The sequence below is a fragment of the Meles meles genome, chromosome 5 (genome assembly GCF_922984935.1).
Source record: "Meles meles chromosome 5, mMelMel3.1 paternal haplotype, whole genome shotgun sequence".
Lineage (NCBI taxonomy): Eukaryota > Metazoa > Chordata > Mammalia > Carnivora > Mustelidae > Meles > Meles meles.
Window position 1 is genome coordinate 85,272,046 of NC_060070.1, and position 143,885 is coordinate 85,415,930.

Genomic DNA, 143,885 nt, shown 5'->3' on the forward strand with positions numbered 1-143,885 from the left:
CAGAAGAGACCTTTCTGAATCTACTTAGTTCCTATTATTTATCTTACCATCTGTTCGTTTTTCTTTTTTCTTTAAGATTTTATTTATTTATTTGAGAGAGAGACAGAGAGCACAAGCAGGGAGAGGAAGAAGCAGACTCCTGCTGAGCATGGAGCCTAATGTGGGGCTAGATTCTGGAATTCTGGGAACACCACCTGAGCCAAAGGCAGACATTTGACTGAGCCATCAAGCCGTCCCTTCATTTTTCCGTTCATTTTCCGTTCATTTTTCATTATAAAGTTTCCCAAAGAGTGGAGGTGAGGGGCCAGGACACATGCTTTGGTAAATTCGCCTTATATCAGTCACTGTGAATGTTTGGGGAAAGGAGGAGTTGTGATTTGAACAAGGTGAAAGAATCTCCTGGTTTTCTGTGGTAACTGGAGTCTATTTTGCAAGCCTAAAGCTTATTAGCTCAAACCCTAATTTGAAGAATGTATATTTTGGGGCCCATTTGTTTTCTTTTTCAGATGCAGTTCATTTAAAACTCGTATGAAGTTAAAAAAAAACTTCCAGGCGTTCTTAGTATTGGGTTCAAGAATAAGACGTGTGTGTTTATAAACAGAGACAATGTGTGTTGACAGAGCTGGTGCATGGGATTTCGAAGGTCAGTCTGTTTGCAAACTGTAACAGGAGTAATGACAGATAAACATATTATCAGTTTACACTCAGCCTCTGCTGAAGCCTCAGGATAACATATTTCTACATTTTCTGACTCCTCCATTCTGACTCCCAGCAGGAATTCTGTTTACAAAAGTTTATTTGATTCTTGAATCTCAAGCTGAGCATTCTATGTCCTTTTAAAAAGTCACAGAATTCTGAGATGAATTGTCCTCACATGTGGGTGGACAAGGGAGGGAACTCCTGCCCTTGGCAAAATCTCAATGGGTAAAGTTATAGATCACTCTCCTGACCATTACTGGAATTTAACCATTAAATCTCAAGAAATTGTTCCTTGTCTTTCATCATTCCATTCACCTTTTCTCTAACATTCAAAACACACTCTACTACCTACTTGTCCATCACCTTCTAAAAAAAAAAAAAGACAGTATCTAAATAAAATTCAAAACTGTATTACAATGTGGATTGTCTTTCAAAGGATTCAGGGCTTTTTTTTTAAAGCCTTTTGCTTTTAAAAATAATTTCACCTTAATATTGTTCCAGGAAACCAAACAGATATATTTGCAAATAGCTAGGTGTAGAGAAAATGCATTTCAGCTCTTGGGTAGGACTGGCCTGTCCCTCCAACTCTTTTTTTTTTTTTTTACCATAAAAAAAAAAACACAGAAACAGAAGACACTATAAAGGAAATGTGCGCCTTAATAAATTGTTTTAAGGAAAACACCCTTGTAACTAACCATCGCCAGGTCAAGAAACAGAATTTTGCTAACTTCCCTTAGAAGCTCCTTCCAAGTAAGTGTCCTTTCTTAATCATTCCCAGCCACCACCATCTTGTAAGTGACCATGATCCTAACCTTTGTAGTATCACCTTCACTTCTTTTTTTCTTTAATGGTTTCTCCACCCAAATGTTCACCCCAGACAGTACAGTCTCTCCCCCAACACATACAACACACTTTAAAAAAAATGTTTTTTTATATCTTTTAAGTCATTTTTTTTTTTCGACTTTATGGTTGATCTCTTAAAGAACGGAGGCCCTTTGACTTGTACAGTTTCCCAGTCAGGACTTTGCAGATTGTATGATCCTGGTACAGTTCAACATATTCCTGTGTTTCCTACAAACTGGCGGCTGGATCTCAAGTCTGCATCAGATCTAGCTTCAATCTCTTTAGTAGCATTTTAAGTGGTGGTGTGGCTTCCCTCAGGAGGTACAGAATGTCCAGCCCCCTTTTTATTATCTTAAGAACTGCTGAGGCATAATGCCTATATCTATTAATTCACAGGGAATTACAAAACTGGGATAACCTATCATTTCTCTTTACTTAATAGTGGAATATTTTAACTAGATTCACTTACCCTTATCTCTTATTTGGTTACCCAAATAACCAAACCTAACTTTTATAAGTTCCTTTAGAGGAGAGATCCTGTAATCATTATCTACATAATTCTCTTGGGGTCCTATACCTTTGGATTGTGCTACGTGTTTGTTGAATTTGCAGATGAGACATTATAAATGAGACTAAAAGACTCACTGAATTTGCATGGAAAGCACACTTACACTAACAAGGATCCAGTAGCAAATTCCAGCCACTAGAAACTCAAATTCGTGATCCTTTGGTTGTTTATGTTTTCAAGATCCAGTCTTTGTTTCCAGTTGGTCATTAGCCTTTGTGACTTTCATGAAGAGATTGTTAACAAAGGAGAACTGAAAAAGGAAAAAGGATTCTTGTGAATCTATTTTGCAGGGTTCCAGCACACCCCCAAAAGTCAGAAATTAGTTATTTACATCTATATTTGAGCACAGTTTTGGACTACCAAATGAAAGTGATTATTCTTTCAAAAAGTCTCATTGTATACGTCTGCAGCAATCCAGAAATCATAAAATTATTTAATTAAAAATGCAAATATGATTACTTTGAGAGTTCAGAAATCTTGGGATTTTTGCATTGTTTTTACATTTACTACATATGATGTAGAAAGGATAATTAGTTTCTTACACAATAACAGGTACCAGCTATTACCTTAAAAATGTTTTCATTCTGGGGCACCTGTGTGGCTCCGTGGGTTAATCCTCTGCCTTCCACTCAGGTCATGATCTCAGGGTCCTGGGGTCCTGGGATAGAGCCCGCATCCAGCTCTCTGCTCAGCGGGGAGCCTGCTACCCGCCCCCCCCAGCCTGCTCTCTGCCAACTTGTGATCCCTCTTTTTCTGTCAAATAAATAAATAAAATCTTTTAAAAAATTTTTTCATTCTAATATGGAGTTGTTTGGTATTGACAGCTGAAGGCATTTAAGGTGCCTCCTGAAGTTCTCAGGAGTTCACCTGGAAGCAATTAGGGAGAATTGCCACACGCTCAGTGGATGCTGAGCAAAAATTTGGGGCCAGATGATTCAAGTTCTCAACCCACCAGCAGCTCTCTGTAGTTTAATGACCTTAGATACTTAACTTGTTTGTCTTGTTTTCCTCATTTGTAAATCTGAGTAATAAAATCTATCCCCAGGGTTGTTGAGAAGTTTAAGTGATGTGAAATATTGGAAAAGGCACTTCGCAATATTTGCTGGTAGTAGACAGCGTACTCAAGGATACTTAATACAGTTAATTGTATGAACTGTATTGTCTTTTGAATTAGCCATCATGGCAATGGAAAATTCCAGGTTTGCCAATCTGACATGAGAAAGGGTTTCAGCTTCAGATAGAAATGCATCTGGGAGATTCAGGTTTGGAGAGGCATTAATTTACAAATGAATGATAAAAATCAGCATATACCAGTGCTTTCTGTGAATATATATTTCTCATACTTCAACTACTTGGTGTCTACCCCAAGAAAGTGCCAGGTCTGATATGCTATTTATGACATGAAAGTAGAGACAAAAATAGAACAATTTAGTCTGAACTATTAATTAAAAGACACAGTCATTCGCCTAATTGCTTGATCTTTCTGCCAGATTTTTGTGTTACAAATCTGCAGAGAGAAAACTTTCCAGAAAGGAAGAATGTGCTTCAAGAACTATCCTGCAGGGATGCCTGGGTAGCTCAGTCCCTTGAGTATATGCCTTCAGCTCAGGTCATGATCCCAGAGGGCTCCTTGCTCAGCAGGGAGCCTGCTTCTTGCTCTGCCTACTGCTCCCCCTGCTTGTGGTCCCCCCCCCACAAATAAATAAATTCTTAAAAAAAAAAAAAAAAAACTATCCTACAGGATTATCAAGGTTTTCTTCCTTTCCTTCTTTTCTGCTCGCAGGCATAATATTGTATTTTATAGAAATGGAAATAAAGGCATTAGTTTGAACAATCCTCTACTTTGTTAAGTTTGGATCCTAAGATCCTGGAAGACCTCTAAAGTCAAATTATAATGAAAAAATGTATAGCTTCAGCTTTTAAAATTAAAGGTTTTGACCCTGATAATGCAGTTTTGCCATACACACTATAGCAACCTACTAGAATGAGAGTTAAAACAATTTTCTCATATTCCTACCACTTCAACTCTAATCCTAATCTTTGGCCTCAAATTAGTTTCTAGAGACTTTTGTAACAACAACAACAAAAAAGTTGACTCAGTCTTTAAGAAATCATCCTATTAATTTACATAGTTTTCAACAATTTTATTTTTTTTTAAGATTTTTTTATTTATGAGAGGGGGAGGGAGGAGTAAAGAAAGGGAAGACAAGTAGCCTTCCTCCTCTGCGGGGAGCGCTACTCCAGCTCTGTCCCAAGACCGAGCAGAAACAGTCCCACGCGTAACCCACTGAGCCACCCAGCTGCCCCAGTTTTCAGTAATTTTAAAATAAAACTGTTTGCATAGTAAGTATAACTTACTAACTTTTAAAAATAAAAAAATCCCTAAAAATCAGAACAATACGGGCTGATATTTCCTTCCTTTATGTTTTCAGCACTCAATTTATAGGACATTGACCGTACGTTAATATTTTTTGAGTGTTGAAATATTTTACTCGTAACACAGCCAATTTTCCAATAATTTGCTTTCGGTTGATTTAAAATTTGTAATTCAACTTTGTTTGCTATATATACCACGTGGTTTCATTAATTCAAAGTTTGAGAAAAATGAGGATTTTTTTTTTTCCTTCTTTGGTCAGAATGCATACCCAGGGTAGGGGCTTTTAAGCAAAATGTGTTTAAGGAACTCCGTCATTCTTACTACATACCCCCTGCCCCAAATGCGTGAAGAGAAGGAGGCTCCACAACGTCATTTAAGCAGTAGCTGTCTGGGGCTGCGCAAGATTATTTTACAACTCCTGTAACTACTAACGTTCCGTTTTATACCTTTAATAATTGAAAGGGGGCATCCGCAGCTCGGAAACCGAATCCACCCCCGCAGTGCAGGTGCGAGCGCGTCCTCCATCAGGACCCGTGGGCGTGGAGGGAATGAAAGAGGGTACCTACCAACTGCCGCCCCAGGCCGCTGGCCCGGAGCCTGGCCTTCCCGGCGTGCCCTGCGCGCCGAGAGGACTTTTACTGTGAAGCTCCGAATGACTCAGCCGCGTGGCCGCGCCGGCCAGGGCGGGGGGCGCGCGCCGCTGCGGCACGGCGGGTCCCCGCGGCGGCTTCTCGCGGCGCCGAGTGCGCGCGCCTCCCGGGCGGGTTCGGCCCCGAGCGCGAAGCGCGGCGGGGAGCGTCAGGTAAGTGTGGCTGGGGGCCGGGTAGGGCGAGTGTGGCGGCGGACAGGGCCCGGGCTTTGCCTTTGTGTCGGGGGGCGTGAGGGCTGGGGGGCCGTCTCCTCAGGCCGCCGCTCGGGCGGGCGCTCGCCAGGTCGGACCCCAGTTGTAAGGCCGCGGGACTAAAATCATCGCGAGGAAAACTGTCCGCAAGTGGGTTTCGGCGCCCCGTTGTCGTGTTGAGGTTAAAGTCTTACAATCCAGGAAAGGGGTGTCGCCTTATATGGAAATCGTAAACGCAGTCGCGGGGACAGCTAAAGAGTAACTTGACTGTTTTCTGCAGGCCTGGGGTGTTTTCATCCCGCCAGCAGGGCGAGGACGATAGCGCCGAGTGTTTCTTGATAACGCATTTGCAGACGCGGTTTTTTTCTGGCAGCTAATGGGACTCATTAAAAATCAGGTAGTTGGTGGGACATCTTGTCAAACTCTGTCTGGAGCGGAGAGAGCGTCTTGCTCACTCCCCACCCCTCCTTCAGAGTCTTCCTTCTCTACCACCCACAAATTACTGGCTTTAATTAGAAGCTCCGAGTGCAGAAGAGCTGGCCAGAGCCTTAACCGGGGATCTTCTTTTCTTTTGAGTGAAATCCTACTTTTTACAGCAGGCAGTGACTTCAGGTTTACAAGCCTGGTTCTGCACTACCAACACACACACACAACCAAAACCAAAACAAAACAAAAAAAAAAAAAATTCCAACCCCCAGACAAAAACCTCTTATATTTTGGAGTTTGTGATTCTTTCTGAAAATTCCTGGGTTGGGCCGGTTTATTTTTAAATAAACCAATGAAGCCAGTGAACAAACAAGCATCGTAAACAAGGCCGTGGAGGAACTCTTTAACCAGTTCATGAAAATGCATTTTCCAGGCCCTTTCATTGTGCCCCTGTGAACTGTTTAGAGTACTAGCTGCAGGTGTTACCTGAGAAATTGAGGGTTTTTTTTTTAATGGTCCCCAAAACAAAGTAGCGTAGTCATATGTAATGAATCCAGAGTAAAAAGAACCTCACTTTAGTTCCCATCTCCATCCCTACCTCCCATCCCCCACCCCCATTCTGGGACAGTAGTTCTCAACTGTAAATTTGCTCCTTAAAAATGCGAATACCACTCCCAGAAATTTGATTCTAGAGATCTGTGATGAGTCCCTGAAACTACGTCTTAAGCAGGCACCCTCATCCTTGGTGTGGTATACCACACATTGAGAAACACCACCATAAGGCTGGCCTGGGAATCTTCAGAACTGCCCACCTCCCTCATCCCTTTGTTGATTTACCCTCCCCTCCCTTCCAACCAGTCACAAGCCAAGAAACCAGCCTCTCCAGAGGGAAACTTAAGCTAGTGCTTTCTTGGACTCTGACACCAGCATAGGAAATGACTTTCATACATATTCTGATATTGCCTTGGTGGGTTAGGGATAGCCTGTGCCTACAAATCTGTACTTTTTCCTTCTGGGGCTGGTTCTAGCGTCCTCAGAATTTAAGCAGTGCCATCAGGCCACATCTTGGCATCCCATCTGACTCAGTCTTCCCTTTAAAACCAGGGCAGCCAATGGCATGTAATTTCACTTGAGTCCTCAGATTTCATGGTACCTAGCAGTACTGATAGCATTTATGAGAGCTTTCAGTTCGGCTGAACTCTAATTCAGTCATTAAATACCCCAGTAATGCCTATTTTGTGCAAAGCCTGTAGGGGGCCGCTTTAGCAACAACATTGTGAAGATGGCACACAGTTGCATTGCTCCCTTGAGCTGAAAATGAAGACTGTGTAACCTCTACTGCTGAAAGCTTTTTCTCTTTCTTAGTTCCTCTTAAATAGATATGTAGGCATGAGGTTAGAGTTAGGCTGTTTGACTTCTGTTTTTGACATCTTTTTTGTCTCATATCTCTTATTAATCTTCTAATTGGTTCACAATTTCCTTCTGTAGCTCCAGACTTCCTGATTATTGTGTCTTCCTCCTGCCCCTGAATTTGAACATGCCTGCCCCTCTTTGGCTAACTGGAGTAAAAAGTTTAGGAAAGTTGTTGGAATGCTGAATGTCTTCTAGCAGGAAGACCCAGAATCGTGGAAATATGAAGCTTAGAGATATAAGGAAAGCTATTACAAATTTATCTAGTGCGGTCCTCTCATCTTTCAGATAAAGAGATGAGATGGCAGAGGTGAGGACCCCTGGCTCCTAGCCCAGTGTTCTTCCCGCTAAATCTCAAGAAAAATGCTTCTAAAATGGAAAAGGTCGGAAGAAATTCTGTTATACGTAGAAGAAGAAAATGGAGAGACTTCCACATGACTACAAAAGCAGTATTTTCTGGAAAAATGGAGATTGAAGGAGAATGTAACCATATAAATCCTGAAGTGAGCGTACTAAGGATTGTGAAGCTTGAAATAAGTAGTAGAAGTTCAAATAAGAGCAAACATATGGTTACCTTGTAATCCCGAGAGGCATTACAAACTTAATATTTTTTAAGAATTCAGTAAAGGTTAACATAAGTATATTGGCGAATTTTTATTAAATGTTAGATGTTTGAGCAACATCCAGAATGTTTTAAAGTTGTAACCATACTTGTCCTTATAGAAGTTGTTAGATGTTCTGTGGGAGACCATATAAAACTGATCTAACTACTAATCTGATTTAGTACGTTTTCTTAGGGGAAATGAGATTAATGACGTGCATTTCTAGAATGTAGGAAGGAAATAAGCATGGATTAAAAAATGTTTTTGATAATTTTTTTTCTTTTGAGAGGGGGAGAGAGCGTGAGTGCATGCACCCTATACACACGTGGGGGAGGGGCAAAGGGTGAGGGAGAGCGAGAATCCCAAGCAGGCTGTATGCCCAGTGCAGAAGCCTATGTAGGGCTCAGTCCCTCGACCTTGAGATCATGACCTGAGCCAAAACCAAGAGTTGGACACTTGACCACCTGAGCCACCTAGGTGTCTCAGGAGAACCTTTTGATATTTTTGCTTGGAGTCCTCAAATTAAACATTGTTGGATTCTCCTACTATTCTCCTTGTATATTCAGGAAAGTAGATTAGAAGGGTAAGGGCTTAATAGTTAGACATTATGTGCCAGACACTGTACTAAATGCTTTTACATCCATTGTCTTATTTACATCCGTTATAGAGCTGAGGAATCTAAGGTACAAAGAGCTTAAGTTTGCCCAAAGTCATACCTCTAATAAGTGGCAGAACCACTGTTCAAACTTAAATCTGCCTGCCTCCAAAGCCGTTAAGATTTATGCTCAATAGTGCCCTCATTATACGTCATTGGGTGGAAGTTCAGAATGTGGACATTGAAGTCAGTCTTTCCTGGGTTCAAATCCTAGCTCCTTTATTTATTAACTTGGATAAAGTACTCATCAGTTTCTAGGTCTCTGAAATAGAGATTGTCGCAGTTAGAATCTCAGTGGGTTATTAGGGTCGAGTTAATTCATGTCAAGTGCTTAGAACTGCCTGACACAGTAAATTCTCAGGAAATGTTGGCTTTTTTTTTTTTAAGATACTCTTTTCTTTAGAATCAGATTGTCCTTCCTACTGTTAAAATACTAAGGCTTTATGATAAATATAGATATAAACTTTATCTCTGTTCTTACTAAAATGGGGACCCTTACGAATATTTTGGAAAATACTGGGCTATTGTGCAAAGATCTGTGACTGGGACTAGAGGGTTTGGTTTTTATTTGTTTCATAGAAAAGGTTGTAAGGATCAGATAAAGTAACAAATACAAATGAAATTTAAATAGTATTTTATATTTGTATAGCATATACAGTTATTAAAATTAGAGGAAAGTTACAGTAAATTATTGACAAGATTATTAAAGTTTGACTTCCTTAAAATAGCTAGTGATTTACAGTTCTATAGGAAGATCACAGTCTATACATAAAACTATGTAAGGGGAGATGAACCATGAGAGACTATGGACTCTGAAAAACAACCAGAGGGTTATGAAGGGGCGGCAGGGGGGTGGGGGGGGGGGTGGGAGGTTGAGGAACCAGGTGGTGGGTAATAGGGAGGGCACGTACTGCATGGAGCACTGGGTGTGATCCCAAAACAATGAACACTGTTATGCTGTAAATAAACAAATAAAAATAAATATAAAAAAAAAAAATCCTCTGCTAAAAAAAAAAAAAAAAACTATGTAAGATTCCTTCTGTGTGTTTGTCCTAAATCTCTTTTGGTGGCAGAACCTGAAATTTAATTTTCGCAGTTGTATCTGTATATCATTTTGCTGGGGCTGCCATAAAAAAGTATCACAGACTGGCTTAACCATCAGAAATTTATTTTCCTACAGTTCTGGAGGCTGGGGGTCTGAGATCAAGATGTTGGCGGGATTGGTTTCATCTGAGGCCTCCTTGCTTTGTAGATGGACTCCTTCTCCCTGTGTCTGTGTGCTTATTTCCTATTCTTAAAAGTCCTATTGGATTAGAACCCACCCTAATAACTTCATTTAACCTTAATTAACCTCTTTAAAGTCCTTTTTTTCCAAATAGTCCCATTCCGAGGATTTAGGAGTTGAAACCTCAACATACAAAGTTTAGCTCATAACAATTTGTTTAGGGAATTATTTACTTTTTATTTTTTATTTTCTGTTTAGGGAATTATATGCCAGGTAATCTGAATGTTCCATTGCCCTTATTGTCGAGTGCCCTATACCCTGGGGCTCAAGCAGCATCATCGTTTATTTCTGTGCCTGCCTACTTATCCTAACTTCCACCTGTTACTTAGACCCGTGCTTGTTGTCAAGTACCCTAAGAAACACATCATGCCTCTGCATTAAGTCATTGCATTTGGATTTAAAGCAAGAATCTGCTTGAGAAACTATTCCATATATTTAACCTAATAAATTACTAATTTGTTTAGTAAGCATATTTCTTAATTTTAAAAGCTCTTATGTAATATATTTTTTAAACTTTAAAACATTTTTTTCTTAAACTGTTTTAAGCCTTTTCTAAGAAAAGAAAAGAAAAAAAAACATCCTGGGGTGCCTGGGAGGCTCAGTAGGTTAAGCATCTGCCTTTGGCTCATGTCATAATCCCAGGAGGCAGATGTTTAACCTACTGAACCACCCAGGAACCCCATAATATGTGTTTTTTAAATTGTATGTTATTGAATATTCCAAAGTCTCTAAATGTGTTATAACTTTTAAAATGGAAAAAAGGGAAAACATATCTAAAAATTGAATTCATCAAGAAAATGTTAAAATGTTGCTTTGGGGTTTTTTGTTTTGTTTTGTTTTAAGATTTTACCTATTTGTCAAAGAGGGCAGAAGCACACAAGCAGGTGGAGAAGCAGGCTCCTTGCCAAGCAAGGAGCCTGATGTGTGACTCAATTCCAGAATGTTTTTTCCTTAGAAAAGACTTAAAGTCCGCTTCTCCCTCTAACCCTCCCCACCCCTTGTGCTCCCTGAAATAAACAGATAAAAATCTTTAAAAAAAAAAAAAACACACACACACACTTAACATCATGAGCCTACAATGAAGGGAGAATAATTATTATTTTCAGTCTTTTTTCTATGAATATATTTATTTCAACCTGCCTTTTTAAAAACCTAATAAATCAGTACTGTTTCATGCTATTTTAGTTATTAATCTAAAATCTGTTTTTTGGGGTGCCTGGGTGGCTCAGTCATTAAGCATCTGCCTTCAGCTCAGGTTATGATCCCAGGGTCCTGGGATCAAGCCCCTCTCCCACTCCCCCTGCTTGTGTTCCTTCTCTCGCTCCGCGTCCTGGGATCAAGCTCCACATCACGTTCCTTGTTCAGCAGAGAGCCTGCTTCTCCCTCTCCCACTCCCCCTGCTTGTGTTCCCTCTCTCGCTTTATTATTTAAAAAATAATAAAACCTATTTCTTTTTAGTCTTTTAATGTGGTGAATTATATTAATTGATTTTAGAATGTTAAGCCAACCGTCCTCATAATGTATTATCCCTTTTTATGTATCTGGATTTGATTTTTTAATAATGCTTAGGATTTTTGTGCTTATGTTTATGAGAGAAAATAACCTCCGAAAATGAATTGGGAAATAGTCTTCCTTTTTCTGTTTTCAGGAAGAATTTGTATAAGATTGGTGTAATTTCTTCCTTAAAGATAGGGAAGAATTTGCTAGTCAGGCCATTTGGTCCTGGAGTTTTCTTTTTTGAAAGGTTTTAATTACAAATTATGGTTCTGTGTGTATATACATCACAATAACATATATCCTCTATCTATAAATACATACACACACACCTAATATATGTTAAGATATTTATCACAGAAAGTTGGCTTTATAGAACTGGGGACTGGGCTAGACCATCAGGAAGGATGTTCAGGTTAGAGCTCTGAACAGGAGTTGAAGCTGCAGTCCACAGATTAATTTCTTCTTAGAGAAACTTGAATTCTGCTTTTAAAGCCTTCCAGTTGACTGGGTCAGGCCCACTCAGGTTATCTAAAATAATCTTCCATAATTGGGGCGCCTGGGTGGCTCAGTGGTTTAAGCCGCTGCCTTCGGCTCAGGTCATGATCTCAGGATCCTGGGATCGAGTCCCGCATCGGGCTCTCTGCTCAGCAGGGAGCCTGCTTCCCTCTCTCTCTCTGTCTGCCTCTCTATCTACTTGTGATCTCTCTGTCAAATAAATAAATAAAATCTTAAAAAAAAAAATCTTCCATAATTAAAGTGATTATAGACTTTTAATCACATGTATCACATACTTTCACGGTAACATCGAGATTAGTGTTGTTGTTTTTTTAAGATTTTATTTATTTATTTGACAGAGAAAGATCACAAGTAGGCAGAGAGGCAGGCAGAGAGAGAGGGGGAAGCAGGCTCCCCGCTGAGCAGAGAGCCGGAGGCGGGGCTGGATCCCAGGATCCCGAGATCATAAACTGAGCCAAAGGCAGAGGCTCAAGCCACTGAGCCCCCCAGGTGCCCTGAGATTAGTGTTTTGATTGAACTAAGACTGTAGTTAAGCAAGTTTACATATAAAACTGACCATTATAGCTTCTCTCCAATCTTCAAGTCTTGGCTACTTTACTTAGTTGTCTGATGCCTGCAAGCAGTTGTTTTTCTGTTTTATCCATTTTTCTGAAGGATTCCAGGCAATAAGACTAAAACGAAACATCAAAGTCATGGTGGGTGTGGGGAGGAAGGCAGACTTCAGCTCAACTCAAAAAGAAGAAAAAATTTTCCCCAAGGATTGCTATTCAGTGATTGAGCAAAGCAAGAGACTCCTTATTTTTGGATATTTTTAGGTAGACTGGATTAAACTGGTAGAATTATTTTTGTAGTCCTAGGTAGATTATTGGGATCCAGATTTTTTGAGATTCATGATCGGTAAAATGTGGGGAAGGAAATTGGGAGCGCATCAAAAGGTTGCCAGTATCTTCATACATTTAAAAAAAAAAAAATCTGGCCATCATTTTCTGCCCTCATTATTTCATAAAAGACATTTAACACCAAAAAAGAATTGAAGGTTTAATTTAGGTATAAAGGACTGTCCTTCCCACGAAAGCATTACATTAACATATACTATAATTTATACTTCAGTTCAAACTTTAATATTTTTGAAATCATGATGTATCTTAAAATCATGTATATATCTAATATGCTAGTACTTCTTTTTCCTGCAAAACTATTAGATTGATGATGTCTCAGTCAATGCCCACTGTCTTTGAACTGGAGTAATTTGTCTGTGTATGTGTAGATTGCACTGTCCTCATTTCTGCTAAGAATTCAGTGAAAACTTTTGACACTAATTGGTACTGGTCCTTGAACCATCTTCTGATAGTGATTTTGGGTTATCTCCAGAATTTTCAACATGTTCTGTAGCTACAGTACTGATCCATGGATCTGTCTCCTAAGACCTTCAGATCTTTCTTGGTGTACATTCACTTAGCTTTTTCCAATAAAATGGCCAGCGGTGTTGACTGATACATTTTTAAGTTTTTTAATTGCACTGCCTTGCACTGTTCCTTTTAAGGCATTGGTAATATATGCCCCCTTGGATATTTCCTGGAAGTTTGCCAAAGTAATCTTTAATTGTATATCTCTTCCTTTAAAGGATTATAAGCTTTTAACAAGAAGAGTGTCCTGGACATTAGGAACCTCACCCTGGAGATTGTATAATATGTTGACTGGCTTTTTCTTAGGAATCCTAAGCTTTTCTTGGTCTGTTACATGCCCTGAATTGTTCTTAGCTTAAAGGTGTCACTAGCATGACTATAACTAGTTGAATCCAATCAAAAGATAGAAACACCTGTGTGGAAATTACAGAATTTCATCTATGCAGTTTTTAGGTGATAAAGTTGAAAGTTTAAGCAGAATTAGATAAGATCTTTGAACTCTGGGAAATTCACACTGTAAAATCAATCCCCCTGTGGAGTTAGTCGATTTAGAAGTCCACTCAACTGTTTAACCAGAAAAGGTGCTATATATGCCCATATTGTCACAGTGAGGTTATATACCTAGGCCCCAGATCTTGGGCTTGGAATTATATCTCCAAACCTGTGCAATTTAGATAGAAATTGGGAAGTAGGTAACACAGCGTGATAGGAACAGTAGACAGTGAAGCCAGAAGCCTGGGTTCTAAACCTGGCTCCACTATTTATTAGCTTGTGTGACTGTGGGAACGTTCCATAACCTTCCTCTGTTTCCTCATCTATCAAATGAGGGTTATAATGGCACCTACTTCATAAAGTTTTTTGACTATTTAATGTTTAGGGAGCACCTGGGTAGCTCAGTCAGTTAAGCATCTGCCTTTGTCTCAGGCAATGATCCCAAAGTGCTGGGATCAAATCCTGTGCTTGTGCTTGTTGTCGTGCTTGTTGTCAGGCTCCCGGCTCAGGAGCCTGCCTCTGCACTTCCCCCCCTTCCCACCTCCACTCGCTCTCTGTCTCTCTCAAATACATAAAATCTTTTCAAAGTAACATGAAGTACTGAGAACCGTATGTAGCACATGATATGTGTGAATAAAGTTCATGGCCATCTGTACTTAAAATGTAGGGTTTGTAGCAATTTGACATATTCAACAATCTCAACTGATTCATTTGTTATTCTGATGTAGAATGTGTTCTTGAGTAATTGGGTTTTAGATTTGATTACTCATTTAAGGATGGAAGAAAATGTTGCTGTTTGAGACTGTTGCAATATTTAAGAACTTGAGATTGATCAGTTTAACTTTTTAGATTTGCCAGAGTTTTTTCATTACTTAAAGATTTGCTTGGTAGGCAGTGGAAGTGCTAAAACAAGAAAGGAGTATATGTGAAGATTGTAGATAGTTTGAAATACCTGATGGAAATATCAAACTTAGGGTAGTGGCTATAGAGGATTTAATATATTACCATGTTTTATATTTTAAACTGGGTGGTAAATATAAAAGTTTTTATTATATTATTTAAATTTTTTTGTTCCTGGTACAGTAGTTTTTTAATTTGATAAATTTATAAAAGAAACTGAGTAAGGGCAATCTTAGTTACAAATTGAACACAAGGTCTTAAGTCTTAACTTAAATCCAAGTAATTATAATATAGTCTCTTTGTGCACAAAACCCATTCTTGGACCTAAGTTATATTGATAAAAAGGTACTGGGGGCAGTAAATTGGGGATGTCAAGTAGAAAAGACAGGAAAATATATCCACTCAATTATGATCTTGTCACTGCTGTCATTGTGCTTTTATCTGCCAGCCTATTAGCATGGCCTCAGCAATTCATAGGGGAGAAGGAAAGAAAAGGGAAGTGGAAACAGAATTCCAGCCTTTCTGTCCTCTTCTCTCCTGCATCTCTTCTCTCATTATGACTCTCTTCCAACGTAGAAGAATGGAGGAACAGAAGTGGTTCTGCCAACAGACATCTTTGAATTTTTTTTTAAGATTTTATTTATTTATTTGACACGTGCTCGCTTCGGCAGCACATATATTTATTTGACAGATCACAAATAGTCAGAGAGGCAGGCAGAGGTAGGGGTGGGGACAGGCGGAAGCATGCTCCCTGCCCAGCAGAGATCCCGATGTGGGGCTCAATCCCAGGACCCAGAGGCTTAGCCCACTGAGCCACCCAGGTGCCCCCATCTTTGAATTTTATGCCTTCCCCAACTTTTGTAGTTTTTTGCCTTAAATTCTATTTAGTACACTATTAATATAGTTTCACCTTTAACTGGTGATCAAACTTATCCCCTATAGTGGGGTAACCTGGCATTATGTGCCTCGAACATGACGGTGTTTGAAAGGATACAGTTGCCATCTGTCATATTCTTGTTTAGTCACAAGAAAATGTTTTACTTATATGGAATAGATCCAGGATGTTGGAACTGACCTATACTTTTTTAAAATGTCAGTTTCAGGGGTGCCTGGGTGGCTCAGTCATTTGAGCTTCCAACTCTTCAATTCCACTCAGGTTGTGATCTCATGGTTATGTGTCATGAGATCAAGCCCTGTACCCTGGACAGGGCTCCTGCTTCTCTCCTGGGATTAAGCTCCGCATTGGGCTTCCTACTCTGCAGGGATTCTGCTTCTCCCTCTCCCTTTTTGCTGCCCCTGCCCCCAACTTGTGCGTGCGGCTCTCTCTCTCTCTCTCTGTCTCAAATAAATACAATCTTAAAAAAAGAAAAGAAAGAAACCTAGCTGATAAAAGTGTTTAGTTAATACAGAAGATTCATTAGAAAGCTATACAGTTTTCTCACTACATAGAGCACACAGCTCTTGATCTCAGGGTCATTAGTTCAAGCCCTGCGTTGGGTATGGAGCCTACTTTCCAAAAAATAAAGTTGTGTAGTTTTTAGTTCTGAAATTACAGGTTTGGTTTAAAGAAGTAACATGTCTGTTATCAGTAAATGTTTGAAATTAAGAGTTAACAGTGGTATAATTGAATTTTATTACCTCTGCAAATGGACACATTCAAATCCAGCAGTTATTCTTAATATAAAAAGTACAACTACACAGAGATAGAGGTTGTTGGTATTGGAGTGGAGATGAGGGATGATGTGGTAGGTAGGTAATAATGCAAGAAAGAAACAAGCAAAGATTTAAAAATGTTTTTGAATATTATTTTTAATAAGCTTGAAGCTAGGTTTGAATATATGAATAGTAACAGCTATTTTCAGTGTTTACCATATGTCAGGTCATACTTAATCTAAAATATTTATGATCCCTAAAATAGCTCTTCCAAGTAGATATTATCAGTTTACAGATGAGAAAATTGAGTCTCAGAGAAATTAGTCATGTGTGCAGATTCACATAGCAAATAAGTAGTGGAATCAAGAACCAAACTATACAGTCTGGTTTCAGAGCACTTGCTGGCAAATATGGGTGGCGGCATAGAGTATGGTTAAATATAGCTTCCCTTAATTTGAGACTTTGTTAAGAAATGGTATGGTAAGTGGGAAAACATTTTATAGCATCAGTTCTTTGAAAAGAAATAGAAACCGGAAAGATAAAGCAGTTAGGGCAAGGGGGTTGATCTTTACTAGGGATTAATTGCTTAGGCTCATGGAGAGTACATAAGAAGGGCATGTGTAAAAATCTTGACCAGTATTCAAGAAATACAGTATTTTGAGTTCTTTTTCTGCACAGAAGTCTTCTAGTATAGCTGCAATATTAACCTAGACAGCATAATTTCTTTAGAGAGAATCTTTTTTTTTTTAAGATTTTATTTATTTATTTGACAGAAAGAAATTATAAGAGAGGCAGGCAGAGAGAGAGGAAGGGAAGCAGGCTCTCCATTAGCAGAGAGCCCGACGCGGGACTCCATCCCAGGACCCTGAGATCATGACCCGAGCCGAAGGCAGCAGCTTAACCCGCATAATTTCTTTAATGCGTATGTATTTTTATGTGTTAAAATAGCTAAGGAAACTTAGGTTTTACTTTGGAATTAAAAATTTGATTAAACTCTCAACAATAAACAGCAAAATTGCTTTAGTTTTAATAGTTTTCAATTATCCGTACATACTTTTAATATTGGAATGAATTATGGCAGTAATCTTTTCAGGTTAAGTGAATTTTTACTTCCTATAATAAAAGTTGGAACAAATGGGGATCTGGCTGGCTCAGTTGGTGGAGCATGTGACTCTTGATCTCAGGGTTGTGAGTTCAAGCCCTACCTTGGGTGTAGAGATTGCTCAAAAAATAAAATCTTTAAAAACAAACAAGGCTACATTCTGGATAACAAACCTGGTAAAAGGAATCTGTGTGTAACTGCTATCCATTAAATGTAATATTCGATGACTCTTACCACAGTGATTTTAAACTAAATATGGTACTCATGGCAGAAAAAATGTAAATAATTTAAGACACGATGTTAAAAATTAGAAGAAAAAATTTCCCTGTCGACAACTTAAAAATGCCATTTTAGAACTTCTAGCTAAAGGACACAGAAAAATGAAGGCAAGGTTGTTCAGTTGAAATTATACATGACATTGGCACAGAAATAGATGAATTGGTGGAACAGAGTGTAAAAACCAGATCAAGCATCTATTATCTGTTAGTATTTGATAAAGGTGACATATCAAATCAGAATGGGGAAAAAAATGGACTCTTCAGAATATATTAAGGCAGTTAATTGGTTAACCATTTGAATTTTGGTACATCCATACCTCATGCTATTTACAAAACAAATTCTCTATGGGGTAAAGATTGAATATTAAAGGCAATAAAACACGAAATTTGGTATAACCACGTAATAGAATATTATGTACCATTGAAAATGATATGAGTGTAATTGTTGACCTACAGCAAAATCATGGTATGTTGAGAAATATAGCGTAATATTAATAGCAGAATAAAATGTAAGAATAAATGTAGAAATATGTAAGAATAAAAAAAATCTATGTATTTATGCTTAGGAAAGTCTGGAAGAGGAATTATGGGTGATTTTTATCTTCTTAGTATTTTCTGTCAACAGCAATAAATCTGTACTGCCTGAGTGCCTGTCTGAGTGCAGGATTATTCTTTGTTTTTTAAAATTCTGCAGGAATAAAATAGCTAAAGAAAAGACAGCTTGGCTGGGCGCCTGGGTGGCTCAGTGGGTTAAAGCCTCTGCCTTCGGCTCAGGGCATGATCCTAGGGTCCTGGGATCGAGCCCCGCATGGAGCCCTGCATCAGGCTCTCCGCCCGGCGGGGAGCCTGCTTCCTCCTCTCTGCCTGCCTCTCTGCCTACTTGTGATCTCTGTCAAATAAATAAATAAAATATTTAAAAAAAAGACAGCTTGGCAATAGAAGAGGAAGATATGGTGTTTTCCTGGGTTGAGGTGGGGGGTAGGAGAATGGAAAGACACAGAAGGTCAGGTGCAAATGAAAAGTTAGACAACTGAAGCCAAAAATAATTTGTAGAATTCCAACAACAGTACAGGGTATCGTTTCACTGAATCAAAATGAGGAAAGTGGCTGAAATCAGAACTGGACAATAGTCAGAACATAAATATATTCAAAAGTAAAGGAAGAGCATGATGACAGGCTTAGAGAGCTAAAGAAATACTGAGCTGCTGTATGTGGGAGATTGACACATGTCTCCCAAGCTTATCTCTTGTCTTTTGTATGGTGCCTCATGACTTCTGAGAGCTTTGCCCTGCATCCTGTTTGAGAAAAGTTTGTCTGACTTGGTAATGGCAGACATCCTCCTCTATTTTTATGGATGAAAATACTGAAGCTTAAAGAATGTTTTGGTGACATGGCTAGTTAATAACGAAGCCAAAGCCAGAACCTGCTTTGCTTCAGTCTAGTGGGTGGTCTTGTAATCATACCTCGTTCTCTCAGCCTTCCAGGGAGATGAGAGCAGTCCTGGGAAACACCCAGTGATTCTAGTCAAGCCTGACAAACTTGATACGAATAACTCACTATTACCTAATACCTGCCCAGCATGGTTGTTTTTCCCCACCCACCCAAAAGTAAAATTTTAAGGATCTCAAAGGTAAAATTTTTGATGAAAAAATAATGAAAATGACTTATTAATTTATCACATTAAAATGAGCTATCACATTTCACTTACCAGATTAGTAAAGATAAAATTGAAACAGTTAGCAAAAATTCTGGAAAAGGATGTAATTACTTTCTAAATCTAATTATGGAGTATAGATGAAGGGTAGATTGGTTTATTTACCAAATTCTGTGGCATCCTACCTCATCTTCACCACCCAGCTTACTCTGAAGTTAAAAAAAAAAAAAAGAAAGAAAGAAAAGATACTGCCTTTTTAAAAAAGATCATATTCTGGGGTCCTGGGATCCAGCCCTGAGTTGGGTTTCCCACTCAGCAGGAGGTCTGCTTCTCCTTCCTCTGCCCCTCCCCCTGCTCATACTCTCTCAATCTAGATATAATAGGGTTAGAAGCATCAGTTCTCAAATGAATAAATAAAATCTTTTCAAAAGAATAAATAGGGGCTCCTGGGTGGCTCAGTGGGTTAAAGCCTCTGCCTTTGGCTCAGGTTATGATCCTAGGGTCCTGGGATCGAGCCCCGCATCGGGCTCTCTACTCAGCGGGGAGCCTGCTTTCTCCTCTCTCTCTCTCTCTCTCTCTCTCTCTCTCTCTCTGCCTGCCTCTCTGCCTACTTGTGATCTCTGTCAAATAAATAAAAATTTTAAAAAAGGAATAAATAAAAGATCATAACCCTTGTATCATTTACAGTCTGAAAGCATTATGCTTTTGAGATAGATTCATGTTAGGGTTGTTTGCTTCTAACCCTATTACATCTAGGTTTTAAAAATCTGAATAGTTTAGTGCAAGATACTGTACTTAATGGCACAGTGATCCATGTAATTACCTTGTTTTCTTCAGAAATAATTGATTAGAGGAAATTGCAAGTAAGAAGAAAATACATAGATTTATTATAACTAGAAGTTATTTTGGATTAATACTTAAGGTGATTATGCTCTTGAAAGAAACTGGTGTGTCTGTTTTTCTATGCAAGAAATACGTGGAGATAATTCCACTACCAAAGATTGTGTCTAAATTTTCCAAGATGGGAGATTATGAAGCTAAGTGGTCTTGCTATTCCAGTTCTGCAAAATCATGACTTAATATGAGCCTTCATGTGAGGCCTGTGAAAAAAAAGTAATTTTTATTTATCATTTATAATTTTATAATATAAATATATAAAATATAAGAATATAATTTTATATTATTATAAAATGCTTACACATACTGTGTGGAAGTGAAGCTCAAGCTGCTTGCTGGATGTTAAGTTTTCTTAATGGCCATGTAGTCTGAGCTCCATTATTAATATATTTCTGACTCCTGGGGCACCTGGGTGGCTCAGTGGGTTAAGCCTCTGCCTTCGGCTCAGGTCATGATCTCAGGGTCCTGGGATCAAGCCCCACATCAGGCTCTCTGCTCAGCGGAGAACCTGCTTCCCACTCTCTTTCTGCCTGCCACTCTGCCTACTTGTGATCTCTCTCTGTCTCTGGCAAATAAATAAATAAAATTTTTTTTAAAATAAATAAATATATGTGTGTGTGTGTATATATGTATTATATATATACATATTATATATGTATTATATATACACATATTATATATGTATTATATATACACATATTATATATGTATTATATATACATATTATATATGTATATATTATATATATATTTTATATATACATATATAATATGTATAATATGTATAACATGTATAATATGTATATTGTACATGTATAATATGTATATTATATATACATATATAATATATATATATAATATGTATATATTATATATATATATATATTTCTGACTCCTACTCCTTTCCTGGAGTAGGAAGAGACTGAAGCAGTCTCTTCAGCTACTGTTCAGTGTGCCAGGGGCAGCACTATCCTTTGGTTTCTATCATTGTATGCTGCTATGACTTTTAAGACTGCATTTTGGCCAAAAATAGTTTTTTAGCAATAGAGACTGTATTGTTTAAGTGCTTTGCTTTTTTTTTCCTTTTTCTTTTTCCTTAGAACTGTTCTGAGGACCACAGTTCATTTGGGGGATGGTTACAGAATTGAACCAGGTTGGCAGTGAAAATACACATTCAAAGTTGAATGAATGCCTCCTCCTGGAAGGGGAGTGGTATTAGGTTTAAACAGGCTACTCTGGTGTAAAATCTTCTGGTGCAGGTTAACTTTTTTGGTTTCAAAGTTCAAGAGAGTTTTGTTCTGTCATTCTAGGATTATAGAGGAATTAATTCATAGAAGACTTTGGGAAATGTTGCATTAGGTGATTTCTTAGTGTGTGCCACTAAGCATTAATCCTAGTGAAGAGTTGAGAAACCGTATCTACAGGTTAAGTGAAACATTGTCATTCAGAACAAGTTAAGCTTAAAGAAGCAGACCCCCTTTTGGTCTTTCCAATGTTGGCAATAAGCTCTTTCTTTCCAGTTCCATGGATCCTTTTCTTACCCTGTTCTTTAGACCTGATTTTGACATCTGAATAAAACTTGAGGGCAGTGGTGGTTTTGACTTTACCAGTTGCTAGGGATCTGTTTTAACCACTACATGCTACATGTTACTGTCCTTAGTGACCTAATTTCTTCCTGAAATGGTGTTAGCATGCAATCCACTTGGATAAAAATCGGTGGTGATATAAGATGATTCTTCCACCGAAATTGCAAGTAGAAATCAGTATAATAGAATAATAAGTAAGGTGAACTTCAGGAATATTTCACATAATTGTGCATCCCCTAAGGATGGAAAGGCTGCAGGGCAGGATTACCTGGAAGAAAGGTATGAAGCTTTTCACATAGTCCCTCCCCCTCCCCCCATTCTGTCCGATGAGCAAATGCCTGGCACAAGGAGGTAGCTTGTTATGTGTTCCTCCCATGACTGGACTGCCTGGGGGAGAGTTAGCCTTCTAGCCGATGATGTCTTGGTGTAATTTTGAGGTAGGGGTTGGGGGTTGAGCATAAGATACAGAAAGTGAAAGAGAACTTATAAAGAGGAACCTGGGCACTGTAAGTCAAATTTTTTTGTTTGTTTTTTCTTTAGTGCAGGTGACTTCTTGTTTCAACAGCCATAATGCTAATGCAAGATTTGATAGTTTTCATTTCCTAGTGCTTAGTTGTTGCAGGAACACATGTGTCTCGATTATTTTTCACATATGGGCAGGTTTTCTTTAATTGACTTGTTGGATTCTTTCCCTCTTTTGTGTCTGTGATCTAAACAACACCAAATTACTGCACTACTGTTTAACTTGTAGAACTGATCATGATTGGGGCCAAAATGGTAGGTGTGATGTCTGGTTTTGGATACAGCTTAAAATTATTCTCAAATAACAAGTTGATCAACATTCTTAAATTGTTAGTGATTTGGTAAAGATCATTAAATAAGCCCAGTTCCTCCCAGTATAAAATCACAGAAATAAGTTTAAGATATCATTTCTTCTTCAAGCAAGAATGTAAGCCGTCTGTGAGTTCTCCAGCTCGGCTTTCATGCTTCAGAAGTCCTTGGAAGTCTGTCAGAGAGCGTTCTAAATCCTGCACATTCCTGTCTTCCAGGCTTTCTCTCTGGCCCAGCAGACAGTTCAGGATCCAGAACTCAAGGATGAACGTTCACCGCAGCAGCGAGAGCGACAGGGCACTGCGGCAGGAGGCCAGCTGCCTAAGCGATGACCCCACAGCTGTGGCCCAGGAGAGAGAAACAAATAGCCTGGCTGCTTCTGCTCTTCAAAGTCTCACTTACCCTCTAGGGCCCAGGAGTGATGGTACGATAGTTAGATCTTGACTGAATTCAGAGGGCTTTCTGACCCGTGAGTGTCCACTCCACCCGGAAGGCATAAATAACCTCTCCAGCGGACTGGCTTAGTTACAGAAGGCTGACTGCCACATAACAACCCTGCTGACTCACTCAGTCCCGCACGTCTAACTCAGCGGTAACGGTATGAGAAAGATAGTCCTGGGTCTGGAGTCACAAGACAGATTCAGAGTCTAGCTCTGCTACTTATCGTCTGTAACGGTGGATGAGCTCCTTAATCTTTCCAAGCCCTGCTTTCTTAATCCGGAAAACAGGGATGTTAATATTCTTACTTCACGGGACTAGGAGACTTCGGAGTTCATGGATGTGCAGGCTCCTGATAAACTGTCCACTTCTTTTTAACTTTGAATAAAGGCAGCGGCAACACTCACAATAGCAGTTACTGTTTATTGAGCGCTCACTGGGCTAGGAACTTCACATACATGTTTTTAGATTAAGGATGGCAGACTGTTGCCAAATCTAAATCACTGCCTGTTTTGTACATTTTTAAAATGCCGCCATCATGCCTGTTTGTTTACATATGGTCTTTGGCTACTTTCCAGCTACAGTGACAGAGACTGACCCACAGAGCTTTCTGGCCCTTTACAGAAAGTGTGCTGATCCCTGCTTAGAGTCATCCTCTTTGTGCAGGGGGTATAGCTCAGTGGAAGAGCATTTGACTGCATCCTCTTTGTGCAGATGAGGAAAGGAAATTTCAGGAACTTACAGAACGTGCTCAGGCCCACACTGCTAGGAGGCTGGCAGCTGCCATTTGAACCCCGTGTCTTTCTGACCAGCCTGTGGTATTCTAGATGTGTCTGCTGGCAGAAGAGCAGGGCATACCTGCCATCCGAGAATGTGCCATTGGGGGGAGTTTATGCACTGAGTCCCCCTTCCTGCTCACCCACATACACCGTGTGGCACTTGAGGCGCCCTTCAGGAATCAGCCCACTGGAACTGCTTCATTGTTGGGGGGTGGAAGGGGTAGGGAATCAAGCATCCTGAATTTATGATGTGGGTACCTACTTTCATTTTAGAACAGCATTTTGAATGTGAAAGCCCGTCTTGGTGATGGTAAGCATTTCTTGCTAGAAGCTTGTCCGTGGGTTGTGTGGAAGCTTGGCTCTTGTACAAACAACAGGGCCACACTGAAAATTTGTCCAAAGTTGTAGAATGTGAGCCCTCAGTTGGTGTTTGGTCTAGATTTTGGTTTCCTTTCCTTCAGAAGCAAATGGGGAAGAAATATGAGTGCACTCTAGCTCACAATTTATTTGGTTATCTAAGGGCCCGAAATCAGCCTTATTTCCCACAGGTGAAGAGCAGGTAATCCTGTTCATGAATTATTGTATACAGACTTAAAATTCGTGCGGGATGGGAGTCAGACACTCAGTTGTATCTATAACCTTTTACTTTTTTCAAAAAAAGATTTTAAGAAAATGTAAAAAAGTTAATTAAGCTTGTTAAATCTAGGTGACAGGATATGCATATTGTGTTAACTTTGGTATGTTTGAAATTTTTCGTGAAAGAGACTTTTTTACATTAAAATATATTAGGAGACCTGCCAATTTAAAAGAATCCTATGATAATGCTTTCATAAAAATTTCCCCCAGTTGTCTTCTGCATTATATCCAGATTTCACATATTTAGTTGTAAGCCTTTTTTCCATGATATGGTACTAACACACTTTGAAGTGCTCTCACATACTTTAATTCGGTTAATAGAAGAATCCTTTGAGGGAGGTGAAGTGAACATGATTCTCATTTTAGAGACATGAGCAGTGTTTAGAAAATTAAATAATTTGCTTAAAGGAAACGCCTCCTGGTGATGTTAGGATTCTCCAGTGTATAGTGAAAATGCATTTTTATGTGAATGTGAATTTCTAGGAAAGGTAATGCATTAGACAATTAGAGACTGTCATCCCTTCTGGGAAATAACATTTAGAAACATTTGGAAATTTTTAGAAGGATGTGGGAAAGGAATAGTTTCTGTACCCAGAAGTAGCAGGTTCCTTAAATAAAACATAGGAACTACGAGAGTATTATTTAGAGCTAAAAGTGGAAACAAGTAAAAAGTGATTGCCTTTGTGAAACAAGACCAGGGGAGGGCATGGAGTCTGGCAGAACCTTGCTGGTTGTCCACAAAAATTCTCTAGTGTTTAAATTTTTTTAAGCCATGCACACAATTTACTTTAAAATTTTTAAATCATTTTGAAATTTGGGCATTATTGCCTTCATTCTCTCCTCCCCAACATACAAACCTGTAAAAAAGCTCAGGGGGATCCAATATGAATCTCTAGCTTATTTTTCCTTTACTTGTTCAGGGCAAGAGTTTTTTGCCTGCGAACACCTAAAAGTTTGGGGGTTTTTGTTGTTACTGTTTTTTAAAGAGACAAGATTTATTTTTCCCCCAAGGCTTTTTGCTGTCAAGTTATTTTGGTTTGTTTGTATGATCTTTTAGACCTTTCACTTGACTATGCCTCTCAGCCAGCAAATCTTCAGTTCCCTCACATAATGCCACTTCCTGAGGACATCAAAGGCTCCTGCTTCCAAAATGGGAATAAACGGAACCATGAATCCTTTATGGCTCCAGAACGATTTGGAAACAGCACTGTGAGCTTTGGCAGTAACGTTCATTCCCAGGCACCAGAGAAAGTGACACTTCTTGTAGATGGCACACGTTTTGTTGTGAATCCACAAATTTTCACTGCTCATCCGGATACCATGTTGGGAAGGTAATTGATGATAATTTCCTTCCAAATTCACTGTGTTCTCTATGAATAGAAGTACCTGCTGTTTATCTCGCACTAAAAGTTAGGAAAAGAAGGCCTGCAGTTGCTTATTTTTCTACCTTCATATCTTTGTGAGACAGGGAGGGCAAGCTTGTACAAAGCTGTTTATGTGTTGTTGGATTTTGGGGGATGTACTCTATTTACAAAGCCAGTACAGCACAATGGGCCCCCACAGAAGGGCGTGCAATCAGGACTGTGGAAAATAATCTGCTGAATATCCTTCCCTCTTCCTCTATAACCTCCCTCTAAAACAGAAGTCCACACCTCATTTCTTATCCATCTTATCCATAATTCATACACCCTCACAAAAGTAATCTTGCCTGAGTTCCACCGGTCAAAGACAGGGTTAAGGGGAGATCTAAGTTGTGGGTTCTTTTTTTCTTTTGTCCTTTAATAAAAAACAGAATTAGAAACGTGTTCCAAATGACACAATAGCAAAGCCATTTTATGGAAAAGCCTTTTGACTGCCATCTGTCGCCCACTATGCTTGGCCGTGGGTGTCATGCTGTCATATTCTGATACCTCCATCTCTATTCAAGTTTTCCAAAACTGAGTCTTTATGTCTGGCTGTTGTATTGTTTTGTGATTGCTCTCTCTTTTCATCATGTTCCATTCTCTGTGCTGCTTCATTGAGACCACAATCTTACCCTCCTCGCCCCATCTCCTGCCTCCAGCATTTTAGGGTTAGAGTTTAGGAAATGGAAAAAACCTACCAAGGAGGAGCACTGGCCAGAAAGTGTTCTTGGAGCCTGGGCTGGGAGTTAGGACATGCTCCTTCTGGCCAACCACAGACCTTAACATGAGGCAGAGCAAATTGGGATAAGAGTAAAAATAATAATGTGTGTATGTATATTACACACAGACATTTGGCTTTTGAGGATTTTCATCTGCTTGGAAGTAGATCTTATATAAAGATTTAACCTCACTAGGACTTGGGACTAATTTGAACTGATTTAGAAATCAGAATGGAGGGGCGCCTGGGTGGCTCAGTAGGTTAAGCCTCTGCCTTTGGCTCGGGTTGTGGTCTCGGGGTTCTGGGATGGAGCCCTGCATGGGGCTCTCTGCTCAGCAGGGAGCCTGCCTCCCCCGCCTCCTCTGCATGCCTCTCTGCCTACTTGGGATTTCTGTCAAATAAATAAATAAAATCTTTTAAAAAAAAAAATCAGAATGGACCACACTAACTTGTTGAATTTTAGGCTAAATGAAATCCAGCTACTCAAATATACTTATATTTGAACATATACATACAGATTCGTGATGAACCATTTTTAGCCAGAACCAAATCTGAATACTTCTCAAACCTCTGAATTAGGACTAAACTAGAACAAGCAAGCAAACAAACAAAAAAGGACTAAACTAGAACATTAAAACATTTTCCAGATTGGCCCTACATTTTATCAGATTTGACTTCCTGTCCTCAGTCTTGGGGTCACTACCACTGCCCACCCCACCACCACCATACACACACCCAAAAACAGTGTTCTTGCAGCTCTGGCTGGCTCTTCAAAGTAGATTGCCTCTGACAGTAGTGATCATGAGAAGAAAGGCAAGCATTTTCTGTTTGATTAATAGATTCTTTTTTTTTTAAAGACATTTATTTATTTGATAGATCACAAGTAGGCAGAGAGGCAGGCAGAGAGTGGGGGGGGAAGCAGGCTCCCTGCTGAGGAGAGAGCCTGATTCGGGGCTTGATCCAGGACCCTGAGATCATGACCTGAGCTAAAAGCAGAGGCTTAACCCACTGAGCCACCCAGGCACCCATGATTAACAGATTCTTAGCTGACCCTCTTTCTTTGAATGTAGGAATGAGTTGTCCCATGATGAGAGAGTCTGATTCTTAATCTAGGTGGTTCTTCAGCTGAGGCTATTGGTTCCGAGAGTTTGTTAGGTTTGCTCTGTCCAGAGATTACATACAGTGTTGGTAAGCCTAGTCAGTGAGCTTAAAAAATATGAGCCATTAGTCACAAGGGGGACGGGCTGAAAGATTGCAAATGGATTAATGTTCATCCACACCATTACCAGAAAAATAACTCTGAGCTTCGGTCTTGCTGATGAGAATTTGTGGGGGGGAGGGGGCATTGCATGGCATGTTGTTCACTATTTTGATTCATAGCGGTTTTGGTTGGACTTTAACCAGAATGTTCCAGAAATGTCAGCATTCTTTGAAGATACTTTTATCAGGATGGATTTCTTATATATGGTGTTAGTGTTTGGAAAGTATGTGATTTGGAGTCTTTTTCAGACCTTTGAAAAGCAGCCAGTTTAGGGTAGAGGAAAAGAGTTTTAACACTGAAGAGCCAGCCAGACTTCCCAGCAGGTTGAGGAAGGAAATGGCACTGAAGCACCATTGGGAACTTAAATCAAGCTGGCCGAAGAGCCTGCCTACCTGCCCTGTCCCTCACACTGGTTTCCCATCCCACAGCTCAGATGTGCAACAGGAGTGGTGGAAGTCAAGGGACCAGTTTTACTGGAGGGGATCTGAAAGGGAGGGAGGAAGAATAGGAAAAGATGAGTAAGAAAAGGCAAGATCTTCCTGTGCCCTCCTGACCTCTTAAGTTCACGCACAGGGCAGGTTCACCTCGCTAAACTATGCGGAACCACTAGATAAGCCTAATACCTCCCATCCCTATCTGCTTGACCCGAAGTTCCTATCATTAGAGTTACTCCTTGGATTGAAGAAGGGTATTTTCCCCAGAGCACCAGCATCAAAATGTACCAGGAATGGGAGGACAGTAGCGTCTGCACCCACCAGGATAGATGCATCTATCACATTAGATGTTGAAAAGCAAACCTGAGAACCACTGCATGCTAGATAAGGCAGGTTAACAGAGGAGGGAAAGGACCAGGAAGGGTCAGGAGCAGGAGAAGCACGGTCTTCCTGAGCTGCCGGCATATCCATGGGCACTGGGGAGGGCAGGAGAGGCAGGCCTCACACACACCAGAGGTTTTCCAAGGGCCAGCTCTGCAGATGCTGCTTTACTTCATTTGCTGTCCCAGAAGCTGGTGATCCCTGAAGACTTGGCTGCTTCATTTCTCCTTGCTCTCAAATGCTGCAAGCAATTGCTACCACCTTTTCTGTCTGGAGGGAGCTTCTTCATAGGGGTTGGGTCTCACTGATGTGTTTTTAATTTATACTACGAGAACATGGAATGGAGTCTTCCAGAAGGAGGTGAAGAGGGGAGCAGTTCTCTTGAAGAATCCAGCTGCTTGACATTGTTGTCTGATGTTTTTCAGAATGTTTGGACCAGGAAGAGAGTACAATTTCACTCGGCCCAACGAGAAGGGAGAATATGAGATTGCCGAAGGAATCAGTGCAACTGTATTTCGAACAGTGCTGGTGTGTAGGACCCTTCTTGTGGCATTGTCTTCCCCAGGGGCAGGCACAGGCAGAAGCCTCGAGAGTTCCATCAAATTGTTACTGACTTTAGGGTCTCTAGTTCCAGTTCCCGTTCCCTCTATTCTCTCTCCCTGAAGTAGCCCTTGTTTGTGTGAGCTCAGTCAGCTATCAGGTTGTGATTAAGCACGTCAGAGAGCCAGGAGCCACTCTGCCAGCTGACAAGTCAGCCAGCATGGTGACAGTTCTAGTAACCTACCATTTTAACAGAACCAGGAATGGATGAGGGGTTGAAGAGGTTATTCCTTATCTTGGTTCTTTGCCTACATTTCTTCTTTTTAATTTTTTACAGGATTATTACAAAACTGGTATCATCAATTGTCCTGATGGCATCTCTATTCCAGACCTTAGAGATACATGCGATTATCTCTGCATTAACTTTGACTTCAACACTATCCGATGTCAAGATCTGAGTAAGTACAAGAGCAGCTCCGAGCTGCATTTGAGCAGCTGAACTTTGAGTTTGCTTGGAATCGACTACTGTTCTTTATCACTACACAGTTTCGAGCATGGGTTGAAAACCGTTCTCAGAGGCAGAGACATGATACTAACCTGTTCCCTCTCCTGCTTCACAACTCTGTGAGGATGTGGAGTAAACCAAAGAGAATGTGTGGTGGGTTCTGAATCCAGCTTGTCCAGTGAGGCACTGAGCTAACTGCTTCCCCTCTCAGGGACCTTGGTGTCTCAGCTAATAAATAAGGATACTGACTCTTGGACATTAGTGAACAGAGTCAAACAGCATAAATTGGCTGGGTTCTTCTTAGAATTATTTTTATCATTAACTTCGTGTTTACTAAGTGCTTTCTAGATGTGAACTTGTTTAAGTCTTACAGCAGTGAGCCCCGCAAGTCAGGTAATAACCCCATTTAGCAAATGAGAAGACTGAGAAATTAACTTGTTCAAAACTCTAAAAAGCTGGGATTAGAGCTGATTGTCTGACTACAAATGCCATTCTCTTATTATCACCTAGGCTTCCTGAATTATTTAAAAAAATATTCTTTGAGGTTCATGATACATTTCCCTGCATATTCCATGAAGTTCTCTAGACTTGTGGTCTCTCTACTGGGTCTAGCGCACACTTAGAGCAAGTCCCTTGGTGTCCTCAAACTTCAGATGATCCCTCTTCTGTGGTACCATAACTCCATGAAATTGGGGTCCAGAGCATCTTCAGAAGAGGTACTATAAATGATGGTTCTTTCTCTTGTAGAATTAATGTGTGTGGTTTGACATTGTATAGCTAACAAAACTTCAGTTGGTCAAAGCGCTCAGGGATTATTCAACATGAGGGGGGCGCCTGGGTGGCTCAGTTGGTTAAGCATCTGACTTGGTTTCTGCTCAGGTCATGATCTCGGGGTTGTGGGATAGAGCCCCACGTCAGCTCCACGCTGGGCGTGGAACCTGCTTGGGATTCTTTCTCTCTCCCTTTGTCCCCCACTCCTCTCTCCCTGTTGCTAATAATAAATAAACATGAGAAAAGTTAGAGTGGTAAAATGTGCAACATATCTAACAAAATCCACTTAATTAGCGCCTTGAAGCAAAAAACCATTTCTGCCTTTAATGGGCCACGTCTCTAGAACTTCTCAGTGATGACAGCCAGTACCTCATAGTCTTTTTCCCTCCAGTAATATCTGCACTCAGGCTGAGAGGATGCTCACCTACAGCGTCTCTCCCCAGGTGCTTTGCTGCATGAACTGTCTAACGATGGTGCTCACAAGCAGTTTGACCACTACCTCGAAGAGCTGATCTTGCCCATCATGGTGGGCTGTGCCAAGAAAGGAGAGCGAGAGTGCCACATCGTTGTGCTGACGGATGAGGATTCTGTGGACTGGGATGAAGACCACCCCCCTCCCATGGGGGAGGAATATTCCCAAAGTACGCGCAACCTGCACAGTGTAGATGTTTTCCACAACAAACGCGCTGCCCAGAGTAGCAGCTAGATCCCGGAAGCACCTGGGAATATCACTGTTGAGCAGGCAATGAGTACACTCACCTGCACGAGTATTGTGCTTGCTGCAGGGCTAACGTTTGTGCTGAGCCTCCAACGTGTATACCTTCAAATGCTGCCCCTGGTGTCTGTTGGAGACGGTGGTGATGCGGAGGCCACACTGAAGCCCTTAAGTGGTGTCACTCTTCTCTCTGCTGGTTTCGTTTTTAAATCCTTTGAATTGGTAACAACTCAAAAAGTACGAAAGGATGGATATACACTGAAAAGTCTTGATCCTACCCCTGCCTCACCCACCCAGTTTTCCTCCTCAGTTTTTTTTATATCCTTCAGATGTAATCAGTTCACATACATAAGCAATTACATCCACGGTTTTTCCTTTTCTCCAAATGCTTCCATATCCTGCAGACTGTTCAATACCATGTCTAACATAGAAATCTTCCACGATCTTTTTAATGGCTGTATAGTATTCCACCATGTGACAATCCTGTGACCAATTTAACTGACTCTGTTGTTGGACTTTGAAACTATAAATTACAAATGCTGCTGCAGTAAATACCTCTTAAACAGTCTTCACACATATGTATCTCTAGAGAATAATCTTCCTAGAAATGAAATTTGTGTGCCAAAGCTTTGTTATTTCATAATTTTGATAAATGTTGCCAAATTCTCCATATTACACTCACAAAACAATATATGACAGGTTTGTTTCCCACATCTTCACCAAAACAGTGTTTTACTAAATTTCTTTGTCACACTGATAGGTAAAAAATAGCATTGCATTTATGTTTTAATTTGCATTTCTCATTTCATGATCAACACTTACCATCTTTTTAATTTCTAAAAGCCTTTTAATTTCCTTTTCTGTAACTTTATTTGTGCTTTTGCTCATTACAGAACTGGTTTGTGAAGGCTATTTGTGACCACTCTATATATAGTAAGAAAATTAGCCCTTTATAAGTTGCAGGTATTTTTTTCCAATTGACTTTTGTTTTCTTTTAGCTTAGTTACAGTGGTTTTGGCTAAGCAGAGATGTTGTATTTTTAGGTAGTTGAATATCAATTTTTATATTATGACCCTGGTTTTATGTTGTACCCAGAAAGGTCTTCCCCACCCTGAAACTAGAAGAATTTCTCATGTCGTTTCCTTCTTATGTTTGATCCATTTCTTAACATTTCATCTGTGATCCAGCTGGATTTTTTTTTTTTCCCCCATCAGAGTCAGGTATACCTTACATCAGGCTGATTCTGTTAGCTCATCTCCCTCCTCTTTTAGAAGTCTTTACTCCATGACTAACTCAATTTTTCTTTTTCCAGTTCTTTATAGCTCCAAGCTCTATAGATTCTTCAAATACATTGAGAATCGTGATGTCGCTAAAACAGTGTTAAAGGAGCGAGGCCTGAAAAATATTCGCATTGGAATTGAAGGTAATAAATATCCCTGTTAGTGTTCAGCTTGCATGGCTCAAAGGAGTAGGCTATATCTGTAGGCACAGCTTATGTCCTTAAAACCTGGCTTCCAAAGGACCTGGAGAATAGGCACGCATGAAAACTACATTCTTACCTGTGTGAAGGATTCCTGGTTTTTTTTTTTGTTTACCCTTATATTTTTCATTTTATTTCCAGTTGTAAATGCTTTAAAGCAGCTGCAGGAATAAGTTCGGGTGTATTGCTTCGGGATAAAGAGCAGTGAGGGCTAAGGACACTAGGGGGTAAATGGAGCAGGGCCCGTGGGCTTACCAAGTGAGACAGCCATTCTTCCAGCAGTCTTGGTGAGGATCTTTTTGGGATCGGGAAGGGTCCTTCTGAAAACTATAGCTTTGGAGACTCAAAATTTGGATTTATTTCACTACACACCTTTGAGGAATGTCTGTGTGTATTGGTAGAATGGTTTGAAATGGTCGTGAGCAGATGGCTCCCAACCTGTGGTCTCCTTGGAAGGGTCTGAGACACTGATTCTTCAAGAATGCTGAAGCCATCCTGGTCTCCCCTCATGAGTGTTTGACTCTTTTGTTTTGCTATTCTTGCTGTCTTAGTCTTACCTACAGAACCCATCAGGTCTTCACTGTGTGTGACTTAGGTTGGAATTGCAGGTGGGAAGAGATTTTTGAGGTCTATTACACCTCTTTCCATTGTGTCCCTCCTTTGTCACTGGAAACCCCAGGAACAGGGTGATAAGGATTATTCCATTTCCCAGAGCAGCCCATCAGACTGTCCTACCATTAGAACATTCTTCCATGTGTTTAGTAGATAACTTCCAATCTCTTCAGTCTTCCTTCTAGTTCTAGCCTCTGAAGCTACTCTAAAATTTCTCCCATTTCCATGTGGTAGCCTTTCAGATATTTCGGGCAAATTCCCTGTTTTTCTTTAAGCTACACATTACTTGCTTTCTTAACCTTCTCCTACAGTGTGCTCTCTAAGCACTAGAGTTAGAGTCTGGACTTTACCATGGCCTAGTAGGATTTCTCTCCTGTGGCACTGGTGCCAGTAAGTACAGGCTTCTGAAATCACTAAGACGCTGTTCTTGCCCTACCATTAGAGGAGATAGAATTTTTGTTACTTCCCTTCCAGGAACAAGACCTACTAACCTGGATGTGTGAGAAGTGAGCATGTAGGATGTTGTTGGGAGTGGCAGGGCATGGTCAGAAGCCATTTCCCCAGCCTTTGAATTTGGGAGGAAATTAATGTGGTTAGAGAAGAGAAAGCGTGGAATCTAGAGTGGGTAACTTCCCGGAGTCGTAACAATGGCTTTCTTCTGTTTCAGGTTATCCTACCTGCAAAGAAAAAATTAAGAGAAGGCCCGGTGGCCGCTCTGAAGTAATCTATAACTACGTGCAGCGCCCCTTTATCCAGATGTCCTGGGAAAAGGAAGAAGGGAAGAGTCGCCATGTGGATTTCCAGTGTGTCCGAAGCAAATCCCTCACTAATCTGGTAGCTGCTGGAGAAGATGTCTTAGAGGACCAGGAGATATTAATGCACCACCCACCTCAAGTGGATGAACTTGACCGGCTGAATGCCCCACTTTCTCAGATGGCATCTAGCGACTTTCAGGATTAGGGCCAGCTGTGGACTATGCCTCTTCAGAGCCCTTCTCTGTCTGGGATGGCCACAGCCAGTCCTCCCCATGGTTTGTCTCCCCCTAAGTGTCAGGAGACCTGCTTCTCCATCCTTTCCTTTTCTCCCACAATTAGCGTGTGTCCTTTTCATTACTGAAAAGTCTGTGCCTCCAGCAAGGGATAAAAAAGCACTCACTGGTAAATAAGCTACCGGCTTTGCAGCAGCCCTGGTAACTTGAAAATTTTGGGTCTGGTGCCATTTACGGAGTCTTTGCACAACTGCAAAAGGCAGGAAAGGAAGTCAAGGCTCCTATTGCCTCATATTTATCAAAGCTGTCCTTTCATCCTTTATACCTTGTTCTTGGCTTTTTTGTTTGTTTTATACCAGGCAAGTTACTTAGCAGCAAAGGCTTAAAAAGAGACAATCTCTAGCTTCCATAAGCCGGCGCTAATAGGATTCTCATTAGGGGTCGATGAAGATGCCATTCCTGGTGGCCTCTGTGCCCAGACCTGCATCTGGGAAGAACTAGGCTCTCATCTAAAACATTCAAAAGGAGATTTCTTAAGAGTTTAAATTAAGTTTTGTTTTTCATTAATGCAATGAATAGTTCAAAACCACACAGCTTCTTTGACAGAAGTCTGGTAATAGTGTAACAATGTTTATGAAACCTTTTTACGTTCAAGGTTTCTGAGTCTAAAGAAATTATTTGGAATGAAATTCACAACTCAAGTAGAAGAACCTGTTCAGATTAGGCCACTTTGATTATCATGGCTTGGAATGTGGTGTGAAGCCACAGGTCTTCTCCCTAAGCAGCACATTGCTATGAGTGTGGCTGGGAAACTTTCCTTAGATGATACGACTGAACGGCTTGCAAGAGATGGGCAGAAATTTCTCACAAGTGCTCTGTTTCTCCATAGACTTGTAAGAGCTCCAGGGAAGAGGGCATTTGGGGTGAAGCTGGGTAGGGAAACATCACTTGCCCAGCCCTTGTCCCAGTGCAGGATTTTTCTTTGTATTTCTTTGTATATTCCTTACATACTGCGGGATTTTTTTTTGGATCAGGGTATTTGTTCTTGAAGTAGCCTATCACACTGCTCACACTGGGTTAGAAAACCATACTACTGTCATCCCCAAAGGACAGATGAATTGAATGGGTATTAGGCCTAGTAATTTTGTTTGATCTGTTGGCTCCATTAATAATGGTGTGTGACAACCCAGACCACTCCTCCCAGTACCAAACCATGTTCCCTTGTGTCCTCATGGCTATTAATAGCAAAGCTAAATTTAGAGTCTAGAGTCAGATGTTAAGTGTCTAGGGATAATCTCCCATTTTATGGTAAAGGTTGGCCTTCTGATCACCTACCCAGAGCCTTTACTCATCACAGATTTCAAAAAGGTACATAGATTCCTTTATCATGACTAGGTCTCTTAAATTCCATTCCCATAAGATACCATAGGGCAAGTTAGATGATTCCATTTTGACTGCCCTAGTTGTCCTCCAAAGGTAAAGTCAGATGGGTGTCGAAAGCTGCTCTTTCCAGGCTTGAAGAACAAGAATGTTCTTAAGAAGTGTGTTCTCTGTGCATGTGACCACAATCACAGCGGAGATCAATGCTCTGTTCGTTTTTCAGAAAGTAGTAGTAGTAAGGGGTTAAACTGAGCCATCTCCCACCCAGAGTTCTTCTGACTACCACTAGCATCTAGCTTGTAAGGCTGATGGTAAGGGTTAAAGTTTAGGGTGAGGGTTTTTTGTAGCCAGAGGGTAATTTTATGTCTGTGAAACTCCTTGACTCCTATTTGAGTTCAGGTTTGTCTTTGACGATGCCAGTATTTCATTCTTCCCCACTGATAGGTGTCCAGCCCAGGTAATCATTTAATGGTGCTTCCTTTCTGCTTTTCAGTTGACTTCCTTCCATGCCACCACAAAGGAAATCTGAATGAACTCTGTTAGTCTAGCAAGTGTAACTTCTGTTCTCCAGCTTCTCTATTAACATTCAAGTGTGAACATGCCACAGCTAACACTCTAAAACCAGTTAGTCCTTGCTTAGGTAAAAAGCCAGGTATCAAAGTATGGCATGTACTTCGCACTCTGTTCTATGTAAGTGATTAATTTCCTCAGGCTGTCAAGAAATTATTTCAAGAAATAGGTCTCCCTCCCTCCACCACCCAAACTGGGTTAATGTGCTTTTGGCCCCAACCCATCGGGTGAACTGGAAATCTATACAGGTAAACCTGCCAGTGTCACTAGATGGTGGTGACGAAGGGGTCACCCACCAAGAAGTGGGGCCCACGGGTCCCTTCTGGTGAAGAGGGAGGTCTCTTCTGCACCCACCACCCTCCTGGCTTGGAGCCCAGCATCACTAATTTAGTAGCTCCCCTTAGCCATAGCTGCTCTGTTCCCGGGGCCAGGACAGTCCATGATGGCAGGACCGCTCAGTCCCCACAGGGACAAGGGCTGGGGTGCAGTTATTCCCTTCAGAGTCCGTTACTGGCCAGCTGGGCAAGAGCTATTTCTAATAAAGGTAGAACTCAGGTTTGCTGGGTTTTTTGTTTGTTTGTTTTTCTTCTAAGTGCCTAAATAAGTAAGCCAGGCTGGGTATACTGAACCATCTTCATAAGATGGTTTTGCTCAGACTGTCTTACTCAGAGGTAGCTCAGCAAGCCAAGAGGAACCTGAATTTGAGATTTAGAATGCACCATTATCAAGTATCATTGATTGGAAAACATTTGGCATTGAGCTGGAGAGTGGGCAGAGTATTAACGTGTGTCTGGTGAGATGATCATGGTTTCTCCAAAGTGGAGGAAGAATATTGAAAAGATGACAGCAAAAATGGTAAGGAAGCTAGAAAGTACATTTACTGTGTAATACATAATAGCAAATATTATTTTACGCTAAATTCCAAGAAACCAGTATGTCATCTAATGTATACAGGTCTATGAAAATACTGTGGAATAAGCCCAGGAAGGAAGGATCTATTTTCAGAAAACAATTGGCACAGGCTTTAAGTCAAATTGTCGAAGTGTGATATGGAGTCTTTTTTTTTTTTTTTTAATTAAGTTTCAAAGAAAGTTAAGAATTGAGGAGTTTTAGTAATTTATTCAATGCCACTTCTTGCCATTGTTTTGAAATTGTTAAAATGGGCATACGAGTTCAGAAAGCATACCTGCTGCCTTCACTGGGGAACATGGAGCCACATTCGTGCTCTGGGTGGGATCACTTCTGCAGGAGAACATTACATATTCTCTTAAAGGCAAAATGCTTGTAGATTTTGCCTCTTTACTTTGTATTTACTTTTTTAAATTGCACTTGTTCACCTACCAGTGTTTACGAAATCCTTTATGTGGGATGCTTTTTCTATAATAAAACATTATCATTTGTGTCCATGTTGTTTTTTTAGCAGAAAATAAAGCCAAAAGTCAAGATGTTAAAAGGGACCCAAAGCAGCAGCATCTTGACTGCCCAGACAGAGCCTCTTTTCCTGTGGGGCCACAAGGTCACTTTGAGCCTGGGCATGCCCTTCCCATTCTACTGTCTATAACTCACAGTTCCAGAACCCTAATAGTCTGCCTTCTTGAGTTCCTGGCTAATTTACATTCAAGACCTGAATCCTCAAATCCAACCAAGTAGGACCCCTACAAAGCCAAGTATAAATTTGGAATGTAAGAGGACTCATAGACTTTTATGTTCTGGTTTCAAACAAGTGAGGAGCCATGGCAGGAATGAAAGGCAGTTGCCTTGGAAACATTGCTGTAAAGCTGCTCCTCCTTTGATCTGATTTGGCCCAACTCTAGTCAGGTGCCTCTGGAGTTCCTCAGCTCACTTAGCCTGGGAGCTTATTGGTGATCCAACTTAAAGGGGCACTAAAGCCAGCATCTCCCCAGCAGGCCCGTCTTTACCAGCAGAGGTAAGGACATGCTCTGAAGACATGGCCTGCTTGGTATATTCTGTGCCAAGCACTGCACGACCACAGGGACACAATGACCAGAACATCGTTCCTCTCCTAGGGGTTTTTATACTTGCGGGGAAAACAGATCAATGAATAGTCCAGGTCACTCATGAAACCCAAAAGGATAGAGCAGCTAGTTTTTACCACACATTCACAAGACAGTTCACAAGAGGATTCTAGAAGTGATACATGAACCAAGTCATGAAGAATACTAGTTGTCTTGGATCCACCAACATGCAGGGAGGAGGTATTTCAGACCAATTAACTATGAGCAAAGATGCAAAGGTGAAATGCTCAGGGAAGATGGGGTGATGGGGTGATGCAGAGATGAAGCCAGAGTGAGGAAGGACCCTTCTACCTCAAAGGTGTTTGCTCTCATTTATATAAGCCATCGGGAGCCTAAAAGGGTTTTATGTAGAATGACATGATCAAACCTGAAACTCGAATTTCTTTGGCAGCAGGGAGGGCAGCAGACTTGAAAGGGGAAGGACCAGGGACAGAGTTCAGCTAAGGGGTCACTGCAGTAGACGAGCAAGAAACAAAGGCACTGGTGGAACAGATGGCCATGCCCCAGAGTTGTGCTTGTTTACGACAGGAGCTGTGAAGGTGTTTCCAGCTGGACAGCTGAGTAGACGGAGTCAAAAAGGCAATGGGACCCAAGAAGAGCTCCATTTGGAGTAGTGTTAGTTTGAGCCTGAACGAGGCCTTCCAGATGGTGATGTCTAAGGGCTCTTGGCTATATGGGATCTAGAGTTCTGGGGATGGAGCTGGGAAACTGGTCACTTTGATGACCTCACCACAAAAAATGGGAGCTGATCCCTATGACCCTGCAATTGCACTGCTGGGTATTTACCCCAAAGATACAGATGTAGTGAAAAGAAGGGCCATTTGTACCCCAATGTTTATTGCAGCAATGGCTACGGTCGCCAAACTGTGGAAAGAACCAAGATGCCCTTCAACGGATGAATGGATAAGGAAGATGTGGTCCATATACACAATGGAGTATTATGCCTCCATCAGAAAGGACGAATACCCAACTTTTGTAGCAACATGGACAGGACTGGAAGAAATTATGCTGAGCGAAATAAGTCAAGCAGAGAGAGTCAAGTATCATATGGTCTCACTTATTTGTGGAGCATAACAAAGAACATGGAGGACATGGGGAGATGGAGAGGAGAGGGAGTTGAGGGAAACTGGAAGGGGAGATGAACCATGAGAGACTATGGACTCTGAAAAACAACCAGAGGGTTATGAAGGGGCGGCGGGAGGGGGTGGGGTGGGGTGGGAGGTTGAGGAACCAGGTGGTGGGTAATAGGGAGGGCACGTACTGCATGGAGCACTGGGTGTGATGCCAAAACAATGAACACTGTTATGCTGTAAATAAGCAAATAAAATAAATTAATTAATTAAAAAAAAAAAAAAAAATGGGAGCTGAAGCCATGGTGTTGGGGAGATCACGGAGATCACATGAGTAAAAAGAGGGCAAAGGCCTCTTGGATGATTACTAGCATTTAAGTGGTGGTGAGGGAAAGAAGTCGGGCAAGAACAGAGTTTTTTATGGGTTTTTTGAAGTTAACAGTATGCGTTCAACAGGTTGATCAAGTAACATGAGGGCTGAAAGGGCGCCTGGGTGACTTAGTCAGCTAAGCATCTGCCTTTGGCTCAGGTCCTGATCCCAGGGTCATAGGATTAAACCCCACAGTGGGGCTCCCTGCTCAGCAGGAAGCCTGCTTCTGCCTCTGCCTCTGCCCCCTCTTCCCCTGCTCTCCTCTCTCAAATAAATAAGCTCTAAAAAAACAAAAACCCACAACGAGGGCTGAAGGGAAGACAATGGCTACAGCAGTCAGGACATGCATGACCAGAGGAATGACTATGAAAATGAATAGTATGCTTTATACCTGGGATAATGAAAACATGTTTCACATTAGGGACAGAAATTAGATGAGGTGAAGTGGAAGAGGGAAATGAGGAAGTAACAAAGACCCCAGAGTGTTCCTTCCAAAGTAACAACTCCACGCCTCTGTGGTAGCACAAGACCAAACCTACCAGCCTCCAAAATCCTGGGCTGTATCACCTCTACAAGTCACTGCAACTAAGAAACTTCTGGAAGCTTCCCTCAGCTTCCCTAACAACTCTAGGTCAGCTTCACAGTACTGCTACACCGTGGTGCTGCGTGCTGTTAAGCCGCTTGGTGGGAATTCTCTAACCACTCTACAGTTCAGGACCATGATAGGCTCCCCAGTGCCTCCCAGAGTGCCCAGCACTGTGCTCTGTGTGTGATGGATGCTTCAGTATGATTTGGGCTGAAAGTATGCCTGAAAATGCATCATGGCGGTTGTTTTTAAGTCAGTGTTGGCTTTCACAGATTATTCCAGGGAAATGTAAACTACCTTGCAAAGGAAACTACCATTCACTGAATCCTTTTTGAGTTCAAGAAAAAAAATACCAATTTGGGGTTACACACAGAGGCCCAGGAGAGACAAACAGGAGAGAGTGAAACCCGAATACGCCTTCCATATAAGCTATTCAGAGAGAAAGCATTAGCAGTTGATGGCAGAGGACTCCTATTACGCCATACAGATGAGCTTGGAACCTGCGACCTGCTATTCAGAGCCTGAATATTAATCCCAAAGGAACTCATCTACTTACTTTTGAAAGTAATTCTAAAAAGAAACGGGTACTGGGGGGCACCTGGCTGGCTCAGTCAGTGGAGAGTGTGACGCTTGATCTCAGGGTCGTGCATTCAAGACCAATGTTGGGAACCTACTTTGAAAATTTTTAAAAAGAAAAACAAGTACTGAAGAAAATCCCGATGCACCCCTGAATCAAGAGGAGACTGGGTGACATCACAGTATGCAGTTTCACTTCTGTGGGCAGTACGGTTCGAGTCCTATTTCCTAACCCCCCCTTAAGAGAGTAGGAAGCAGAACTATCTGCGAGGAGGACCAATACCAAACCAATGGTTTCCAACATATTTCTTGAAATCCTTACGTTTTGCAAAGACAACATACATTCTGACTGCATTCAGCTTCCTCCTGCCTGCGTTCAGCTTCCTCCTGCCCACACTTCAGACCCTGGACGGCCTTCACTCTTCTTGCCTCTTTCTGAGGCCCTTCTCCCTAACCCAGAGAAGGGGCTAATGAGGGGACCCCACAGGACTCCTGTTCTGGTGGGCCCAGAGGGCTCGGCAGAAGTCCCGTCCTGAGAGCCTGTGAGGTTCCTGGTCAACCCCAGGCTGGGTAAACAGCTGTACGAATGTCCACCAACTGACAGCACTTGTCGGCAGGTGCCCACTTAGCCCTGTTGCAGGGGGAGAGCCCACTGCCCCGCAAGCCTGAGCTGGGTGGGAAGAACACATGCAGCCAACAGAAGATGGGTCTCTTTGTACAAACCAACTCAGAAGACTCCTTCTAAGGGAAAAAACCAGGCCCCAGCCTCCCTGAGACAGAAAAAGCATGTTGCCTAAACATGGTGATGAAATGTTCCAAAGGTACACAAACAGGTTCAAAGAAGCCACCAGGACTCTGGTCTCTTTCAGTTACAAGCGACATTTGCTTTTTTTTTTTCTTTTAAGATTTTATCTATTTGAGAGAGAACACAAGCGGGGTGGGGGAGGAGGGGGGAGGGCAGAGGGAGAGAGAGAAGCAGGTTCCCTGCTGAGCAGAGAGCCCAATGTGGGGCTCGATCCCAGGACCCTGAGATCATGACCTGAGCCGAAGGCGGACACTTAACCGACTGAGCCACCCAGGCGCCCCCACATTTGCTTTAAAACACATCGTATTCACACTGTTTTCACACTGTTTATTCAGAAGTCTAAAATGTGGGCATTTTCCCCTAAAACGAATCATCCCCTGCCACTCCCCACGCACAGACTATCGCCACTCCTGTGAACTTTTCCTGTGAACTTTTCTCTACTGTGCTTACCACACATACTTGCAAAACACCTGGGGGTCAAAACCTCAACTATTTGGTAATACAACGGAACTACAAAGTTACACAAAAGAATCTCATTTACTTCCTTTTCACTGGCAGACCATGAATGAAAGATTAAGGGGCAAACATTACCTTCATCCAAAGTTAATACTTCCCTAATATTCTCTTTTTTCTTCCTCTAAGACATTAAAACCCCAAGCAGTTTCATTTACTACTATAACTCTGATATTCCATTTTTCGTTTCTGAATGGCTCAGCCAGGACATACTTTCAAGTTGATCTTATTCTCAAGACTGGCGGAAAGTGGCCTCCCAGCTACGGCTTGGCCATGACGCTTTGCAACAGGCAAAATCACCACACAGGTGCAAATGATGCTTTCAGAGTTATCAACAATTTTAAAACAATGCATTAATATGGAGCCTCCACATTTTTCTGATGCAGCAAAATTCCTCTTAAGGTGGTGGCAGCTGTGAAAGAAAAGGCACTTTGTGCTAAAATTCCGAGGGTCTCTCTTGAGAATGCCAGAGCAGAGGCCTGGTCAGCCCAGGCTGTAGGCTACCCTTTAGGGTAGAGAGGAGCATCCCCCAGGAAGGCATCTGCAAAGGAAATATCTGTAATCATGATTCCAAGGCAAAATGGTTACTTAAATTGGAGAGGACAAATACAAAGACTGAGAGAAGACAAAGCACAGTTGCACCAAGGACTGGGGAGTGAACTTTACAGGGACTGGTAGGCTGGCTCTGCACTTTCTACTGGGCCAGTTCCTTTGCTTCCAAGGAGGTTCTGGAAACCAGGAGGAGCAGCACCTTAGCCAAGAGGGTTCCAGGCCTGCTGCTTCAGCCTGGACTCTCCCTGCTGTGTTCCCAGGACCAGAGTGAGTTCCTGCTGGCAGCACCCGTGGCTACTCCTGGTCCACGACAACATCCGTCTGAGGGATTTTCTGATCCAGCCATGAAGAGATGGGAAGGGTTTGCCACATGATCTGGCAGTCCCTGGCAAAGCCCAGTGGCTCGGGTCTTCTGAGATCAACAATGGATCACACTAGTATCCCCCATCAACACTCAGAAAAGCAGCACGAGTGTTTTAGACGGGCAGGAGGAGAGAAATCGATGGATTGAGGGTCTTTATCCTAGTACCATAAATAAAGTGCACCATGAATGGAGGCTAACAGGAGCCACTCGCCCCAGGCCGAGGTAAGGGGAGAAACCACCATCACCACCCATCAGAGGATGGTGGATCATTTCCTTCAGCCAGAATGCTGGCTGCTGAGGCTTTTGTTATTGCTTTATTTCCTTAGTACTACAGAACTTTTAGCTGTAAAGGAAAATGAAATACTTGGTGGGCTTGGCAGAAAGCACATCTGTCATAGAATCACAGAAATTGGCTGACAGTCAATAAGTCTATGTTACAATCTCAGTAATGTTTGATGATGGCTGTTGTTTCTTCTTCATTCTGATGAACTTAGGAAAAAGAGTTTTTCAAAACCTCTATCAAATTGGCTCAGGAGGCTTCTAAAGAAGCAGTACAGCTGTTATGGCAGATATGGTAGAAATGGTTGTCTCTGTTCTACAGGTTTCCAGTGTATTATGGAAGAGAATCCACTTACTGTCACATTCAGGAGAGTTTACCATGACACAATGGGGGGTTCCATACACTTCTTGGAAACTCTTTCAAAAGAGTGTGTGAGAGGAAAACCGTGATGATGTACCAAGAACTCCGCTCCACTGAGAATTTTGTTTCAAGGATACTATTTGGCTGCTTTCATGTAGGAAGGTATTGCCCCCCGAGCCGTCAGGCCCTCAAAGCGCTTGTATGTGTAATTGATGAAGACCCAGTCTTTGTTCTTGTAGTCAGTCTCAGGGTGATTACTGGTAGCTACTGGGAAAGAAACAGATGTTGAAAGCTGATTCACTGTCTTACCCCGAGGGACTACTCAGTACCAAGGACATGACACTGGGGAAGAAGTTTCCACTTGGGAAAAATTGTTTTTCAATCTGCGAATCTTCTACATTTGCTTATCTACGTTCTTTGAACCTCCTATTTTTCACAAATATTTTTAAAGTTTTACTTCTCCATTTCTGTCACTTCAGGTTACCTAACCTTTAATTTAATAAATAAAAACAAAAGAAAAAAACCTTATGATTTCCCCACCCCATCCAGCAGCTGAGCATGGGAGTCTGTTTTCATTCTCCGTTGAATAGGGCGCCACTGCTCCCCAGCACCAGCACTAGAAAACACTTACAAAGAACGTGAAGAACTAAAATTCCTCTGGCTGACCTATAAACACAACCCCCGACTGAGGGGCAATAATGTGCTTATAATGCAGCAGGAAGCACCGTTGGTGATGTTACCTGTTGGCTTAAGAATATCAGATTCTGGAAACTCATCGAAGTTTGAGGTATCATCAATGCTTTTGATTTCAATAGATATTGCAGCAGGTCTCTCTCTGCCAAGAACAGACATGCCAAAGATTACTATGGTTAGTAACCATGTGGATCACAGCTAATTAAGTCTTTCTCCAGAGAGCCCCCTGGCCTGACATGGGGAGAATATCCACTAGCGGGCAGCAGCTATTTTCTCTGAAAAGCTTCTGACACTGAGCAACCACGCCACCTGGCCACATCCAGACAAAATGAGAAAATAGAACTAACAATGATCCGTAGCTGGAAAGAAAAACAAAAATCATGAGAAAAATTAAAATCCGAAGTTGATGCACTGCCCTCATGACTGTAAAAAGGAGAACTAACCCTTTGGGCGCCCCCTCAGGTGGGGTTCTGCCCTTCTACTGGAAGTGGTAACAAGAAAGGGTTAAAAATGCAGCAAAAAGGAGCCAAAGGTAAAACTCTGAATAAAGCAAATTGGAACACAATCATGGAAGAGAGGACAATGTCTTCACCTTTGGTTTGGCAACTGCCCAATGCCAAATGCCGGGTGAAAAGGGCTGCTGCGGGCCACCCTCCACAGCCCTCCACAGCCCCTGCAGTGGCCAGCTCACTCTCCCTCCACACGCCCCTTCTGACTCCAGCTTCCTGTGGCCAGGGACAGCCCTGCTAGTGGCTCCCAACACTACTGAAGTTGGTGTGTTCTAGGTAAGAGCAAGGACAACACACTTCTTAGGTGCTCCCTTCCCCATGGAACCCAAAAGTTACTTGACTCAGGAAATAACTGCTGGCTTTACCACATCCCCTGGCACATGGCTGATGGGAAGCCTCAGCTCCCAACCCTCACCACGAAGGAAAATCAAGAGAGGACCCATAGTTTCTAAGAAGCCCTCTTCCCTTACCTGGTTTGCCAACAATGGTGCTTCTAAATTAGTATGGAGCAAATTATAGCCTTTCTGAAATAATCCTGAAAGTTTTTATATGGATATACCTGATATGTTCCCAGTCAACGCCTTCAAAAAAAGAATTACTTTTGATTTCTTCAACTCCAGGGGCTCCGATTCTATGTTCCCACTCACAGCAGAATCTGGAAAAGACAGAAGCCTTTCAGCATACCTCACGTAGTCTCTTTGGAAAAAGAAAAGGAATAACCTCCCCCCCACCACCTTTTTTTTAAGAGAGAAATGGGAGAGAGCAGGGGACAGACCCGGGTAAAAATTTAAGTTTAAAAAAAAATGAATTCACTCATGTCAAAAAACCTGGATGGGAGGTGGGGGAGATGTTCTCTGACTAATACCTCAAAATTAGATCCTTGGCTTTCTCAGAGATAGGAACTTCTGGAGGAAAAGTCAAAGTTTCTTTCCAGTTCATCACCTTCTTATATGTCTCTTGAGGGGTCTCAGAACAGAAAGGTGGGTAGCCTGTAATAAAAAAGGGACTTCGGAGCTTTGACACTCCAGAACTTTGAATCTGACGAAGAGCATTCTCCTTAATATGATTCTATACATCTTTAACCCTCCACATTACCTCTTCCGTGACTTCCATTCATTCCAGAAAACATCTAAACTAATTTTTCATTTTCCCCTCAAACTCCTAAGCCCAAAGTGAATTTGTGCTTCTGGTGCCACAAGGGAAGCGGCTAACAGCCGAAGCTGGAAAAGGAAAGGACAAGCCCAGCTTTGCACGTGTGCACACTGTGCTCCAAGAAGAAATGAAAGGATGAAACAACATCACTGAGAAACGACCTTGTTCTAGGAATATCCTTATATAGGTAAAGTGCTAAACAAGTTGAATATGAAAAAAGCATAGGTTTTAAAGGTGACCACCATGTCTCGTCTTGAGAACAACAGACAAGGGGATAAATACTCTCAGACCATATTACTTGGCATGGCCTCCACGCAGATCATGTCCACCTCCACAGGCATCCATCCAAAGTTCCCAAAGACAGCGCAGCCAGAAGCCATACTAGTCAGCCGCCGACTCACGCACTCAGGACTGCCATGGACACACTTCCTCTCCTCATGCTCTTGGGCATATGGCCACCCGCCCCGCCACAGTGTCCCCTAAATACACAGACACACCATCCCAGTAAGAGGGAGAGAAATCAGAGGGTTCTATGCTCTGAAGGCTTAGAGAGAGGAAGGGGTCAGCAAGAAAGTAAAGAGTACGTGAGGCCAATGCCCAGTTAAAGTTCTCGCATACAATGAAGTGAAAGAAATGCCAGAGACTGAAAGAGCTGCTAGAAGAGGATGAAAAGGGGGAAGAACAGGATAAATGAACAACAAAGCAACCACAAGGTACCAGGAAGCCAGACACTAAAGTTGACTATTTGAAGGCCACAAGCTTTCTACCTACAAGACTTCACATTAAAAGACAAGAGGGGAAATGTACTTAGATCACCCCCAACTGAAACAGTCTATTATCAATATGGAACTCTTTCCTGGCTTTACAGAAAAAGTCCTCGGAAAGCATGCAACTTACCGATGAGCATCTCATACATGATCACCCCAAGCGACCACCAATCACAGAGCTTGTTGTACCCGGTCTGCATGAACACCTCAGGAGCAATGTAGTCAGGAGTGCCTACCGTGGAGAAGGCCTGAAACACGTACCATACATCAGGGGGGCCCCACAGGCAGGAGGGTGCCCAGAGTTCGTTCTAGAGACCAAAGGTTCCAAGCACCACCTACAGCTACCCACAAACCAACTGAGCAGGATACCCCATAGCTTCACGGCAAGACTGATTTGCCAGAGCACTTCCAAAACGAACAATAACGCTTGATCAGGGAGGCAAGAGACCCTTCTTCCTAAATACAGCCAAAGCCCATGGTCAATCAGGACAGAGGTATCCATCTTAACAACTTGTACCGTGATTTACTGAGCACCCAGTGAGTGAGTGCCCGGCTCCATACTTCTTATACACTTCGGAGCCTATTTTATCCTGACACAACTTAGCAAAGGACTTTACCAGCAGATAAAAAAAATCTGATGCCCAAAACAGCTTTGTTCACGGGCTCAGGACTAATTAAGTGTCAGAACCCAGTTTGAAAATGAAATACCTTGTCTAAATCATCCCTTTTTCTGTTATAAATATTCCTTGATTTGGCAAAGTCAGAAAGGGAAGCTTTATTATTATAAGTTACTCATATCCTATAGGTTAGAAATTTATGTCTATTTACCAAACATACTCATTTATATAAACAGTTCTTAGGGGAATCTTTTCTAAATTCAAGTAATCTACTCTCATATACCAGGATTACAATACTCAAAGCCTGCCAGTGTGCTCAGCATTTGGGGGTTTATCACATAGAAGGCTCTAATCTAATACTTTGACATTATAGAATTTCTAACATAAAAAAATAATACCTGTGTTGTCTTTTGAAAATGTTTATTACAGAATGCTGCAAACATACAGGAAAAAAAAACAACAGCATACAACACACGTATACCTATTGCCCATATTAAAGAGAGGTTAATCATCTGCCATATTTGTTGTAGATTAGTTTTTTTTTTTACACACAAAAAACTATAGGAACAATTAAAGCCATAGTCCCTTCCTCCTTCCCTACTGAAGTCAAAGCCACCCTGAAGTTGCTGTGCTATGCTTGTATGAAGATTTGTATAAATGGCATAATATTACTTCCTGAATATTTCCACTTTTAATAAAAGGTTTCACTTGGTACTCGTTAGTCTACAATGCTACAACTTCCGTTGACTCAACATTATGATTTTTCCATTTATTCAGGTAGCTCTGGTTCATCCATTTCACTGCTATACACGTACTCCATTATACAAATGTCACGATGTTTTGTTTTTTATCCATTCTCCTGTGGCTTCCAATGTCTCACTATGACAACACCTGAATAAACACTCCTGTGACCCCTTTTGGCCACTAGAGCAAGAATTTCTCTAAAGGATCTACCAGGAGGAATATCACTGGGTCTTGCATTATGAACATCTTCAACTTAGACATCTTCCAACTGTCCTCCAAAGTGTTTATACCTATTTAAACACTCCCTGTGGGGATGAGCTCCTGGTGTTTCATATCTCACCAACACCTGGCTCTGTCAGACTTTTTAATTTTTGCCAATCTGATGAATATGAAATGGAATCTTGCTGTTTTAATTTACATTTTCTTTATTTCTAGCAAGGTTGATCATGTATTCATTCACTGATTAGCCAGTCAGGTCTTTTTTCTCTGAATTCCAGTTCGGATCCTTTGCCCATTCGTTTTTTAGTTGCATTATCTTTTTTCTTACTGATTCGCAGGAATACTTTATGAATCCAGGGCATTAACCCTGATTCAGGACATAATCCTTTACATATTGGAAATAACTTCTCCCAGTGTGAAGATTATCATTTTTATTACAGTTTTTAAGTGCTGTAATATATGATATATACCAAAAAATGTGTAATTATCAAGTTATGAAGCGTAATAATGAATAACCATGAGTTCAACTAAAGAAATGAATCATTACTAATGTCATTAGAACTAAACATGCACTCCTCTCCCTTCCATCCTCTCGCCTTTCCTAACCCCTATGGTTCAATTTTGTTTATCATTCCTCTGCTTTTAAAAAGATATTTAATTTTGCCCCACATCTGTCTCTAAATGAGATCTTAGCTTTATTTTGGGCTTTGCAATTTGGATCATTCTACATGCAGTCTTCCGCTCCTTGATTTTTTTCTTCTCAACATTTTGTTCCTGAAATTGATCCATGATGTTCCATGTAGCTATAGATCAATTCCTTTCACTGCTGTAAAATATTCTACCCCACAGTGTAACCATTTTCTGTCAGTAGGACACAGGGTTATTTCCAGTTTTTTGTTATTACAAAAATGTAATAAACATTCTTATACATGGCTCCTGGTTCACAAGTGCAAATTTTTTCAGACCATATGACTATGGGTAGAACCGCTGGGTTGTAGGGTATGTACATGAACTATAACATAATTCCAAAGTAGCAGGACCATATATGGCTTATCATTTGTTTATGTCTTTCCATATATAAAGGGGTTTTTTTCTTTAAAGTAAAATCAAATTTTCCTTTATGATTTGTACTTCTTGTATCTTAATGTTTTTTAAAAATCCTTCCTTACTCCAAGATCACCCTTTCAAGATCACCCTATACTTTCCTCCAAAATTTTTAAATTTTTGAAGTTTTTTTTAAGTTTTTTTATTTTATTATTTTTATTTTTCCATCTACAACTTATTTTTGTATATACTATAAAGTAGGAATCCATTTTTTCCATAATACAAGTATCAATTGTTATTTTTAAAGCTTTAAAGTCTGAGACATGGACTATGCTCTCCAAGAAGTATATTCATTCTAATCATAAAGGTTAAGAAACTATAGAAACCCCTCAATTTAGAAATTAGATTTATTCCAGCAAAGCTGAATGTTAAATAGATCTTATTTGTTAAAAAAAATTCTATTATAAAACCAGAGACTGGGGCACCTGGCTGGCTCAGTCAGTAGAACATGCAACTCCTGATCCTGGGGTTGTGAGTTTCAAGCCCCATACTGGGCACAGAAATTACTTTACATAAGTAAATAAATAAATAAGCACTGTGGCCAAAGGTTAACTCTTGGCTTGCTTTAAAATTTTTTTTTAAAAATCAGGATTCCTTACCTTTTGTTAGCTTCCAAAACACAGGTAAATATCAGTTTCCCAATAATGCAGGAGCTATTGTTTGAGAAACAGTATCTTCAGTGGAGAGTCTCAACCTTTACTGTACAGTAAAATCACCCAGAGTCCTTTCAAAAAATCAGATACCCAAATTATATACCCCAAACCAACTGAATCTATCTCTGGGAGTAAGACCCAGGCATCAATAGGTTCTAAAGCCCCGCAGGTGATTCTGATGTGCAGCCAAGGCTAAGATTTACTACTCAATGGAGAGACGTAATAGAAGCATCTGACCAAATTTGTTCCTGACATATTACCTCAATACGCTATGTAAACAGTTTTTCAACACATATAGAATTCAGACACTTAAAGAGTATCAGAGTCCCTAAGGAAAGGAGACTCTGATGTGTCTGACTATATCAAGCTTAAGTATCTCCAAGTTCACATGAGAAAAAGATATCCATGATGAATTTCAGTTACTACATCTCCAGAAGTGTTTGGTTTAAGATAATGCCTCTCCCAAGGCTCAGGCTGACTAAAAAAATCATTATACTCAAAACAGAGTCTGGTATGAGACCCACTGATGGGCTTAAAAAATGGAAGCCTTTCTTTTGATGCTTTCTTAAACAACCTATAGGCATCCATTTCCACCAGGAAAGACAGCTACTTCCCAGTGACCTACTCACTGAGTTATTAAAGATACTACAGAGAACTCTAGTTCAGTATTTGACTAGGAAGTCTGACTGAAATACAGTATTTGGCAAACCCACCAAGTTACTACTGCATACACCAACAAACAGAAAGTGCCACCATTTCTAGATGATACATGTACATGACCATCACTCTGAACTAGCCATCATCTTCCATGCCTGCTGTTCTTGCTTTCTACACCTAACTGTTAGCTTCGCTTTACCGTCATTTATTCCATCCACTATGGGTTTCTAGCAAAACCCAAGTATGTGGTGATATACATTTCTATTATCTCTGGTCTATAATTTTCCAATAACTAGACACTGGGACACACAGATTATACTTCAGATATAAACCAATGAATCAGAATAAAAGTCTGCTTAGAAAGCAATATTTCACTGGTGAATTTGTACTATTTAAATAACTTCCAAAGTATCATCAAGGTAAATGCAGTAATGATAATTATTTTTAGGCTTGTAGGGCATAATGTTATATGTACATACTTAAATACTTATAAAGTTAAAAGCACTTTCCTTAAATTTCTCTCCAGTTTTTATCACCAAGTTCTCTTTTCCACCACAAAGGAGGAAAGGGTGGGGCAGGTGAACTGAAGTCTTGACTCCCACAAGTGAATCGAAATTTTAAAAGTTTGAGAACCACTGCCTTAAAGCTCTGGGTAAGGTGTCTGTAACTAAGTTTCATCTTGCGAGACCTCCAGTTTAAGTATGTCTCCTTTAGGGGCACCTGGGTGGCTCAGTGGGTTAAAGCCTCTGCCTTCGGTTCAGGTCATGATCCCAATTGTTCTGGGATGGAGCCCCGCATCCGGCTCTCTGCTCAGCAGGAAGCATGCTTCCTCCTCTCTCTCTGCCTGCCTCTCTGCCTACTTGTGATCTCTATCTGTCAAATAAATACATAAAATCTTTAAAAAAAAAAAAATATATATATATATACGTATATATATATATATATACGTATATATATATATATATATATATATATATATATCTCCTTTACAACACCATAAAAATAGGGAACAGGTGGAATAGGAAGGAAAGGGGTTGTCACCAAAGTAAAGGATCAGAATGAAGTCCTCCATTAAAATATCACAATCAAAACAACCTAATATTATCTTCCCTCCTTCAAAAGATCACCTTTGGTGCCACTGGCAGTGTGACAGTGTTCTATTAAGGTAATCTTAAAAGCAAGGAATAGATATGCTGTAAACACTTGTTGAATGCAAATTCATGTACCTATTTTTTAAATTTATTCAGACTCCGTTTGTAGCATTTAAGAAGCCACAGATATTACTTACTAGCTGACGTCTATTTCTTTTCCAGGTTTCTGCTTTCCTTTTGGAATTCATGTTCTGGAAAGCTAAAAGCAAAGAGAACAAGTCCCAATCAAAGTTTAAACAGGTATGTTTACTACTTTTTTAGGCTCTGGGTCAAGCCACATGAGATCTTAAAAGTCTTATTTTTCTGCCCATACATTAGTAACTCTAGATAACATACTTCCCAGCAAGTCTGTAAACCCAAATCAAAGGCATGGGAGCATTAGCTCAAGAATCACAAAGTCATGTGGGTCATGTGGCCAGAAAACATTCATCAGAATTACAGGACTACAGTTTCATCAGCAGCAAAGGTCCCAAACTGGACCTAAGACACTGATAATTTCTCAAAATTACCATCAAGTAATTTCCATGAGTAATAACTGGTCCATATTCAGAGACTTCAGAATTAAAATACATTTTTGGTATAAGTTACTCCAGGATGAACTGCAATTATACTACATAGTTTCAATGGTTTCACAGTGCTGGAGTGAAAATAACACTTACAAAGATCAATTTCTTTCTGCCATGACAGAAAGAAGCACTTAGGATAAATCTAATCTGAAGTTGGTCCCAGGACTTGTTCCTCCACTTCCACTTGCCTACCCTATATTCATCCCCAGTAACCTTCTCAGAGCAGAGTTCCTAAAACGGCTCTTTTCAACATCTGCCTCAATATATCTGGTAGCACTCATCTCCCTCATCCTACAATAAAAACCACAGGCACACCTGGGAGGATACTTTTATTCTCTAGACTCATGCTGTGAGAATCTCCTAATCCATCCCGCATATTTTGGTTACCACGGGTACAGCTCTTTCAGGCCCAGGTAAGGGATAAAAAGGCTAACACCACTGTTTATACTTACTGAAATCACTGGGGAGGCTATGGTTCAGGTTCCTGTAAAATTCTGTCCTGTGTGCTTTTTTCAGTCCTGTACAAAGGCCAAAGTCAGAAAGTTTCACATGGCCCTGTGGGGAAGAAGAAACAAGGTAATGGATGAAGATTCAGGAATGGGGAACAGACATTATACTCTCAGGCCCCTTCCAGTATCCATTACAGATCCAGAGTATGCTCTCTCTTTTTAATTTGTTTATAGGGAAAAATAAATAAAAAATCAAATTTTAAAAGATCCTATTATACTAAATACTACAAATAAAAGTATTTCAATTTTTACATATTACCTTTTTATCCAAATATAAATTTCCCAACAGTTTGAACCCTCCATGGCATTTGAAGATACTTCCACGACTTTTTTTTTTTAAGATTTTATTTATTCATTTGACAGAGAGAGCACAAGCAAGGGGAGCAGGAGGCAGAGGGAGAGGGAGAAGCAGACTCCTCAGTGAGCAGAGCCCCATGTGGGCTCTACCCCTCTACCCCAGGACCCTGGGATCATGACCAGAGCCAAAAGCAGACGCTTAACTGACTGAGCCACCCAGACTCCCCCCACCTTTTTTTTTTAAAGTAGGCTTCATACTCAGCATGGAGCTCAATGTGGAGCTTGCACTCAAGACCTGAGCTGAGATCAAGAGTCAGACTCTTAACCAACTGAACCACCTAGGTGCCCCCTCTTTTATTATTTCTTAAACTCATTCACTCAGATAGTCCTGTGTTTCTACATGGTTTTCAAAATCACCATTTTTAATGTCTACATAATATTCAAATGACTGAGGGGGTGCCTTCAGCTCAGGTTATGATCCCATTCTGGGATCCAGCCCCATGTCCCTGCTCAGCCGGGCGTCTGCTTCTCCCTCCCTCTGCTCTTGCACTCACGTGCTCTCTCTCTCTTCCTCCCTGTCAAATAAAATCTTTTAAAAAAATTTCAAATGACTTAGCACATCATTTTTTACCTAACCATCGTCTGGATGCTTATTCCATTTCGAATTCTTCACTCTCATATAATGTGGATTGTAAGGACCCCTGTGATAGAGTTTGTGTTCCCAACCCTAACCATGCGAGGTACAGAGGATAGTCTCAATAAATGACTGAAAAATAATGAGTAAATGAACAAATTTTTGTTCATGTAACTTCACCTCTTAAATTGTTTCTTTATGATATAGCCCAAGAAATAAATTATTTCAAAGACAGAGAATCAATGTTATTGCATAGTTCCTGACAAATGTTGCTATACTGTATTTTAATCTTAAGTGTCTGGCTTTATCAGCCTCTTCAAGGAACACTTACACCTTCTCTGAGCCAGGCCTCATGTTTTAAATGTGTCGTCTCATTTATAACTCTTAAGTCACACTTCAATGACACAGACTCATTAAATGGCTTGCTGGTGAAATGGCAGAACCAAAGCCAGAAATCAATTCAAGTTCCATTTCTCCAAACCAGGATTACCTACCCTTTCCAACCCCCTGATCTCATCTGGAAAATGGAAATAATGGTATCTTCCTGGCAGGAAGGATGAGAATTAATGCATATAAGGCTCCTAACCTAGTGCCTGGCACATAAGCAGTCCTGAGGAAGAGGCAGGTGTTCTCGGGGTGATGAAATTTCAAGTAGATAAGGAAGTAAAGCAAAAAATACAGGAGGAAATCCTCATGCTCAGGGATCTACACTGTTCAAGATCGCACAATTAGAAGTGGTGTGGCCAAGGTTTAAATCCCAGTGACTTCAACATCTGTGGTCTTTCCATACCACATTCCTTCAGGACAATCCTTAGGCCTTAACATATAAACTTCTCAGGATAGAGAAGGAAGCTACAGAAGCACTGCCCTGAAGGGTGAGGTTTTATATTGTTTCACTATACAGAAATCCCATTAGGTTTGGCAGTGTGTGTGTGTGTGTGTGTGTGTGTGTGTGTGTGTGTGTGTGTACACACGTGCATGCACAACAAAGTAAACAGCCAAACAAAGACAGCTTTGAGCTTGCTAACCTGGCATCATTTTTTTCATATCTGCAAATAACTTGTTGTACAAGTCAAGGAACAGAATTTAATGCCAGTTCTCAAAACTAGACTTCACCTGGACACCTCCAAGAAAGGTATGTGTCTTAAAAAGCAGTACCTGAAGCAAATGCTATTCAAGCCTACATTCTCAGGGAATTCTGCAGCTATTCTAAGTATGCAGCAGGAACTCAAAACATCTAATTTCACTTCTAGAATCCGTATAGCTGAACACCTAAATAAGCTTGCTTGTAAGAACATTTTTCTACAAGTCTGGGCTAGCAACTTGTAGACAGCGAATGTGCACCTAAAAGGGCTCCCGACTTCTCAGCCACACTGAGGCCCCAAGTTCTTTGCCTTCCAAGATGTTTGCTGGACGCTTTGGAGAACAGTGTGGAGATTCCTCAAGAAATTAAAAATAGAGCTTCCCTATGACCCTGCAATTGCACTACTGGGTATTTACCCCAAAGATACAGATGTAGTGAAAAGAAGGGCCATCTGTACCCCAATGTTTATAGCAGCAATGGCCACGGTCGCCGGACTGTGGAAAGAACCAAGATGCCCTTCAACAGACGAATGGATAAGGAAGATGTGGTCCATATACACGATGGAGTATTATGCCTCCATCAGAAAGGATGAATACCCAACTTTTGTAGCAGGTACAAAAGTACGGACGGGACTGGAAGAGATTATGCTGTGTGAAATAAGTCAAGCAGAGAGAGTCAATTATCATATGGTTTCACTTATTTGTGGAGCGTAACAAATAACATGGAGGACATGGAGAGATGGGGAGGAGAGGGGAGTGAGGGAAATTGGAGGGGGAGGTGAACCATGAGAGACTATGGACTCTGAAAAACAACCTGAGGGTCTAGAAGGGGCGGGGGGGGTGGGAGGTTGGGGGAACAAGGTGGTGGGTATTAGTGAGGGCACGTATTGCATGGAGCACTGGGTATGGTGCAAAAACAATGAACACTGTTATGCTGAAAAGAAATATAAATAAATAAATCTGAGAAAAAAAGAAAAAGAAAAAAAAAAGATGTTTGCTGGACCTCCACATAGATTATGGGGTTCAACTAAGCCCGCTCTAAGACACCCAGAGTACAGGACCAGGGCATCTGAACCCAACCACATGAAGTAGGGACACAGCTCTATTAAAAGTATATCTGAACATAATGACATAGAAAATTAATTTTATATACATTAACATTTTAAAAGCAGAATATCAAGCTACTTTTAGGATATTAACTGTATATAAATTATAAACACAAAGAGAAGAGGTACTGAAGATATTGTACCAAAATAGTAGCTATCTTCGAATGATGGGGTTATTAGGTATTTTTCTTCTTTATAACTCTTTATACTGTTCAAATTTTCTACTATGTATACACATTATTCTTATGAAGAAAAAAACTACTAACCAGAAATTATTTGGTAAATCTCCTGCCACCTCGAAATAGAAAGATAAAATTTTTTTAAAGAAAATATACCAAAAGCTCAGGTTTCTCAAAGATCACAAGCAAATTATCAAAAGGCAGCACTGAGCTGGCTCAGTCAGTAGAGCATGTGACTCTAGATATCGGGGCCATGAGTTTGAACCCCACAGTGGGTGTAGAGATTACTTAAATAAATACAACTTTTTTAAAAATGGCAATAAAGAAAAGTATCCTAAGAATTAAATTTACTGTTCTATAAAAGAAAAGTTCAGTCCAGACAACAATTCTGTGTAACAGAACATAACATCCTAAAATTTTAGAGCTGGAAGGGACTCTGGAGCTTCTCTGGATCAATATATTCACTTTACAGATACATGAGGTCTCGACAGTGGGGAGACTTGCCAAGGAGCAGCCAGCAATCTAGCAGCACAGGGATTCTCTTCTTATTTGCTGTGAGTTTAAGAACCAAGCAAGTGAACTCATTTCCATGTCTAAAGAAAAATACAACAGGACCAGTACAGAGGTTGAGCATGACTCTTCTTTAAGCAGAGGGCAAATGATCTGGAACCCGAACTTTGGGACAGACTGCTGTTGTTGTTTTTGTTTGCCTTACTTCCTGTTTCTTGGCTAGGTTCCTCAACTAATAAGGTTGCCCAACAGAGGGGTTCCCAATAGGTGATGTATTAGTAGAGTTAATTATATGCTAGGAAAAGATAACTATCTTTGGCTTTATTATAAAATAAGCTTCTAAATCAATTTTCCTCTTAATCGTTTTCAAAAATGTCCTTTATTATTAAGAAGAATGTTCAATCAAATTATAGAGTCATACGCCTTTCAGAGAAGGGAAGTAACAGCAAACTTACCTGTAAAAAAAAAAAGAGAGAGAGAAAGAAGAATATACAAGGCAGTTCCTGCCTCCCTTACTACGATTACAAGTGGGACAGGTGTGAAAGCAGAGACTGCTCAGAAGAGGAAACACACATCAAGCATGCTTTTCTCCTAGCACAGTACCTTGCTGTCCAGGAGAAGGTTGTCTGGCTTGATGTCTCTGTGGATGAATCCAAGTTGGTGAATGGAGTCTATGGCTAATACTGTTTCTGCTATATAAAACTGAGTCTCCTCTTCTGTCAGGGTATCTTTCTTCATTAATAGGGTCATCATGTCCCCTGGAAACAAGAAGACACAAGCCACCATACACACACACACACACACAAACACACACACACGACAATATATGAATAAGTGTCAGTTTTTCAGATAGGTCTTCCCTATCTGCCTACATAAGGCAGTGCTAAACAGGCCTCTTCTGTGTTCCAGAAACTGACCCCACACTGCCATTATGGGTGGAAATGGGAAGTAGTCTCTAACACTTAAAGGTAAAATTCACAGCCACAGAGAGCAAAAGGCTTTTAACCTAATCTGATGCTGACCACTGAGCAGTGATTTCCACCGCACTTAGGAGAGAGAAAAAGGATATTTCTTTCTCTCTTACACACACACACACACACACACACACGCACACGCACACTTTGCTTAGGGTAATTTTTTGAACTTGGGGGAAAAATTGCTTTATTTTTCACTTTGCCTGCGAACTTCTCTATCCCTAGAACCAAATGGCATTTCCACATAGGTTATACTGCCCTGTTGTAGACAGAGGCCAAAATGCCAAACAAACACTAAATATATGAGGAGGCAGAAAACAAGTTCTCCAGTCTCTACCTACAAAACACTTGAACATAAACAAAAAGATAGGATTTAGGTAGCAGAGCGTAAGTCAACAAAAACTAAAAAGGAACTGAAAATACTATCTCCTGGGATATGTAATGGCTGCCTTCCCAAGTACAGAGTGAACACCTCCCAAGATCAGTGGAGTTTTTTCTCCAGTGTTTTATTATAGGTAGTTAAATATACACCAATAGGCTTTATGCAACTTTTATGACACAATTATCAGTACTCTAGCAGTTAAAAGGTAAACTCCTGAGTTTTCTACAAAGTCAAAATTTAACTATTTCTGCTTAATACCAGCAACATAAAATGGCGAAAAAAAAAGATTCTGATCCTAACTCAATGGTCAGACAAAAGCAAAGAAAATATGTATAAGAAGTTTAAAGCTAAGAGAAACACGAAAGATTCAGTTTAGATTCCATATAAAGCCATTTATAGTCAGAAAACAGGAAAAAGAGAAAGAAACCTCTGCTTTTAATAGAGCATCATGCTGTTTTTTTTTTTTTAATTTCATTTATAACTTCGGGGGAATTTTTTTATATTCCTGGAAAAAAGGGGTATTTTAACACTCAAGCAAAACTCAAACCATTTATTAAAACGCTCTCTTTTTTTGACCCAAGACTTAAAAAAAAAGGATTCTCTAATCACTTCTGGCAGCTACATATTCAATCTGGAGGCACACCAGAGACATGGGGTGGTGCACTCAGGCCAGCTCTAGGGTAGCTGTGTGGCCTTAGCGCTGTGGCCCAGGAGAGTAGCGGTGGCCTCACCTGTGCGAGTCTGCCCAGATGATCAGAGAGCTCAAGGCAGATGGTCTATGGCTCTGCAGGCCAGCTCCACCGAGTGCAAAGGGCAGGGTCCAGGAGACATGAGGAGCTATGGAAGATGGAGCATGTAAGGCTCGAGGAGACATGTGTCGAGGGGCTGGAGACTGAGCCGGTTCTTATTCCTATTTAAGAACTGGCATCTAAATGTTCAAAAGTTTCTCCTCATTCTACCACAGACTCTTTCCTAACTTGCATTTTAACTGTTCCTTAAAAATTGATGACCCTAGATCTAAAGAAAGGTTATCACAGGATAAAAATATTATGCTACAGTTGTATTTGCTTTGTTACAGAACCAAAAAGAGAAAAAGTTTTCTTTTTTTTCTCCCCACCAGGGTTTGCTCACAGCTCATCTGCTCACTTGCAAACAGACTGTGTTCCCCAGAACAGATGGTATGTTCTGTTATGGGTTCGCTTTGGAGCAGTCTTAGGAGATACACATGCTGAGTTATGTAAAACTTGAAATCTTAGAAATGAGAAACTGTTTCTGGCTACTAATATAGGTAATGAGAAAGTCACTCCTTATTAATACAAGTTACAGAAAAAGAAACAAAAAAATTTGAAGCAAAGAATGTAATAGCTTCAATTTGGTCACCTGGGTAATTGATTATACATGATTCCCACTGACAGGAGAGCAGGCAGAGTCCCTATTTTATTCCTATATATTGAAAAAGAAAAAGAAAAGAAAGAAATGTCCATCTGAAATCATGAGAATGAATGAGAAGGTTACTTTTATGGCACTAAGAATTGTAGAAAGGCACCCCAGCACAAGACAGGTTACTGACCTCCTTTACAACCTAAAAAAGATACAGAAAGCAACTTTGTGAGCACGGTTAAAAGTAGAAAGGAGGGTTAATTGACGTGAGAGAGAGAGAAACCACAGAACAAAAAGGAAAAATGACCTTTCATCGTCAAGTAATTACCTCCAGGCAGGAACTCCATGATTAGGTAGAGGTTTAGCTTATCCTGAAAACTATAGAACATTTTCACAACCCACAAACTGTCTGCCTCCACTAGAATGTCACGCTCCGCACGAATGTGGCCAACCTGGAGGTATACGCATTTGATTAATGACAAGCCTTGCTCTGCTTTATTCGACTGTATATTTGTTTAAACAATTTAAATACTGTTTGAGTATTAAATTGTGATGACGTAAAAGATCTAATTTGTGCTCAAGCAAACGTATGAACTCAAAACGGAAAACATTTGACTTGAAGGTATTCAGTCATGAACACCTGAGTGATGAAAGGCTTAAAAAAATAACACAATGAATGGCTGTAATGCAAACGGCAACTTTTGCAGTGCTAGAAATTGAACCTCTGATTAGTTAAAACTACCATTCTTTGGCACAGCTTTTTGTCCCAATAACCTTTTAAGACAAAAAGAAGTCCCCGAGGTGAGACTCTCTAAACAAGTGTTGCCTTGGGTCTGCAAGGTTATCTGCAAGGACAGCACCCTGGTTGACAGTTCTGGAACACTACTCCACACCACTGGGTTCACTGCTCACACAGAGTAAGTGCTCAGTTCTTACAGAATTGAATATAAGAACATCTAAGAGAAGTTACGGATTCAAATTTCTGGTATTTCCAGTTTTCTACTTTACAAACTATCTAGCTAAGGAGTCCAAGTTGCCAAAAATTTGGGAGAACTGGCAGAATTACTTCATTACAATAATATTTTATTATCAAATTTATCTTATCTACTTTAAATATGTAATAGTAATCAAAACACTGCTGCATGTTATCAAATCCCAACCCCTCCTTACATAAGTGTCATAAGTTACGGGGTTCATCCATGTCTATGTTTATTAAGACCCAGTTCAATCCTTGAGTAGAGGTTTTGCTCTTAACATACGCTGCAGGGCTTGAGTTCTCCTCTATGTTTAGAGGTGAAGATGTACTAAAGCTCACAAACTGGCCCTTCTGTGGCAAACTCAGCCCCTGGTTGTTGTTTTATTTGCTACGATGTTCTATATGCTTGCTTGTTTTATTGGAATCTCTTTGGCAAAGTCAGGCACTCGCTCTTCCTGTTGGACGCAGCTCCCAGCCCTCTCCCATCTTACAAATAAGCTGCCTTATTCTTTCTGCAAGCCCCAGGGCACTTGAGTTTACAGATTTCCGTTCCAAGGCTCTACTAAAATTGTTTAGGAACTTTTTAAATAGTTTCAATGTTGCAGAAAATTTCCATTTTGTACATCTCAACTTAGGGTCCAAGGGTGGGAAAATGGAAGAAAAGGGTGGTAAGGAACAGTGTTAGGAAATCAGGAAGAAGCTGAGTAAGGGTAGATGCTTCTCCTCAGCTTTCATACAGAAGCAAAGTTTTGGGAAACAGTAATGCCACCTGCTCGACTGCAGCTGAGGCCAGGCCCCAGGCATTAGCGGACATGAAGACCATACAAGTCAAACTCCACCTGCCTCTGCACTCCTGGCTGCAGAGAAGGCCTTTACTTGTCCCAGGGAGCCAAAGAAAAGGGGAGGGACTACTACTACCACTCAACAGTCACCCTGGAGGACAGAATGGTGACTGCCACATTCTCTGTTTGCCAAGGGGAAAGCTCTAGGTCACCTGTGCATACCTTGCCCTTCTCTCCTGGGGCTGAAACAGCAGCTAGGAACCTCAAGAGTAGAGTGGAGTCAGGTAAATAGAGAGTCAGGTAGGGAAGAACCAGAGGTGCAACTCACATCAGAGGCTCCCTTTCCCTGTTCTGTAAGTATTTAAGGGGGTAGGGAGCTATATGCTAGCTGCTCCCCTAAGTGCTAGAAAAGCAAAGATAAAAGTCCATATGTTGTCCCATCCTAATATGATATTGGCATTACAACTGGAGGTTTTTCCTTTGCAATGTAAGAGAAACATGAAAAAAAATAGCTAAATGCTGGTCTCTTATCCTCTAAAATTTATTATCCTTAAAAATTTCCACCCTATGGATCAGGATAACAACCTGAACTCTCAAGTGAGTAGCTTTAATTCCTGTTCAGTTTAGTAAAAGCAAACAACAAAGTTTTCCTATAGATAAGGTACCTCTACCTACAAAAAATGAGGCTCTGAATCTAAACTTTGTCAGCCTCACCCAAAAGTGATGGATCTGCACTGGTCTACTTCCTGTCACACCCAACACAAACTACACTTCAGGATGGCTGATCCAGGTAGCGTGTGGGGCAAGAGACTTTAACTGGACCACCCTGAGATCAAACCCACAGAGCAGAGTCCAGCAGCACGGTAAGCTAACAATTCAGTTAATGCATTGTTTAAAATCCTATTCTCAGAGAAAGCCTCTCTACTCTCATGTAGGAGAACTTTAGAAAATTATTTTGAGGGGCACCTGGGTGGCTCAGTGGGTTAAAGCCTCTGCCTTCGGCTCAGGTCATGATCCCAGGGTCCTGGGATCAAGCCCCGCATCGGGCTCTCTGCTCTGAAGGGAGCCCACTTCCTCCTCTCTGCCTAGTGTGATTTCTCTCTGTCAAATAAATAAAATATTTTTAAAAAAAAGAAAATTATTTTGAAGAAGGTACAATATTCAAAAAACAATTTTTACACCCTATGCTTGGATTGTCCTCTGTGACCCTGCTGGGCAACAGGCACACGCTATGAAGGACCAATAAGGGAAAGTCCTCATGCACACTTCTTTTTACAACGTGATTCTGAACACTAATTATTTGATGAAGAAATGTTTTAAGCCTTTGTTTAAAAAAACTACAGGAAACAGGTCTTATAAAAATAAACTTTACTTATGAAATACAAAATACACTGACTAATCAATACAGTTTTACATTTCATTTTTCAAGACTAACTGAAACTCTTTCACTGCCTATACCCATTTCACACACTAATTTTAGATAATACATAAACAGGGCTGTTGAGCGTTCTGAATGAAGCAGGCATTAGCATAAGCTATGATGTCTGAAGGTTCACTGCCAGGGTATTTGATACTCTCAACTAAAATTCCTGTGACTTTAAGCTTATGGGTAGTGTATGAAAACTGAAGAGAAAATAAAAACTCCAAATGGTGACTGAAACTTAAAAGAAGGGCAGAGAAGCCTCAACGATCATGTCTTAAGAGGCAGAAGGGACTGGCTGCAGAGCTGCTCTCCATCCCTGCTTTTGTACTCTACACCCAGAGCTCTCCTTGCCACAGGGTCTCTCTTTGTCCTCCTGGAGCATCTGATCCTTTACAGGACATATGCAGGCATCACCCACTACAATCTGTTCTCAAGGAAACCGCTCAATGAAATTAGATTTACAGAAACACAGCATTTTTGTTTTTAATATATTGCCCAATATTAAAAATTTTATTTTGCATAAAGTACTTCTACATCTTATATATCTCTATGCAAAGTAGGTTTAGGTTTTAGAAAGTGCTCTTAATCCTTAAAAGAGAATTTGCACTGCTCTGCCGTTTGCATTAGATTTTTTTCAAATTCATTCAGAAAGAAGACTGGTCTCTCTTGGGTAGTAACGAGCTACTCAGAAGACCCAACTTTGGTTTGAGGGTACAGAATGAAGCATAGTAAGACATATTTTAGATTCCAAATTCCAAATTCTGGTTCCCAAGTCTCAGTTCCAAGGAACTGAGCATTCCGTAGGAACACACTACCACAGCAAGTGTGAACTCACAAACAGGCTCCTCACGACAAGCACAGTTTGTAATCAATTGGGAGACACAAACAGCAGATGCTTCTAATAGGTTTTCAACTTTTAAAAGACCAAACAACATAAGGCAGTACTTGTCCTTTTAAGATATATGTAACTGCTTCTTTGTTGGGGAAAGAAAAGTAATATTATATGTATATTCATACATGACAGTGCTAAAGAAAACTGTAGTAAGAAAATACATTGAAAAAAAAAGAAAATACATTTCAAATAAACAAAAAGAACAGTTTTACATGACAAAAAATTTTATAAGTTGACTAAAATCACTGCTACAATTGTGGTTTACCTGCTCTTTTTCAAGCATATCTGCTTTACGGAGTATTTTCATTGCATATACATGCCCTGTATCTTTCTTCTGAACAAGCCGCACCTAAAAGTTATAAAAGAAATGCCGAGTCACAATGTCAAGCTAGAGCTTTTGTGTACTACAAAAAATAATTTAAACTAAAAAAGTATTACAATATTAATATAAGCAACCAGCAATAACAAAGCAGTAAAAAGTGCCTTTTAATGTTCCAAAATGGATATATTTATTATATACCACGAAGTCAGCCCTGGAAACATTCTCAAACATCTCCACATCTGAACAGCTTTGGCTCTCTAGTTGAACACATCAATCTAATTCAAAACCCTCACTTTCAAACTTAAGGACTCATTACACCCAAAGTACATGTCATCCAATCAGCTCAGAACCCTAAGGAAGTGATGACAACAATGTTTAATACAACAGCAAACGCTCATGCATAGGAAAAACGTCTAGAAGGGAAAAACACCTAAAATGTATAATTAGGGAAATGGGGTTTTTGCAGTTTTCCTTTCTTTTTTATCTTCCAATGTTTTGATAAAGAACAGATAATTTTATGATGAAAAGAAAACTAATGGTCTGCAAATCCAAAGACAAACTTCTTGGCAAGTCCCTGTATATCACCCCCCTCCCCTGCACTGCACCTGCTCCCCCAATAAGAATGTTTTCTTCTCCCTGCACCTTTCTTCATGTTTTTCCTGACTGAGTCCCATGTCCCTTCCTCCCTAAACAGAAAGCCCTTTTAGATGTGGTACTGTACCTTTCCTTCTCTCAACAAGTCCACAGGGATTCTGAACACTGAGGGATCAATTTAATCTTTCACTTGTGCCTCTAAGTTCATTGCTCACATTTCCCCTAGGTATGGCTTTTTAATAATATGCTGCTCCTTTTATACAAAGTTAATGAAACTATTGCATCAGTAAGCCGTTCACTTTGGGTGTTTTCCTTTAATGAAGATGACCTTGCACGGGCTCATTCAAACCCTCCCCAACAGACTGCCCTTGTGACTAAGCAGGATGCGTCCACAGGACCAGGTGGGATAACGTGGCAAATGCTTTCAATTCTCTACCACTACCTGTATGACCCATTCTTATAAATTGTTTCCTAGGGCCATCATTAGAGCAGTAGCAATCTGACGGGAAGAAATAAAGGGTGCAGCTATGCTGTTAGTTTGTTCCTGGAGAGGCTGTGTGATCCTAGGAAAAGCAAGAGCTTTAAGTTCAGGAACTCCTTTAAGAAACAAAGCAAATGGGCAAAGGGGAAAAAAAAACAGAAAGAGGCAAACCAAGAAACAGACTCTTAACTACAGAGAACAATCTGATGGCTACGGTAGGAGAGGTGGGTGGGGGCACAGGTGATGGTGATTAAGGAGCACACTTGTAATGAGCACCAAGTAATTAAAAACTAAAAAGAAAAAAAAAAATCAGGAAATCCTGGGCCCAACTTCTGGTACTGCTGCTCACTGGTTGTATGACAATGGAACATTATATATCCCCCCTGAGTCTTAATTTCATCATCCATAAAATGAATTATTGTCATGATTGTAAGAGAGAAGCACTCAGTAGATAATAAGTATTGATTTCTTCTACCTTTCAACTCTCCCTCTAGATCAATACTTAGAGCATCAACACCATCTCTGGCAAAACAGAAGAACAATCAGAGACCTGGGACAGTGGAGGGGGAAATAAAGGACAGACGGAGCGGTTAGGAGGCGGGGCTGGCATGCCTGACCCACCTACCCCATACTGCAGATCTATCAACAATCAAGAACTCACGGTATGTCAGCAGCTTCAGAGTTGTGTGGTGTTTTTATATCTGATAAACAGCTGTGGTTTTTTACCTCACCGAATGCTCCTCTGCCTATTACTTTTAAGGACTCAAAATCTTCCAGTCCAAGTCTTGTTCTCTTCAAACGAAGAAACTCTGTTTCCTTCCGTGCATGCGCTGACCTCCTCAAACGCTTCTGATGTTTAAAGGGGGAGAGAAGTGGGAAGGGGAGGAGCTGAAACTGCGACTTCATAGCAGTCTTATTTGCGAATGAGAAAGCAGGACCAACCAGACTAAGCAGAACCTTCTGAACCCTTAAGAGGTCACATCTCTCCTCCCCAGCCTTTGGACACAATAACCAAACCATACTGAACAGATGAGTGCCTCCTCTGAGGACTCTGACCAACCTAGTTTGGCAATCAACTATCCTAACTTTTCTAAAGAAGGAAGAATAAACAATCAATATTTTCCTTTAAACTTCTATAAAATAAAAGGGTATAGGGTTTTCTTTAATTTCCCTCTGGGTTTAGTCTTTTTTTACACATTGAAGTTCATTTTATGCTCTATATTTCCTATAAGTTTTCAGTATTTTTCACCATTTTCCTGAATTCTATGATTCATTCCTATTTTTGAAGGCATTTCCACTTTCAGTTCCTTGCACAGTTTCTTAACTATATTTTCTCCGACCACGTCAGTAGACACTGGAAGGACTCGTGTGAAGAGATATTTTGCCTTGATAATGATTTCAGAAATTTGCTCCACTCCTATCAAGACTTTTCTGTGATTTCCATAAGTATGCTATAATTTGTTGTTGTTTTTTTAATTTTAATGTGATCTCATCTCTTTCTTTTCTTGGAATTCTAAATCTAGTTAATTTATTACAACTGTGCCTAGATAAATCTTCCTCTCCCTGGTACTTAGTAATGAATTTCTCCCTTTGCATGAGTTTCTAAATCCAGAAGTACATCAGTCCTCATAAATTCCTTTAAGGGGCGCCTGGGTGGCTCAGTGGGTTAAAGCCTCTGCCTTCAGCTCAGGTCGTGGTCCCGGGGTCCTGGGATCGAGCCCCACATCGGGCTTTCTGCTCAGCAGGGAGCCTGCTTCCTCCTCTCTCTCTCTGCCTGCCTCTATGCCTACTTGTGATTTCTGTCTGTCAAATAAATGAATAAAATCTTAAAAAATAAAAAAATAAATAAATAAATAAATAAATTCCTTTAAGCCAAGTACCCCATGTACCAAGGCTAACAACTTGCTGAACAAGATTTGCCATTCTGGGTTCAAGGAAAAATTTCCCAATATAAATTACCTCTTCATCTTTTAGGCCTTCTTCTTCCATCACTTTCTCTAACTTCTTTTGTCTAAAAATAAATAAAGATATTTGAAATAACAATTGAATACCTTTCTGAAAAGTCCATATAAACACAATATTTTTTTAATGGTAAAAACAGGTAAATCTCAAATGCCTCATTAAAACAACAAATTCCAGGGTGCCTGGGTGGTGCAGTCAGTTGGGTTACTGCCTCTTGGTTTCAGCCCAGGTCATGATCTCAGGGTTGTAAGATGGAGCCCCACGTCAGGCTCTGCGCTCAGCGTTAAGTCTACTTGAGGAATCTCTCTCTTCCCCTCCATCTGCCCCTCTCCCCATCCCCACCACTTGTGCACGCATGTGCTCTCTCAAAAATAATTAAATCTTTTTAAAAAAATTACAGTTACTAACATAAGTGAAAAGATTCCCACCCTTTGTTAGTTCTGCATTTTGAAAAAAACTGTATGTTAATGCAACAAAGAATCCTATTTCAAAATGAAAAGTTCTCTCTCTTTTTTCAAGTATTTCCCCCTTAAACAAACCTCAAACAGGTGGTGTTTGATAACCTCTACTATCAGGGTGTCTCTCTCTCTCCCTGACTGAACTCTACTTCCTTTATTTTTATATCTCCCTCCTCCTCCCTGCCATAAGCAAAGAGCAATAAACAACAGTCAAGGCATAATTTAGAGATTCAAGGGGAGAGGCAGGAATGATCAAAACAGGTGACTGTTACCACTATTAAAACTTAAAAGACTCTAGGGGCTCCTGGGTGTCTCAGTGGGTTAAAGCCTCTGCCTTTGCCTCGGCATGTGATCCCAGGGTCCTGGGATCAAGCCCCTCATCAGGCTCTCTGCTCAGTGGGGAACCTGCTTACCCCAACTACCCCACCCCAGCCGCCTCTCTGCCTACTTGTGATCTCTGTCCAATAAATAAAAACTTTTTTAAAAAATCAAAAAACTTAAGACTCTAAATCCCTGGAGTATTAAACCTTAAAAACTGTATCCAAGAATATTTCTGATCTACACTCTCATATTGATTTGATAGAACTAAAAGAAACAAGAAAAACTTCCTTAGAACTAATTCTATACAACCTGCATTTATTCAGCATAGTAAGTGAAAGCACGCTGGCTGGGGTCTCTATCCCTTATCAGCATTTCAGGTAACAGGTGATGTGAGCAGGACAGGGAAGAATGACAGCAGGAATATAGGGCACCTGGGCGTTGCAGTCAGTTGAGGGCCTGACTCTGGATATTTAGCTGGTGTTGTGATCTCAGGGTCAGGGGATCAATCCCGAGTCAGGCTCTGCACTAGGCACACAGTCTGCTTAAGACTTGCTCTCCCTCTCCCTGCTGTGCACTCTGTCTCTCTCCCTCTCTCTCGTTCTAAAATAAATAAATAAATCTTTAAAAAAAAAAAAGAAAAAAAGGAAAGAAAGTAGGGAGTACATGAAGCAATACCTTGTAGTCTAATGCAGGGAGGCATGCAGCACTTCAAATGTCACACTGAAAGGCCTGGCTCTTAGTCTGGAAACAACTAAGAGCTCCAAGGACTTGTGTGTAAAGGAGTGATGTGAAGAGGTTTCTATTTTAAAATGACAGCCAGCAGTAAGGAGTTGAAAGACTGGCAGGGAAAGTAACTGACAAAGACTGAAGCAAACTAAAAGCTCTCATAATGATTCAGATATGGAGTCCAGATCTGGAACAAGGGCTGGAAACCTAGAATGCAGTGAACAGAGGGACTACAAAGATGACTAACTGGAAGGAGGAGTCAAAGGAAAAATCTTAGACTTTCTTGTGTGGGAGGATAATGATGCCGCTAAACGAGATAGAGAAACACAGAGAAAGGACCACAAGAAGGTAATGGCTTTTATTTGGGTCAATAAATAATTATTGCAATAACTGTAATTAGTTAAAATTAATAGCATGTTAGAAATCATATTACAAGTCTACAGTATCAGCTGATATATATCAAGTTGTGTCTAAGCTCTCAGGAAGTGAAAAGATCTACTCTGACCCTGTTGGGGGGGTGGGGGGAGCACTTACGTGGCTTCCAGCCTGCCTACTTCTCTGGGTTTCCAGAATATTTTGTGATATGCATCTTTGTTTGCAAGTGTATTGGAGGGCTAGGGCTGTACTTACTTCGGTATTTTCAGGAGTATATGCTAATTAGTTGAAGTAGAGAAGAGTAAAAAGAATCAAAGATAACATCAATAACTCAACCATGGTTAGCTCTTTTCATGCCTCGAATATCAAACATCATCATACTTTCTGACTGTATTCTTTTGAATGACCACACCAGACTGGGCTAGAAGTCCAATGTGCTATCATACAATGTGTGTTTCAGAGATGGCTGCTTCTGACTATATTTTAAATCTCAATTCAAACTAAGAAGTAGCTTTACTGCAAGTGTAAATTATTAAATTGCTTTCTGAACCTACCTGAGAGTAAAGTTATCAGAATCAACTCCTTGAACACAGATTCTTTCATTAGAAAAAGTACCCAGAAAAAGCCTATCATATGCAGAATTATCCACAGTAATGATTTATTGGGTCCAAGCCAATGAAGACCTTAAAGACACCCAAAATGGCAAGGGCAGCCTGAAATGCGGCTTACAGGTGACATCCTTTGTGAGATGACACCAAGAAATTACTGTTAACTTTGTTAGATTCATGGTGGCATTGTAATTACACAAGGAAATAGCCATATTTTTAGAGATATACACTTAAGTACATAGGACTGAAATAACAGATGTTTGAAATTTGCTTTAAAACACAACAGCAAGAAAAAATAAAATGGAACAAATTTAACAAAATCTTGATAATTACTGAATCTGAGGGCTGACTATGGGATTTCACTTTATTAGTCTTTCTGTGTGTGTGCTTAGAAGTATTCATAATGAAAAAGAAGAGCAGGCCCCTCCACTGGTTGGTCTCTGATCAAAAATCCTTTGACGAAGCCATTCTTCCATGCAACTCCAATGTTTCAGAGAAGAATTCTGGGAGAGAGAATGGCCACTTTCACACTTAAAGGCCACACCCAACCTCACCCCATCACTTTCCATGAGCTCTAATAGTGCTTTGTACACAGCAACTTTATAAAATGTATGTTGCCAAATGGCGGGGGGGTAGGGGGGAGCAGAGTGTGTAATAATGTGCAGACACATTCATGACTATGACTAATTAGCCCCCTTTGCTAATATTAAATTCACCTCACAGCACAGCTTGGTTCAGAGGCTGCAGGGATAGGAGAAAAGGGCTAGTGAATTCTACAAGAGCTGACCAGACAATATTTCTCATTTCTGTTAATGAAAAATTTTAAATGAGGAAAAATAGTACAGAAATAAGCACTGTCATTTTCATGATCAAAACTGAGAAAATTCTCAAGAAATACCCTAAAAATGAATTTAACACAGATTTTTTTTTTAAATTTCAACAAATTGGGGTGCCTGGGTGGTGCAGCAGATTAAGTGTCTGACTCTTGGTTTTGATCTCAAGGTCATGAGATCATTCATGCTGGGGTCAGTTCTGCGCTTGGAGCTGAATCTGCTTGTCCTTCTTCCTCTGCCCCTCCCCACTGCTCTCTCTCTCTCTTTTTTTTTTTTAAAGATTTTATTTATTTATTTGACAGGCAGAGATTACAAGTAGGCGGAGAGGCAGGCAGAGAGAGAGGAGGAAGCAGGCTCTGCCGAGCAGAGAGCCTGATGCAGGGCTGGATCCCAGGGCCCTGGGACCATGATCTGAGCCAAAGGCAGAGGCTTTCACCCACTGAACCACTCAGGCGCCCCCCCCCCCCCCACCACCACTGCTCTCTTAAAAAGAAAAAATCTCAACAAATTACTTTGGTTTGACTGATATATCTAGTCAGTGAATAACATTCAAAGGTCAAGACTTACTCATCTCTGGGACTTAAAAAAAACTGACACTTGCTCACTAATAATAATCACATATTGCAACTCAGTATCAGATCAGACCAAACACAAACACAGGAAAACCTGGGTAAAAATACCTAAAAGGAGGGCACCTGGGTGGCTCAGTTCGTTAAGAAACTGCCTTCGGCTCAGGTCATGATCCTGGAGTCCAGAGATCGAGTCCCACATCAGGCTCCCAGCTCCACAGGGAGTCTGCTTCTCTCTCTGACCTTCTCCCCTCTCATGCTGTCTCTCAAAGAAATAAAATATTAAAAAAAAAAATACCTAAAAGGAGTAGCAGACAGTGCTGGTTCTCAGTGGCTAAAATGTAGGAAAGTTTTTATTTGATTTGGGGGCTGGAGAGGAGGGAAGCCTACCACTACTTCCTATTAAATTGGATTTGTATGGCTTTAATTAATCCACCAAAACAGTATTCATGAAGAACAGAAACAACACAGAATATTTTATAAGAAAAAAATGTCGGGGCGCCTGGGTGGCTCAGTGGGTTAAGGTCTCTGCCTTCCGCTCAGGTCATGATCTCAGGGTCCTGGGATCGAGCCCCGCATTTGGGCTCTCTGCTCCACGGGGAGCCTGCTTCCTCCTCTCTCTCTGCCTGCCTCTCTGCCTAGTTGTGATTTCTCTCTGTCAAATAAATATTTTTAAAAAAAAGTCAGCTTCCTCAGTTTTGATTTCAGACTGCTATAAATTATTTTTTGTATGAATAATTCGGCAAATATCAATATTTACTGGATACCTAGGATCACATAAGAGAGAGAACAGAATTGCTATTCCTAGATAACCTTACCATCAGAGGCAAAACAAAGATTAAATAAAGAAGATGAACTTGCACTCCTGAGTGGGTTCAGTTTATAGTCTACCAGTAGCGGGGCGCCTGGGTGGCTCAGTGGGTTAAGCCGCTGCCTTCGGCTCAGGTCATGATCTCCAGTCCTGGGATGGAGTCCCGCATCGGGCTCTCTGCTCAGCAGCGAGCCTGCTTCCCTCTCTCTCTGCCTGCCTCTCTGTCTGCTTGTGATCTCTCTCTGTCAAATGAATAAATAAAAAATCTTTAAAAAAAAAAAATGGTTCTCACTTTATAGTCTATCAGTAGCATTAACAGGAGACCATTAAACAGACACCAGACTTAGGGGGTTTAATTGTTTATAAATAGATCAGTAGAACTTGCTGTAATGTTTCTAAACTCACTTAATGTTCTCATATTCTACTTTAACACAGGAAACCATTCCTAAATGATTTTTCTTCTTTCTTCTACCTCTAGGCTTTGGCTTCATCTCCCCTGTCATTAAGTACTTTGTTTCAAATATAACCTAGTGTTCTACTATAAATGGAACAATGCAAAAGGTGCATATGTGTGGAAGAAATATTAGAGATTTTAAAGGCATCCCGACAAGGCATATATATTGAAAATTTATACAACCTAATCTCAAAATTTACTAGCCCAATACTTATTTCAAACCACTCATCACATACTAGTGATATACTCATAATAAAATGTTTCTTCATCATTGATTGTCTCTTATTATTTAGACTCTGCTTGTTTAACAAGGTTCTATGACATTTCCACCCATAACATGGAAAAAACCTGAAAATCCATTTCTTAGAGGCTTGGGTTTTTTCCTTTTTCTTTTCTTTTTTCTAAGTAGGCAATGCGGGGCTTGAACTCAGAACCCTAAGATCAAGAAGACCTGAGCTGAAATCAAGAGTCAGACACAATCAGCTGAGCCACCCAGGTGCCCCATCTAACAGTTCTTTTTCTTTTTTTCTTTTTTTTTTTTTTTTTTTTTTTCAGATTTTATTTATTTATTTGACACAGAGAGAGGGCACACAAGCAGGGGGAGTGGGAGAGGGAGAAGCAGGCTTCCGGCTGAGGTGGGAGCCCAAGCTGGGCTCGATCCCAAGACCCTGGAATCATGACCTGAGCCGAAGGCAGACACTTAAGGACTGAGCCATCCAGGTGCCACCATGATGTAACACTTATTAATAACATAAACAAAACCATATGTCATATTGTTCCTAGAGAATGTCATAATATATTAATAATGAACCATAAGGAAGAGCCAGTAGGATTAAAAACCAACTATTATTTTTTTTTAAATGATTATTTATTTATTTATTTGACAGAGAGAGAGATCACAAGTAGGCAGAGAGGCAGGCAGAGAGAGAGGGGGAAGCAGGCTCCCCGCGGAGCAGAGAGCCCGATGCGGGGCTTGATCCCAGGACCCTGAGATCATGACCTGAGCCGAAGGCAGCGGCTTAATCCACTGAGCCACCCAGGCGCCCCCAACTATTATTTTTTTTAAAGATTTTATTTATTTTATTTAACAGACAGAGATTACAAGTAGGCAGAGAGGCAGGCAGAGAGAGAGAGGAGGAAGCTCCCTGCTGAGCAGAGAGCCCAATGCAGGGCTCGATCCCAGGACCCTGGGATCATGATCTGAGCCGAAGGCAGAGGCTTTAACCCACTGAGCCACCCAGGCGCCCCCAAAACCAACTATTATTAAATAAAACAAGGTTCAGTTGGTTGAGCATCCAACTCTGGGTTTCGGCTCAGGTCATGATCTCACAGTCGTGGGACTGAGCCCACATCAGGCTCTGCGCTCAGCGCAGAGTTGGCTTCAGATTATCTCTCCTTCTCCCTACAGCTCACACGCATGCTCGCTCTTTCTCTCTCAAATAAATAAATAAAAGCTTTTTAAAATAAATAAATAAATCGCAGTGCCTGGTTGGCTCAGTTGGTTCAACATCTGGCCCTTGGTCTCGATTCAGGTCATTATATCAGGTTCTTGAGATCAAGCTCTACATCCAACTCCATGCTAAGTAGAGTCTGATTCTTGCCCCCTCTCTCTGTCCCTCTCTCTGCTCATATGTGTGTGTGCTCTCTAAAATAAAAATAAATCTTTAAATAAATAAAACAAGTAACTTAATCAGAACTCATAGTATTTGTTTTGTAACTACAATACCAGAAACTCTGATTTCAATAGAGTGATTGTATTAAAAAGAGCTATCTATCTCCACTAGCATGCCTACAGATATACTGTGCAAATTTATTTTTGAATTCCCCATCATCCTAACATAGGGCACTTACAGGCACTTGTCTATTTCAATAAGCAGCAGCTAGCCACCACCAGCTATGTAATATTTTGCTATTCCGCCTACAGCTCTGCATATTTAAAGTCTAATCATGATTTACATCCTCTTGAAGAATGTGCCTGCAAAAGCCCTTATCAAAATATTAGCATATCAAATCTAGCAACATAAAAAAGAATACATTATGATCAAGACGGTTTTACCCCAGGAATGCAAGGTTAGTTTAACATGCAAAAACTCAGTCCATGTAATTCATCATATTTTTTTTTATTTTATTTATTTATTTGTCAGAGAGAGAGAGAGACTGTGAGAGAGGGAATACAAGCAGGGGAAGCGGGAGAGGGAGAAGCAAGCTTCCCGCGGAGCAGGGAACCCAATGCTGGCCTTGATCCCAGGATGCTGGGATTATGACCTGAGCCGAAGGCAGACACCCAACGACTGCGCCACCCCGGCACCCCTGTAATTCATCATATTAATAGAATAAGCAATGATGCAGAAAAGGGGATGCAGAAAAATTATTTGACAAAATTCAACATCCACTTTAGTTAAAAACTCTCAGCCAACTAGGAACATAAGAAAACTTCCCCAACCTACAAAGGGCATCCTTGAAAAACCTACAGGTAACATAACAAACAGTGAAATATTGAGTGCTTTCACCCTTCAATCAGGAAGAAAATGAAGCTCTCTAGTCCAACCACTTGGACTCAACACTGTACCTGATATCCTTGCCAACCCAATAAGGCAAGAAAAAGAAAGAAAAGGTGTCTCTTAATCTCACAAAATAAACTGAGGGTTGCGGGGGGGGGGGGGGGTGTTGGGTTATGGACATTGGGGAGGGTACGTGCTATGGTGAGTGCTGTGAAGTGTGTAAGCCTGATAATTCACAGACCTGTGCCCCTGGGGCTAATAATACATTATATGTTAATTTAAAAAAAAAAAAGAAAAGGTGTATAGATTGGAAAAGAAGAAGTAAAACTCTCTATCTGAATATGACATGATTGTTTACACAGAGTATCCTAAGGAATCTACAAAAAAAGTTAGTAGAATAAATAAATTAGCAAGTTACAGGATTTAAGGTCAGTATACAAAATTCAGTTCTATTTCCATATACTAGAAGCAAATAACTGGAAAAAGATTTTTAAACGCCCACTTAAAGCAGCATCAAAAAAAAAACCCCAAAATACTAGCAACAGAAGAAAAAAAATAACATGTAAGACCCCCCACACTAAACACTACAAAACACTGATGAGAAAAATTAAAGACTTAAGAGAATGGAGAAATATAGCATGTCCATGCATCAAAGATTCAATACTGTTAAGATGTCAGCTCTCTCCCAAACTGGTCTATAGATTCAATTATAATCATAATCCCATCAAGCTTTCCTCTAGAAATTGACAAGCTGATTCTAAAATTTATATAAAAATACAAAGAACCTAGAATATCCAAAATAATATTGGGGGGAAAAAAAACCAAAACAATTAAATTTAAGACTTACACTAACTAGATGACTTCAAAACTTACAATACTATAGTAATGAAGTCAAGCGTGATACTGGCATAGGGACAAAAAGATCAGTGAAAGAGACTAGAAAACCCAGAAATAGGGGCACCAAGTTGGTTCAGTCAGTAGAGCATGTGACTCTTGATCTAGGGGTAGTAGGTTCGAGCCCCACAATGGATGTGGAGATTACCTAAAAAATCTTTACAAAAAGAAAAAAGAAAGGAAGAAAAAAGAAAACCCAGGAATACACACACATTACATATTTGATTTTTGACAGAAGTGCCAAAGAATCTAATGGGGAAAGGAAATCTTTTCAACAAAGGGTGCTAAAACAACTGGATATTCATAACAAAAAAATAAAGCTCAACCCCCATCTCATACACTTTATTAATTCAAGATGGACCATAGAACTAAATGTAAAAATTAATTATAAAACTTCCCAAAGGAGATACAGAAGAATATCCTTATGACTTGGGGGCAGAAAAGTTTTACTATAAAAAAAAATGCCAAATTAGATTTCTAATTTAAAAACTGAATTTAAAACTTCTGCTCATCGAAGACACTATAAAGATAATGAACAGGAGGGGCACCTGGGTGACTCGTAGGTTAAGCCTTCTACTCTTGATTTCGGCTAGGGTAATGACCTCAGAGTTGTGAGAGTTGTGAGATTGAGCCCTGTGTTGGGCTCCAAGCTCAGCACAGAGTCTTCTCAAGATTCTTTCCCCTCCCACTCTCCCTCCCTCTCCTCTCTTCCCCTTAGCACATGCCTGGGCGCGCTCTCTCTCTCTCTCTCACTCTCTCTCTTGCATGCTCTCTCTCTCTCTCTCTCAAATAAAAAAATCTTAAAACAAAAAAAAGGGGGGGACACACAGACATTTTTTTAGCAAAAATGTAAAGCAACTGGAAGTCTCACACAAGGCTGATGATATTCTGGAAAAAGGTCTAGCAGTTTCTTATAAAACTAAACATACACTTATGTATACTTATGACCCAGTAATTCCACTCCTAACTATTTACCCAAGAATTGAAATCAAATGCTCACAAAAAGATCTGTACACAAATGTTCATAGAAGTTTATTCAAAACAGCCCAAAACTCCAAAAAGCCCAGATATTTATCAACAAAAGAATGTAAAAACGGAGGTATAGTTAGAATGGTACTCAGCAATATAAAAGAACAAAGTATTGATACAATAGCAACATGGGTGAACCTTGAAAACATCAGGCTGAGTGAAAGATGCTTTACTCAAGTTGAGTACTTACTATATGAATCTGTTTCATGCTTCACTTATATGGAACAGGTAAGACTAATCTATGATAGAAACAAAATTCCAACAGTGGTTGCCTAAGTTTGGAGGAATGTCTCCAGAAATCAAAGAACTTTCTGGAATGATGGTAATGGTCTAAGTCTTAATAGGAGTTTAAGTTCTACAGGTATATACATTTGTCAAAACTCATTGACTAGTACCCTTCGGATTGTACATTTCAGATGGAACCCCACACTATGTGTAGAAATTACTTTTAAAAAAAAAAAAAAAAAAAGAAGGGGCACCTGGGTGGCTCAGTGGGTTAAAGCCTCTGCCTTCAGCTCAGGTCATGATCCCAAGGTCCTGGGATCAAGCCCCACATCGGGCTCTCTGCTCACTGGGGAGCCTGCTTTCCTCCCACTGTCTCTGCCTGCCTCTCTGCCTACTTGGGATCTCTCTCTGTCAAATAAATAAATTAAAAAAAAAAAAAAAAAGGAGGGGTGCCTGGGTGGCTCAGTTGTTAAGCTTCTGCCTTTGCTCAGGTCATGATCTCAGGGTCCTAGGATTGAGCCCTGCATCACACTCCCTGCTCAGCAGCAGTCTGCTTCTCCCTCTCCTTCTGTGCTCTTTCTCACTCTCTCTCAAATAAATAAATAAAATCTTAAAAAAAAAAAAAAGGAAAAAACACACCTAGAGGAAGATTGTGCATTTCACCACATGCAAAATTCACACTCTCTTAAGAAAAAAATACATATATATATACATATAGAGAGAGAGAGATACAGATATATATAGAGAGCGAGCGCAGACATATTCAGAAGTAAAACATACTGACACCTCCAACATATTTTGTGTGTGTGTGTGTTTTAAGATTTTATTTATTTATTTGACAGAGAGAAATGGGAGAGAGGGAATACAAGCAAGAGGAGCAGGAGAGGGAGAAGCAGGCTTCCCACTGAGCTGGGAGCCCAATGGGGGGCTCGATCCCAGAACCCTGCGATCATGACCTGAGCCAAAGGCAGAGGCTTAACAACTGAGCAACTCAGGTGCCCCACCACATACTTTGAAGCATAGCAAAAAATTAGGATGGTTTAATGAATGGATCAAGAGATGGATAGATGAATATGTAATACAACAATGAATGACAATTACACAACCTAGATGATGTATATAAGGGTATTCAGCATATTAATCCAATTTTTCTGCACCTTTGAATATTTTCATAATAAAATGTTGGGAATAAAATTTCAATTATGAATTACTACACGAATAGTGTACATTGGATCAATAACAACAGGTGCCAAGTGATTAAGTGATTACTCTGTGAGAAACACTATGGTGGTGACTCACATTCATTATGTATAATCCCCAGAGCAATCTTGCAAGGAAAGTATTATCCTCATTTTCCAGATAGGAAACTGATACACAAAAAGACTAAGAAACTGGGGGGTGCCTGGGGGGGGTTCAGTGGGTTAAGCCTCTGCCTTCGGCTCAGGTCATAATCTCTGGGATCCAGCCCCACATTGGACTCTCTGCTCAGCAGGGAGCCTGCTTCCCCCTCTCTCTCTGCCTACTTGTGATCTCTCTCTCTCTCTCTGTCAAATAAATAAATAAAAAGTCTTAAAAAAAAAAAAGACTAAGAAACTTATTCCAGACACAGACAGCTACTAAATGATAAAGGCAGGATTCTAAACCCAGATCTGATTCCGTAAGGGCTGCTCTTTCCGTTACATCATTCTGCCTTAACAATGAATCCAAGGATTTGGCCCAATTAATTTTTTTATACTACTATGGAATTCTGTGGGGGTTTTTCCCCTAAGAATTAATTTTAAGTAACCTCTGCACCCAATGTAGGGCTCAAACTCACAACCCCAAGATCAAGAGTTGCATGCTTTACCAACTGAGCCGGCCAGGGACCCCTGTGCTATTGACTAGTAATAGAATGAAGTGTGTTAATAGCAAGGGCTTTGGAAATCAATGACACTGTCCTTCCTTTGTAATGGGATAGGCTATTACATGGTTGCTGCTATTCTTACCTCCTTTCAACGATATTACGAATGTGTCTTATGATACTAGACACGAATGCCAAAACTATGACACAATTATCTCAAACACAGTTCTTTACCTCATTTCTCGTTCTTCATGTTGAGCGATAAGGTTGCTATAAAAATTCTCCAGTGTCACTTTGGTCATGGTCACCCTTTCCTTTGTGTGATTACTCATGGAGGAGCAAGGTGTTGAGCCTGTCATTGCCATGGCCGCTAGAAACAAAGAAAGAAGAGGTATTAGTTTTGGAGTTCGAATCCACCAATTATGCACTCTCCTAACCTACTGATAGGAAAGTAAATTGGTACAAGTTTTCTGGAGGACAAACATATAATATACAACAAAAGCCAGACAAACAGAATACTTGGTGAAAATAAGTATATAGTAATGTCCTATGACCCAGAAATACCACCTCTAGGTATAAGCCTAAAGAAATTGTCTCACAGGCTCTTAAGAAATGCACAAACTTGTGCATTACAGGGGATGTTTATTATGCCATCATTTGTGTTATAGTAAGCTGAAGCTAATTCAGTAAGAAAATAAAGAAAATGCTGTGGGTGCACATAAAGAAATAACATGCAGCAGTGAGAAGCAAATCTATTTGTATCTAAAAGTGACATGAATATATCTTTAAAACATATGTTGTAATTTTATTTATTTACTTATTTATTCGACAGAGAGAGACAGCAAGAGAGGGAACACAAGCAGGGGGAGTGGGAGAGGAGAGGGAGAAGCCGGCTTCCCGCCAAGCAGGGAGCCTGATGCAGGGCTCGATCCCTGCACCCTGGAATCATGACCTGAGCCAAAGACAGACGCTTAAGGACTGAGCTACCCAGGCGCCACTTTATGTTGTAATTTTAAAAAGGAGGGCGCCTGGGTGGCTCAGTGGGTTAAAGCCTCTGCTTTCGGCTCAGGTCATGATCCCAGGGTCCTGGGATCGAGCCCCACATCGGGCTCTCTGCTCTGCAGGGAGCCTGCTTCCTCCTCTCTCTCTCTGCCTGCCTCTCTGCCTAGTTGTGATTTCTGTCAAATAAATAAAAAAAAAAAAAAAAAAGATTTAAAAAGGAAGAGAACAAGATCACAATACCATAAAAGTAAATTAAGAATATATAATACAGGGGCACCTGGGTGGCTCAGTTGTTAAGCATCTGCCTTTGGCTCAGGTCATGATCTCAGGGTCCTGGGATCGAGCCCCACATCAGGCTCCTTACTTGGCGGGAAGCCTGCTTCTCCCTCTCCCACTCCCCGTTAGTGTTCCCACTTGCACTGTTTCTCTCTGTCAAATAAATAAGTAAACTCTTAAAAAAAAGAAAAAAGAATATATAATACAGACACAGTTTAATTCTTTGTCATCCAAGAATCTACCTTGGAGAAATCAAAGACCCATGAGGATTCATACACAGGGGGTTCAAAGTAGCACTTTGAACTTGAATATCCAACAATAGAAATGAAAAGTCCTATAGTTAAATAAACAACAATTAAAATATGTTCAAAATGTTGAATATCAGGGGAAATGTTTCCAATCTAAGCAGAAACAGGTTACAAAACAGTATACCACGATCTCAGTTTTATTTATGTGTTTACTAGAGGTGCACAGAATTATTTGAAATATGTATCAAAAGGTTACTAATGGCATAACTCCAGGCAATAAGAATGCAATAGATCATCTTACTCTTGTTTGGGCTTTTCCACATTTTATGTATTTTTTTCAATGAGCATGTACTATTACTTTTAAATTACCAATAATTTTTAAAAAGACTTTATTTTTAAGTAATCTCTTCCCCCAAAGCGGGGCTCGAACCTACCAATTTGTGATCTCTTCTGTCAAATAAATAAATAAAATCTTTAAAAATTTTATTTATTTATTTATTTGACAGAGAACACAACCAGGCAGAGAGGCAGGCAGTGAGAAAGAGGGAGAAGCAGGCTCCCTGCAGAGCAGAGAGTCCAATGCGGACCTCAATCCCAGGACCCTGAGATCACCACCCAAGCTGAAGGCAGAGGCTCAACCCACGGAGCCACCCAGGCGCCCCCTGAATCATAATTTTAGTGATGGAAGGTATCTTAAAAACAAAAAACCCTAACTTCCTTGTTTTACATATGAGAAACTGATATCAACAAGGTCTAAATAGCTTATAGAACATTTTTTTTCCTGAATTTAAATCTCATTTTCGCCCAGATATTTTTACCAGCCCATACTGTCACAGTTGGCCAGACCATTCACCAATCTGGACTTGCTCCAACATTGGCAATAATGCTCAATATTTTACCCTTATCATGCCTTCCTCCAACATGACCTGCCTCTAAGTCTGTCCTTTTGTCCCAATACAAAGCTGAGAAAAAATCAGGAGGGGCCAAGGGCCATTTTCAAAGACAGTATACTTTATGAAAGTTTCCTTAAGATTCTCCCATTAATATTTAGCAGCTTTTTAAATTGTCTCATAGAATAAGGCTATTAAGGAACGTGTAAACACTTATTATTACTAAGACAAAAGGCTTAACATTAAGCAATTTTATTAAAAGATACTCAGGGGAAAATTATGTAAAATAATCCTTTCAGAGCAAAGAGATTCAAAATAAAGGCTCTACTTCAAGTATTTTTATTCATGAAATGCCAAAATTATCAGTAATAACAAATTCAAGAAAGTGAACTCAGCTCTACCTTACTATGTTATTTGTTACAATGTTATTTTTTATGGGGAAGTTCCTACCAATAGCAAAGCAAACCCAAATATTTTTAGGCTATCAGAATTGTTTAAAGACCTCTGTTTTATGAAGCTTGGGTGTGGTTCCTTATTTGTCAGCCTGTACCCCCTCCACCCACAATGAAAACCACATGCACTCTAAGTCTGGTGAAATTTTCAAACCAGATTTAAAAACAAGTCTGAAGCAAGGGAGTGCTCTGTACTCCTCCCTTGTCTGAACATTTCTAGAGACCTTTTTTTATATATACATATATGTGGTGACATTTTAACAACTGAAATTATTCAACATAAAAATACAACTAAAGTATTTAAACCTAAGACAACCAGTGCCTTTCATATCATAGGTGGTTAATAACAGTAAGTTGAGCAAGTAAATGATTTTTTAGTTGTCAACAAAACTAAAGAACAAAATTACATTTACGTTGGTTAAGTATATAAATCTGAGGTGGAGAAATGTTTTACTCATTTAACTCACTGGCATGGCTTTCTAAGCTTTTAAAAAGATCAACAGGAGATTAAGTGTACTCAAAGATGCTCATATAACAGACGAACAGATTTTCTAGCAGAATGATTTTCAACCTTCACATACAGTCTCTAATGTAATGGCAAAGGTTACACTATCCTTCCCTTTGACCTTTCTTCAAAACCTTCTCTTTCCCTTCCTCCACTCATAAAAGGATTATCCTATTCTAATAACCTTTCATCAAAAGATACAATTACTATTGCCCTATAGTAATTTATAGCTTTACTGGGTCAACCAAGTACTTTTTATAAGAGGGCTTTCCCTCACACTCTTGAGAATTCAAGCCTTCATGCCCTGACCCACAGGCCATCATAGGTCCCTTCCCTGTTTGTTTCATTCTCCACCTCTGCAGAATTAGGGAATAGGTAGGTAAGAAATTCTTAAAAGTTTTAAAAATTTAAGAAAATAATGCAGTCTTCAAAAATTAGGGGTAGGTACTGCAAACTTATATAAAAGTAGATCAAATGATGGGGCACCTGGGTGGCTCAGTAGGTTAAAGCCTCTGCCTTCAGCTCTGGCCATGATTCCAGGGTCCTCAGATGGAGCCCTGTGTTGGGCTCTCTGCTCAGCAGGGAACCTGCTTCCTCCTCTCTCTCTCTCTGCCTACTTGTGATCTCTCTCTGTCAAATAAATAAATAACATCTTAAAAAAAAAAAAGATCAAATGAAAACAATTTTTTTATTCAACCTAGATAGTTATCCTTGGTTGACTGACTTTACAATGGTACTGTTATCTCTATGAATACCCCTTCCCTCACCAATTCTTTATTTCTTTGTGATTGACAATCCAGTATCTTCTATTTTGGCAAGTGAACACAGATACAATTCCTTAAGAATCATGTATCTTAATTTCTCCTCCTGAACTGTAAGCCACAGGAAAACAAGCACCTAAGACTACTTTTAATATCCTCTCCCATCTCATGCACAATGCTATGCACTTAGTAAGCACGTTATGAAAGATTTACTGAGAGCTAAGGATTACTAGGTACTAAGAATATATGTACGTATTGTGGGGATAGAGCTGGGAGGTGAAGTTGTTTTCCATACAAAGTCTGAGAATAGACTTCTGGTCCTGTTATGAGTGGAGCCTGTAATCGTGGTGTTTGTTTTATGTTCAGGGAAATGACATCTACTGCCTGGCTAATTCTAATTTAGAGCCAAGGTGAATTGAAAGGGAGAGGAAGCACAAGGTTTACCTCACTTCAACCTTCCTCAGTACATTTCAAAAACAACAAGTTTCTCTTTGTGTCTTTTAGTCAATTCAAAATGCAAACTGGGAGATCTGATCTCTCCACTAGCTGCTTCTGCACACTTTCTGACACAGACCTTCCTCTAAGTCTTTATCGACTTTCCTTTTCCACTCTCTTCTTGAAAAAAAAAAAAAAAAGTCACTCGATTTTCCTGTAATTTTAAGATTATTTGAAGCCCCAGTACCCTAAGACTAACCATGGGGAAAGGGGCAGATTCAAAGGAACCACACCCCAAAACGAGCTTTGCACATCTCTGCCTCACACAACAGTTCTCAGTTTCTCAGATCCCAGAAAAAAGAAAAGAGGTGGAAACTGGTAATGACTGAGATCCCAGAGGGGACTTAAGCGGTCGCGGCGAGAAGACAAAGCTGGCAACATGGGAAAGAGAAGAGAGCCTGGCTCCCCGCCCCAACAGCACAAAAAGAAAGAAAGAATGGGGTGGGGAGCCTGAGACTGGGAGAAATGTGGCGAAGACCGACAGGGGAGCCTCTGGAAACCGGGAGAAGAGGGGAGGCTGTCAGTAGGCTGAGGAGAGCGGCCGCGGGGCCGTCAGGACAGGGCTGGTAAGAGGAAGCCGGCGGGAAGAGAGAACCCCAAAAAGTGTCGGGTGGAGACGAGGGGGAGAGCCTGGGATGGACTGAAGACAGCGGCAGCAAGACACTCACCAGAGCCCCGTGGGTGTTAAGAGCTGGGGACGGCGGACAGCCGCAGACGCCGGCCCGGCAAGCGACCTCTCTCGACCGCAGACAGGCGAAGCCCCAGCGGCAGCAGCCCGCGAACTGCAAGAGAGGTGGGGACGCGTTAGGGTCTCTGAGGTAGGGGTCGGAGGGGTGGGTGCGGTAAGTACAGCAGGAAGCGCTCCAATAGCCGGAAAAGACGGCAGCGCGAAGGGGCCAAGGCAGCCGAGCCCCCGCCGCGTAGAGGGGCTGGCGCGGCAGCCAGGGGCCAAGACTGCGCAAGCGTGACTGCCCAGCGACGCGGCGGAGATTTTAGGACTGCGCGTGCGCGTCCGGGCCGCACCCACTCTCCCCGCCTTACCTGAACCGGAGGGGCGGTGAGGAGGGCAGAAGCGGGAGATATGGAGCGGTCTTGGTGTGGATAGGCTGGGCTCAGGGAAGGTGCTCATTGTTTTCTGGTTTCTTTGTGTTTGCTTTATTTGGAAATAATTATAGACTCACAGAAAGCTGCAAAGTTAATACAAGGAAGTCCCCTGTACCCATCACCCACCCAGCTTCCCTCACCGTCTTACATAACCACATTACATTAGCAAAACCAGGAAATTGACATTGGCACAATACAACTAACCAGACCAATACGACTGACTGGATTACAGACCTTACCCAGATTTAACCAGTTTGCCATGCACTCATTTGTGCCTCTGTGTGAGCTTGCGTGCTCTCACTCATTTACAGTTTTATGAAATTTTACCACTTATATCGTCGTCCTCCCTGATTTTTGATTATTGTAGCAATAAGACGGCTGGAGCCCTTGATCCCCTCTTACTCTTCCTCAGTTTAAGGACTAACACACCTTACTTGGGATCTGGAGAGCTCTCCTAACATCAGGCCATCAGGAGGGCATCCCAGTGCGCACAGAAGAACCTGTTCAAAGCTATGCAACCGCTTAGTCCGTACCACCCTGGAGTAAAGAGGTCCCAGGTCTTTGGACGCTCATTCTTTCCTTGAGAATGGAGCACAGTGCTCTTGACCCGAAAGTGTCAGGCTCCTGTAAACAAAGATGAGTAAGATATGGTGACTGCCTGCCTTCAAAAAGACCATGTAAGAAGCAAAATGTGTACGTCATTTATTAGGGTGTTTTGTGCTGGTTTGGTGCCACTCTCTTGAGTAACTGTAAGACTATAGAGCTTGGTTTTACCCTTCAAGCTTGGGGTCCTGGGGTTTGTTTCTTTAATGGTCTTAAAAACATGGGCAGGGGCGCCTGAGTGGCTCAGTGGGTTAAAGCCTCTGCCTTTGGCTCAGGTCATGATCCCGGGGTCCTGGGATCGAGCCCCATGTGGGGCTCTCTGCTCCACGGGGAGCCTGCTTCCTCCTCTCTCTCTCTGCCTGCCTCTCTGCCTAGTTGTGATTTCTCTCTGTCAAATAAATAAAAAAATAAAAATTTAAAAAAAAAAAAACAAAACAAAACAAAACGTGGGCATTCCTTGACTGCTTTCATCTTCCTAGACTTCAAAGCTCAGTTTCCTTTTGTCTCACCTCATACAAAAACCACTTCAGCCTTCATTCTCTCTGCCCAAAGGCCCTTCTCCCCCAATGCCTTTTGTTAAAGTCCTACCTGTCCTTAATGATTTAATAACAGTGCAAGATGTTCGCATAATGCTTTTCAGTTTAGAAAGCCCATTCACTTAGTTAATCTAGTTCATCCTCACAAGTCTTTGGCAGGTCACGCAGGATGAGTTTTTACACATAAAGTAACTAACGCTCAGAGAAGCAAAGTGACGTGCCTGAATTGTCACAGCTAGTAAAGCAAACAGCAAAGAGGGAGTCCCATTTTCTGATTGCAAATCCAATGTTCTTTCTGCTTTCCCCTTTCCCCAGCTGAAACCTTGTCTTTTCCTTGGAGACTTCCCAGTTTCGCAGGAAGTATCTCATCCTCTATTCTCTATCATTCTATATTAATTTATCTATACCCTAATTCTAATAAACACTAAGGTTTTCCTCAAAATAGCTCAGCAGGAATATGCTGCTCTTTTCTGGTATATTCCCTTGTGGCCAGGAAGTAGGCACAAAACCTAAATGGCACCAGTCACTTATACCCACACCAGACTGTGAGTTGGAAGGAGAAGTGAATGTGATCTGACCCTACACCCCTGGGACTGGGCTTTTTTGCTTCCCTCTGCTACTGGTGTTGTTGGACCCTGTCATTATTGTAAATGCTGATCTTTTGTTCGTCATGCATATTTTGCATTAGTTTTTATTTTTTAAACACTGCATTAAAATATTATTCTGATTACTGAGTCTTTTGCCACCCTCATAAACCTTATGTAGTATATAGACATCCTTATATAGACGCTCCAAGGGAAGTGTCTTGCTCTCCTCACCCTACTCCAGACCCTGGAAAGATCACTCTGAATCCATTCTGGTCAGAGTGTAGCTGCTCCATATAGCTTCTAGAGACCTTCATAGAGGTCTCAGACCAGAACTGTGACACATGGCCACCCTTCTGGGGAGAGCAAGTACTCAGCTTTTTAAATGTTCTGTAATGGAGACAAGCAAAAAAGAAAGGGAGTGAAAATGGCTATTGGGTGACCCAGCCAATAATGTTTGCCATGGAGTATATATTACTTTGCTGTTCTCTTTTAATCTAACTCTCTAATCTAAAAGGAGAATGGCATATTGCAGGATTTTTTTAAACTTTGTTTTCTTTAGTAATCTCTATACCCAATGTGGGGCTTGAACTCAAGACCCCAAGATCAAAAATCACATGCTCCTCCAACTGAGCCATCCAGGACCCTTATCAATTGACTTCTGGTTAATGGTAACACGAAACAGGGTCAAGCCCTTTATACATTCTATTCTGTATTATCTCTGTCCTCATGTAATTATAACTATAATATAATTTACCTAATCAAGATTCTCAGCTTGGTGGGGCTTTTTTGTGTGTATGTGTCCTTTTTTGCCACAAAGTATGTGTTCTTTTCATTAATCATACAAATAACTTGCTGTACTATCCCAGGGCAAACTGGAGAATTTGGTAGTCCAATTAGGGGGTCTCCTGAAAGACCCACAGGCCAGTAGCATCGGCACAGAGTGCACAGGTTCACAGTGCAGATTGTCACTCACTCGAGTCCATCTTGCAGGTGGCTCTTTGTCCATATCATGACTGGAGTGTCTCAAAGATGACAGGGCTGGGGAATCTTGCAAGTTCTTAGGAAATTTCATGCCACTGCTCCTGCTCAGTGGTCTCTTGGGTCGACAGAGTATTCTGGTCTCTGTTTTCTTCTGCTTGGCCTTATGGAAGCTGGGGATTTTTCCATGGCCAGCTTGTCTGCCATTTTCTTAGAGCCATCCGTGGAGTCCCCCTTCAAGCCCTGTGCCTCATGTACCCACTTCTGTTGCTGCAGCAAGAGACCTCCATTTTGGGGTTTTGTTTTGTTTTGTTTTAAGATTTTAAGTAATCACTACACCTGAAGTGGGGGGGCTCGAACTTATAACCCCCAGATCTAGGGTCGCACGCCCCACCAACTAAGACAACCAGGCACCCCCCCCCCCAAGATTCTCCATTTTATAACAGATAATCTTTTAAAAACTGTTGGAAAACCAACAACCTTAGAGTATACTAAGTTATCCTTCATCCCCATGAGACTTGAATTATTTGGTCAGAATATTAGTACTTTTTTTCCTAAGATTATTTATTCATTTATTTATTTGAGAGAGAGGGAGAAAGAGAGCGAGAGCACAAGCAGGGAGAGCAGGAGAGGGAGAAGCAGACTCCCCACTGAGCAGGGAGCTAGACACAGGGCTCCATCCCAGGACCCTGAGATCATGACCCAAGCAGAAGGCAGACACCTAACTGACTGAGCCACGCAGGTGCCCCACACTTTTTTTTTTTTTTAAACTAAGTTCTATGCTCAAAGCAGGGGTTCAAACTTACAACACCAAGATCAAAAGTTGCATGCTGGATGCCTGCATGGCTCAGTTGTTTAAGTGACTGCTTTCAGCTCAGGTCATGATCCTGGAGTCCCAGGATAGAGTCCTGCATCAGGTTCCTGGATCCATGGGGAGTCTGCTTCTTCCTCTGACCTTCTCCCCTCTCATGCTCTCATTCTCTCTCTCTCTCAAATAAGAAAAAGAAAGATTTGCATGCTCTGCCAACAGAGCCAGCCAGGTGCTGCAAATATTAACGCTTTTGTTGTGCTTGCTCTTTCCCCCAGTTTCAGACCCACTAACATTTTTCTTCTCTTTAAACATTGCCGCAGGGGTGCCTGGGTGGCTCAGTTGGTTGAGCAACTATTGATTTCAGTTCATGTCAGGATCTTGGGTCAGGATCTGAGGATCAGGAGATGAGCCCTGCCTCAGGCTCCGTAAAGCAGGGAGTCTGCTTGAGATTTTCTCTCTGTCCTTTCCCCTTTGCCCCTCCCCACCCTGAGCAAGAGCAAGCCCTCTCTCTCTCTCTCTCTCTCTCTCTCTCTCTCTCAGTGTCTAAAATAAATGAATAAATATATCTTTAAGAAAAAAAATAGAAGTTGCCCCAAATTGTTTTTTGTTCCAAGGAAATTACCTGTTTCTTGTCCATCAGGCTGACCTGCGATTGCTTCACTGGCCTAAGCTCATCCTCCTGTCAAAGACCACAATCCTCCAAAGAACAGGCATCTTACACACTGACAGCATATGTCTCACCCAGTGGGGGCAATGACATCAGTGGCCTCCGAATATTCCTTCCATAAGAAGATAGGAACTGTTCTTGGTGCCTGCTAGCCTGGTGTTCCTCCAACTTTAACATGCATACAAATCCCCTAGGATTCGAATAAAATACAGATTCTGATTTAGAAGGTCTGAGCAGAGCTGAGATTCTGCATTTCTTTTTTTCTTTTTTCAAGATGTATTTATTTACTTATTTGAGAGAGAGAGAGCATGAGAGGGGAGAGGTCAGAGGGAGAAGCAGACTCCCCACCAAGCAGGGAGCCTGAGGTGGGACTTGATCCCAGGACTCCAGGATCATGACCTGAGCCAAAGGCAGTCACTTAACCAACTGAGCCACCGAGGTGCCCCTGAGATTCTGCATTTCAAACAAGCTCCCAGGTGATGCTAATGCTGGTGGTCCATATTCCACATCTGGGAGAGGAAGGAACTTGAACATATATCCAAGAGAAAAATAAGAAGGGGAAAGTGCCCATGATCCAGTGGCCCTAGGTCCCTACCAGGGCCAGACCGTGGTAAAGCAAGTGAGGCACCTAGGCTCAACACTGAAGGAGGCTCTCAAGTTCAGCTGAAGCAAATGCATTGCATGACCCTGAGAGTGAGCATCTCCTTATAACGCGCACACAGGGCACCTTTGTTTGCCTGCCCTTGTCACTACCAAGTCCCTCTAGAGTACTTTCTGATACACATATAAACAAATGGGGATCATACAGTGTATGATTATACTGTAGTAATTATACCTGTGATATTACACACACTATACTGTTCTTATTTGTTCCCTTACATCTTTATTATGATATTTTGAAAACCTTAAGCTCTGACAATTTCATTTCAAATTCTTTAATAATCCTGTTCCTCTAAAATGTACATTTTGCTTTCTCTGAATGGAAGAATGATGAACGACTATTATTTTCTCATTTTGACTTTTCTATACTTTCAAAATTTCCCATATAACTTTTAATTTATTTTTATCAAAGTAAGGCACATGTAGACTTAGGGAAAAAAAGAAAAGAGGTCTACAAGACTTACAATGATAAACATGAGCTCCTTGCCCAATCTACTCCTATCAGATTAAATCAGCAGAAGCAGCTGCTTTCAGGTACCTGGGTGGCTCAGTCGGTTGATCATCCAGCTCTTGATTTAGGCTCAGGTTATAATCTCACATCAGGCTCTGAGCTCTGTACAGAGTCTGCTTGAGATTCTCTCTCTCTCCCTCTCCCCTCCCCTTACTCCCTCCCTCTCTCAAATAAATAAATCTTAAAAAGAAAAAAGCAACTGTTTTCAACACAAAGTTGTTCTTCTGCTATTTACCTCCTTGCTTCTAAGTAGCATTGCTGTTTCTGAAATTTTCAGAATTTCAGAATTTCAGAATTTCAGAATTTAATTTCCTCAGTGAAGGTGAGGATTGAACTCAACACAACTTGCACCACTACTGTTCTCCTTAAATCAATATTCAGTATTTGCAACTGACCCTAACAAGGCAGAATAATTACTCTGCTTTCGTTTAGGATTTTTAAAAATTTATTTATTTGACAGAGAGAGATCACAAGTAGGCAGAGAGGCAGGTGGGGGGGCAGGGGGTGCGGGGAGCAGCCTCCCTGCTGAGCAAAGAGCCCAATTTGGGACTCGATCCCAGGACCCTGGGATCATGACCTGAGCCAAAGGCAGAGGCTTAACCCACTGGGCCACACAGGCGCCCCTACTCTGCCTTTTTGCACCACTTTTTGTTTTCCCTGAGGTTAACAATTGTTTCAGTTTGGGGAGGTTTTTTCCCCCCTTACACAGTTTTATTTTAAAATATCTCTCACTGGGCTGCCTGGGTGGCTCAAATGCTTAAGCTTAAGCGTCTGACTCTTGATTTTGCTTCAGGTCATGCTTCTCAGGATCATAAAATCAAGCCCTGCCTTGGGCTCCACTCTGGGCGTGGAGCCTGCTTAAGATTCTCTCTCTTCCTCTGCCTCTTACCCTTCCCCCTTGTGCTCATTTTCTCTCTCTCAAAAAATAAAAAAATAATAATAATAGGCCTTGCAGGCTGGCCGGGTCATGGCAGACGAAGAGGAAGACCCTACTTTTGAGGAAGAAAATGAAGAAATTGGAGGAGGTGCAGAAGGCGGACAGGGTAAAAGGAAGAGACTTTTTTCTAAAGAATTGCGATGTATGATGTATGGGTTTGGGGATGACCAGAATCCTTATACTGAGTCAGTGGATATACTTGAAGACCTTGTCATAGAGTTCATCACTGAAATGACTCACAAGGCAATGTCAATTGGAAGACAAGTTCGGGTACAAGTTGAAGATATCGTCTTCTTGATTCGAAAGGACCCAAGGAAGTTTGCTAGGGTTAAAGACTTGCTTACAATGAATGAAGAACTGAAACGAGCTAGAAAAGCATTTGATGAAGCAAACTATGGATCTTGACACCTGTACTTTCTGAAGCTTCATTATCTTTCTGAAATATACAGTTATATAATAATATAGAAATATACAGTTATATAATAACTGTTATATAATAACTGTATATTTTCCACAGTGAGGTTCCAGTTTCTAACCATGTATATATGCAAGATGGAGAAACGCAGATTTTTCAGCTTTTATTTTCATGTCTTCATTTTTAGTATGATATTTGAGCCTTGAATTCATGCCCTTATATGACTGTACTTGAATTACTTACTGGGTTTTTAATGGCCACATGTAAGTTGAAGTACCTTGTAAACCAGGCAGTTTCTTCTGACTGACTGTTTAAATGATGAAGTAGTATTTATGTATTGGGTGTATTTGTGCCATTGTAGGCTAAACCATTGCTGTTTAATATATGAAATCTATAGGGCCCCTTTGACTATGATTGCTAAGACATGTTTCATGTATTCTAAAGTTTTTAGACTACAGTGATCTAATTATTAAAAGATAGTGAACTGGTTTGCTTTTTTTTTTTAAAGGAGAAGATGATACAGGAAAATAACAGTCTTTTGTAGGAATGTTTATCTAAGATATTTGTTTTTTAGTATTCTTTACAAGAAGGTTTTTTTTTTTTAAACTGAAAGTTTCATGTGAATTCTTCCATATTGGAAGGCTTTTGATTTAAAACCTTTTGGGCTTATAATGTACTAGTTGTCAAATTTTAAGGGAACTCATTTTCCCAGGTCACAATAAAGCTTCTAAAAATAAATGCTTTCAGTAGTAGGAATGGTATTGCTTAAAAAGCTGATGGCAGGATAAGCACTTGGGATAGTGTTTTATTAACCTATTTGTTAGTACTTGTTGTTTGTGGAAATGTGTACTCGACTAAACCATATATGGCTATGGAAACCACTTTTGTAGTTCAGCATATACAGGTTTTGTGTGTGTTTAGCTTATTGTATTAAATTATTACACTTAGTTTAAAATAAAGGTTAAAACTGCATTTAAAGGGATTACTGAATATTACTCTTTGTAAAACAGTGTTTGTGTGGTGCTTATAAACATCTATAAGTCAGCATGTAGGAGAATTTCACTTTCTTAATCTGTCGATACAAGGAATAAAGTGGAAAATTAGATTAAAAAAATAATAATAATAAAATATAATATCCATCACTGACTTATCTGCAAGCTCTCTATCAAAACTGGAAAACTTTTCTCGGATTATGTTCAGACTCTCAGCCTATCAGCTCCAGTTTTTTCTCTAGGGTCGTCCTTCCTGGAGCTCTCTGTGTCAGTCAGCATTCTCCAGAGTAACAGAAGGAGTAGGATAGAACGAGAGAGAGATTTGTTTTAAGGAACTGGCTCACATGATCATGGGCACTGGCAAGTCCTAAATCAGTAGGGCAGGCTGACAGGCAGGAACCCCAGCAAGAGTAGATGTTGCAGCCTTGAGTCTGAAATCCACAGGGTAGCCCATCAGGTTGGAAAGTCAGGCAGGATTTCTATGTTCTCATCTCGAGGCAGAATTGCTTCTTCCTTTGAACATCGCAGCCTTTGCTGTAAGGCCTTCAATGGACTGCATGAGACCCACATATCTTATAGAAGGCAATCTGCTTACTTTTAAGTGAGAGGATTATAAATGTTACTTGTATCTAAAATATACTTTCACAGCAACATTTAGACTAGCGTTTGACCAATTTGAACACCACAGCCTAGCCTAGATAACCCATGAAATTAACCATCCCCCTAAGTGATCTCTCTCTTACCATAGTTTTGTTTTCTCATTAGTGTTCCCCTCCCACTCAATTTCATAGCATCTCCCTTTTAATTATCAACTGTAATATTGAAATATTGGGGGAGTGAGTGGATACCTCCTCTAGCCCCCTCCAGCTGCCTTCTCATCCCTATTTCTTTCCCACAGCCCTAGGAGAGAAGAAGGTACAGTCCTGAGCTCACACAGCATATACTCTGTGATAACTGCCAATAACCATACATGGCCAGGAGAAAAAGAATTTATTTGTAGCTGCAGTCCTTCAGGAAGCATTCGTATAATTGACTGGGCCTGCCACAGCTGTCTGATCTTTTTTATCCCAATGTTTAGGCCTCAAACCTGAAAACCTCAAAGTAAAGAAAGCACTAAATGCAAACGTAGTTTTCCATATTGTTTCTTGGGTGCAGACTTACAAGTATGCCAACGGCTAGTACAATAATAGCTTTGATCATATGATTTTGCCTGCTTAGAGATTTTTATTTTCTTCAAACTGCTTAATGATGGGACCAAAATAATTGAGAAGTCTTCAGAAACATAGATTTTGAATTAATTTTTTTCCAGATGATTGTGCATGCCCATGTGTCATGTGTGTCATAATGAGTCAATGTTTCTTTGGGAGTCGAGGATGGAAAATCTCAAAAACAAATGAAGGATGCGAAGCATGGCAGGTTCAGTAACCAAATGACACATAAACTGTCCCCACCTCCCCATTTGGTAGTGAAAATATTAGGAGGGAAGAAATTATACAAACTTTATAGAGGAAGGAAAGAAAGAGAACAATAATTGCAAAACAAAGAGAGGGATGAAAATAAGTTCCCCAAAGGAAAAAAACACACTTACTCTTAGCCAGAAGACCGAGAAGCAATGCCCAAAGCAAAAATAAATCAAAACCAGAAGTGAAAGGGACAAGATGTCACTGACCTCATTGTGCTTAGATGGGAACCTTCCTATAAAACAAGGGAGATCCTGAGGTTTCTACTGTTGAAAGGTTTTCTTTTAATTGGTGGGGTGGAGAGCTTTGAGAGCAAGACTGACAGGCTCCCTTAGGAATGTAATAAATCTTCCCCTATTCGTAGAGGACCCAGAATTACCCTAACTGCAAACTGATAGCTGATGTCATACATTCCCTAAAAATGGAGGCGTGTGAATCCCATTTGTTCCAAATAGAGATGATCCCATTTGTTCCCTAATAGGACACAGCAAAACATTCTATATCCATAAGTTTGAAACATGCTGGGTTAAGTATAATTATGCGAGTTTCTTTATGGCAGGCCTTCTCAGAACCTTTAATAGCATAGTGACTCTCCATTGGGAATATTTATTATTCAAGATTCCATCGATGTATTTGAAATGTTTCACAGAGCACTAGTTAACATTTCCCTAAATTAGTGCTCTGAGGAACACAGAAGTAGATGGTTACCACCAGGGTGTGTGTGTGTGTGGTTATAGGAGAGAGGGGTCAAGATCATATGCTACTTCTTATGTAGTTTCTGATCAAAGGGGCAAGAGGAGACCAACAGCCTATTTCCACCTCCTGGCTTTGAAATATGAGCTCATAAATTCCCCTTTAGTTCTAAATTGCTAACAACTGTTTTAGAATCCAACAACCAACCTAAAAGGGAACCTAGAGATCACTTCAACTAATCCTCCATTTTACAGATGTGAAACAGCCTATGGACAAGAATTAAGTTGCCCAATGTATGGATACATTAAATTGCAAAATTCAGCTAGAGCCAGGTTTCCTGACTTCCTTGTCTCTTGATCTTTCTCCTACTCTCTGGTGCCTCTCCATATGACTGAATCCACAGACTAGCAATGGGCTGTCATTGCATAATTCTGACAAATCTGCCTATTACCAAAAATGAGATCTAACCCAGATGCTGGCCTATACAATCAATCTCTGACATATCTCAATGTGATAAAATAATTCAGACAGTCGAAGTCATTGGCATTTCAAACAGCAGGATTTGACCTGTGGATTCAACACTGGATTCTTCATTTATCTCTGAGGGCATAGCTTCATGACGTCTTCCTTGAAAACTGAATTTTAAGTCATGTCGATGTCATGGCCCATCTCTCCTCATAAAGTTTTATTTTTCTAAAAGACTTTATTTATTGGGGCATCTGGGTGGTTCAGTGGGTTAAAGCCTCTGCCTTCGGCTCCTTCCCCCCTCTCTCTCTGCCTGCCTCTCTGCCTACTTGTGATCTCTCCCTGTCAAGTAAATAAGTAAAATCTTAAAAAAAAAAAAAGACTTTATTTATTTATTTGACAGAAAGAGAGAGAAAGAGCACAAGCAGGGGGAGAGACAAAGGGAGAGGGAGAAACAGACTTTCGACTGAGCAGGGAGCCGGATGCAGAGCTCAATCCCAGGACCCTGGGATCATGACCTGAGCCAAAGACAGAGGCCTAACTGACCGAGCCACCCAGGCACCCCTACTGCTTATAAAGTTTTGAAATGTGGAGCCTAACATGAGTCTCAAATTCACCGCCCTGAGATCAAGACCTGAGCTGAAAACAAGAGTCAGATACTCAACAGCTGAGTCACACACTCGCCCCAAGAGTTTTGTTTTTTTTTTTGAAGTTTGTTCATTTATGTATTTATTTATTTTTAGTAATCTCTACACCCAACGTGGGGCAACAGTGACATCAAGAGTCACATGGTCCTTGCATTTAGCCAGCCAGGTGCCCCTCCTTCCAGAGTTCTTTATGCACATAAGGATAGAGAGTCATTTTTCTCCCTTATTTACTAAAGGGCATGATCTTTTTATCAGGCAAGTTTCTTCTCATTCAGGCCCTAGTTTCCTCATTTATAAAGAAAGGATAGGGGCGCATTAGGCTGTCTGCTCTGCAGGGAGCCTGCTTCCTCCTCTCTCTGTCTGCCTTTCTGCCTACTTGTGATCTCTGTCTGTCAAAAAAATAAATAAGTCTTTAAAAAAAAAAAAAGAAAGAAAGGATATTGTACCAACTCTCTCCACCCACCCTCTGACATTCTCACATGCTGACCGTGCATTAAGCTCCCTTGCTACTTACTCTGCCCCTCTTGACAATATCTGGCCTTTTGGAAAGTCACACTTGCATGGCTGGTTTTGTCAGTTGACCTCAAATTTAGAACACTTGGGGTGTGGTTTATAGACTCTGGTGTTTCATGCTTTAAGAAAATCCAGGACACAAATGTCAACATTTCCAAAGCAAATGAGGGAGTGGCTGTTTGCATTACAAATGAACCTTTGCAAAATAATTCACCAAAGGCATCTTTTATGTATTTATATATATATATTATTCATTAAATAAATAATACTTATACTTGGTACAAAATATGAAAGAGTACACAATGAAAATCCCCTACCTTCATCCCTGGTCACCAAGCTCTCCTCCCCATGGGTCATCTCTGTTGTCCATTTCTTGTGTATCTTTCTATAGTTTTTGTGTATGCAAACCTATCCCTATATACCCTTTTTTTGAAAATATTCTGAACACACTGTTTTGTACCTTGTACTTTTTCATTGAAAGAAAACATCTTGGAAATTGTTTCATATTAGGACATATAAAACTGCCTCATTTTTAAAGGGTTATTCTAATAACCCTTAAAATATTCTAATAACCCTGTTCCAATGGCCAATATGCCAAAATGAATTCATCTAAAAGGGGTTCTTTGCAATAGTGAATTCTGTTATTCCACTGACAATCTGATTTCATCCCTGAAGTCCTATTTGCAGCTGCACTGTATTGTAGGAACAGAATTCTCTCAGGGTACTCCCTTTTGTGCAGGAAGCACATTCAAAGCAGACATTAAAGCCTACGGACCAGCTTGGGCCAAACAGAAACTCACAAGTGTTTTTACCTCCTAAGTCCTAACGTTGAAACTCAGATGCTTCAAGACCCTCAAAGCTTAATCTTCCTAATTTTTAGAATAAGACTTTCCCGAGGCACCTCGGTGGCTCAGTCCATTAAGCATCTGCCTTCCACTCAGGTCATGATCCCAGGGTCCTGGGATCGAGCCCTGCAGTAGGCTACCTGTTCCGCAGGGAATCTGCTTCTCTGTCTGTCCTTGCTCCTGCGTGCTGTCTCTCTCTCTCAAATAAATAAAATCTTAAAAAAAAAAGAAAAGAAAAGAAAAAGATTTTTCCTGTTCCTAATTTTTAGAATAAACTTATTTCTCTCTCTCCTTCTCTCTCTCTCTCCCTCTCTCTCTTCCTCACTATCTCTCACTACCCCTTCCTCAATACTGAAAGCTGAACAATCTAATGTAGCTTTTTTTTTTTTTAAGTACCTAGCTTTTGAAATCTCCCTCATTCTCCAAAGCTCTGACGAACCCCCCTAATGACCACTGACAGCTCTTACCCTGGGTGGTTCCCAGATCTGCCCTCACAACAATAAAGCTCCTCTACCATCATACTCTCTATAAGAATAAGAAAAACCTTGATCAGAAGCAGAGGATGATAACAATAGCCCCCTTCCAATCCTCAGTGTAGCCAAATGGACCCAGGCAGGCTTGGGAGCCTCATCACCCATTCACCACAGGAGATGTACAAATACTATTGTTTTTCTTGTTAAGGTTTTTATTTATTTAGGGGTACCTGGGTGGCTCAGTCAGTTAAGCATCTGACTCCTGGTTTCAGCTCAGGTCATGATCTTGGGGTTGTGGAATTGAGTCCTATGTCAGGCTCTATGTTCAGTGTGGAGTCTGCTTGGGATTCTTTCCCCTTTTCCCTCTGCCCCTCCTCCTGCACTCTCTCTCTCTAAATAAGCAAAAAAAATGTTTTAAAGATTTATTTATTTGAGAAAGAAGAAGAGACCATGGAGGGGGAAGAGGGAGAAGGAGAAGCTGACTCCCCTGTGATCCCAGAGCCTGACCTAGGGAGCAAGGGGAGCTATCCCAGGACCCTGAGACCATGACCCAAGCTGAAGCCAAAGACAGACGCTTAACCAAGTAAGCCACTCAGGTGCCCCAAATATTGTTTTTTTAATGTGTGACCATGAGAATGGTTGAGGAGCCCCAATGAGAATAGGAGGAAACACTGTCCTTAGCACATTTTGGCACACAGTGTGTTCTGCTGAATATGATTGATTACTTGATTGGATAATATAATCAGGCACTGGGAATTCAATAAAGAGTGGCCTTATGATAACTATATATCTTCTCACTTTTTTGTGTGTGCACCAACCCAAAGAAAGAAGACATGACACCCACAGATATTTTATAATCCTAATCCTAGCTGACCTCTAATTCCACTTACTTAAAATATTCACTTCCCTTAGCTCTGTGATATGACATTCTTCTGCTTTGCTTCCTGCCTCTACAATCTCCTCTGCTGATTCTTCTTCCTTCTACTGAGCCTTCAGATGTTGAAGTTTTTCCAGGTTTGGCTCTTTTTCCTCTTCTCTCTCCCTGATCCCTGTCAATGACTCTTGGGCAAACCCTGTTCTGAGGAACACCAAATTTATGTTTTCAGCCCATATCCTTTCTCTAAACTCCATACCCATTTAATCCGACTTCCTCTCTGTCAGCCCTTCTTGAATTGACTCAGATGAAGCATCTGCCACCTAGAGGAATGAAAGCTCAAAATAGGAATCAAAGTACAGAAATAGAAGGGGTTTTGTATGCATCTAGAATTCGTACCCACTCTACCAGCTGTTTCATGTCTTTTCTACTTACTTCAATTCTTTGATTTAACCAACCTTCCCACCCTGCAACCCATCCCAGTGAGCAGATCCTATCAATTCCCACTTCACAGAGACCCTCAGGCAGCTCCCTTACCTTCTGCCACCAAATTTACAAATACCTGAACCCTCAGCCTTTTCTTCTCCTACTTAGACCAATTTCCTATTGGGTCTTGGTTTGGGTCACTTCTAGTTCCTCAGGGGTCCTTTGCTACCCAGTGACCCTCTATCCTTGCTTTCCTACCAGCTCTTCTTGCTGCTTCCTACCTCTGTTTATGCATACTCAAAGGCTCCCCGCCCTAAAAGCCTCTTCATTTGACCCCATATCTGGCTTCCACCTACTGCCCTTTACCGTTCCTTTTGCAGCCAAATTTCAAGATAGAGTTGTCTCTGTTTACCATCTTTAGTTCTACACCTCCCACGTCTTAGCCTCCTGCAAATTTACTCCCTGTGCACGACCTTCCCCCACTCCTTCCCAGTCTGCGGAGACTAGCCCCGACAAAGTCAACACCAGCATCTTCTGTATTCTTTAACTCCAGTGGTCTTCACATTGCCTGACCTCTCTGCAGGGTTTACCACCACTGACCAGTCCCTTCTCCTTGTTCCATTGCTCTTTCCCTTTTGACAGCATTTCACAAACGGTTCTAGATGGCTCACCAGGTCAATAGTCCCTAGCCAACCCAGGGACAATATTTGCTTTCTACCGTCCCAGACACCTCGTTATCTCTAACTTACTCTTCAGGTCTCAGCTCAAGTCACCCTCCCCTCCCCCCACCCCCACCCCGAGACCTGTCTGCACGATTTCCTGTGTTTTGCCTGAGTAGCAATGATCACAGATTACAGTAAGATATGTTAGGGTCATTCTATACCCCCAGCTTTTCCCCAGAGTTGTATCTAATATCCAGGGACTGCTGCGGTGTCGAGACACAGGGGAGGGGCCCTTTCTGTTCCTGCAAATCATCCCGGGTACTATCCAGCCGAAATGTACCAAAAGCTCACAGTCCTCATGAATACTAGTTTCAAAGGATCGGAACGCCCTCCTCACACAATGAAATTACTTTTCCTCTGTTCTTCCAGACTTTGTCCAAAGTGATCATTAGAAACGATTAAAGTAGCCGTCCCTGAGAGTGGCCCGATGGAGGCCACACAGCATCTTTGCATGAAATTTCACCTCACAACAACCACTGAAGCCACCAAAACTGTTACCAGGTCATTCCCCTCACCCCTGTCCCTACCCCGCACCCCAGAAGTCCTGGTCCAGTTGTGGGGAACACAGCACGAGGCCTGGAATATACAAGCTTCTGAGTTCTCCACTCACCATCTCCTCAGTCAGGGGACCCTGATCTCACCTAGAAGTCAAGAAGACTCTTCCAAACCTCGACGGCTCTCTTTTCATGAATCTTTTCTGTTACCCACACGGTCCGGGCTCCAGAGCCGCTAGAAAAGACTCTTCTTTCAGATAGGTCCATCCTGCCCTAAATTGAGACAACAAAGATTTGGCTCAGCAAATGGGCAAAAAGGCCACGGAGAAAAGAAAATCCTGGGGACAAAAGCCATCTGTTGATATTCTAAAGGAGCCTCCTGACACAGTACTGTGGATATTGAGACTCCAGAGAAATACCGGTTTGGAGATAATAGATAAATCCAGAACTGCCTGGTGTCTTTGGCTGACAAACAGATACAGCAGAAGAAAAAAAGCATTTTGCCAGAGAGTAGAAAAAGAAGGGCTGTTTCATCTTCAGCATTACACAGAGCAATTTCCAGAGGAAAATGTGAAGATTTTGTGACTGTTGAATTTCGAGGGTATGAGTCATTTGTAAATATTAAGGAAACTAAAACATGTACTTGTGCTTAAATGTAGCTAGCAAGAAGGTTAATAATCACCCACATATCTCCCCTTAATTATCTAATTAATCTAATTACCTCCTACCATCTCTTGACCTTTCTCTTCCCACATATCCCCATTTGCTGTGTATTACCTAAATGAAACAGCAGGATCACCCCAAACAAAAAACCCACAGATAACCAAGAGATGCCATACGTTTGAGAAAGAGTTCCATTATATTTTCATGTAACTCTGTATTAACACCGCTCTTTTGGGGCACCTGGGTGACTGAGTGGGTTAAAGTCTCTGCCTTTGGCTCAGGTCACGATCTCTGGGTCCTGGGATCAAGCCCCAAATTGAGCTCTCTGCCCGGCAGAGACCCTGCTTCCCCCTCTCTCTCTCTGCCTGCCTCTCTGCCAACTTGTGATCTCTCTCTCAAATAAATAGATAAAATCTTAAAAAAAAAAAAAAACCACTCTGTGTTTTGTTTTGTTTTGTTTGTTTGTTTGCTTTTAGAAACTCAGTCCCTGGAAGGATAATGGAAGATGCAAGTTGAAGGCAATGTGACCTCATGCTTTCCTTCGGATTCTGCTGGTTCTCCATGGGGCAGGAAGCCAACTCTAGAAGCCTCTTGCTTTGTGATAATCCTTCAGGACACAGCCGAACAATAAACACCAAATGTCTGCTTATAGGGGTCTAAAACCTGACACAGGCCATAGCGGGGGTCTATCCAGTTGCCTTCTCTCTCGACAACAAGATGCAACCTGAAAGCTGCCTCTCTTCCACTGATGGAGAAAGACTTAAAATGGTTAAATATCTTTTCTTCTTGTTGACATCCCCACAGTGGAAATCTGGCCTTTGGGGGCCCCTGCAGATGACTTTCTCCCATGATATTCTATCTGCCTTTGTTTTTAGATGCTCTGTTTTCTTACTCTTACTTAGACTTCTCTTTGGAGAAACCAGAATAATTGGACTCTAGGGAGAGTTAAATTTCAGAGCTGAGGCTTAAACAAACTGACAAACTAATTTTCTCTACATCATGTTTTTAATTTCAAAACCCTGGTTAGAAACAGGCTTTTAGTTGAACTATTCTGTTTTTCTCATCATTATCATTATTATATATGTATTTTTAAGATTTTATTTATTTTTTTGACAGCTAGAAAGGGAATACAAGCAGGCAGAGAAGGAGAGGGAGAAACTGGCTTCCACGGAGCAGGGAGCCCGAGACGGAGCTCCATCCCAGCACTCTGGGATCATGACCTGAGCGGAAGGCAAACGCTTAACCAATTGAGCCACTCAGGGCACCCTATCACTATTGTATTATTGTGAACAATCACTTATGGCATACTTAATAAACATTGTGCTAGACTCTCCAACTGATCCCCTGGCATCCATAAGCAGCAAGCATCTTTAACCCTATTTCAGAGATCTGAACACAAAAGAAAGGGCCACTGAGGGGCTGTCAGAGGCAAATGAACCAGGAAGGTAATGAAACTAAGGAAACTGAAGATGTCCTCCCTTCCATGGGCCTCTTTCCAGACCCTGCATCTAATTCTGTATCCATAAGCTTTATTCTTCTCCTTAAAGGGAGATTTCAATATCATATAAACGTCAGTCCCCACTAAATCTGGTTCTGTCCCTGCTGTGGAGCCAGTGTCCGAGCCCAGAATTATCTGACTTTGAAATCTATGTTCTTCACATGGAACTCTTATTCATCTTGAAATTCTAAAGTCAAAAAAGAGGCTCCCTAACTCTGCGTCGTCTTGAATATGCCAATACCCTTAACAGAGCACTCTGTTCAAATGCTAAATGAATCATTGTTTGGAGAATCATGGACATGTATTAGCAGATACTCATTTCTCACCATGTGTCTGGTGGGATGAGAGACATGGGAGACAGTGTTTCGAAGGACAGGCTTTGGGGCTGACTCCCTGGGTTAAAACTCTGGTTCTCCCACTTCATCCTTGGCTGTGTGTGCTTAAGCAAGTTATTCAGCCTCTGGGTCAGAATTTCCTCTTCTGAAAAATAGGTACAAAAACAGTTCCTTCCACATAGGAATTAATGCATGTCTACGTGTAGTAAATGACTTCAAAGGGTTTTTCAAACTGCGAGTCAAGACCCATTAGTGTATCACAAAATCAATTTCATAAGTGAACTAGCATTTTTTTTTTAATGAAGTAAAATCAGAATACATTTTAAGATACCAGAACGCATTCATTACGCACAGGGTAGGTAATTGTTGTTGTTTTTTTTAAGACCATTTATAAATGTTTTATTTGTTTTACTTTTTTTTAAGATTTTATTTATTTGACAGAGAGCACGCGAGAGAGAGCACAAGTAGGGTGAGCAGCAGGCAAAAGGAGAGGGAGAAGCAGGCTCCCCACTGAGCAGGGAGCCCAACATGGGACTCGATCCCAGGACCCTGGGATCCTGACCTGAGCTGAAGGAAGACACCCAACCAACTGAGCCACCCAGGTATCCCAGTAATTGTTTACTGAAAGCTTTTGTTTCCATAGTATACAGTCTGAAAGTATATATGTAGGAGTGTGCTCCATTGCTCTGTAAAATGTTTTTGTGAGTTACCATCCAAAAGATTTGAAAACCCCTCAATGAATACAAGCAAAGCAATTAGAAGTATATGGAGTACCTTGCGAACACTCAGGATGTGTTAGTTGTTATCATAGTGGTAGACCCAGAGAAGTAGCCATAGGCGCATTTAATGTAGCCCTAATTCTTTATCTGTATTACCTGTTATCTCATATAAGTCTGATACTCCTTTAGAAACAATATTTTGTCAGTATAAAGTTCTACACGTGCAGGGTAGAAAGTTAGAAAATCCAAGTAGGCAAAAACAAGAGAATAACATCATCCCATTGTCAGAGATTACCACTGTTAATATTTTAGTGAATTTCAATCAGTATCTTCTTCTATACCCACAGTTTTTAATTCAATAAAACTATCTCCTTCATATTATTCTGTAACCTTTTCTTTAGTCACCAATCTCCTCCTCTTCACTCTTGTAAACTTTCATTTTATCTAATATCCAAATTGTATTCAAACTTTGCCAAAATGTCCTTCTCAGCAACTTTTTTTTTTTTTTTTTTGAAAGAGAGAGAGAATGAGAGCACAAGTGGTGGTGGGGAGCAGAGGCAGAGAAAGAAGCAGGCTCCCCGCTGAGCAGGGAGCCCTGATGTAGGGCTTGATCTTAGGACCCTGGTATTTTGACCTAAGCTGAAGGCAGATGATTGACCAACTGAGACACTCAGGCACCCCTCAGCAAATTTGTTGAAACCAGTATGGGTGCAGTAATGTTCAAAACCCTTAGTAGTTTCTTCTCCTTTCATCCCAACATTGACTTCCAGGGAGAACAGGCCAAGTGTCCTGCAGAACATTCCACTTTCTGATTTCTCTATTTACTTTCTTGTGCTACTGTTTATCTTGCACCTTGAATTTACTGTAAATTAAAAGTTGTGTCTAGGGGCGCCTGGTTGGCTCAGTCGGTAGAGCATGTGACTCTTGGTCTCAGGGTTATTGAGTTTAAGCCCCACGTTGGCCATAGAGCTTACCTTAAAAAAAGAAAAGAGGGTTGCCTGGGTGGATCAGTGGGTTACGCCTCTGTCTTTGGCTCCGGTCATGATCCCAGGATCCTGGGATCGAGCCCCGCATCAGGCTCTCTGCTCAGCAGGGAGCCTGCTTCCTCCTCTCTGCCTGCCTCTTTGCCTGCTTGTGCTCTCTCTCTCTCTGTCAAATAAATAAAATCTTTAAAAAAAAGAAATTTATATCTAAAGGTGTGAGAGATTCAATTTAAACATTTTGGCTAAACTACAGTTTAAGTAGTGCTGTGCATTCATACCACATCATTGGAAGATCCCTGGTATCTAGACCCATTACCGATGCTAAAATTCACCAGTCATAGGGAATGACACTCTGATTCTCCCACAATATGATTACATCTACTCCGCCTCCAATCTGACACTAAAAATGAACCAATATGGTATTAATTGACAGTATTTATACATTCAGTTCTCTATCAACCATTTATTTTTTCTAAGATTTTATTTATTTATTTGACAGAGAGAGAGAGCGTGAGCGGGAGAGAGCACAAGCAGGAGGAGCAGCAGCAGAGGAGCAGCAGCAGAGGGGGAGGGAGAAGCAGGATTCCGGCTAAGCAGAGAGCCCAGCTGCTCAGGACCTGAGAAGGCAGACGCCTAACTGACTGAGCCACCCAGGCGCCCCTCTCTTCTACTTCTAAGGAACTTTTTGATTATATATGGCCTGCCCAGATAACCCAGGATAATTTCCTTGTGTTAAGGTCATCTGATTGGTAAACTTAATTCCATCTCTTAACTTAATTCCATTTTGCTATGTAATACACACATTCATAGGTTCTAGGGATTAGGAAGCAGACATCTTGGGAGACCACTATTCTGCCTACCATGATCTGCTCTGTGGTCCCCAAAGATTTATGTCCATCTCATATGCCAAATATATTTACCCCATTCCAAGATCTCCAAAATTGCAACCCATAAGAGTATGAACTCAAAGTCTAAAATCTCATCATTGAAATCACTTAAATTAGGTATGGGTGAGACTCTGGATATAGACCATCCTGGGGTAAAATTCTTCTCCATCTGTGGACCTGTAAAACTGGAACGTTTTCTGCTCCCAAAACACAATGGTGGGACTGGCACAGGACAGCAGTTATAAACATTCCTACTTTAGAAGGAAAAAAAGGAATCACTTGTCCCAAGAAATTCCAAAATTCAGTCAGGTAAACTCCCATCAGGTTTCAAGGCTTTGGGAATAATCCTCTGTGATCCTTAGCTTTGTTTTCTGGGTTTGAGGCTTCATCCTGAGTTGTCCTCCCTTTTTCATGAAAGGATTAAGTGTTCAAAGCTGAATAGTTTTATCAGCCCCCTTCCTGTCTGTAGAATTTTGGGGGTCCGGCAGCCTTTCATTTTATCTTCTTCATTCCTTTCAGTCCAAGCTGCTCCACTGAGTATAAACTTCTCAAGAGCCTTGTGGGTCTCCTGTGAATGGTGTGGGGATTCATTCCAGTAGACAAGAGATCTTTCCACTTATCTTTTCTAGATAATCCTACTTTTTTCTTTTATTGAGACAGCAGCTAAGGGGATCTATGAGTCATACCCTTAATCTCTTCAAAGAGTTTTTTGGGGCTTTTACAAAGAAATCCACTGCAAACATTAATGTATAAGTCTTTGTGGGGACATAAGCTTCTATTTCTCATGGGTTAAATACCTAGGCGTGGAATGGCTGAGTCATATGATGGATATTTGTTTAACTTTTTAAAAAATTGCCAAACTGTTTTCCAAAGTGTTTGTACATTTTACATTCCCTACCCCTCCCCCCATTGCATGAGAGTTCCAATGCCTCCAAATCCTTGCTAACATTTAGTATGGTCGGCGTTCTCAGTTTTAACACTAGTTGACAATCCTTGCTTGCATTAATTTTATTAGAGCTTGCAAAATGCTGATTTTATATTTCTTCTTTTTAAAGATTTTATTTATTTGAGAGAGAATGAGTTGGAGGGAACAGGTGGTGAAGAGAGAAGAGCAGACTCTCAGAGGAGCCAGAGTAGCAGGGATCCCAGGAAGCACAACAGGGGGCTGGGTCCAGGACTCTGGTATCACGACCTGAGCGGAAGGCAGGTTCTTAACTGACGGAGCCACCCAGGCACCACTGGTTCGTTTGTTCGTTCTTTCTTTCCTTCTTTCTTATTTACTTGAGAGAGAGAGAGGGCACCTGCACGTTAGCAGGGGGGAGGGGTAGAGAGAGTGGGAGAAGCAGACTCCCTGCTGAGCAGGGAACCCAACGAGGGTCTCGATCCCAGAACCCTGGGATCATCACCTGACCTGAAGGCAGATGCCCAACTGACTCAGCCACCCAGCTCCCACTGGTTTTATGTTACTTATGTTACTTCTACACTGATAAACTGGTTTTCTAAGTAAAATGGAGCTTTCTCTCATCGACTGAGGTTACACAGTTACCCTAAACATAGTTTGCATTAGAACAGAGCTTAAATCTTTAAGCTCTCCCTTTAGTTGCCCATTTTCAAAACAAAGAGTTGTTTTAATTCTCACATGCCTTTTTTGACTCAGGTCTGTCATTCTTCTTTTCCTAATTTGTAAAACAAGAGATATGATAGCTAGACTGAAAAGAGTTCAAGACTGAAAAGTTGCTGAAGGTCTCAGTCTTAGCCGAGAATCAAGAATTCTGATATGAGTTTGCTTCTAGACTTAAAGGTCTCGGTTGTTAAGGTACTTGGGAGACTTGTCACAATATGCTCTTCCTGGGTGACTGCTTCCTAGCAACGTGGTCAGAGTCTACTGAGAAGCATTTTTTCTCCCTGCCATTAACTCCCTCATTGGCAGCAGGGTCATTACCAAGTGTCTCCCAGGATATTACGTCACGCTTCCCAGCACCTAACGGTGTGTCCCAGAATCTGAACGCTGTGGCCCAACAGGCCTGGAATACATTCCTTTTCCATTAAAGCCCCTTCATTGACTTCTGTCTGAGCAGACTGCTTTTCTCTCAGAAATTAGAATTAATTAGGCGTGACCTCCTTGGCTGTTTTCCAAGCAAGGATGAGGCATAAAGTAGTGAGAAGCAGAAAAGCCAGGAATCTGAACGCAGGTTTAGACACGAAGTTAAGGGGTAGACAGAACTGATTTTCAGAAGTCTCTGGAACAGAGGTAATAGTTGTTAAAATATTCAAATACTGGAGTGCCTGGGTGGCTCAGTTGGTTAAACGTCCAAGACTTGATTTTGGCTCAGGTCATGATTTCAGGGATGTGGGATTGAGCCTCTAAGTTGGGTTCCATACTGAGCATGGGGCCTGATTAAGATTCTCTCTCACCGGGGTGGCTCAGTGGGTAAAGCTTCTACCTTTGGCTCAGGTCGTGATCTTGGGGTCCTGGGATGGAGTCCCTTCCGGCTCTCTGCACAGCAGGGAGTCTGTCCCCCGCCTCCAGTCTGCCTCTCTGCCTACTTGTGATCTCTCTCTCTGCCGAATAAATAAATAAAAATCTTAAAAAAAAAAAGAAAAGATTCTCTCTCCCTCTCCCCCTGCTTCTCCCACCCCGCTCTTTCTTTGTTTGCATGCTCTCTCTCTCTCTCAAAAAAAAAAAAAAATCCAAATACTTCTGTTTGTTGGTAAAAAGCTGCTACTCTGAGAACCCCATTCCCTATCCCAGGACCTAACCCATCTTGAACCCTATTCTCTTCTCTTGCCACCCACTCATGACTGTTTTGATCAGCTAGGGTCTAGGCTCAACTAGAGTTAAATATTTTGAATAACTCTCTTGGGTGTGGACACAAACTGGATTGGAATTCTAACTGGTGTGACCTGGCACCTGTATTCTAACTTGAACATGACCCTAGTGTTGTCAACCACTGTGGAGATGTGCCCACTCTTGGGTCGTGTACTTGTGGGTACTGGGTTATGTTGTCACACATATTTTTTACTGTTGGGATCAAAAGTTTGAAAAACCCTAGCTAGGGCATTCCAGGCAAAGGGGACCAAATACAGAGGTATGCAGCTTGTTTCTGGAAAGGAAAGACAAGATGACTAGGAAGTAGGCAGAGCCAGGTATGAAGGCCATGAGGCTCCCGGTCAGTCAAGAGTAGCCTGGAAGCTGGAGTGCCTGGATGGTTCAGGTCATGATCTCAGGGTCCTGGGATGGAGCCCCAGGAAATCTGCTTCTCTCTCTCCCTGTGCCCCTCCCCCACCTCCATTTGTGCACTCTCTCTCTCTCTCAAATAAATAAATAACATCTTAAAAAAGCGGGAAGGGGGGTAGCCTAGAAGCAGTGAGACTCAACTGTGGGGCATAGAATGGAAAGAGTGAATTGGGGTCTGAAGAATGCTGGGGACATAAGGGCATGCGTAATATTTGGATGTATGGGGTTTTTAAAATTTTATTTTATTTTAAGTAAACTCTGTGTTAATGTAGGGCTCACACCCAAGACCACGAGATCAAGAGTCACATGCTCCATCAGCTGGGTCAGCCAGGTGCCCTTGGATGTATGTTTTAAGCATGAAGGGAATAAGCACTCCACCAAAGATAGAGCAAAGAACTTAGGTCCCGAAACTAGACAAGCTCCCTCCTGGAAAGAGAGATACAGGGAGCCAGGAGGAGACAGTAGAGGCCACTTTTAGCCAACAAATTTGAGCACTGAAAACTTGAATAAGGCTAAAGAGGCCACAGTACGTGCCCCCCCCCCCCATCTGAAGGCAAATAGACTCATTTGGTGACCCACCTCAAATCTCCCATAGGCCCTAAAGGATCAATTACAAGTAGGCACAGCTCCTAAAATTACCAAAAAAGGGAAAATTCCATTTGTCCCCATACTCTCTCAATCTGCCCTGCCACTCTACTCCACCACCAGCAGCTTGTCGCAGACAGTCTCTTCTTTGCTGTCCTGCCCGCTGTTCCCTTGCGGAGTAGTCAATGAACTTCTATCTCTTTTGTTCTGCCTTGGGTGAATTCTTTCATTGCATATGCCGCTGCTGCCAGCCCCCACCCAGTTTGGACACCCCACATTTGGTAGCCCCCCATCCGATTGGAGCAACCCACAGAGACTGAGAGGAAACCATGAGGGCTCCCTGCATTAGTGAGCACTGAGAAGCAGGAGCCAGATAGTTGGGAACTTATAAAACTGAGAGGGAGGAGGGGCGCCTGGGTGGCTCAGTGGGTTAAATCCTCTGCCTTCAGCTCAGGTCATGATCTCAGGGTGCTGGGATTGAGTCCCACATCAGGCTTTCTGCTCAGCAGGGAGCCTGCTTCCTCCTCTCTCTGCCTACTTGTGATCTGTCTCTGTCAAAGAAATAAATAAAATCTTTAAAAAAAAATTATTTAAAAAAACACAAAAACTGAGGGGCACCTGGGTGGCTCAGTGGGTTAAGGCCTCTGCTTTCAGCTCAAGTCATGATCCCAGGGTCCTGGGATCGAGCCCCACATCGGGCTCTCTGATCAGCAGGGAGCCTTCTTCCTCCTCTCTCTGCCTGCCTCTCTGCCTACTTGTGATCTTTGTCTGTCGAATAAATAAATAAAATCTTAAAAAAAAAAAAAAAAAACAACTGAGAGGGAGGAGACAGAGATGCTGGAGGAAGGGAATCATCTGTGATGGGTTAGGTGGAGTAAGGAACCGGATACCAGGAGGGCTCAGAAGCAGAGTGGGCCTGTGGCTGGTATCCTGACTCAGGGGTCAAACCTGGCTCTGGTAATTCTGAGCTCTGGGACCTTGAGTAAGTGATAGAACTTTTACTGCCTCAGTTTTTTCATCCCTAAAGTGGAGATAATGAGAACGTCTACTTCGGTGAATTTCAAGGATTAAATAAGAGTGGAAGGGGCACCTGGCTGGCTCAGTCGGTGAAGCATGTGACTTGGTCTCTGGGTTGTGAATTTGAGCCCCGTGTTGGTGTAGAGATTAGTTCAAAATAAAATACTTTTTTTTTTTGACGTGGAAATGACACGTACCACTTTTCTTTTTCTTTTTTTTTAAGATTTTATTTATTTATTTGACAGAGAGAGATCACAAGTAGACAGAGAGGCAGGCAGAGAGAGAGAGGGGGAAGCAGGCTCCCTGCTGAGCAGAGAGCCTGATGCGGGACTCGATCCCAGGACCCTGAGATCATGACCTGAGCTGAAGGCAGCGGCTTAACCCACTGAGCCACCCAGGCGCCCAAAATAAAATACTTTTTTAAGGTTTATTTATTTTGAGGTACCTGGGTGTCTCAGTGGGCTAAGCCAATGCCTTCAGCTCAGGTCATGATCCCAGGGTCCTGGGATGGAGCCCTGCATCGTGCTTCTCCTGTTCCTCCCTCTCCCACTCCCCCTGCTTGTCTCTCTCCTTCTCTCTCTCTCTCTCTGTCTCTCTCTGTCTCTCTCTGCCAAATAAATAAATATCTTTTTAAAAAGATGTATTTATTTGAAAGAGAGGTGGGGGAGGGGTAGAGGAAGAGAGAGAATCCCAAGCAGTCTCCCCACTGAGTGTGGAACCCAATGCAGTGCTTGATCTTACAAAACCCCAAGATCACAACCTAAGCAGAAACCAAGAGTCAGGTGCCCAACCGACTGAGCCACCCAGGTGTCCCAAAAATAAAATCTTTTTTTTTTTTAAGATTATTTATTTATTTATTTGACGGAGAGAAAGAGCGATCACAAGTAGGCAGAGACAGGCAAAGAGAGAGAGGAGGAAGCAGGCTCCCTGCAGAGCAGAGAGCCCTATGTGGGGCTCGATCCCAGGACCCTGACATCATGACCTGAGCTGAAGGCAGAGACTTCTCCCACTGAGCCACCCAGGTGCCCCAAAAATTAAATCTTAAAAAAAAAATGAGTAGGGGAAAGAGGAGATAGACACTCTCTAAACCCAGTTTACAAGGTTGTTTAAGTGCTACAGGCAGGCATTGCTAAATTATGACAACAGTTATAGTACCAGCTACCTAAAATTTTTTGCACTTTCTAGACTTGTGAGTTTCCTTGGCTATAAACTAGAGATTGTTGTGTAGGCCCTAGCAACTCAGAAAAGAAGGGAAAAAAGAAAGACAGCCGTGGGGGTAGCTGAAAAATAAATCTCTTTCCAAGCACAGAATTAAGCACACACTAGAACTTGTGACATCTTGATACCTCTGTTGGCCCTCTTCAGTTGCTTCTTGTAGTTTCTTTTGAGCAAACTCATTTCCCTACATTTATGATTTCCACAGTACCAGCCAGGATCCGTGAAATAAAGATTTCTCATCCCCTAGCTGCAGAAGCAATCCTTTTACTCAGGCCTGGATCCTTTTCCAGACCTCTTTGTGGGCCTGAGAACCAAATAAGGCAATACACCGAGGCAGGCATTGACGTTTACCCGGAGCGGGTGGGGGTAGAGGGTGGAGCTGAAGTCAGCAAGGGAGACTCAGGAACCCAGCTGCCAGAGGGGGCTGGCACTGCAAGGAAGGACATGTGTTCATGTAACATGTTGTTCCTTGGAGCTGAAAAAACAAACACACACCCAGATATGTCAAAGGCAGCCTTTCCAAATGGCCACAATTTCTGAACATTGCTACATTGCGCTCCTGGGATGATCTTCAGGCTCCAAAGCCAGACCTGAGGTTTGAATCCCATCTCCATCCCTTCCAAGCTGTGTGACCTCAGGCAATTTACTTAACCCTTCCGTATCCCACTTTCCACTTGTTTCAAGTGTACAATTAACATTTTATAAATCAGGTAAATCCCAGAGAAAACCAAGGTGAAAGATTAGTGCCAGTGTTGGGTTGAGGGTAGGGAGCTGCTACCTGAGGAGAAAGGTGTTTGGTGGGTAGGCACTGGGGACCGGTGGGTGGGATGGAATTATTCAAATTAGCTCTCAGCTCCCTCCCACACTTCTGTGGTCTTGTGACCACCCCCCACCCCCCCACCAAGCTAGGAGAAACAGGATCCTTAACTGATGATTATTGGAAACTGGTAACCAACTTAAAATGAAAGTATGAAGGTCTGAAGCTCATTGTTTCCCAAACTTGCTGATTCTGTGACCTATTCTGAGAGGACTTCACCTTCTCTAGAACACAACATGGTGAATGAGAGAGAGGAAGTATAACTTGAACAGAAATCGCAGCTCTAACTTGGATTGAACACCCCCCACTTGCGGACCCTGCTCCTTAAACTTTAAGAACAAACAAAAACTCTTGAAGCAAGCTACAGATTTTTGCCTGGAGAATAAAGCTTCAGCTAGGTACACTTGTAATTTAAATTCTAAACTGTGTGGCAAGCAGTGTGAAGCAAATCTGGCTTGGAGAGGCTGGAAAGAGACCAGGAGCAAAAGAGGTACTGTCGTGAGGGGGGTTCCTATGTTATAGTCTGTCTTCGCTCTCAGGCCTGAGAGGAACTGATGGCTGCAGAGCCTCTGGGCAAGTGTGGGCAGGGCTGGGAATGTGAGCTTTCATACTCACTTCTGATGAACCTTCATTGTTTTCTATGTGTCAGTCTGGCCTTGGTCCCAAGGTGGGCAGGCTTGTGGTTGGCAGAGAAGAGGTTTACCAAGAAGCTGGGAGCTCATCTATCCCCTCTGAATGACTGCATGTGAATGTGTTGTAATCCAGAGTCTTCCTCTTAAGGATTTATTTAATAATGTATTTATTTTTTGGAAAGAGAGAAATTGCGTCTGCCTGTGCACGGGTTGGAGGAGGGGTAGGGGGACAAGCAGACTCCCTGATGAGCTGGGAGCCCAACTTGGGGCTCCATTCCAGGACCCTGAGATCATGCCCTGAGCTGAAGGCAGATGCTTAACCGACTGAGCCACCCTGGTGCCCCTAAATGTGCCGTAATCTATAAAACGCTATAGTATTATGACATTAGCAGCAGGATAATTATTTCTTCTCCCTTTTTCTTTCCACTCTCCTCTTTCTGTTTCTCTCCTTTTTTTTTAATTATGGAAAATTTCAAACATATAATAAAAGTAGACAGGAGAGTAAAATGAATCCCGTACCTGTTGCCCAGCTTCAGCTAACCCTTCTCAGCTTGCTTGATCTGTGCCCTCATCCACTTCCTCCATCCCCATATTATTTTGAAGCAAATCTAGAACCTCATATCATTTCATGTGTATCTCAGCACATATCTTTAAAAGGCAGACACTTTAAAAATCATACGCATGGTATTGTTAAAATTCTTTAAAGATTAATTGTAATTCCTTAATGTCGTCAAATGCTTAGCGTTCAGATCCCACATGCTGGTCCAGAGTCAACACCTTGATGTATCATATCTATACATTTATTTGATTTTTTAATTTTTAAATTTTGTATAGATTTGACTTACTAAATGTCCTGGCTTGAGCTGCTCTAATGAAGTACTGTAGGCTAGGTGGCTTATAAATAATATAAATTTATTTCACACAGTTCTGGAGGCTGGAAGTCCAAGATGAGGGTGCCAGCCAGCCTGGTCTGGTTCTGGTGAGTCCCCGGTTCAGATTCGCTATGTGTCTATATGTCCCTATGTGTGCCCGCTTCTCTGTGTGTCTTCACATAGTCAAAAGAGGGCTGGAGAGTCCTCTAGCTTCTTCTTATAAAGACACTGATCCCGTTCACGAGGACTCCAAGTTCATGACCTAATTACCTCCTAAAGGCCTGCCTCTAAATACAATCACAAAGATTAACATTTCAACATATGAATTTGGTGTGTGTGGGGGGGTGGGGACACAAATATTCAGCCTATTATATTACATTTATAAGAGTTCTCTTAGAGGTTGGGGCGCCTGGGTGGCTCAGTGGGTTAAAGCCTCTGCCTTCCGCTCAGGTCATGATCTCAGGGTCCTGGGATCGAGCCCGCATCGGGCTCTCTGCTCGGCAGGGAGCCTGCTTCCCCCTCTCTCTCTCTGCCTGCCTCTCTGCCTAGTTTTGATCTCTATCTGTCAAATAAATAAATAAATAAAATCTTAAAAAAAAAAAAAAGAGTTCTCTTAGAGGTTTAGAATACTCCAAAAATATTTTCATCATCCCCAAAGGAAACCTGGCACCCATTAAGAATCTGCTCCCCGGGGCCCCTGGGTGGCTCAGTCAGTTAAGCATCTGCCTTCAGCTCAGGTCATGATCCCAGGGTCCTGGAATAGGGTCCCAGGCCAGGCTCCCTGCTTGGCAGGGGAGTCTGTTTCTCCCTCCCCTCTACCCCTCCCCCACTTGTGCCCACACCCCCCCACTCTCTCTCTCTCTCACTCTCCTCAAATAAATAAAATCTTAAACAAAAAATTCTGCTCCCCACTCATTTTTGACAATTCCCAGTTTGCATTCTAACTGTGAATTTACTCATTCTGAATATTTCCTATCCATGGGATCATACATATGTGAACTTTTGTGCCTGGCTTCTTTCACTCAGCATGTTTTCAAGGCTCATATAACAGTACTTTATCCCTTCTTGTAGCTGAATCATATTTCATGGTATGTATATACCATGATTTGTTTATTCATTGATGGACATTGGGCTGTTCCTGCCTGTTGGCAATTGTGAATCCAGTGGCTGTGAGTATGTATGTGCCTGGACTTGTTTGAGGAACAGTCTTCAACTCTTTTGTGTCTATACCTAGAAGTGGGACTACTATGTCACAAGTCCATTCTATGTTCCACTTTGTGAAAAATGGCAAAACTTTTCCATAGCGACTGTACCATTTTACATTCCTACCAGCTATGTATGAGGTTCTGATTTCTCCACACCCTCCCCAGAATTTGTCATTTTCCTTTCAAAGATTATTATAGCCAACCAAACAGGTGGACATTTTATATCTCATTGTGATTTTGGTTTGCATTCTCCTAATAATTAATGAGGTTGAGCATCTTTTCAGGTGTTATTGGGCATTTTTTTAATTGAGTTATCTTTCTGTTGTTGATTTGTAAGAGTGCTCTATACTAGTTACAAGTATTAGACTCTTACCAGATATATGACTTCTTTTTTTTTTTTAAAGATTTTATTTATTTATTTGACAGAGAGAGATCACAAGTAGGCAGAGAGGCAGGCAGAGAGAGACAAGGAAGCAGGCTCCCTGCAGAGCAGAGAGCCCGATGCGGGGCTCGATCCCAGGACCCTGAGATCATGACCTGAGCCGAAGGCAGCGGCTTAATCCACTGAGCCACCCAGGCGCCCCTGACTTCTTTTTTTTATCGAATATGTGATTTGCAAAATATTTTCTTTCTTTTTTCTTTTAAAGATATTATGTACTTGCTTGAGGGAGAGAATGAGAGAGAGCATGAGCAGGGAGGAGAGGCAGAAGCAGGTTCCCAGCAAGCAGGGAGCCCAACACGGGGCTCAATCCCAGGACCCTGAGCCCTAAGCAGATGTTTCACTGACTGAGCCATCCGGGTGCCCCTAAAAAATATTTTCTTCTGCTCTGCAGACTCTTATTCTGTTTCAACTCCACTTGTTGCAATTCAGCTTGATATTAGACACCCAGAGTTAGTGTCAGAAACTAGAAGTTTAAGGGTACAATTCCTGACAAGACAACTTCCACTTCAGACACCAGCTTCAGCATCTGGAGGTCCCCAGGCCACCTGCACTCTTAAACATGTGGCTACAAATGACCCCCTAGGTTGGATAATTCACAAGAATGACTCATAGAATGCGAGAAACCATTTTTATGCAGTTCCATTTTTATTTTAAAGAATATAGGTCATGGGGTGCCTGGCTGGCTCAGTCGGTAGAGCATGTGACTCTTGATCTCAGGGTCCTGAGTTTTAATCCCCATATGGGGTATGGAGATTCCTTTAAAAAAAAAAAAAGAAAAGAAGGAAAGGAAAGGATATAGGTCAGGAAGAACCAAATAGAGAGATGTATAGGGGAAGTACTGGGAGCATCCCCAACACAGAGCTGGGCTCTCTCCTCATAGAATCAGAGTACATCACTCTTCATGCACATCAATATATTTACCAACCGGGAAGTTCCATTGAGCTTCAGCCTAGAGTTTGTTTGTTTTTTGTTTGTTTGTTTGTTTTTAAAGATTATTTATTTATTTATTTGACAGAGAGAGAGAGATCACAAGTAGGCAGAGAGGCAGGCAGAGAGAGAGGGGGAAGCAGGCTCCCTGGTGAGCAGAGAGCCCGATGTGGGGGCTCCATCCCAGCACCCTGAGATCATGACCTGAGCCAAAGGCAGAGGCTTAACCCACTGAGCCACCCAGACACCCTCAGCTTAGAGTTTTTAATGGGAGTTTGATTATATAGGTTTAACTGATTAAACCACTGGCTACATGATTGATTTCATCACCAGGCCCCACCCCCACCCCCCCTCTGCCCAGCTGTAGGACTGGTTGCTCAGGAAATTCCAAGGGTTTTAGAAGCTCAATGTCAGGAGACTGAGACACTGACCAGACAAATTCTTTATTACAGAGCAGCTGCCTTCAAACTTTTTAAATAATGCCTTTTAACACTCAAACATTTTTAATTTTGATGAAGTTCAATTTCACTGTTTTTTCTTTTGTTGCTAGTACTTCTGGTTTCATATCTAGGAATCCATTGCCAAATTCTAGGTTATGAAGATTTACCTTCATGTTTTCATATCAGAGTTTACGGTTTGGAATCTAATACTCAGGTCATTGGTGAATTTGCAGTTAATTCTCTTTTATATGGTATAAGGTAGGATTTCAACTTTTTTTTTTTTTGCTTGTGGACAAGTTGTCACGACATCTTTGGTTGAAGAGACTATTCTTTCCTCATTGAATAGTTTTTGGCCCTTGTTCAAAAATCAGTTGCCCACAGATGTATGGGTTTATTTCCAGACTCTTAATTCCATTCCATTGGTCTATATGTCTATCTTTGTGCTAATACTACAATCTGTTGAGTACTATAGCTTAGTACTATAGTAAGTTCTGGAGTTAGGAAGTGTGAGTACCCCAAATTTGTTCTTACTTTTTAATGTTTTTGTTTACTGGGGCCTCTTCTGAATTCATATGAATTTGAGGATTGATTTGTTCATTTCTGCAAAAAAAAGGCCTTTAGAATTTTGATAGGGATTACTTTGAATCTGTAGATTTCTTTGGGTAGGATTGCCATCTTAACAATATTAAGCCTTCCAATCCATGAACACCAGAGATCTTGCTTGTTAGAATTCTCAGTCTGCTGTGATAGACCTTTGTAAGTTTCAGAAAATTCAGAGTGTTAAATGTACAAATGTTGCTGGATATATTTAAAGGAATTAAATCAGTCAAGTGTATAAAGTTTGGTTAGGGAAATTCTGATTAATTTTTTATTCTATCAACTTTTTTTTTTTTTTAAGTAATCTCTACGCTCAACATGGGGCTTGAACTCACAACCTGAGATTAAAAGTTGCATGCTCTACTGACTGAGCCAGGCAGGCATCCCAAATTTCTGATTCTATTAAAGATTTATCTAAGGACAGTGGGAAATATTTATTTTATTATGAAACATTAGTTTTTAGAAAATAAAATAACGACGATTGGAAGTTTAGCTTAATGGTACAAAAAGAAATGGATTCAAGAATTTGAGACTGATTAATTTAATACTAATCAAAACACCAGAATTAGGGGTACCAGGGTTGCTCAGTCCGCTGGGCATCTGCCTTTGGCTCAGGTCATGACTGCAAGTCCCGGGATAGAGCCCTGTGTCTGGCTCCCTGCTCAGGGGGAATCTGCCTCTCCCTTTCCCTCTGCTCCTCCTCCTGCTCATGCTCTCTGTCTCTTGCACACAAATAAATAAAATCTTAAATAAACAAACAAACAAAACAAAACCAACCCCAGAATCAATCATTATTCCTTTCCAGGTACAAGAACCCTGTCCCGCTTTGAAAATAAAAAGTCCAGGGGAGCCTGGGTGGCTCAGTGGGTTAAGCCTCTGCCTTCTGCTCAGGTCATGATCTCAGGGTGCTGGGATTGAGCCCCACATGAGGCTCTCTGCTCGGCGGGGAGCCTGCTTCCCCCTCTCTCTCCCTGCCTACTTGTGATCTCTGTCTGTCAAATAAATAAAATATTAAAAGAAAAGAAAAGAAAAAGTCCATTTGTCACCTGGAACATTCCATGTGAAGGAGGAGAAAGTCTAGTGGGTACATACCTTTTCTTTTTTTTTTTTTTTGGTGCACATACTTCTAACATAGCATTATAGCAACAGCTCTCAGCCAATCTCAGAGAAATGTAAATACTCAATTAATTTGATTGACTGAATGAATGTGACTGATCGATCTTTTCAAAAACATTTTTTTAAGATTTATTTATTTGAGAGAGAGCATGAGAGAGAGAGGTCATGAGCATGGGGGAGGGGTAGAGGGAGAAGCAGACTCCCCGCTGAGCAAGGAGCCCAATGCAGGTCTTGATCCCCCGGATCATGACCTGAGCCAAAGGCAGACATTTAACCAATTGAGCCACCCAAGCACCGTCAAAATTTTTTTTTTATTTGAGTATAGTTGACACACAATGTTACATTAGTTTCAGGTATAGAATGTAGTGATTGGATAAGCTTATACATTATGCTATGTTCACCCCAAATGTAGCTACCATCTGCTACATATGTTATTACAATATCTTTGATTATATTCCATACACTGTGTTTTTTATTCCCATGATTTATTCATTCCATAATTGGAAACCTGTATCTCCCACTCCCCTTCAGCCATTTTGCCCATGTCCTTACCCACCTCCCTCTGGCAACCACCAAATACATTCTCTGTACTTACAGGTCTGATTTAAAAAAGCTTTTTGTTTGTTTATTCATTTGGGTTTTTATTTTTAATTCCACATATGAGTGAAATCATATGCTGTTTGACTTTCTCAGTCTTGACTTATTTCACTTAGCATAATACCCTCCAGTTCCATCCATGTTGTCAAAAATGGCACAAACTCATCCCTTTTTATGGCTGCATAATATTTGCCACTGATTCACCTTTCTTCTTTGAAAGCACTTAGTAGGCACTTGGTAAGTACTTGTTGATACATGTATAAATGAACATTTTACATATTAATTAAATTTCAAATTATTCCTTTGTGCTGCAGCCACATTGGATTTTTTTTTTTTTTTACTCTAACTTACTACAGGAGCTTTACACATTCTGTACCCTTTTCCAGAACATTCTCTCACTCCTTTCACAAATTTTGCCCTCTTGCTTTTGCTCAATCATAACTTCCTTTGGAAAGCCTTCTTGGGCCAATCTTTCCTATGATACATTCTTTTTTTTTTTCTTTAAGAGATTTTATTTATTTATTTACTTGAGAGAGACAGAAAGGAAACAAGAGGAGAAGTAGAGGGGAGAGAGAGAATCTCAAGCAGATTCCATGCTGACCACAGAGCCTGACTCGGGCCTCAGTCTCACAATCCTGAGATCATGACCTGAGCTGAAGTCAAGAGTTGGGCCCTTAACCAACTTAGCCACCCAGGGGGCCTTCCTATGATATAGTCTTAATGCACCATTTCCCTCTCCAGACCATTTTGCACATAAATAATTTCACAACTGCTTGTGTTGTTCTTCCTATAATTCCCCCTGTATTAGAATTTAGCCCCATGATGTCAGACGCCCGAGGCTCTGGTTGGCTTATTATTTTTTCCTCCAAATCCGTCTTGGCATTTGGAAAATAGAAGGTACCTAATAAATGCTTTTTGAAAGAATGAATGATTTTTAAATATGTAGTATGATCCCCAAACTATTTCAAGGAATCATATAAAAAAAAAAAGCATAGAAAAGTTAGCTATCAAAGCAATTAGGTTAAAAAAAGCTTAAAATGATATAATTTTCAGAAACACTATTTTTAAGTAATTGTCCAGGATAGAATGAGTTTTTAAGTGTTTATTAATCATAATTGTGTGTGGTTATTTTTCGTTTGTCCCTTGAGATCAACACCATCCAATAGAAATATAATGTGAACCAAACATGTAATTTTATTATTTTTTAAAATTTTTAAAAAGATTTAAAAAAAAAGATTTTATTTAGGGACACCTGGGTAGCTCAGTGGGTTAAGCACCTGCCTTTGGCTCAGGTCATGATCTCAGAGCCCTGGGATCGAGCCCTGCATCGGGCTCTCTGCTCAGTGGGGAGCCTGCTTCCCTTTCTCCCTCTGCCTGTCTCTCTGACTACTTGTGATCTCTTTCTGTCAAATAAATAAATAAATAAAATCTTTTTTAAAAAAGATAAAATCTTTTAAAAAAAAAGATTTTATTTATTTATTTATTTATTTGAGAGAAAGAGAGAGAGAGAGAGAGAGAGAGGGAGGGAGCACACAAGCAATGGGGAGGAGCAGAGGGGGAAGGAGAAGCAGACTCCCTGCTGAGTGGAGAGCCTGATGCAGGGATCTATCCTGATCACAACCTATCTATCAGATCAGGACATGACCCGAAGGCAGATGCCCAATTCACTGAGCTGCCCAATTCACTGAGCCACCCAGGCTCCTCTAAACATGTAATTTAAATGTGCTGGTAGGGGGTGCCTGGGTGGCTCAGTGGGTTAAGCCTCTGCCTTCAGCTCAGGTCATGGTCTCAGGGTCCTGGGATAGAGCCCCACATCGGACTCTCTGCTCTGCGGGGAGCCTGCTTCTGCCTCTTTCTCTGCCTGCCTCTCTGCCTACTTGTGATCTCTCTCTCTCTCTCTGTCAAATAAATAAATAATAAAAAATGCTTTAAAAAAATAAATAAATGTGCTGGTAGGCACAATTAAAAAGTATGAGGAAAGAGATGAAGTTAATTTTAATAATATCATTTATTTAACCCAATACATCAAAAAATTATCATTTTAATATACCATCAGTATAAAAATGAGATATTTTACATTCTTTCTTTATACACTAAGTGCATGTATTTTACATTTACAGCACATATAAATTGGGACTCAAATAGCTATGTGTGTCCAGTGGCTGCTGTATTGGACAACACAGTGCTGAACCAGTTTTCTGGTCTCTGACCTGCTCTGTGCCTGTGAGGCTGACCTCTAAGCTTGCATCACTCAGCTCTCTTGCCCTCAGGTTTCCTGATGGCTTTTGGGCAGTAGGAGTCACCATAAAAGAAGGGATATGGGAAGAGAGGTTAAGTCCAGTTATTCCACTTCCAAACATCCCTACTCTTCCCCCCTCCCCAAACTGGGCTGCTGCAGTTCCTCTACCTAAGACCAGAGTGGTCTCTATTCAGAGCCATAGCGTTTGGCTGCTTTTGGTAATCCTGCTCCATTTCTTGCTTCATTGGGTCTAAGAACTGCCACAGGGAGCAAACTCTTCCCAAGCGAGTTTCCTTAGTTAGCCCTGTAAACAATTACCTCTTCAGTTAACTCTTAGTTGAATGTGCCATCTGCTTCCTGCCAGTACAGTCATTGAACCAAGTAGTTAATCAACTATTGTCATGGCCCATGTTCTTACTAGATTTTCTTCTATACTTGAAGTCAATCACAATATTTAAAGTATTAATTTTTTTAAAAGATTTTATTTATTTATTTGAAAGAGAGAGACAGAGATAGCAATAGTGAGAGAGAACATGAGTGGGGAGGAGAGGGAGAAGCAGGCTCCCTGCTAAGCAAGGAGCCCAATGAGGGGTTTAATCCCAATGACCCAAGCTGGAGTCAGACACTTAACCGACTGAGACACCAAGGTGCCTCTAAAGTATTAATTCTTTTTTTTTTAAGATTTAATTTATTTATTTGACAGAGAGAGAGAGAGAGATCACAAGCAGGCAGAGCAGAGGCAGAGAGTGGGGGGGAAAGCAGGTTCCCTGCTGAGCAGAAAGCCCAATGCAGAGCTGGATCCCAGGACTCTGGGATCATGACCAGAGCTGAAGGCAGAGGTGTAACCCACTGAGCCATCCAGGCGCCCCTAAAGTATTAATTCTTATACATAGATATTTATGCCTGGCCATCAGTCATTTTTTTCCTTAAAAAGAAAAAAAGTGCTTAGGGAATTGGTAAGAGGTGAATTTGCGAATCAGAAGAAAACTCAGTGCCATGATTCTCAGCTTGAGGTACTGAGAAGTGTGTGCCAGAGTAATTTCTGTATTCAGAATCTTTTTTTTTAATTCTTTTAATCGGATTAATTAACATATAATGTTTATTGGTTTCAGAGGAAAGGTCTGTGAAGTATTTGGAATCTTTCTGTTTGCTAGTGTCAGGAAAATAAAAACTCAAGCGACTTAGGCAAATTGGGTGAGGTGTTAAGGAAGGTAAGTTAGGGAATTCCAGAAGTGGAACTGGGTTCAGGGCTTCTTAAACAAGAGTTCTAGGACTCTGTTCTCCATCTCTCAGCTCCCTCCCTTCCTTCAGATTGGATCCACTGCAGGCTGCCTTTTTCCTCATGGAAACAGGATGGCTGCCCAGGCTCAGGAGCCCACTAGTCAGAGGAAATGAGCACACCTCTGGTTGACCTAGCAGCAGGGCTAGAATTAGCAAATTAGCAGCTGACTGGTCTGATTGGATTGCTCATCCATTCCTGAACTAATTGGGGTGGGGGAGGAGTGCTAAGCACCGGAATAATTTAATTAACCCAACCGCCCCTGAATCAATACCATGGTCTACGATGAGAAAGGTAGTTCCCCAGAAGAAATCAAGAGATGTTTACTACAATATATGATCCCCATTCCCTGTCCCCACCAAGAAATACTGATATGGCCCTTTGAAGTTTCATGTGGTTTAAGAGTGGCTGGTGGTTGAATAAATTTAAAGTAACATTAAAATAATCTACAATTTAAATGGATAATTCACTTTGTATGCCGTTATCAGAAGATGGAAAGTGTGTGTGGTTGGCAGTAGGAGTTTCAAAATGTATTCTGGAATACAGCTGGAGGGATTAAGAGTGCTCCATTGAAAGATGCATGCTGGATGAGCATTACAACCATAAACCCAAAAAAACAGGAAAGATGGTAGGAAAGAATAGGATACTCTTTGAAAAGAGCATTTTTTGAATAGAGTTTGTCGGCTGATCTACATACATACTTTCTTTAGCTCATTAAATGGTTAAACAAATATGTTTAGGGGCACCTGGACGGCTCAGTTGGTTAAGCAGCTGCCTTAGGCTCAGGTCATGATCCCAGGGTCCTGGCATTGAGCCTCAAATCCGGCTCTCTGCTCAGCGGGGAGTCTGCTTCTCCCTCTTCCTCTGCTTGCTGCTTCCCCTGCTTGTGCTCTCTCTGTCAAATAATAAATAAAATCTTAAGTATCTATCTATCTAAAATACGTTTATGTGCTCTGTGCCAGATTTGTTTCTAGGCCCCAGGGATGCAGGAGTGACCACGACAGACAAAAGCTGAAGTTCCTGTGGGAAGAGACAACACATAACAACCCTGCAAGGCTGATATTATCCCATTTTACAGAAAAAAATAATTCTGAGACAGGTTAAGGGGTTCTTCTCAAGATACTTTAGTAGTAAGTAGAGGAACTTGGGTAGTTCAGATCCAGGAATGTCTGCCTTTAAAGCTTTTGCTTTGGCAGAAGAAAATAAAATTTAAAAGAAGGGAAAAGCTTACACAGAGGAGGAGATCAAATCAAGGCAATATAAATGAGCCAGAAGAGAAAAACATACAGAGAAGGAAAGAAAAGTGAGAAGAGAAAGAGAAAGGGTTTGCTAGCCGCCCCCCCCCCCCACCCCGCCCCAAACACCCCAGGTTAGGCCAGCACAAGTCCTGGCTCAAGAACTGTAGTTCCCATTCCCTCTCTTTCCCTGCAGTATCAAATTCCTATTTTACAGTGAGAAAACTAAGGCTCAGAGCCATTAAATTTCTGTATTTTCCCCCCACGACGCATAAATGTTTTAGAGCCACAATAGAAGGTAAGGTTTCAAAAGAAAATATCTGGAAGCAGTAAGTAAATGATGGCATATCCTTCACCTTGTGACTGAAAATACAAGGTACTGTTATTTTTCTTTTTCTGGGGAGATTTAAATTTTAGCAATAAGCCGGGCAGCACTGAAAGGGGATAGGAGAGTAGGTTTCAGGACACCAGACAAACTTCCCAGCGTGACTCACTGCTCCAGAGAGGGAGAGCTTAACCATTTTCCTAGCACGACTGAGGTATTTCTCTCCCAGTAGTTAACTATTCCTGTGGCTCTCTGTCTCTAGAGGGAAGTGGAAAACCGAGGAAGATGTGAGTGGTCTAAGGACCCGAGCCCCACCCTCAAGTCAACGTAGCAACCTAGCCTCTTTGAGGAGAAAGGCCGGAGGTGCCCTCCCTCGTATTCGTCTGGGGGCCTAGTATTGAAACTAATTCTTCTTCAGGAAGTTCCTTTTGCTGTTTATTTGCTAAAGGTGAGCGTCCAGATGGCCTGAGAGGTCTCATTGGCCTTTGAGTTTCTATTAAACATTCTGAGTCCCGGCTAATGACGCCACCCCTCTCTACCAAAAGCTTCGGTTTGGGTGAGAGGCTGGAAACCAGCCAGAGTCCGGCCGGCTTTCCAGGATCGGGCTTTTCCTATAGTGTGGGACGTGGGCGGGTACAGCTTGGTGTACAGCTCTGCTGGCAGCTTGGTCATACACAGCTCGGTGACCTTGGGAGAAACACTAAAGCACGTTTGTAAACGCGAGGGTCTTAATCCCAGTCTAACCGTTCTCGAGGATGAAGTAATTAACGAATTCGTCTACTATCTAAATCTTATTTGGAGCAAACAGCTCAATCGGTGTTTGGGAGCGACGACAGTAGTGTTATGAAACCCCAGCCTATCCGGAGAAGAGGGAAAGGCGACTGAGGTTAACTTGGAGAACGTCCACGCGTAAACACCCGAGGATGCCCCAGGGCCGAGACGACTGGAGCGAGGGGGCTTAGGTCTCCAGCGGTCCGAGCCGCACAGCCAGAGCGCGCTCCCAGCAACCGCGATTCTCGTTGCGTTTCTGGCCGTAACGTCACGGCCTTCTTCGCCTCTCATTGGACGAGCCCGTCCAATCATGTGACCTCAGCGTGGCGTATAAATAGGGGCGAGGAGAAGGCGGTGGTCCGCCATTTCGTGGACGCCGGGTCAGCGAGAGCAGCTGCTGGAGCCGGGAGGGGTGGGGAGCGGGAAGCGGGAAGACCCATCCGAGGGTGTGTTGATTTGAGCGTCAGCTTTGTAATCCAAGATCTCGGTAAGTGACCGGCGACTAAAGGAGTGCAGTGGGAAATGGCACTTAAGAGGACCGCGGAAGGACCAGGCCCAATGGCGGCGCCAGGTTGAGACAAAGAGACGCCGCCGCCATTTTGTGACGTTCGGCATGGGGCGGTGGCGGGGGCTTTTGGCCCATCAGAGAATGTACCTGGGGCTCGAAGTAGAGGTGTTTATAAACTTCTACGGGGGCGAAGGATAAATTGAGAAGCGGGATTACCCAAAAGTTAAGGCGAAGTCGGGGAGCCGCTAACCGAATTGTATTCCGTGCTGCGGCCTTTCAATTTATGGCGCCTTTTTCCTTCCCCCCCCCCCCCACGTTTTCTTTGGGAGTTACTCTGAAATTTTTTTTCTCCAGTTAGCAATCGAGATTGGACCTTTTGATCTATATTACGGGGTTTCTGTACTCACTGTATTTTTATCTAATTTTAATGTGATTATCTGTACCCTGTCACTTTTTTTTTTTTAACCGAAGGATCTTGCTTGAGTAGCCTTGTTCTCGTAGCAGTTTGCCGTTGATAGTTACTCTGAAACGGTTTACGGCTCAGTTCTTAAAAAACCAACCTCCAGCAATGATTTGGCTTCAGAACTCCAGGGTACAGGGTGGGGTCATGCAAATAGGATGTGTCTGGACTAGTTTTTTTTAGTTGGATAAGCCCAGAGTGAGAAGAGCGTGCTGTTTATGAGAAACCCTTAAGCTGGGTTATTGGGTTGGCTACTCTTTGGTAGTTGAAACCGGTCTACAGGTTGATTTTGATTCATTGTCGAGGTGACCTTTTTTGAAGATACATCAAATGCAAGACCCCAAAGGGCAGTAAATACGTGCTCTAAGAAATCCCCCCCAGGTGAAATTAACATAAATTTCATTTTAAAGTGCAATTCTGTACACTCCTAGTGCTCTGCGACCATCCTGTCTAGTTCCAAACCATTTTTTTGTTACCCCTGAGGAGTCCTGTACCTTATTAAGCGGCTGTTCCCCAGGTCCCCTGCCCTCTTCCCCAGCTGCTGGTAACTAGTAATCTGTCTCTGGGTTTATTTGTTGGATATCTCATCCATGTAGAATCCTACATGTGTACTTTTGTGTCTGGCATCTGTAATAGCATGTTGTCTGTATTCATGTTGGAAGCATTTATCAGTACTTCATTCTGAATAATCCATTGTGTGGATAATTTTGATTATCCGTTTATCGTTTGATTTTGGCTGTTGAGAATAGTGCTGTGATGCACATTTTTAAAAAATTTTTTAATTTTTTATAAACATGTATTATTAACCCCAGGGGTACAGGTCTGTGAATCGCCAGGTTTACACACTTCACAGCACTATGATGTATTTTTTTTTTTTTTTTTTTTTTAATAAAACCTAACACCAAACTGCTTGAGGAGTGATGCTGGTTAAGTTTTTGTTCAGGAGGGCACATTAGTACCATTTTTCAAGGGGTTCAGCCTTATTTACTGCTTTTTTTTTTTTTTTTTTTAAGATTTTATTTATTTATTCGACAGAGAGAGATCACAAGTAGGCAGAGAGGCAGGCAGGGGGAGAGGAGGAAGCAGGCTCCCTGCGGAGCAGAGAGCCTGATGCGGGGCTTGATCCCAGGACCCTGGGATCATGACCTGAGCCAAAGACAGAGGCTTAACCCACTGAGCCACCCAGGCGCCCCGAAATGGGTGTTTCGAGGGAAGTAGTTTGGTTTTTAGTATTTCAGCATTCTTTTTTAAGGATCTGTTGTCACTGTGTCAATTATTAAATAAATGATTAACGTTTGGGATATTCTTTTTGTTACAGAAATGCATCGTGATTCCTGTCCACTGGACTGTAAGGTTTATGTAGGTAATCTTGGAAACAATGGTAACAAGACTGAATTGGAACGAGCTTTTGGCTATTATGGACCACTCCGAAGTGTGTGGGTTGCTAGAAACCCTCCCGGCTTTGCTTTTGTTGAATTTGAAGATCCCCGAGATGCAGCCGATGCTGTCCGAGAACTAGATGGGAGGTAATTTAATGACTTAATTTATACTGATGATAAATATTAATATTTAAAATTTCTATGACGTGGCATTTAGCAGGCTTCTTGGCTCTCTGAAGTTAATGTTATTAGAGACTTCTATAAGTCTTTGCTACAGTGAAAAAGGACTGAACAGTTTTACTGGAGATACCCAGAAAGGTTCCTTTTATTCAGGTGGCCAGTGAAGAGAATTAAGTTCAGTGGGCCAGTTCTTGGTGGGTGGATTTTTGCATCCAAAATGTGATTAAAACATCATAATCTACATCTCAAAGTGTCACTTGTGGTGTCACCTTTGTTTCTGAAACAATTGGAAATCAGATACTCTTTTCAAATAAGAATGGCCACAGACTGACAGTTGTTGGATGATGGTTACATGGGGCTTATTATACCATCATCTTTTATGTGTTTTAGATATTTAGGAAGGGTAAAGTATGTAGCTATTTCCTTTTGTGTTTATGATGTCCTCTTACTGGCTGATAAGTAACACCTAAGTCTTAGAGGAAATGGGTGCTTTCCTTTCCCTCCTTCCTGGTCTTTGAGAACTATTGGATCTCATGAAACCAGGGGAAATGGTTAATACTTAAGATGCAAAAGTTAAGCGGTCTGAGTATTGACTGCAAAGCTGTATAAAAGGTCATTTATCCAAGCAGATTATAGAAACAGGTTTTTCCAGATCCCCGCCTCTTCATAATCACTGTCCAAATAAATAATGGTTTTTCTAAATAGATGTGGAATAACGAAGAGGTGGGGGATTACTTTCCTCAGCGGCAGTTTCTTAAGTGTTGGTTACTGAGTGACCATTGAGGGGTGGTGGTGACGTGAAATGGCCATAATACTTCACTTCACTGCTTTGCACGGAGATGGGATCTTGAAGTCCCAGCAGGATGTACAGATGAAATCCATGGGTTTCACACTTGAAATGTTAACAAATAAACAAAACCCCCATTTCCATGGAGTTGAACAAAGTACTAAAATATAAGAAAGTTTGTTTTCTTTATTAGAAAACTTATTTTGCTATTAAGGATTCTGTAGACATTGAGGTGTGTACTTTGCGAGAAGCTAAATAGGAGTACTTGCTTTTTGCTTTAATACACATCTTTTAGTCTGTTCAGCTCTTTTAAATGTAATGTTTCTTCCCTTAGAACATTATGTGGCTGCCGAGTAAGAGTGGAACTCTCGAATGGTGAAAAGAGAAGTCGAAATCGTGGCCCACCTCCGTCTTGGGGTCGTCGCCCTCGAGATGATTATCGGAGAAGAAGTCCTCCACCTCGCCGCAGGTACTTGAGAGCGTGTTTAGAGGTATTGGTGTAATGGAGTAGCTAATAGGAACAGGTATTTCTCTTAAGTTTGTTGGTGGGTTTTAAACTTTGAAGAATCAGAGGTTTTTATGAAACATTGGCTGGGTGTAGTTTGGGGTATGTGAGTTGTGCTGAGTGTTGGCTTTTGTCTTTAGGTCACTGTTCATGTTGGTAGTCAGTAACTTCTATCTTGGATCTATCTTCTAGTTCATCTTCTAGTTGCATCTTTCCAAGTCTTCCCTTATACTTCAATTTAGGCCTTTTTCCATTTCTTGACTCCATAATGACAAACATTACATTCAACTCTAGCTCTTCACAAAAATGTGTTTTCTACTGTTAGCACCGTTGTAGTATTTATCAACCAGGCAGCTGTTGTAATGTTACAACTGGTAAAGTAGAAATCATTCTGAAACTAACTTAAGTCACTGACCGATAAAGGGGGCTAAAAAAGTAATCCCAGTCATCTATTCTTCAAACCCAAATAGGAGAGATTTCAGTTTTTTTTATAATTGAAAATGGCATCATTCTTGGACCAGGCAGTATTGTCTGGATGCTAACTCCACATCTCCTCAAACCTCCAAAATAGTTTCTATAGGACTGAATTTACCTCTTACAGGTGAGTGAAGTCCTTCTAGGAGATAGGAGTTCAAAATCTTGCCCCTTTTGCTATTTTGAAAAACAAAACAACACACTGTTGCCCATCATAATAAAGAGTATTTGTTAGCTAAATAGATGGTTGTACTGATGGCTTGTTTTTCATTTTTTTTTTGTGCTTTTTGGTCCATCTATTAATAAAAATGAACCCCGTTACAGAGTCACCATCATGTCTCTTCTCACCACCCTCTGAGTCTGCATTAGCCAGTCAACTAGCCCTTTCAGCGTCATGTGACCAGCGCGCCCCATTCAGCTTGGCTGGTGTCGTTTCACATGACCCAGGCATGGCCAGTCGTCAGGTTGCACCGCCCTTTGGTTCCCGAGCATGCTGTTTTCTCTCAGCCTTCTCTCCAACCTTAACCAAATCGGCAGCAGCCACCTCGACCGCCCACACATTCCTGGCCAATCAGCTCAGCTGTTTATTTACCAAATGTCTTCACAACAACTACAGCAGCAGCCTTCGGCTAACAAAAAAGCAGGAAAAATCCACAACACCCCCTTCGCCAACCAACTAAATCCAACGCAACATCTGGCAAAACCTTTTCAGCAAATTCTTCCTGGCCGTCAGTCCGGCAGCCTCACCTCACCATTTCTAGCTTGTTGAAACCCAAAACTAGTAAGTTTTTCCTGCTTATACAGTTTACTGCTGGTTAAAATAAGGAGTAAGCGGCTTAAAGTAATTCTTTTTTCTGGATCAAAGGCTGGCTGTGCATAATTGAATGGTAACGTACATATATATTGCTTGAATAAAACTTTTAAGGGTGATAGGGAACTCATAATGTAACTAGACCTTCAAGTGAAACTTATTTGCATGTGTGAGATGCCAAACTAAAAATTTTAATAACTCTAACAGATTCAGCTTTCCTTTCTAGCAAAAATTTGTTGAATCCTATCACCTTTAAATGGTTTTACTAACAGTTTTCAAAATTTAAATTTTGGGGGTGAAGTGGGCCAAGCTTAAGGTAATTTTTATAAGCCTAAACACACTCTTTAAATGTGACGATCACAAAATGCAGTTCTAATGTAGCACTTAATGGCATCAGTATTTTACACCAGCGCGTTTTCACAAAATTACACTATCCACCTGGTACCTAAGTCTTGTCATGGACTTACAGGTTTGCATGGGTTCCAAATACTGGTTTATGGTACTGTTTTTGGAACTACTTGTGGGACTATATTTTGGTGTGGTGTTTGGGTAGTGGAGTTAGTTTGACATGAAGTTTTGCATTGGACAGATCTGCTGTGAAACATTCTTTGTTAAAGTGAATCCATGGTTGGAAACCTGCTTTTCACTTGAGCTTTTGGTTCCTTAATCCTTCTGTGCCTTTTTTTCTTTTCTGTTTTTTTTTCCTATTTTTTATTTTTTTAGTTTCATTTATTTATTTTTTTGGACGATGGGTGCCAGTTCTTCGGCACAATCACTGGGCCCAACAGTGAGATTGAAAAGTTGGGAAATGCCTCACGCCATAAATACTAATTGACAATTAGCCTAATTTTCCTGTTTCTGCTTTTAGATCTCCAAGACGGAGAAGCTTCTCCCGTAGCCGGAGCAGGTAAATAACTACCTTTTTTGGTTCTCAGAAATGACAGCATTCTGTTCTTAAACTGTTTTATAAATGACATGGCTAAGGGTAAAAAGACTGTAGTTTTAGTAACGAATCAAGTGGTCTATAGAGCCAGTATTGCAGGAATGAACCAACTTCTCGTTTTTGAAGACTTTTTACAGATGTTTGTTGTGTATAATTCTGAATGGTGCTGATTTTCTTTCTCTCATTTTAGGTCCCTTTCTAGAGATAGGAGGAGAGAGAGATCACTGTCTCGGGAGAGAAATCACAAGCCGTCCCGATCCTTTTCTAGGTCTCGTAGGTAAGATCTTTAATGATTTAGACTGTTCGTGAACAACTTAGTTTAAACAGGAATTGGTCATCTTAAGCTATTTTGATTTATTTTTAACTATTTTTCCATAAAAGCATTTGATGTAGTTGTGTTACTGAGAAATGTATGTAACTTTTGTTCTTGTTTTTTTAGCCGATCTAGATCAAATGAAAGGAAATAGAAGACCAGTTTGCAAGAGGAGTGGTGTACAGGAAATAACTTCATTTGACAGGAGTATGTACAGAAAATTCAAGTTTTGTTTGAGACTTCATAAGCTTGGTGCATTTTTAAGATGTTTTAGCTGTTCACATTTGTTTGTCTTTTGAAACAGTGACACATAAAGATGTAATTCTCTATGATTTGAATGGATCATACGAGGCATGTAATATCAAGAATTGTTACTTTACAATGTTCCCTTAAGCAAAATTGAATTTGCTTTGAAGTTTAGTCTTATATAGACTGATAATAAACCTCTTAATTCCTGCCCAGCTAAACATTGACATTCAATATGAGAACAAAACTGGCAAAAATTGAATGAAGTCTTTCCATAGCTGGGATAATAGTATGCAGCTGTGGTTAAATAAACAGTCTTTAAAAGCTGGTGTGAACACAAGCCAGCAGGTAAAAATTAAGCTGCACTGTTAAACTAGATTAGAGGTTAAAAAAAAAAAAAAAAAAAAAAAAAAAGAATCCAACTAGTCTTCGTACTGGGCAGGGTGTCCAGTTGGTATAGAATTGGAATTTTCAAGAAAGTTAGTTTACCTTTGTGTTAGGTCATAAGTTCCTTATGTGATTGCTGTATATGAGCACACAGCTCTTTGTAACATTCTCTATTTGGTAATTTGAAACTATTCAAGATACCAGTGTTCTGCCAGTTTAAGGGTACATTGTAGAGCTGAACTTTGAGTTACTGTGCAAGATTTTTTTTTCATGCTGTCATTTGTAATATGTTTGTGAGAATCCTTGGGATTAAAGTTTTGGTTACAAATTGTTGTTTAACCTGAAAGCCTGTTTTTCCTTGCAAAACTAAAATCTGTGAGCTTGGTATCAAGTCCAGGTATAACATTCCTATTGGAAGCCATACTTATATTTTCTTGTAAAGTGCTTTTGAATTAATAAAATATTAGCATAATTGTGTAATAGTCGAACCCACTATTACCATAGTTCTTGTCCCATGGAGATCAGTTGTTACACAAATCTTACAAGAAACACAGTTGAGGCTGAAGGGAACTTTTGGTTGTCACCCACGTGATTGTTCGTACTTAACCATTTTTTAGGAATAGGAGCTAGTTCAAAGACCATGATACTCTGTGACCAACATTTTTAAAGTATAGCAACATGGTACATTATAACCCAAAGTGACCCATTAAAAAGGGGTTTTATCATTAGCATGAGACCTTTGCAAAGCTTTAAAAACTGCTTCCATTTTATATAATTTGAGGTGTTGCATGGGAATTCTAAATTGATCCATCATGATGTAAAATTCACTATATGGTTCAAATGTAACAGTGCAGAATTGAATTGGAGGCATGCATAACCTTCCTCTTAGAAATCCAGAGGAGTTGTAATTTCAAATTTTTGTGCAATTAGATTAAATCACAATGCAACAGTCTTGTGGCTTAGTTTCCTTAAATGTGCTACTTAAAGGTAGTTTGGGATTATTGCTGTACTGACTTTAATATGAAAGATGAGTCATTGCATTGAGTCTATAAAGATTTTCTAAGATGTAGGTCCTAAACAATTGTTTCCAATGGTCCTTAACCTTTCATGCAGATCCCAACAAAGGAGGAGAGTCCTTGATATCATAAGGTAGAATTGTCAGATTGTGTATGAGAGCCGCTTTAGAGATTAGAGTAAATTTAAAGACTGTTGATGTATTGGGAGCTCTGGTTTTTTGGGCCTTTTGTCTTTCTGCATTTTTTCAAAGCCTAAAACTATCTGGGTTCAGAACAAGGAAAGATAGCTAAGAGGTTATGGAAGGAATATGGTATGTCAATAATCACACTGCTCTTATAAACGGACATTCATATGCATGTTTTTGGCAGTATACAACTTGCAGAGTTGTAAGTTGGGTTTTTGTAAAAAGGATAGTAGGTTATGGGTGCAGTGTGGCTTTATAAGTTGATCTCAGAGTGATCCTGACCCAACAGGCCAAATTGGCAATCACTTTAACCAGAAGCCCCCAGCACAGTTTTTATGGCTAAAAAAAAAAAAAGGGAAGGTGGTAGAAGCTGTTAAATCCCTGCACATTCAGCTTCTGGCTGTTAAAAGTTTTAGTTACTGTAATTTCTAAAATTGTAACTTTTTTCACTAGCCAGTTTTGTCCCGGCATCCTTTTAAGTACAATAATGAAATACTAGTGACAAAAATTGACCTCTAGTGTAATGACTACAGGTGTTTGCTAGAGGTCACTATTAATACTGAGTGGTGATTTAAGGAAACAAGCATTTATAGTTGGGTTTTATGCTTTTCCAGAATAATTATCTGGTTCTCACCTAATTGTGGGAGGTGAAGATAAATTAGCCAGAGTAATTTTAATTTTATCGGATGTAGATACCTTTTATCTACTGTTAAAATACTTTCACAGTTCTTTACCTAGTTGTGATCCATAGATGTCATTCCCTCCTTTTATTTTAGACTCACCCATATCAGATGGGAAGTCCTGGTTGCTTTTTTTTTTAGAGTGTTAATATGGTTCATGTTAGTATAGTGCTTTACCAGGAATGCTGTTGATCAGAGTTTTTCCAAAATACAGCCTTGATTCCAGGCCTGTTAGCCTTTTTTTTTTTTAAAGAGTAATCAAGCACTGTGGTTATTTGAAAGAGTTCTAGGTGATAAACATCCCTGATTAAATAAGATGACTGGTTTAGTGCTTTGTTTTAATTTGTTTTTATTTTTAGAGTCCTGAACATGATTTTTAGTTCTCAGATCTAGTTGGTGGTAATGTCTTCCAGTTGTTTATTTTTGTACTAGACTGTTGCCTTCTGTTTTTCTTTTCTTTCTTTCTTTTTTTTTTTTTTTTGAGAACATGATAGATTTTTATAATTAAAGTAGCTGAAGAAAAACTGGGTTGGAGTATATTTTTATCAAAACAATTTGATAGCATTGAATTCAATTTTCTATACCTACACAAATGCTTTTAAAGATTTCTCTGGAGTATGTCAAAAGAATTCAGCTGTATAGCAGACTTGCAAGATTCTGAGAAGAAATCATTGAAAATTTATCTCGATAAACCTAGGATAACTGCTTGATTTTCTTCTTTCCCTTTATTAGATAGATTGCAGAAATTTAGGATAACAGTATTTAGACTCCTTTAGTATTCCAGTTCTTTCTTGTTACAGAACACATGACAACAGCTGAAATGTTTCCCAGACTAACATGATCCACATGTATAATAATAATTAGCCCAATTAGTTTTTCTTCCGTTCTGTGACCTGTTACATATAAAACACTGTGTAGTACAGGTCTGTACTTGGTCTTGAGGAAGTGAAACTTTCTGGAAACATTGTTACTTCCTTGTCATTTGGAGAGGTCCTTATATGGAGAATATTTTACAATTTCCAGAGCCAAGTTGAGCTTTCCAGAAAAATTAGGTGACTTATTTAATCTCTAAACCAACACGGTTGAGAGTCAAGTGACCAGTACCCACGGATCCAGCTGGGTGGCCCAGATTTTACCCTGCTTTTCAAGTCCCATTCATTTGTAAATAGCACTTTTATTTCAGTGTGTACCTCATTAAGGTTTCATATGGGGAAAGTTAGCATCCTTTAAGGGTGGTGGTTTTTACTGACCTCCAAATCTGCAAGTCAAACCAAGGGGGAAAGTTGCTTAATGCTACTTTTTTGGGGGTGTTAACTGTTAGTATTGTTCATTTGGGAAAGGAAATGGAAATTACCATTATAAAAAACTAAGGATAGCTCAAAGTTCCTCCCTGAAAATGATTTCTTAGATTTTTTCCCCCGCCCCGCAAAGATTTTGAGAGCAAGCATGAGGGAAGGGAGCCTGAGCAAGAGGAGGGGCAGAGGTAGAAGCAGGCTACTCACTAAGCAGGAAGCCCCATGCAAGGACCCTGGGATCATGATCTGAGCTGATGCCAGACTCCCAACCAACCAAGCCACCCAGGCACAAATTTTTGAGAGAGTAGGAGGGAGGGACAGAGGAGGTTCTCTTCTGAGCAGGGAGCCCTATGCAGGACCTGAATTAGGGCAGATCCTTAACTGACTGAGCCATCCAGGCACCTGTAAGTTCCTTTAAGCTTAAAGCGGCTGGTAATCCTTAACCCATTCCAGCTGGCTCTCTGCCACCAGAATTTTATAGTTTAGATTAAAATCCATGTTTAAATACGAGCACTTATAGATACAAATTGGAATTTTGTCGTTTAAAATTTTATTTTTCATTTTTAAAGATAATTTGACAGGGATATGAGCACAAGTAGGCAGAGTGGCAGGGAGAGGGAGAAGCAGACTCCCCACCGAGCAGGGAGCCTGATGTGGGTGGGGCTTGATCCCAGGGCCCTGAGATCATGACCTGAGCTGAAGGCAGATGGTCAACCAACAGACCCACCTAGGCACCCCTGTCATTAAATTGTTAAACCTATCTCACATGGTAGTCCATGACACAGGGACTTAATGGAATGGGATACAGGGAGGTAGACCACCAACCAGCCTGGTATCTAGAAAACGCATAATTGTTCGACCTGAGTTCAAGTGCAGGAATTGGGGCCTAAACTACTTCATGTTTCACCCATTATAGGCTAGGATAATTTAAGAGGTGTTGGGAGAGAGCGCGCCAAATCCTAAACACTAGACCACCAGGGATAAGCGGTGTTGGTTGTAGGGCTTTACATCCCCTAAGAGGAAGGTTCTTAGTATGAGGTGGCAAATCTTCAGTTGAGGGTCCTTCGAAAAGTCCTTAGCTAGCATCAGATGACAAGGTATTGGGACTAAAAGCTTATAAAGAATCTTGAGGCCTGGAGCACCTGGATGGCTCAGTCAGTTAAGCATCTGTCTTTGGCTCAGTTTATGATCTCAGGGACCTGGGATCGAACCCTGCGTTGGGTTCCCTGCTCAGCAGGGAGCCTGCTTCTCCCCTACCTGGCACTCCTGCTTTGGGCTGCTTCTCTGTCAAATCTTTAAAAAAAAAAAAAAAAAAAAAAAAATTGAAGAAATGAGTAACTTAATTACAAAGCAGTTCAGAGAACAAGAGCAATTGAGTGTGTAGTAGCTGCATTAAAGGGTTTGGAGGTGAAAATAGAAGGATTCTACAACCATGGATTAAATTGGAAATGGTTCCAGTCACGATTCTTTCCTTAAGTCATGCTACCAAATAAAACAGGTGGGATAGCTTATTCAACATTAGTCCTGGCAGGATGCCAAGAAGTTGGGAGTATCAGCACTTGTGGCTGGCTCATGTGTTCCAGCTGGTAGGTTTGATGGGGATACAAAATTGACCGAACTTGGCAGCCCTGCTTGGACCTCAGTTGGCAATATATAACTGTCCATCTGACCTTAAAGTGGCTCCCAGGAATGAGGTTGGGAGTAGAAGCTGCCTTCTTTGTAAGTAGTATGGAGTAGATGAATGCTGATCATTTGGAGAGCGCTAGGAACCGAAGCTTACAAAGTAGATAGCCTTTCAGAGTTCCGGAAGCTTCAGTGAAGACAGTTGAAGTGGTCAGGAATGGGAAGTTCTGTCTTTGAGTACCACTCTGCCAACCATCGTGCAGGGCCTTTTTCTTACGTGATGTTTAACCACTTGAGAGGTGAATAAACACTGTTAGGGCAGAAAGAAGTTCCTCACACACAACTCATCTGACTAAACAACTAGTGTATTCATGACCCATGCCAGGCCTTGTTTTCTGTTCCATTACACTGCAGCTTTCTAAGCCCACTCATAAGATATCATTTCATTGTCATGAAGTGATTATCAGGATTTGGGGCCTCTATTTTTATAAAAATTTTTTATTTTTTAAGTAGGTTGCATGCCCAGTGTGGGGCTCGAACTCAACCCTGAGTTCAAGATTCACATGCTGTATGCTGTACTGACAGCCATCTGGGGCTTCTAATAAGACATACTCATGGGTCTCCTGGGTAGCTCAGATTGTTAAGCAACTGCCTTGAGCTCAGGTCATGATCTCAGGGTCCTGGGATCTGGCTCTGCATCAGGCTCCCCCACTGAGGCTCCCCCCTCAGTGGGGGAGTCAGCTTGTCCCTCTCTCTCTGCCTCCCCCCCCACCCCGTGCTTGCTCGCTTGTGTGCATATACGCATTACACTCAAAATCTTTTTTGAAAAAAATAAAAACATACTCATGGTAAAGCGTGTAAATCATACATACATTGGAAAATAATGTCCTTTTAGAGGTAACTTGTTAAAGTTTTCTTCTAGAAAGCTATGTGGTGAGCAAGTATTTATACAGCTAGAAATGCTAACCACGTGTCCAACTTTTTTACTGTCTACAGTAAAAACTACAAAACTGTTTACAGTTTTTTACTGTAAAAAACACATCTGGCACCTGCCCATATGAGGTCTGTATACTAAATACATGCCATCCTCTGGGCAGGTACCACAAGCAGTAAGATGTAAGACATTCCTTGGCAAAGGCAGTCGTCATTGTCATTGTCAGCAGAAGACGAAGCTGTGCTGTTGTGCATAGGTTGGCATTCTGTGTCTGTGTTCATGATTAGCTATGTGAGCATGCCTTGAAACTGGCTAGTTGTGGTGCCTACTCCATTCTCCTGGTCTTGGCATCTCCGTAGTTTTAACTCAGGAATGTGAGAGCAACATCGATGAGTGGCATTTTATATCAGGACCAGTAAATTTTGGCAGCTTTTTGTAAACTTAATAGAGAAAAATGCCCAATCCCTCCCCCCCCCCTTCACTTTTTTAATGGAGTCTTACAAGGAATACCACAGAATTCTGCGGCTTGACAAAGGCTGTTGCAGATTCAGGAAAGCACCTTCTCTGGTTTCAAAACTGGGTGGCTTAAGTTGTCTGTTGTGCAACATTTCTTAGTTGCTGGGGGGGAACAAAGCAGGCACATTTGAGTGGTCACTTAGATTTTGACAGTGGACTTGTTGATTAAAGCTATTTAATGGTCCCCCAGCAACTGCAGTCTGTTGACCTGGAAGAGTGCTCCATTCCTTTCTTCAGATGATTTTGATTAATTCTTAACGTATGGATGAAAAGAAGGGTTTGAGTTGGATAGCAAGTTGACAGGAAGAAAATGATTAAGAAGGGTATTAGTTATAGGTCGGATGTGATCATCCCGCATTGTTCAAACTGAAGTACAGAGAAGGCTGGGCAAGTTATCCCGAGTTGCACCCTAGTAATGCTTGAGTTAGAACAGCATTAACTCAGATTGCACGGCCAGGTGTAGGTTCACGGGAAGGGGTCTTAGAATCGTAGCCCCACTGCTATGTTTAGAGGTGAGAAGGTGGATTTGCCTGAGGTCAACCAAGGATCCCTTGGCAGAGCTGAGATGAGGACTGTTCCAATAGCTAATCTGTTTTTAGTTTCAGGGAGCAACATAATGTTAAGGTCTTCAGGCTTTGAAGCCAGTAGCCAGAGCCTGAACCTGCCTGCCTGCCTTCTAGCTCATGACTTTATCTACATTATTTCTTAAGGTTTCATTTTCTCATCCATAACACAGATAGCAGTAGAAAGCTTCTGTCTTGTGAATGTAATTATGTAATGTGTAGGTCACTCAACATGTCATATAACACATTGCTAAGTTAGCAATAGCTGTTATGTGCTAGGCTCACACTCCTATGTAGTAAGTATTCAAGGAATGGCTTTTTTTTTTTTTTAATTGACATCCCCCCCCCTTTTTTTGATATTTTATTTATTTGACAGACAGAGATCACAAGTAGGCAGAGAGGCAGGCAGAGACAGAGGGGGAAGCAGGCTCCCTGCTGAGCAGAGAGCCTGATGTGGGGCTTGATCCCAGGACCCTGGGATCATGACCTGAGCCAAAGGCAGAGGCTTTAACCCACTGAGCCACCCAGGCGCCCCCAAGGAATGGCTTTTAAGTGAAATTGACCTCTTTTGTTGCCGGGCAGGCAAGAGTGTCCCCCCAACCCCAATTAAAAAACAAAAGCAAAGCAGTTTATAAAAAGTATGTGTTTCTGTACGAAAGTGTCAGGTAAGACTGCTAGAAGCCGTAACAAGTGAGATGCTTGAACCTGCTTGAGGCCATTTCATACTTGCCCTATGGGAAAATTTAAGAGTGAAGGCATTTGTACATAAACCTAGATAAAAACTAGAGCCAGGAAGTAATGATCCATTAGACTTACTTGAATATGATAAGAGAGGGAGAAATCAGCTTAATTGAAGTAAGGATAACATGCCTAGACAACAGACTGCTGCACTGGAGAAATGAAGTACCATGTTCTCATAGATGTGCTGGGCCTGAACACTAATATTCAAAATAACTTCCCTATTACAACATGGAGCTGGGGGAGTGGAGTAAATGATGAGGGCCTACCCCATGGGGTTATGAGGTTTTAAGTGAATTATTAATACATGAAATGTGCTTGATCAGAACAGTTCCTGGCACTGAAATACTGCGTAAGTATTAAATAGTACATATCCTTTGATAGAAGGAGAATAACTGGTAAAGAAAAATTGAGCAGTCTGAAGTTATTTCTAGCCGATGTCTTTATTCCATTTAATTATACTCTCCATAATGGCCTTATGCAGCACTTTTTATACTTCATACCTGCAGTTGGCTCAGTCCCATGGGCACGGGTAATCCTTTGTGTGTCAGACATCTAGTATGTCTGTCCCCGTCTGCTAAAGCCTGTTTTGCTCCATGGCTGGTGTGACAGCCTTAAAAACGCGTCAATTCCCCCAAACAACCACTAGGAGGCATTACTACCCCGTTGAGAATACTGGGCCGAATTTTTTTTGCCTCTGGTTACACATTTACTGCTTAGATTGCGTCTCCATTGACTCCAAAGCCTCTTCCACGGTGACAATAATATTGACAGTAGGAAAGATAATAGAATAGTTATCATTCCTTGAACTCCTGTGTCAGCATTTTGCTAAGTGTTTCAGATCTACCTACCACCAGCTCCCGTAAAACCTCACCACTTGAGGTTCTGCTGTCTTCATTTTGCAGGTGAAGAAACGGTCTTAGGTCCAAGACCCGTATGAGGTGTTTTGTGTAGACAAGGTTGTACTGGAGCTAAGTGCTGAAGAATGGGATTTGGATACAAAAGCCTTATGCATAAAAGCAAAAGCAGGAAGTTTCAAGGTTCTGTGTGGACTGACAAGTTTAAGACCCTATGAATGGGTTCAGGGTTTAGAATGGGAGGTTAATGGAAACTCAGAGCTAGTGGAGAGTTTGGGTGGGGGGGTTATCAGGGATCGTGATTTTCAGAGTTGAAAACTAGCCAAACCTTTATTGGGAATGAAATCTTATACATAAAACAATTTAAATGGTATTGCTATAAAAAGTGCTGGGGCACTTGGGTGGCTCAGTGGGTTAAGCCTCTGCCTTCGGCTCAGGTCGTGGACTCAGGGTCCTGGGATGGAGCTCCATGTCGGGCTCTCTGCTCAGCGGAGAGCCTGCTTCCCCCTCTCTCTCTGCCTGCTTGTGATCTCTCTCTCTGTCCAAAAAAAGAAAAAGAAAAAAAAAGTGCTAAGTTCTAGTAGATGATACTAGCTCAGAAAGACAGGAAAAATGAATGTTGTTTTGGTGAATGCAGCCTTAGATTGACCTTCGAACCCAGTTTTTCCTGTATTTTGGTCATAGAAGTAAATGCAAATGGTTACATTTCCTAACACCTCATGTTGCAATTCTAGAAGTGACAGGACAGGAAGGTCTACCCCCAAACAATCTAAAAACACAGGTTAACTTCAGCCTGTTAATATGCATATAGTTGAATAGGTTTTATGTTTAAAAAAAAACACTTGAAAAAAATCATTGGACATATGACAATGAAATGCTTGTGAGACTCCTGCAGCACAGATGAGAATTCCTTAGCTGCCCACATCTTTGCAGAAGCAGAGCCCCGGGTGAAGGGTTCGGGGGAGCGAGTCGCTCAGACCACGTTGCTCAGCTGGAGCCATCTCTGAGCGCTCAGCCCCCTGACTTCTGGCCCAGGGCTGCTCTGAGTGACCGGTCATGACATCTGTTGTGGCAGCATGCTGCAGCCTGGCTGTCCCACCCCTTACTCGGGAGGGCCCTGGCCGCTGGCCCATCTCCCTGGCAGATAAAGCCTCAGACAGAGAGCAAACAGTATGCGGCTCCAGGAGTCCGTGAGGGTCTGATTCAGCCGTGGTGTGTGCCCCTGCCAGCCCCGAGGCTGTCCCCTGATCCTCTGCTCTCTTTGTATCACTTCCCTTGCTGTGCCCAGATTGGAACTCTTTTTTTTTTGGAACTCTTCTTTTTTTAAGTATTTATTTATTTTTGGTAATCCCTAAACCCACCATGGGGCTCAAACCCATGAGTTGCTGACTCAAGAGTTGCCCCCCTCTCTTCCAACTGAGCCAGCTGGGTGCCCTGACACGGGAACTCTTGAGAAACAGGCAGACCCCTGTGAGCGTGAGAATGGTGCCAGCTCTTTAAGGAGGGTTTTCCCAGCCACAGAGAGCCTTATCGGCCCCACTCCTCTGGGTAGCTCAGAGCCTGGCCCATCAGCCTCGGTTTCAGTATCGGGGTGGGGCAGCGTCGGGGCATGGGGCACCGGGTCACTAGGGCGCAGACGCGTTGTAGTGGCAGGTGTTGGCTCGTGTGCACGGGGAGAACAGGTGAGCTGCCTACACCGGGGATTTCAAAAACACCATTTATCAGTATTTGCCTTTTGGAAAAAGCAGTCCGCTTATATATGGCAGGACATTTAGAGATTTAACTTGCTCTTTTTTTCAGAGAAACGTTCATATTAAACCATTATTAGGGCATGTTTCTTTTTATTCTTTTAATTTTTTTTTTTTTTTTTTTTTTCTGAGAGGGAGAATGGAGGGGAAGGAAAGGGAGAAACAGAACTCAAGCAGACTCCCCGCTGAGTGCAGAGCGTGCTGCAGGGCTCCATCCCAGGACCCTGAGATCCTGACGTGAGCTGAAATCAAGAGCTGGTGGCAAAGCTTTGATGGCTTTGGGAGCTGGGTCTTTGCAGTTGAGAAGGGGGAGCCCCACTGCTTCCATCCCTGGCGTGTTGAGACAGAAACCTGAGGTAACCACGTCCGTGTAAAGCATCAGCAAGCGTGCCCAGTACAGAGGCGGCCCCGAAAGTCGCCAAGCTCAGCATTTTCTTTCACATCGGCTCCCTTCTGTCCCCTTTAATTTAATTACTCACATTTAATTCAAAAGTAATCCATGACTGTGGTGGAAAAATTAGAGAACACATACCAACAAAAAGACACAAAGGCGACCCCAAAGCTTCTGGTTTGCATAAGCAGTTGTTTTTTGTTGTTGTTGTTTTTAATGCTGTTTTCTTTATTTTGTGTGCCTGGAGTGGGAAGTTTCTTCATTTGTGTTTAGAGGGGATCAGAGAGGTGATGCCACGGCCCCACTCTGCAAATGAGGAAACTGAATTCCAGAAAGAGGAAGTGCCTTCTGGGAAGTCACAAAGATAGTAAGAAGGCTAAGCTGATTTCTGAAATTCACAGCTTCTGAGTCCAGGCCCAGCACTTCTGGCAGGCCCAGGAGGGGCCTCAGATGTGGGTCTCAGACACCTGTCCTTGCACTGTCACGTGTGCTGGGGGCCTGTGCCCGGAACACCACGTTTCCCTCATGACCACTTGAGGCACTTAACATTCCCCACTGAAGACAGACTCCTAAGTCCTAGAGTCCCAGGAATGGGCGGGTTGTAAAAAACAACCCAGTTAGGTGGGGTTTGGGGGCCTCTCCGTTTTGCTTTCCCACGTTTTGCGCTGTCCTTAGGCCTGCCAACACATAAGTGCTATCCTGAGCTTTCCCCTCACTTTTAAGGGTGCTCTATACCCTGTGTTTGCTTTTTTTTTCCCCTGGCCTTTTCTTCTAGCTGGCTGTCTTGGGGTTCCCAGCAAGTATTTCCATTGTTTGCTAAGAGAAAAACAATCACTCACTGTTTTAATGGCTAGGGAACAAATATGCATTGTTTCAATGGTTAAAATTGTGCATTGAAGTGGAGGTCAAGTGGACTGTGGGCAGATTGTTTCCTGGAGGTCTACTATTGTAATTCTAAAGAATGCCGAAAAGATAGAGACATCAGCCCAGGAACCCAACTGTGTGATGATTGTAAGTTATCATGTGTGATATAGGCCCTGCCCTACGCTGGTCTGAATGGTGCGCAAACCTACCTCCCGTGCCAACAAGACAGTCAGATCTGGGAGCCCTGAGAGTCAGGTGAAACCCGACAAGAGACCTTCATTGACTCAGTTTGCCCATCTGTAAGAGGGGAAAGTAGCGCTCGAGGTGGCATGTACCTCACAAGGTGGCCTGTGCCCCCTCCGTGCCATACCCGGGAGCAGAAGGACCACAGTGTTCTTCCATCTGCGCTCTGACTCCGGCCTCATCCACCGCTTCGGGCTGAGGAGGCCCTCGACAGAGACAAGTTTGCCACACTGGGACCAGGAGGCCCACAAGGTTCTTTCCAACACTGACATTCTAGGATTTGGCAACACCCCCCAAAAAAGAAGGTTGTTTCTTTATAAAGATGGCAGGGGGAGGTAGTCATCTTCCCTGAGGGGGAAGGAAAGATGTCAACTGCATACGGTGGGTGACAATTCAGCCAAGGCCACATCAGTCTATAAGGCATTTTTGTTCTAAGGGGATAAGGCAACTAACTGTTAGTATTTGGTCAAGATAGGAAGAGTCTCTTAAAACTTGGTCCTCCTACAACTTTGTTAAGAGTTCCTTGGCACAGATGTGGAAGCAGAGCTCAGAGAAACGTAGCCCAGAGGAAAGGGCACAGCCAGGACTAGAACCCAGGGCCTGACTTCCTCAGACCTGCGCTCTTCCAGCACATGTCAGCCGAGAGGAGAAGCTGCTAACAGGCCTGATGTTGGGCTTCATGGTGGCTCAGAGGCCACTTGGGGAACATGAATACCCACAGAAGCCCCAGAGGGAAGCAGGTTCTTTCTCAGAAAGGGTCACGGTGTGGGGGAAGGATGCCGATGAAGGCCACAGATCACCAGGGCCAGGGGTTGGCCGCTGAGGAGCCACACATCACCTCATATCACTCAGATCAGCGGCAAGCAAGTTGAGCCCAACACCTTCTGCTTGCATACTGAGGACTGAGGGTCAATGGCTGCCTGGGGTGGGAAGGGCACAGCCCTCAGTCTGGAGACCC

At 41.4% G+C, this 143,885-nt stretch overlaps 4 protein-coding genes across 8 annotated transcripts; 3 read left to right on the forward strand and 1 right to left on the reverse strand.

Annotated features, from left to right (window-relative positions):
* The first annotated feature begins 5,152 nt into the window (after window positions 1-5,152).
* On the forward strand, window positions 5,153-37,534 carry KCTD20 (potassium channel tetramerization domain containing 20). Of its 3 annotated transcripts, none has more exons than XM_046005501.1 (8): window positions 5,153-5,289; window positions 22,736-22,941; window positions 25,428-25,701; window positions 28,993-29,095; window positions 29,445-29,565; window positions 30,827-31,024; window positions 32,411-32,521; window positions 33,858-37,534. In XM_046005501.1, the coding sequence occupies exons 2-8, from the start codon at window positions 22,782-22,784 to the stop codon at window positions 34,148-34,150; spliced, it is 1,260 nt and encodes a 419-aa protein (XP_045861457.1). In that variant the 5' UTR covers window positions 5,153-5,289; window positions 22,736-22,781; the 3' UTR covers window positions 34,151-37,534. The 3 variants fall into 3 exon arrangements, with proteins under 3 accessions (XP_045861457.1, XP_045861459.1, XP_045861458.1); XM_046005502.1 differs by lacking the exon at window positions 5,153-5,289 and adding an exon at window positions 24,008-24,044 and having other exon boundaries at window positions 22,813-22,941; XM_046005503.1 differs by lacking the exon at window positions 5,153-5,289 and having other exon boundaries at window positions 22,806-23,115.
* A 4,188-nt stretch (window positions 37,535-41,722) lies between these two features.
* On the reverse strand, window positions 41,723-84,178 carry STK38 (serine/threonine kinase 38). 2 transcript variants are annotated; one of them, XM_046005031.1, is made up of 14 exons: window positions 83,900-84,178; window positions 78,837-78,972; window positions 66,956-67,007; window positions 65,723-65,845; window positions 63,865-63,948; window positions 59,855-59,978; window positions 57,394-57,548; window positions 52,925-53,027; window positions 52,044-52,105; window positions 46,892-47,009; window positions 45,708-45,831; window positions 45,402-45,497; window positions 44,381-44,475; window positions 41,723-43,904 (listed from the first exon to the last, which is right to left on the reverse strand). In XM_046005031.1, the coding sequence occupies exons 2-14, from the start codon at window positions 78,965-78,967 to the stop codon at window positions 43,777-43,779; spliced, it is 1,395 nt and encodes a 464-aa protein (XP_045860987.1). In that variant the 5' UTR covers window positions 78,968-78,972; window positions 83,900-84,178; the 3' UTR covers window positions 41,723-43,776. The 2 variants fall into 2 exon arrangements, with proteins under 2 accessions (XP_045860987.1, XP_045860986.1); XM_046005030.1 differs by having other exon boundaries at window positions 41,723-43,907.
* A 6,462-nt stretch (window positions 84,179-90,640) lies between these two features.
* LOC123942497 (transcription initiation factor TFIID subunit 13-like) lies at window positions 90,641-91,053 on the forward strand. Its single transcript, XM_046006457.1, has one exon. The coding sequence runs from the start codon at window positions 90,656-90,658 to the stop codon at window positions 91,028-91,030; it is 375 nt and encodes a 124-aa protein (XP_045862413.1). The 5' UTR covers window positions 90,641-90,655; the 3' UTR covers window positions 91,031-91,053.
* A 33,569-nt stretch (window positions 91,054-124,622) lies between these two features.
* Window positions 124,623-132,478, forward strand: SRSF3 (serine and arginine rich splicing factor 3). Of its 2 annotated transcripts, none has more exons than XM_046005940.1 (6): window positions 124,623-124,768; window positions 126,568-126,775; window positions 127,930-128,064; window positions 130,254-130,292; window positions 130,519-130,605; window positions 130,768-132,478. In XM_046005940.1, exons 2-6 carry the CDS (start codon window positions 126,570-126,572, stop codon window positions 130,793-130,795), a joined length of 495 nt encoding a protein of 164 aa, XP_045861896.1. In that variant the 5' UTR covers window positions 124,623-124,768; window positions 126,568-126,569; the 3' UTR covers window positions 130,796-132,478. The 2 variants fall into 2 exon arrangements, with proteins under 2 accessions (XP_045861896.1, XP_045861895.1); XM_046005939.1 differs by having other exon boundaries at window positions 124,625-124,772.
* Window positions 132,479-143,885: the final 11,407 nt, after the last annotated feature.

Bases quoted from the DNA above. Each gene is read 5' to 3' on its own strand.
- SRSF3 (XM_046005940.1), top strand. From the start codon at position 126,570: ATGCATCGTGATTCCTGTCCACTGGACTGTAAGGTTTATGTAGGTAAT. The intron at 126,776-127,929 runs GTAATTTAATGA...TTCTTCCCTTAG, and splicing joins GTCCGAGAACTAGATGGGAG to AACATTATGTGGCTGCCGAG. The intron at 130,293-130,518 runs GTAAATAACTAC...CTCTCATTTTAG, and splicing joins TTCTCCCGTAGCCGGAGCAG to GTCCCTTTCTAGAGATAGGA.
- LOC123942497 (XM_046006457.1), top strand. From the start codon at position 90,656: ATGGCAGACGAAGAGGAAGACCCTACTTTTGAGGAAGAAAATGAAGAA.
- STK38 (XM_046005030.1), bottom strand. From the start codon at position 78,967: ATGGCAATGACAGGCTCAACACCTTGCTCCTCCATGAGTAATCACACA. The intron at 52,106-52,924 runs GTAAGTATAAAC...CTTTGCTTTTAG, and splicing joins TAGCCTCCCCAGTGATTTCA to CTTTCCAGAACATGAATTCC. The intron at 44,476-45,401 runs GTATATCCATAT...TGTTCTTGGCAG, and splicing joins GTTGACTGGGAACATATCAG to AGAGAGACCTGCTGCAATAT.
- KCTD20 (XM_046005501.1), top strand. From the start codon at position 22,782: ATGAACGTTCACCGCAGCAGCGAGAGCGACAGGGCACTGCGGCAGGAG. The intron at 22,942-25,427 runs GTACGATAGTTA...ATGATCTTTTAG, and splicing joins TCTAGGGCCCAGGAGTGATG to ACCTTTCACTTGACTATGCC. The intron at 25,702-28,992 runs GTAATTGATGAT...GATGTTTTTCAG, and splicing joins CCGGATACCATGTTGGGAAG to AATGTTTGGACCAGGAAGAG.